The 141444-nt window shown below is 33.7% G+C and overlaps 17 protein-coding genes and 1 long non-coding RNA gene across 27 annotated transcripts in view; 12 read left to right on the top strand and 6 right to left on the bottom strand.

Moving 5' to 3' along the window:
- Window positions 1-538, top strand: part of LOC106382095 (receptor for activated C kinase 1B) — a 1498-nt gene extending 960 nt beyond the window's left edge. Inside the window, exons 1-3 of one of the 2 annotated variants that reach the window (XM_048760913.1) lie at window positions 1-11; window positions 251-357; window positions 388-538. The exon at window positions 1-11 is cut by the window's left edge and continues 960 nt beyond it. In XM_048760913.1, the coding sequence (XP_048616870.1) occupies window positions 1-11; window positions 251-352 (113 nt within the window). In that variant the 3' untranslated portion in view covers window positions 353-357; window positions 388-538. Of the gene's footprint in view, window positions 12-250 lie in introns of both variants that reach the window. The other variant, XM_013822054.3, reaches the window with a different exon arrangement.
- Window positions 539-8353: 7815 nt separating this feature from the next.
- LOC111207095 lies at window positions 8354-11041 on the top strand. The gene is made up of 4 exons (XM_048760383.1): window positions 8354-8891; window positions 8964-9764; window positions 10261-10335; window positions 10481-11041. The coding sequence occupies exons 1-4, from the start codon at window positions 8673-8675 to the stop codon at window positions 10721-10723; spliced, it is 1338 nt and encodes a 445-aa protein (XP_048616340.1). The 5' UTR covers window positions 8354-8672; the 3' UTR covers window positions 10724-11041.
- A 5314-nt stretch (window positions 11042-16355) lies between these two features.
- Window positions 16356-18733, top strand: LOC111207266 (putative DNA-binding protein At1g48610). Its single transcript, XM_022705173.2, has 4 exons — window positions 16356-16696; window positions 16912-17335; window positions 18012-18083; window positions 18366-18733. The coding sequence occupies exons 2-4, from the start codon at window positions 16919-16921 to the stop codon at window positions 18450-18452; spliced, it is 576 nt and encodes a 191-aa protein (XP_022560894.1). The 5' UTR covers window positions 16356-16696; window positions 16912-16918; the 3' UTR covers window positions 18453-18733.
- A 7845-nt stretch (window positions 18734-26578) lies between these two features.
- On the top strand, window positions 26579-29244 carry LOC111216225 (pentatricopeptide repeat-containing protein At4g02750). The gene has a single exon (XM_022720547.2). It carries the CDS (start codon window positions 26725-26727, stop codon window positions 29053-29055), a length of 2331 nt encoding a protein of 776 aa, XP_022576268.2. The 5' UTR covers window positions 26579-26724; the 3' UTR covers window positions 29056-29244.
- Window positions 29245-29722: 478 nt separating this feature from the next.
- LOC111198797 (agamous-like MADS-box protein AGL53) lies at window positions 29723-30502 on the top strand. Its single transcript, XM_022688086.2, has one exon. It carries the CDS (start codon window positions 29723-29725, stop codon window positions 30500-30502), a length of 780 nt encoding a protein of 259 aa, XP_022543807.2.
- A 13708-nt stretch (window positions 30503-44210) lies between these two features.
- On the top strand, window positions 44211-46427 carry LOC125588997 (agamous-like MADS-box protein AGL53). Its single transcript, XM_048761069.1, has one exon. The coding sequence runs from the start codon at window positions 45471-45473 to the stop codon at window positions 46284-46286; it is 816 nt and encodes a 271-aa protein (XP_048617026.1). The 5' UTR covers window positions 44211-45470; the 3' UTR covers window positions 46287-46427.
- A 496-nt stretch (window positions 46428-46923) lies between these two features.
- Window positions 46924-50808, bottom strand: LOC111203757 (phosphomethylethanolamine N-methyltransferase). 2 transcript variants are annotated; one of them, XM_048761068.1, is made up of 12 exons: window positions 50561-50807; window positions 50135-50250; window positions 49521-49658; window positions 49301-49438; window positions 49076-49219; window positions 48683-48793; window positions 48455-48596; window positions 48096-48376; window positions 47567-47728; window positions 47430-47483; window positions 47286-47360; window positions 46924-47173 (listed from the first exon to the last, which is right to left on the bottom strand). In XM_048761068.1, exons 1-12 carry the CDS (start codon window positions 50574-50576, stop codon window positions 47081-47083), a joined length of 1470 nt encoding a protein of 489 aa, XP_048617025.1. In that variant the 5' UTR covers window positions 50577-50807; the 3' UTR covers window positions 46924-47080. The 2 variants fall into 2 exon arrangements, with proteins under 2 accessions (XP_048617025.1, XP_048617024.1); XM_048761067.1 differs by having other exon boundaries at window positions 47286-47483; window positions 50561-50808.
- Window positions 50809-52775: 1967 nt separating this feature from the next.
- On the top strand, window positions 52776-55489 carry LOC111204642. 4 transcript variants are annotated; one of them, XM_048759525.1, is made up of 8 exons: window positions 52776-52914; window positions 53230-53681; window positions 53762-53847; window positions 54097-54159; window positions 54258-54359; window positions 54479-54544; window positions 54616-54746; window positions 54779-55489. In XM_048759525.1, the coding sequence occupies exons 2-8, from the start codon at window positions 53279-53281 to the stop codon at window positions 55302-55304; spliced, it is 1377 nt and encodes a 458-aa protein (XP_048615482.1). In that variant the 5' UTR covers window positions 52776-52914; window positions 53230-53278; the 3' UTR covers window positions 55305-55489. The 4 variants fall into 4 exon arrangements, with proteins under 4 accessions (XP_048615482.1, XP_022555546.1, XP_022555545.1 ...); XM_022699825.2 differs by having other exon boundaries at window positions 52778-52914; window positions 54616-54694; window positions 54787-55489; XM_022699824.2 differs by having other exon boundaries at window positions 52790-52931; window positions 54616-54694; window positions 54787-55489.
- On the bottom strand, window positions 55455-58734 carry LOC111204641 (outer envelope protein 64, chloroplastic-like). Its single transcript, XM_022699823.2, has 13 exons — window positions 58388-58734; window positions 58024-58176; window positions 57820-57944; window positions 57613-57738; window positions 57353-57535; window positions 57115-57262; window positions 56856-57024; window positions 56638-56772; window positions 56316-56516; window positions 56105-56232; window positions 55970-56021; window positions 55827-55896; window positions 55455-55733 (listed from the first exon to the last, which is right to left on the bottom strand). Exons 1-13 carry the CDS (start codon window positions 58612-58614, stop codon window positions 55648-55650), a joined length of 1803 nt encoding a protein of 600 aa, XP_022555544.1. The 5' UTR covers window positions 58615-58734; the 3' UTR covers window positions 55455-55647.
- Window positions 58735-59854: 1120 nt separating this feature from the next.
- On the top strand, window positions 59855-62241 carry LOC111204644 (zinc finger protein VAR3, chloroplastic). Its single transcript, XM_048759526.1, has 7 exons — window positions 59855-60270; window positions 60347-60464; window positions 60888-61240; window positions 61331-61441; window positions 61531-61647; window positions 61766-61864; window positions 61974-62241. The coding sequence occupies exons 1-7, from the start codon at window positions 59942-59944 to the stop codon at window positions 62089-62091; spliced, it is 1245 nt and encodes a 414-aa protein (XP_048615483.1). The 5' UTR covers window positions 59855-59941; the 3' UTR covers window positions 62092-62241.
- A 21-nt stretch (window positions 62242-62262) lies between these two features.
- LOC111204643 lies at window positions 62263-64591 on the bottom strand. The gene is made up of 2 exons (XM_022699826.2): window positions 64045-64591; window positions 62263-63832 (listed from the first exon to the last, which is right to left on the bottom strand). The coding sequence occupies exons 1-2, from the start codon at window positions 64538-64540 to the stop codon at window positions 62433-62435; spliced, it is 1896 nt and encodes a 631-aa protein (XP_022555547.1). The 5' UTR covers window positions 64541-64591; the 3' UTR covers window positions 62263-62432.
- Window positions 64592-68575: 3984 nt separating this feature from the next.
- LOC111204103 lies at window positions 68576-73230 on the bottom strand. Its single transcript, XM_022698306.2, has 2 exons — window positions 69553-73230; window positions 68576-69182 (listed from the first exon to the last, which is right to left on the bottom strand). Exons 1-2 carry the CDS (start codon window positions 70207-70209, stop codon window positions 68595-68597), a joined length of 1245 nt encoding a protein of 414 aa, XP_022554027.1. The 5' UTR covers window positions 70210-73230; the 3' UTR covers window positions 68576-68594.
- Window positions 73231-74217: 987 nt separating this feature from the next.
- LOC111204045 (E3 ubiquitin ligase BIG BROTHER-related) lies at window positions 74218-75496 on the top strand. Its single transcript, XM_022698242.2, has one exon. The coding sequence runs from the start codon at window positions 74677-74679 to the stop codon at window positions 75349-75351; it is 675 nt and encodes a 224-aa protein (XP_022553963.1). The 5' UTR covers window positions 74218-74676; the 3' UTR covers window positions 75352-75496.
- A 228-nt stretch (window positions 75497-75724) lies between these two features.
- LOC111204645 (agamous-like MADS-box protein AGL53) lies at window positions 75725-80245 on the bottom strand. Its single transcript, XM_022699828.2, has 3 exons — window positions 78197-80245; window positions 77246-77321; window positions 75725-77035 (listed from the first exon to the last, which is right to left on the bottom strand). The coding sequence occupies exons 1-3, from the start codon at window positions 78480-78482 to the stop codon at window positions 77029-77031; spliced, it is 369 nt and encodes a 122-aa protein (XP_022555549.2). The 5' UTR covers window positions 78483-80245; the 3' UTR covers window positions 75725-77028.
- Window positions 80246-95280: 15035 nt separating this feature from the next.
- LOC106358655 (agamous-like MADS-box protein AGL97) lies at window positions 95281-98575 on the top strand. Its single transcript, XM_048761675.1, has one exon. It carries the CDS (start codon window positions 96145-96147, stop codon window positions 96886-96888), a length of 744 nt encoding a protein of 247 aa, XP_048617632.1. The 5' UTR covers window positions 95281-96144; the 3' UTR covers window positions 96889-98575.
- Window positions 98576-100996: 2421 nt separating this feature from the next.
- Window positions 100997-103135, top strand: LOC111207130 (vacuolar protein sorting-associated protein 26C). 2 transcript variants are annotated; one of them, XM_022704805.2, is made up of 11 exons: window positions 100997-101181; window positions 101270-101362; window positions 101437-101501; window positions 101592-101646; window positions 101712-101801; window positions 101888-101972; window positions 102071-102166; window positions 102248-102432; window positions 102524-102612; window positions 102711-102810; window positions 102894-103135. In XM_022704805.2, the coding sequence occupies exons 1-11, from the start codon at window positions 101119-101121 to the stop codon at window positions 102954-102956; spliced, it is 984 nt and encodes a 327-aa protein (XP_022560526.1). In that variant the 5' UTR covers window positions 100997-101118; the 3' UTR covers window positions 102957-103135. The 2 variants fall into 2 exon arrangements, with proteins under 2 accessions (XP_022560526.1, XP_022560525.1); XM_022704804.2 differs by having other exon boundaries at window positions 101007-101181; window positions 101252-101362.
- Window positions 103136-103198: 63 nt separating this feature from the next.
- On the bottom strand, window positions 103199-108641 carry LOC111207129. Of its 4 annotated transcripts, none has more exons than XR_002659382.2 (11): window positions 108026-108641; window positions 107534-107791; window positions 107063-107305; window positions 106800-106949; window positions 105174-106519; window positions 104759-104832; window positions 104592-104673; window positions 104400-104519; window positions 104214-104315; window positions 103597-103754; window positions 103199-103498 (listed from the first exon to the last, which is right to left on the bottom strand). XR_002659382.2 is itself a non-coding variant. In XM_022704803.2 (11 exons), exons 1-11 carry the CDS (start codon window positions 108464-108466, stop codon window positions 103319-103321), a joined length of 3156 nt encoding a protein of 1051 aa, XP_022560524.1. In that variant the 5' UTR covers window positions 108467-108640; the 3' UTR covers window positions 103199-103318. The 4 variants fall into 4 exon arrangements, 2 of the variants coding, with proteins under 2 accessions (XP_022560524.1, XP_022560522.2); XM_022704803.2 differs by having other exon boundaries at window positions 103597-103751; window positions 104214-104320; window positions 108026-108640; XM_022704801.2 differs by having other exon boundaries at window positions 104214-104320; window positions 108026-108638.
- An 18080-nt stretch (window positions 108642-126721) lies between these two features.
- Window positions 126722-141209, top strand: LOC111207101. Its single transcript, XR_007325430.1, has 6 exons — window positions 126722-129316; window positions 129411-129491; window positions 129742-129813; window positions 129924-129999; window positions 130104-130392; window positions 138805-141209. It is a non-coding gene; the product is annotated as an uncharacterized LOC111207101 (long non-coding RNA).
- Window positions 141210-141444: the final 235 nt, after the last annotated feature.

The following is a 141444-nucleotide window of genomic DNA, read 5'->3' as shown; positions in this document are numbered from 1 at the left end:
ACAAGACAAAGGTACAACATTTCTACTGAATTAGCCATTGATCTTACTTGTATGTGTAGTTGACAATACTGCATTTGAATGTCATACCTTTTAGGTTCTGAAACCTAACCTGGTTTAAGTTAGTTCTTGTCTCTGTTCTCTTAAGGTTCCTGTAATGTTTGATTGTTTCTGTCTACATGGTTTTTGACTTTTTTTTGTACGAGATTTTATTGTGGGTATGTGTGTTTCTAATGTGGAATGCAAAATGCAGGTGATCTATTGCACAAGCTTGAATTGGAGTGCTGATGGAAGCACATTGTTCAGTGGATACACTGATGGAGTCATCAGAGTTTGGGGTCTTGGTCGTTTTTAGAGTGAAGAAAAAGACATGACGAGAATCAGTTCCCGAGAAAAAGTTTATTTAATCTCTCCAATTTTTTCATCGACTCAAATGGTGTCTCTTCTGTTTTAGTGTTTTTGAGATTTATTTGGTTTTGTATTTCCAGGACACCACTCATAAGCATGAGATTAATCCATTGATTCTATTTTTCATGTTTAATTATCATACACTTTGAAAGTTATTAACAAGATTGAATTCAAGAGAAGGCATTAGGAACGTTCTTGCACATTCTGCAGACGAGCATCTCTGAGGAATCACTTTGAATGAAAAGACGTTCGTGCAAGTTAGCACCATGGGGCTATAATGCAGTATTGGTCCTTCGTTCCTGAACCTAACTTTATCTGTCATCTTGAAATCCCAGCCCCACCACATGATTTACAAATCCAAGAGTCATGAACCAGCCGGTGCCAAGTTCGCTTAAAGTTACAACAAGAGAGAAATCCCTGCTATGTTACAAGGTAGTTGACTCGATCATTGTAATCTACGAGATAGAATCATGACCGTATATACTGTTCCTAGAAAGAAACCAAGATCCTCTATGACATGTTTAAGGTTCATAAATCGGTCAACTGTGAAAAGCAATGGTTCGCATGCTATGTGTTAGTTCATATTTCTAAGTTGATAGATATTCTACAACCAAGTATATAGTTATGACAAGATCTAACGGCTTCTCACAAGCAAGAACGACATGCCCATTCCACATCATGCTTGTCTTTTTTGCAGTCCGAATGAGTCTGTTAGAGTTAGAGTGTTAGGATCCAAGTGGCGACATATGGAACAATTGCGGTGCAATCTTAATTAGAAAAACAAATATTCATAGGTATATTTAGAGATTTTGAAACTATTATGTGTGGTGCGGTCTGTGTACATTTAAAACATTAGGCAATGAATATACGGTGCAGTATGGTGCGGGATCTGAAGCGTTCTGTTTTTTTGTCACCATTCATATTTGGTAATACATCAATTGTGTTTAATAATTAAACAATAAATTCTATATATATATAAACTGAGAATCTTTTAAAAAGTTATAACCAGAATTTTGTAAAAATTTAAAAAAACCTCATCATATGTGCACTTGTGTATAACTTCTAAATCATATTTCAAAGAATTCTAGAGTACCTTATATAAACTAGGGGTTCTTTCAAAAATGACTCAAAATTTCAAGTCAAACACAAAAATAATCTATGTTTTTTTGAAACTTTGTTTTGTCCTATTCATCCTAGTAGCTCTAGTTATTCACGAAAATGCCATTATTTTTTTTTCCGAAAATAATGTTTTTACCTTATAATCCTCATCTTCACCAAATATTTACAATTTTGCCATTGACATCAATACCTCAACCACCATGAACTACCAAATTGAGAGTGTTAATGCCCTAAAGTTTCGATTTTTTTCATCATTTCTCGTTTCCTATCCACACAAACCACATATCTTACACTTTCTCTCAAAATACATAAAAAAATTGAAGATTTTGATTACAAATTTTGTAAGGTTCATAAGCTCACGATTCTTGGTGATTAACGAGTAGGTAGCAGTTGTGGTGAAGTCTGAGTGATTGGAGAAACCACACAAGTCATCTCACGAATTCAAGGTATGAAATCGCGAACCACATTTTATTTTTCAGATCTGTTCGACGTAGTCTTCAGGTCAATGCATAGGTTACTTTTGCAATTGACATTTTGTGTGTTTTTAATAGAAGACTTCCCTAGAAGTCTTCTAACTTTCCTTCGTAAACAAAAAAAATTCAAAATTCTAAGAGAAGACTTCATTAGAATTGTTTTCGGATAAACATGTTAGTTTTAAATTTGACTGAAGTTCGTCAAAAATTTGACTTTTTGTAGAAGACTTCTAAAGAAGTCTTCGTGGAGAAAACTTTTACAGAAGTCTTCTGAAAGTCTTCCCTAAGTCTTCTCAATGTCGGAAGATGTGTGTGTGGGTTACTTTTGCAAATGAAAAACAATAGTAAAACATTTAATATCAATGAGAAGTCTTCTCGAGTTTAATTCTGGGTTTTGGTCAAACCTTTGCCCGCGAGAGAAGACTTCTAGAAGTCTTCTCTGGGAATTTCGAAAAAATTTCAATTTCAAAAGTAAACCAATATTTACAAAGGAAGACTTCCGAAAATATCTTTTGTAGAGTAGACTTCTTAAGAAGTTTTCCTTCGTAAATTTGTAATTGCAAAAATGACCTAAATATAATACTTCTTTTGAAGTCTACACAGGGTAGACTTCTTTTGAAGTCTTCCATGGATGACTTCAAAAGAAGTCTTCTACGTAAATCTTTATTAAACTTCAAATTTATCCAAAATTAAAATGAATTTTTAATATTTTCTTGCTAATTCATGTTTATTAGTCAATATTGGGACTACTGAGTCGAATTCATAACTTAATTGGTGATAATTATGAAGTTACAAACATTGATGTTTAATAATGTTTCTATCTAAACGGAGAAGTCTTCTGTAAGTCTTTCTCATAAGTGTTAACTTTCAAAAGTGTTAAGTAACTTCAAGAATATCAAGTCACGTAGTTTAATGTGTCTTTTTAGATAATAAGATATAATTTTTAACTTACATGAAATTTAAAAAATTTCAACTTTCACTTAAAATTCAAGTTTGATCTTTTGTGAATTTGACTAAGTCTTTTTTTGTGAAGTCTTCTCTCTTAGTTTTAGTAAATTTGACTAAGTTTTGTGCTGTTGTGTTTTGTTATGAGTGGGTAGAATGGTTAAAAAATTCTTTTGATTAATATTTCTTTAAGTTTACAAAAGAATTCACAACTAAATAGTGCACATACAAATCATTAGGCCTGGGCATAAAATCCGGAACCCGAACCGAAAAACCCGACCCGTTATCCGACCCGAAACGTAAAAATACCCGAACGGATCTTGTAGGGTGGTACAAAAAATATCTGAACCCGAAGTGTTATTAACCGAACCCGAACGGGTAACCCGAAAAATCCGAAATTAATAGTCAATATAAATATTTTGAAATATATATAAGTATTCCAATTATTAAATTCAATATTTGTGGTAATATTATATATAATAATAAATATTAAAATTCTAATAAATGCTTTAAGTACATAATTAGTTATAAATAAGTATTTTATAATTTGCTCATTGAAATAAAAAGTCTACTCTCTATAAGGCAATACATATTTTTTTACAAATGATGTTTGTTTTCATGCTTGATTTAACATTTTATTGTTATTTTATCAATTTTATATGTGATAGATTAATTTTTATTTAATTTAGATGTTTTTCTTTATGTTTTACTTCAAAAATTTTGTTTTTTACTTTGGTTATATCCGAACCGAACCGATATAACCTGAATCCGTACGATATATGATTACTTTATGGGTTTTATGATGCAATACAATTTTGAACCGAACCCGAAGTGTTATTATCCGAACCCGACCCGTACTAATAAAATTTTAGTATGGGACCTAGAAGCGTAAACCGAAAAATCCGAAAACCCGAAAAACCCGACCCGAATGCCAACGGGTACCCGAACGCCCAGGTCTACAAATCATAAAACATACCATAAACAAAACTATTACACATGGAACTAGATATCATTCCTCAACATATATAAGTTTGGTCTCCACTTGACATCATTCCTTTGTACCACTTTGGGCATAAGACTTTGGAAGACCTCCCTAGCATAAAATAAATTAGAAGACTTCTGAAGAAGTCTGCCAAGAGTCTTCCGAGAGTTTCTGAGAGTCTTCCAAGAGTCTTCTGAGAAATCTTCCAAAGTCTAATTCATATCTGAAAAATCTGCGTATTCAAAAGCATTTAAATGGCTTCAAATAGAGAAATCTTCAAAAATAAGTTTTTATGCTTAAATAATAAGTAAAAAAATCAAATTAGGTTGAATCTATAATTTTTTAGAATCTAATATATAAAACACACAATACATATCAAAAATTTGTATAACTTTGAGCAGAAAACTTTAGAAGACTTCCTGAAGACTTCGTGGGACGTCTTCTAGCATAAAATGCATTAGAAGACTTCCCAAGAAGTCTTCCGAGAGTCTTCCAAGAGTCTTCTGAGAAGTCCTCCAAAGTCTGATTTAGATCTGAAAATTTTACATACTCAAAAGCATTCAAAACAGAGAAAACTTCGAAAATATTTTTTTATGCTTAATAATAAAAAAAAAACTGTCACATTAGGTTGAATTTATAACTTTTTAGAATCCAATATATAAAACACAAAAAATACATATCCAAAATTTGTACCAATTTGGGCAGAAGACTAGCATAAAATGCATTAGAAGACTTGTCTAGAAGTTTTCCGAGAGTCTTCTGAGAAGTCTTTCAACGTTAGTCTCACATCTGAAAAACTTGCAAATTCAAAAACATTCAAATGGTTTCAAAACAAATAAAAACAGTCACAATATGTTGAATCTATAGCGTTTTAGAACATAATATATAAAACACACAATAATACATATCCAACATTTATAGATCTACCTTTGAATGAGTGAAAGATGAGAACCATGTAATGAAACACCAGCAAAAAGAAGATAAATTTGTGAGAAGACATAAGAAAAAAATGAGAAATTGATTTAAATTTGTTGTTTTGATGTTCAAAGAGATTAGAGAGAGGTTGGAGAGTTTTAGAGTGATAAACATTACATTTTTGTTGCAGCCATTTGAGAGGAATAAAGAGAATGTGTAAAATTTTTTATATATGGAGACAAAAATTCTAATTAGGTTAAATATTTTCATATAGAAGACTTCTTAGAGAAGACTTCTTGGAAAGTCGAAGGGAAGACTCCAGGAAGTCTTCTAGATCCTACATTCACTCATCCATGTTAAAAATAATTCAAATTTAGTAAAACTAAATTTCCATCTTTTTAAATGTTTATTAATACATTATTTCTATTCTTCTCTTTCAAAATATTTTTTATTAAATTTATTAATTATTTTTAAGATCTAATACATGTGAAGACTTTCCCTAGAAGACTTCGGGAAGACTTCTCGAAGACTTCGATTTAGAGAGGAAACCTAACTTTTTCTAAATTTAGTCGGAAACCCTAAATTCTACTAAAATTTAGGCAGAGTATGTCAGAATACTTCTTGGGAAGACTTCTGTGAGTCTTCCAGACCCTATAATCAAATAACTAAGAAAAAACATTTTCTTAAACTTTTAAGATATTTAGAAAGTATTTAAATCAAGTTATTAGATAGTCACTAATCTAATATATGTCAATTTTTTTAAAAAAACGAAGATGAGATTTCAAAATATAACCCTAACAATACTACAACATATGTTACCATACCCTAAACCAATGATTATCATGACTCAATCTACATTCACTCATCTATGTTAAAAATAATTCAATTTCAGTAGAACTAAATTTCCAACTTTTAGAAATGTTTATTAATACATGATTTTGACTTTTTCCCTTTGAAAATATTTTTTATAAAATTTATTAATTATTTTTAAGATCTAATCCATGAGAAGACTTCCTCTAGAAGACTCATGGATGACTTATGGAAGACTTTTGATTAAGGCGGGAAACCTAATTTTTTCCTCTAGAAGACTCATGGATGAATTTTGGAAGACTTTTGATTAAGGCGGAAAACCTATTTTTTCCAAAATTTAGGCGGGAACCCTAAATTCTACTAAAATTTAGGCGGGATGTGTCGGAAGACTTCTTTTTAAGTCTTCTGTGAGTCTTCTAGACCATAAAATCAATTAATTATGCAAAAACAATTTCTTAAACTTAAAAGAAACTTAGAAACTGTTTAATATTTTAATTTTGAAATCTTTTTTTTTAAATGATTATAAATTATTGAAATTATCCCACATTAAAAAAAATCGTTGGTGTAAACTTTTGTTACACAAATATGCAAATCATAAAATCATATGAGTAGAAACTTCATTTAATAAATATTCATATTAAAAGTGTACTATATATATAATGTTAATATCATTTAAATTTAATTATATACCATATACGATAGATAAGATTGATTGTTTTGATTTATTTACCCTAAATTGATTGCGAATAAACAAGAGTGATAGTTTGATTTATATGCACACGCCAATTTATTACATAATAGTAACTGATTTCTTAGTTATTTAATATATATACTTATTATTTTATTATTTCATAATATGCAGAAAAACATAAAATAAATATAAAATATTTATTCTGCAAAATGTGCAGATCTTAACCTAAGTATGTATCTCTTTAATTATTTAAATCATAAGCATTTTCTAAATCTCGTCAAAACAAACAAAAGAAATGAGAATAAACTTCAAAATCAATATTTATATCGAACAATAACCAAAATGAAAAAGAGAAAAATATTAAAGATAGATAGGATTGGTACGTGAACGTAAACTTTTCATAACCATAATTAATTTTTAAATTTATAAATCATGATATAAAACCGAGCTGACATAGTTTCATTGTAATCAAATAGACCCGAGATTTTTCGAAACGTTAGGTTCTTATGCGGTAAATGATTCTTCGACCTAAAATTTTATTAAAAATGAGATCAGTTGATCAGTAAACAAATTCTGTAATTAACAAAAAGTTAAAAAAAAAATTAAATATTTTTTATATAAATTGTCTTATCCTAGTATAAATATTAAACTAACTGTGATTCAAAATAACAGAGAAAAAATTGAAACGCACATGCATAATGTTATACAATATATACATGGTGCAGTCTCAGATGGAGAACTAGGGGCTAATTTTTAGTTATAAAAAAAAAAATTAATCAGGAAAAATACAATAAGTAATTGTCAGAATAAATTCTGTTTTAGTTATATATATAATTTATCAAAAATATTCCAAAACATGAAAAGATTTGATAATTATACATGCATATTTATTGTTTCGCAGTATATAGTATGTGTTTCTCTTATACCGTTGTTCCGCATAATCTGTTTTTTTTTTATACAAACCGCAAAATTCAAATGCTACGGACTGCACTTGTACGGCATCACAGTTAATAGTAACAAAAATCTCTACATATACCTATGTATCTATATGTTTTTGTTACTATTAGACCCGCATCACAATTGTTCCATAGTTGTCTTGCACGTTACTATTCGGATCAATATGCTTGTCTCGCACTGCAATTAAACTGTACCACAATATCTAATCAAGTTGTCTCGCACCGCTCAATCCGTTGTTACCATTTGGACCCTTAGTTTGTTGTTATCATTGAATATTATAAATCTTAAAATGTTAAAATTTTTGAAACATAGATATGAAATATTTACAAGTAATAGTATTTCCATTTAATTGATTAATTTATGAATAAAAGTTAGAATTCATTTCGTATGTAAATATAAGTAAGATGTTTTATGGATTATAACTATTCATTGTAAAAATAAAAATATTAAATGGATTGAAATTATTAATTATAAGAATAAAATACATAATTTGATTAACTAACTATAACTGAGTGTTATTTTTTGAAATAAAAACTAAGTGTAATATAAATATATAATAATAAGGTATAATGTACATATCTTTAAATTATTTGAAAACTAGTTTCATTATATTATCTTTGATAAAATATTTTAATTACTTTAGATTAAAACGAATTTCATAAAAATTTTAAAATAATAAGATATATATATATATATATATATATCAAAATTAAATATTTTAGATTTTATTAAAGTCCGTAAGTTTTGTAATAGCTAAATGATTATTGAAACTTCGTTAAGAAAACTAGCAAAAATATATTTAAATTATTTAATTGGACTAGTTTAACAAAAAATCTGAAAATTTAAAGTTTCAATATTTTATATTAATATATAAACTAAAATTTAATTTGCTACCACTTTAAACAGATATATAAAACATATTAACTCAAAAAGTGTTAGATCTCATTCCTCAATAATAAATCTTATACTAGGGAAAATAGATAAATTATAAATTTTATGAGTATAAATGAATAAATATATAAAAAATGATTAGTCAAACTTTCTGTTTATAAGATTTGGAAGTTTGTTAATATATAATTAATACAGCTTAATAGTAACATAGAAAATAGCTCAAAGAAACACAAAACTCAATTTAAATATAAGAAAGAGCGCCACCTCATCGATCCGTGTCGTAAATCGGCACAAAAAGACACTATCAACGGTTAGATTTCAATCACCCACCTCTCGTCATTTTCATCTCTCTACGCACACTCTCTCTCTCTCTCCAACCTAACTTTTTTAATCTCCTCCTCCCACGAAAACTTTTTTAATTAAAAAAAAAGAACAAAAATAGAAATCCCAAAAATCAAAAACTCATCACCTTCTCTCGAAATCCATGGATCCTTCTCTCTCTGCACCGAACGATCCTCACCATTCTCCACCGTTCACCGCTTACCCAAACCCCTTCGCCGTTCACCATCACCCCTTCTACAGCAACCCCGTTAACTCCTCCGCCGTCGCGCCGCCTAGCAGCAGCAACAACAACAACAACAACCAGTTCTATCAGCCGCAGCCGCAGCCGCATCCGACATGGGTTCACCCTCCCTACTCCGAAGTAAGCTCCTTTACTGAGATTGCAACATTTTTGACTTCAGGTAGGGTTTAAAGAGTGAATTTTTGTTTGTAGATGATTTGCTGTGCGATTGCTGCGTTGAACGAAGCGGACGGGTCGAGCAAGCAAGCGATATCGAGGTACATCGAGAGAACTTACACGGGGATACCTACTGCTCACGGAGCTTTGATGACTCACCATCTCAAGTCTCTCAAGAACAGTGGCGTTCTTGTGATGGTGAAGAAGTCCTACAAACTAGCAGCTGCGAGTAGCGTGGCTGCTGCTGAACCTCCCAGATCTGACTTCACAAGCAACTATTCAGTCAACCAGACGCAACCGCTGCCAGATCTTGCTCCCACGTCTACTCAGAAGCGTGGTCGTGGTCGACCTCCTAAGGCGAAACCAGATGCTCATACCAACGGATTACCTGTTTCGCCACCGCAGGCTCAACCGCAGTCGGTGGTTAAGAGACCACCGGGTCGTCCTAGGAAAGATGGAGCTTTGCCGACAGTGAAGACTCCTGCTGTTTCCGGCGGTGTTGAAACTGCGAAACGAAGAGGTCGGCCTCCGAGCGGAAGAGCTGCCGGGAGAGAGAGGAAGCCAGCTGTTGTCTCGGCTCCGGCTTCGGTGATCCCGTACGTTCCTAACGGTGGTGTCAGACGCAGAGGAAGACCAAAGAGAGTTGACGCTGGTGCTTCTTCTGCTGCGCTGCCATCGCCACCTCCACCTAAAGCAGATGGTGGAGGATCAGTCGTGGTTGCGAAGAGAGGAAGAGGACGGCCTCCTAAGATCGGAGGTGTGATGAGGAAGCCTATGAAGCCCAAGAGAGGAGGAGGCTATGTTCGTACTGGACGACCCCTTGGAAGACCCAGAAAGGTATCTTTACTCTGCTCTTATCTCACCTCGACGCCCTTTTTTATAGCTACAGATGTTTCAACGAGATAAAAAAGTCTGCAACTTTTGTCGCGTGAATAAATGTCACTGTCAACTCTGAATATTGTCTCCTTCGAGTTTGCTGGTAGAGAGTATCTTTGATAGTTTCTACAGTTTAATTATATTCGTGTTGTCTCTGCTTTTGGCCTCTGCTTATTTGTTTTTTTTTTGTGTACTGTTCATTAATTTAAGGGTTCTCTTTGTTTGGTAATCAAGAGCAAGTTGTCGGCGACTAGCTTTAGCTTGCTTTGTATTAATTGTTTTGAGCTACATAGGACCTTAGCTTCGGATGTATAAACTAGATTGTTGATTCAAAATATATTTTTTTTGTTTATTAATTGAAGTTCAAGTTCTATTATTGTTACTTTGTCCTCTGGAATCTGTTATATGAATGAGTTATCATTACTTACATCTATTTTATTGTCTTCTTCTAACATAGAATGCTGCGGCAAAGGGAGCTTCCAGACAACAAGATATTGGCTTTGGTGAACTCCAGAAGAAGTTTGAGTTGTTTGTAAGTGGACTAATGATTCATTCAAAAAAAAAAAAAGTGGACTAAATGAACATTTAAACTATGTGATCATCCTCTCTTGGTTTAATTTTCTTCTTATTTTCTAAATCTCTGCGTAATGTCGTTCCTGGTCTTCTTGTTTATGCAGCAAGAGAAAGCTAAGGAAATTGTTAATGTGTTGAAAGCCGAGGTCGGAGGAAGTGGAAATCATGCAGTGGTTCAAGCTATACAGGCTCTGGAAGAGCTAACAGTTACCACTACGGAGGAGCCACAGCACATGGAAGAAGTGCAGCCAGATGAACAACACCATGGAAATGAACAAGAGCCTGAGGGACACGGACAAGGGCAGGCGCTGACAGAAGCAGAAGCAATGCAAGAAGCGCTGTTCTGAAGAGAGCAGCCTTGACAAAACTAATAAAAGCTAGCAAGTGGTGGTGATGATGATGGTGGGCTTGCTTGTTGTGTTTTCCGTGAATTTGTTAATTTTATAAGTGTGTTTGCTGGAGAAAAATCTTTTTAAGTAAAACGATGATGATTGTGTCTCTAACGAAACAAGGAGAGGTACTAAGAGGTAGAGTAATGTATGTAAAGTAATTAGGATATTGCCATTGTTCATGTACCTCTCTCTTGCTATCGTCCATGTCTGTAGGCTTTTGCTTTGTACCCTCATGTTTCTCAGACAGTGGTCTTTTATTTGGTTTTTAGAGCACCCAAGTTTCTAAATGCCATCGTATAATTTTTTTTTAAAAAGAGAAATAATTTCAGATTGCACTATATTATACCAAGTTTCTGTTAGAAAAACGAAAATTCCTAAAATAACATTCATTAAAAAGATAGTTTTAGTCTCTTAATGGCTTATGATAAGATAGTTTTAGTCTCTTAGAAGTTAAGTTTAGTATTTAAGGAGTCAAATTAAAATTAGAATTTAGGATATAAAATAATTTAGTGTTTTTGTTTATTAATAACTATCATTTTATTTTTAAGTGATATTTTGTGACAAAAAACTACGAAGTGCGATTTATAAAATTTGGGCCTTTAAAAAAATAATTGTCTAATTAAAAAACAAAATAACTAACTAATATCTCAAATGTCTTAAAAAATCTACTCTTTTTATTTACATATTATCTTATATATTAAAACATAAGTCACAACCTTGATTCATGTGATTTTTTTTAAAAAATGGACCTAGTGGATTCCTAGAAAGTCATGTTATATTTAATCTCTAATCTTATCATTTAAATTTTGGACATACCAGAAATTTTTATTGGATTATCAATAATTGGATTTAGAGATAGTATAAATTAAATAGATATAATTTAATGTTGTAATACTATACCTCCATATGTTAAATATTTAAATATTTGTCGATGTTAACTTTTAAAATTATAAAGATTTTTTTTTTAAATAACAAAAATCATATTATCTAACAATGATTAATCTTTACTACCTTAAACCAATGAAAACAAATTTTAAACTATATAGTTTTTTTAAAAAAATTAAACAAAAACTAAATGTTTAATTATTTACTCGATAATATAAATCTATGAAGCGAAAAGTTTAATTTTTTAAAAACTTTCTAAATTTGTGAAATGTTACAATATCTTTGAATATGACAATAAAACAATATTTTACTAATCTTTATATATATAGTTACGATTTTAATAATGAAATAATAATCCGAAAATATATATATAAGAAGATACAAATACATGTGAAAGTTTAAAACAATCTATTCAATGAAAAAATATACCCTAAACTTATTATGTTTTAAAAATTTATATGACACATATATTATAATATATAATAATTTATAATTAAAAAAAAAATATTTATATAAAAATTTATAAAAATAAATGAAAACAAAAACCCGCGCGGTTGCGCGGATCGAGATCTAGTTAACATTTATAATGAAACTGATTTTCCACTTGAGAATCTTTGTGAACCACTATACTTTTTGACACATGAGTCTTTTTTTTATAACAATTTACACATCTAATTATATAATCTATCTATCTCTATATATAAAGTACAGTTTATTCTTTTCTCCTTGCGCCATGTCAGCATCCACATAGATAAGTCGAGCTCTCTCGTTTCGACACGTGGCAGTCTGTTTTTTCTCTTTTATTTGTTCGATGGTCTTCGTTTGTGGGGTTTTAGTGTTTTACTAATGAGCAAGGCCTCAGACAATTGATAAGGTGGGCTTCAGTTACACATAACCGAGTCCAATAGGTATTTGGCTTCATCTCCAACACTTGACCGGAGAACTGATTTTCGGAGTACCGTCGGAGCTTCAGATTCGTTTAGCCAGCCGTCGAGAAATGATTATTTCCAGCGACCTTCTGGTGGAAGCCGGCGTCTTTGTCGAATTGCTTGAAGGTCTTCTCAAAGGGTATAAAAAATGGCAACGTTACGGAACTTGATTGCATTCAATTATTTCCATTTATACTTTAATTAACTCCATTTTCCCACTCCTCACACCATCTGTCATTCAATACATTCTCTCATTTCTTCCATTATCAGAATCTGCAGCTATAAATTTGTAAGTTTCTTCCCGTAAAATTCATCATTTCATTCTTCTAGATCCTTAATTTGGTTATGTTTCTAAAGAGAGTCTTCAACAAATAGGTGTGTGTCTATTGTTTTTCTTCTTTTTTTTGTATCAGATATTAAAGATTGTAACTTTTGAGCTCACCTTACTTTGTGTCGTTACTTCTTACTTATATGCAAAGGATCTATATCTACTTTATCGAATTTGGGTTGAATGGAATCACTTAAAGTATATGCACAAGTAGAATCTGTGTGGGTTTGAGAGATACAAGATTCTTATTGTTCTATCATGATCAAATCTTCTGTCTTTTTTTTTTAATTCTAATTTGTAGAAGCTATACACTGTTTTGGCTCTGAAGATTTAGATTTCCGTATTAAAAAAAATTCCGGGTACTTAAAAAAGGTTATAACGTTTTTTATCATGAAAAGTAAGAAACTTTATTATTGGATTTTTGTTGCTTGATTTCATAAGAGTTGTACTTGCTGTGTGAGTTCATGGTGGTATACAATTACAGGTATTTGATCTTTCAGGGGTGAAATCCAGTTAATTTATACCGTACAGGTTGGCGTGTATGAATATGTTTGCAATGAAAGGAGATGAATGCGCTAGAGAATGCAGACAACGGATGCGGATTGTGGTGAATAATATGAATCGTTAACCTTTAGCAATGTGAATTGGATTTGTTAAGTTAGTGGCAATGATTTTTTTCAGTAAAAAAAAAGTTAAGTACAGTTGTCTTGAGAAACACCGAGCATGGCATGATGCTCTTGATTTGAACTACAAAAAAAAAAGTCATGATGCTCTTGATTTGAACTAAAAAAAAGGCATGATGCTCTTGATATACACAACATTGATGCTAAGGAAAAAAGAATAAACTGTTATTTATATTAATAGATTAATATACAAGAATTTCAAATAATACCAAAATAACAAAATAAAACTTTTTTCTTTTCAGCTATAAATGATTATAATAAATTATTTTAAATATATAACAAGTTAGTAACATATATATACATCTAACATTAATAAAACCAAATACAAAAGTTAATAGAACAAAATAAACTATTGTCTAAAAGTTAATCAATAGCATTTATTCTGAAAATTCTAATTGGTTATTAGATTACATAGATTACTTGATCATAAAATAAGAAAACATAAAATAAAAAAATAAATACTAAATAGTAACGAACAATACTTTCATATGTATATCTAATTAAGATATTCATTTATTTTATTACATCTATATAAATAATGTATTATAATAACATTGGTCATAACCACCTAACATAAAACAACATTGTTGTACATTAGATAAATTTTAAATTTTAAAGTTAAAATTATTAAAAATTATTCAATCCAAATTGCAATAAAAATCTACTTTCTGATGTTTCATGTACAAAATAATTTCTAATAATACCCAAATATCTTATAATTACAAAATAAAACTTTCTTTTCAACTAAAAATGATTATAGTTACAGATATAATACATCTAATGTTAAAAAAAATCAAATATAAAATTTAATAGAACAAATAAAAAATCATGCACTATTTTCTAAAAATTAATCAGTAGCATTTACTCAGAAAATTATAATCAGGTATTTAGATTACGCGGGTTACATGACCATAAAATAAAGAAACATAAAAAATATATTTAAATAGTAACTAAAAGTGCTATTTTATGATGTTTAATTTATTACAGTGAATCAATTTTTATCTTAAATTTTCTAAATCAAATTTATGAAAAACCTGAAAATGATAATACCAATTGATTGAGAAAATAATTGTACACGAATAAGAAATAAACCATAATTTTGTGTTTAAAAAAATATTTTACTTAACTGATATAACTAAAGTGGCATAAATTTTGAAATAAAAATCAATTACATATTTATGAAGATTGTTTGACGAACAAATGATATATAATAAAGTAAAAAGAATAAGCTAGCGAGAATAATATTATTTCCAAATTGGAAAGAACAAGAATATTGCTAAAGAACAAGAATATTGCTTCCTCAATCCCGGTGATGCTAGGTCGTCGATTCATTTAAAAATTGTTGGTTTCAACTTGGACTATCACGATTTCATTGCTAAGCCTCTACTCGAGTTTAATTGTGTTTGGTTTCGTTTCTATACAAACATTCACGTTTAATATTGTTAGGATTGCCATGTCTTTATTTTGGCTGTTAAAAATCCTTCACGAATTATCTTCGACATCTAGGGTTCATAATGTTCTTCGATCTCTGACTAGCTAAATCGACAATGGTGTTTTCATGAGGGTTATGTGAGACTCTGGATCATGATGAATCTCTGGATTGAGCAGCCTTCGTGTCGTTTAGTATATGTATCTTCTCCTCGATACCGTATCAAATGCATATCGTTGCCAATAACGACATTCTTATCCTTCAACCCACTCTAAGCACGATTCGTTATGCAATGTATCTTGCCTCTCTACAAGTCTGTGGATAGCTATAAAAAGGAAAGCTTTCATCCAATAAACATTATTCTTAATAAAAAATACAATTTAAAATAATCACCATTTTCAACATAAAAAAAGAGTAATCACTCTTATAACATACACAAAAAACAATATTTTTTTGGACAAATAAACAATAATCGTAAACAAACAAAATATATTTTTTTCACATATAATCATTTCTCACCTAAAACTTTTTAAAAGACAAAAATCATTATCATACACATCTCTTACAAATGTAAACCTAACACACAAACCACAAAATCGTACAAAACTTAATAACCTAGATCAAAATTAAAGTGTATCCCGGGCGGCCGATCCTAGTTTAACTATATAGAGATGTTGATTTGATCAAAAAAAAAAAGATGTTGATATTATATTATCTTCCCTAATGGTGCTGTAAAGACCGCCGAATTGAGTAATTAATCGTTCTCATAAGGCTGTGTAGTTTTTATGACCACTTCTACCCGTGTGATGGTTTCTCCAGTGATACGTTCTTATCATAAGCCATTAAATTAGCGTTGCATACGTCAGAAGCTTTGTTTAATGTTGGTAATTATTGCCAAAAAAAAAACTAGGTAGGAGTTCGAATGGTTTGTATTCACTCGAAGCTATTAAAGTTTTTTATTTATTTTTTGGTCTAAAACCTTTTAAAGTTTTAACCACTTTTTCCTCCCAATTTGAATTTGAAAAAAGTAGAGAAGTATTTTGTTTTAGTAACCCTTTAAGAAATAACCTTTTCATAGAAAAGGTTAAGAAACCACAAAATTATTTTAGTACTAAACCATTTACAATTTACTTCGTTTTTAATTAACTTTATAGAAAAATATAAAATATAAATATTATTTTTGATATATGCTTACAATATATAGTAATACTATTATTTTCATCTAAATATATATAAAAAATAGAAATTTTATTTTTTAATAAGATATGTAGATGAGTTTGAAATAATTTATAGAGTGTAATATGAAAAGTAAGTTGGAGAAGTTCTATTTTTATTATTTTAAAATATTATAGAACCAAAAGTTAAAATAAAAATAGAGAAAAATTTGAATAATCATGTCGATTTAAATTGAACTCATGTAAAATTAATGTCGACTGGAGGTGGACCCCAATCGTTTTGACGCAACGGATTCTGAACCTCTACGGCCGTTTGTTTTATTATCTCTCTCTCTCTCTCTCTTCAAAAGCAGTCTAGCGAGCCATGGTCACCATCTTGTAACCGCGTAACCATCTCTTATCTTTCTTTCTCTTTTTAGCCAAGCTTCTCGTTCTCGTCGCAGTCTCTCTCTTCGTCCTCCAGCTCCTCAAGCGCCCTCGTCTCTTAAGGTGAACTAAGGTACGTGCATTGCAAACCCTAGCTTCTCCTGATATGAAAAGCTTACAGTTCGTCAACTATTGATTCTTGGTTAGAGACATTGAACTTTCTTCGAGGTTTTAACGGAATCGAGCTTGTAATTTGTTTTTAGCTCACAGTCTTCGTTGACGTCCGTTATCTAGGGTTTCTAGATTCCGTTATCTCACGCGCTTTTTTTTTTCCTGATTCGAATCTAGATCCCTCATGGCGACTCCCGGATCTGATGCGGCTGACAACAACCCTCCTCCTGCTCCCACCGACGCCTCGCCCGCAGCCAACGATTCCCAGAAACGCGGCCGTGGTCGTCCGCCGAAGTCCAAATCCGACTCTCAGCCAGACGGCGCCGTTTCAGCTCAGCCGGCTAGGAAGCCAAGCGGTCGTCCGAGAAGAAACGCAGCGGCAGCGGCGGCTGTTCCGGCTGCGTCTGCGGCTGTGAAGAGCGGCCGTGGTAGGCCAAAGAGGTCGAGCACTCTGGCTGCGACGGAGTCTCAGGTGACTGGATCGAGAAAGCGTGGGAGGCCAAAGAAAGATGACGTGGCGGCGGCTCCAGCTAAGAAGCGTGGACGGAAACCTAAAACTGAGCAAGTGGCCAAGCAGAGGACTTCGAACAGGACGAGGAAGGTATTTATCTCTCTCTTTACTACTGATAAAATGTCAAAAAAATATTCATATTCATGGTTGAATGCTTGTTTCTTCTGCATATTATGGAAACATTCACTAGAGTAATACGTTATTTGGACCTGGTCTATAATATGTGTATTAATGTGGTATCTTTATGTCAAATATTTGTGGGTTTTGTTTAAAGTTTGTTGTATTATGTGAAATTGCAAACGTTTGGTCCATTTGGTAAGTCGTTATCATCTAACATTCGAGTCAATGGCTCCAAATGTTGACCAACGGAATGAGTGGGAATAGCTAATTCCTTAGCATTCCTTACGATTTTCACCATTTACAAGGAAAATATTTGTTACCTATGATTCCTTTTTTCCTATTCCTTCTATTCCTTTTGTGGTTACCACTCAGAGCAAATATATCTACAAGTATTTAGTTCATATAACACATAGCCATATGCGTATACAACTGTGTATACTTATGTGGTATCTTTATCTGAAATATTTGTGGATTCTCTCTGTAATTTTTTTGTTGTAAAATGTGAAAATGCAAGTGGTTGGTCCATTTGGTAAATCGTTATCATCTATTAAATGAGTCAATATATGTACAAGTTTATAGTTCATATAACCCATGCTTATGCAAATGTGTATACTTATCACAAACTTGGGGTTTTCCATGGATGAAGGCAACAACAGAAGCTACTACTGGGCATGGAGCTGCAGACCCGAGAGAGTTCAAGAAAAAAGCCGCACTCTTGGTATGTTAACTACTCCCACTTGGCTTTCATAGTGATATTGGTTTACGTTTCTGTATTCATTTTGCATCAGCTTGGTTTAGACATTATATGTTGTGTGTGATCTCAAAAGGATACTAAGAACTAATATTTCGACATGGATGTAGTTTCGCTTTGAGTGGGACGTGAATGATCATTTGATTAGTTACAGTCTCATGATTATTTTATTAAATAGTAAACAAATAAACATATTACCTAGACAATCTCATGATTATGTGGTTTGTTTTGAATGACAAATGGTTGCAGCAAAAGAAAGTGAAGCAAGCTGCGGATAAGTTGAAGATAGCAGTTTCAGCAATCGAGGAGGTCCAAAAGATAGCGGATGCAATGTAGAAGACTCTTCAACAAGGGATAGTGGAGAAGAATGTTATGTTTGTCTGTTTTAGGGAAAACATTTGTTTGCAGAAATTAAAGACTAATTGGTTGGTTGAAGTTTGATGTTTCAATTTAGAGGTTTGTTTGTACGTTCGTTGTAGGAATGGTACCAAGAAGAGAGAAAACAGCTAGTGTTCATGGTTCGTAACCTTTGATGATATATCTGGTGTAGCTGTGACTTGGGATGCTTTAACACTTTTGCGTTCAACTCTTTCTGAATTAAATTGCTTTATGGTGAATCCGTCTCTACAATGACTCAATGAGCTTGTGCTTATTAAAGACGTAAAAGATGAGTACTTTTTTCATAATCGTGTTGTGAATATCTCAAATTTGGGATCCGTTTAATATGAGTTTGTGTAGATAAAAATAATCTTTTTATTTTATTTTATTTTGTCATCATTAGATTTTCATTTCCATTTTTGAGGCCATTACAAAGACCAGAATAATTACAAGTCAAGACCATAGCCGAAAAACAAAGCCAAATAAGTAGGATCAAAGTCTGATATGCTTTTATTGTCAAAATAAACATTCACATATACTCTTCTCATTTTTTTTATTTTAATCTTTATTTAAATACAGAAACAGAGTAAATGACCTCAAAAACCAAGATAAAACTTTTATACTTATAATTCATCCAAACAAATTATACAATCCAATTGGATATCCACCGGTCCAATCCATTTCTTTTCCAAAATCCCCAAGTTGACTAAATAATTTAGGTTTTACTTAATTCTCATTTTTTTTTCTTCACTAAAAACAAATCCATCTTTAAATCCTACCGATTTTCTTTCATACTTTTAATACCATAGAAAGGATAATCTTCCAATAGAAAATGCGTTGAATTTTTCTCCAGAAAAAATACGAAATAATGAACCACGAATTATACATCGAAAAAGAGAAAAAACAAATCTTGGATTGTATGACTCAGTAAAACTTACTGAAACTATAAAACTTTGTATAACTTAGTACAACTTCAACAAAGATGTTGAGAATGAGCAAAAAAAAGAAGCAATAAAAAGGTACAAATCAACCCTTAACCATGGTGAATACAAGAGGAAAATAGAAGTCCGCAAAAGAACCCATTTTCATCACCATCATACGAAACCAATTATAGTCATGCATCAACTGAGTAGTAATCGTACAAAGAATCCGCTAGTTTCTTTGAATGGAGTTGATCCGGAGTGATCCAAACGAAAGAGGAGAGACTGGCTCTGAGGATAGTATGAAGATGGCTTCTCTCGTCTTCTTATCCAGTATCATCATGACCTAAAAATGTGACAAAAGTTGTGAATTAAAACTTTGACAAAGTATGACAAGTATAAAGGAAAATAGAAGCAAATGAACTCATCTTCGTCACCATAAACGAAACCAACTCTGGTGGATTGAATTTGTAGTCATTCGTCAAATGAGGAGAAAATGGCTCTGGGATAATCTGAGAAATCTCTACTTCTTATCCAGCGTCATTCTACGAGTTGTCAATGTGACAAAAGTTGTAGAGTAAAAGTTTGCCCAAGTTTTGACAAAATTTTACCTTTGCCTTTGTCAAACTTAGCAAAGCTTATAAACGTAAATAATATAGACTCAGATAATATCCACAAGAAAACTTAACAAATCCTGGTTGGATAACCGGAAACGTTATCCAATGTTTTAGGATTTAGAAAACAAAAACAAAAAAATAAATATTTAAAAGTTTTTGATTTAGAAGGCATGCGAAGAGACACTCAAAGCTTAGACATAAACGATTCCCCAATCTTGTCCCAGTCAAAATACATGATTTTGACAGTTGCTAACTTCTCCTCTGCAAGGAGGAGCTTGGCCTGGAGTCTCTCCTTCTCCGCCTTGACGTCGAAAATTGCCTCCTTCTCCATATCTTCAAGTAACTATTTGATCAGAAATATGGTATACCTCAGTTTGTTCGGATTTTCTTTTCTCCCTCTCTTTGTTCTGATTCTTCACCATATAAAGGATCGCCTGATAGTGTTCTTTTGTTTCCGCCTTCCCTTTCTTGTAAATTTTTTCAGTCATTCGCCCGTAGTCATCCTCCATCGGACGCTTCCTCTTGAGGTCAATAGGGCTTGACATCTTAACCTGTCAAGTGTAAATGAAATCAAAACATACTCTGGCCTATAAGATGATGAGAAGTAAAGGATGTTTCTTCCTTTAATTCAGATATTGATCAAGAAACGAGTGAGGAGAGGACGAGGTTTCTTATTATTCAGACATTCAAATATTTTTTCTCAAATGAAGCTTGGAGTATTTATAATAATGGAATCAAAGTCCCAATGCATGTGACTCTTCTGTGATAATGGAATCAAAGTCCCAATGTCTGCGACTCTTCGGTATACTCCCCATGTATGCGAATTCGGTTGTGTTTTATAACTGGGTACAACTCTTACAACGTTTTACATTTTTTTCGTTAAACTTCATACAACTTAGCAATAAATTTTTAAAACTCATAATTGCACTAACTTGATAGAAGTTCAGATTACTTGAGAAGTTGAAAAATTCGTAAAACTTAGAAGTACTTCGTTTAACAAATCAAACAAATTAGATCCGAAAACAAGTTAACCATAGAACAGTCTTAATGATATCAACATAAGAAATGCTTAAACTATTTAACCATAGAGACAACTCTTATTGAAGTTTTACAAACGGATTCAAAACACACACATAATAGAAACTCATACAAGTCGTAATCACGATCTCATGGACGATGGGATATAAGCTCCTTAAGCTTCCTTAGAAGCTAAACCTCTTCCTGGGTACCGAAAACTCATGGTTGACGAAAGTAGACACCATTATTCTGCATGTAAAATCCAAAACTATGTTATATCCGCTTTTAAGGATCAAAATCTAAAATGAATCAAAGTGAGTCCCTAGTACATACGCTTTTAAGGATCAAAATCTAGAATAAATCAAAGTCAGCCATCGGTATATCCACTTGTAGCTATCAAAATCTAAAATGAACCAAATTCAGTATGATTACCTCGAAGTCCTTGCAAGTGAAGTATCTACTCCAAGGAAAAGTATCAAAATCTGTTGGATACTTTGGATTTGGAGAGACCTCATTGATGATTCATCCCCCACATGAGCAACGGCTTGGAATCCTGTGGTGGGCATCGGCTACGTATTCAGTGATGTCGAAGTGTTTCTTCATCTTCATTCACTTTCTCATATAGTTTATAGCCCACTCATAAAAAGCATCTCCAAAGATACATTGATCCAAGTAAACGAGAAGAGCGAATCTAAAGCAGAATCTAATTATGTTGTTTAATTTTTGTTGAATTTGGTTAAGCTTATAAGTAATTAGTTAGGGGGTGTTATTCAATGTAGGGTTTGGAATCAATTGTCAAAATGTTTTGTAATCAATTAAATTTTAAATTTTAAAGATGTTTTTAGTTGGTGAATTCTAAAATTTATATGGTATACTTTGGATTTTGATTTCAATCATTTGTTTATGAAACTTCACAAAAATGATTTTTTTTTTTTTTTTTACAACAAAACATTTACAGACTCATGTAGACTCTGTAAACCAAGGTGGTAACTCTGCATCCATGTGTACGACGAAAGACGGTTGTTTCCTAGCACTGCGTGCCAAGCGATCCGCCTTTATGTTTTCTGTCCTAGGTACATGAACGATATCTGAGTTGGTGAAGCTTCTTCTCAAAAGCTTAATGTCTTCCAGTTAGGTTTCAAATGCTGGTCATTCCTCTGGTTCCGAAGCCATCTTTACCAGCTGAGAACAATCCGTTGCAAACGTGACCCGAAACTGTCTTAAATTCTTCATGCATTCCATTGCCTAAATTAAAGCCTCGATCTCCGCATGAAGGGGTGAGAGACTTGCCCTTACATTCCTTGCTCCTAACAAACCCTCAAACCACGGTAGTGTGCTGAACCAGTCCTGCCCTGAAAATAAATCCTTATCTTTCCAAGAACCGTCTATGAAGCACCATCTTCCTGTAGTTCCTGCATTAGGTCTGATATGTACTTCATGTACCACTTTGGGATTATTGGTAACCTGTGCCTCAACCCAAAGTGTTGATTCCAATTCTGCTAAGTTAAGTGTTTCCCTCGGATCAATATCAAGATTACTGAAAACTTTATTATTCCGACCCTTCCAAATGTACCATAGTATCCATGCAAACTGATGGTCCTCCATTTTTGGGTTAACTCTCTAAAACAGATGATCCATATTAGCAATCAGAGAGCCAATAGGAAAAAGGTTTGGATCCGATGGGATCTTAGATAGTGCCCATACTTGACGTGCCGCGGGACATTCAAAGAACACATGATTTATTGATTCCTCCGGGTCGCCACACCGTGTACAACATGTATCTCCTTGTATTCCTTTCGCTTTTAGATTTTTTCTTACCACTGTACAACCTGTCAATAGCTACCATAAGAAATGCTTTAACTTCGGAGGACACTTCACTTTCCAGCAGAAAGCCTTGAGAATATCCACATTGGTCCATAAAATTCTGGTGGTTTTTCCTTGTCAGGGTAGATCCTTTATACTTGATACCCTGATTGTACTGTATACTTCCCATTATTGGTGAAATGCCATCCATTCCTATCTTCCATCTGATTTCTATTCAAAGGAATACTTTCAATCATCTTTGCATCGTTTGGTTCCACCAAAGTCCTAATTGCCTGTAGATTCCATGTTCAGGATTCCTGAATAATGAGGGAATTTACTGTGAGGTCCGAGTAACTGTTATGAAAGTTTTTGTTAGCTGGTCTCGGGCGAGTGGATGGGATCCAAGGATAATTCCATACTGAAATAGATGATCCTGTTCTAACCCTTTTGATTAGTCCTTTACAAACCAGAGATCTAGCAGAGATAATACTCCTCCAGCCATATGACGGGGAATATGAGCGAAACGGTTCCAGAGGTGAAGCATTCCTGTAATACCATCCTTTGAAAACTCGAGAGAAAATGACATTTGGCTTCTCTATCAGCCGCCACAACTGCTTTCCAAGCATCGCCGTATTAAAATCAGTCAAGTCCTTGAATCCTAGCCCACCATTATCCTTATGTTCACATAATTTATCCCATGATATCCAGTACTTCCACATGGACTCCACCAAAAAATGAGCTACTGCACTCGTTAATTTCTTTACTGTAGCTCTCGGTAACCAATACACAGACATTACAATCACCGATTTAATAATCACCTATTTTCTTCCCTTGATAAAAAATCTAAAAGTCCATCCACTCACCCTATTATTTACCAATTTAAAATCTAATTTAAAACAAAAAATTCTAAAATCTTTTGAAGTTAAATAACACTAGATCTTAAAAATTGGATTTAAATCATTAATTGGATAAAACCATATTTTAAATAAGAATTATAAATAACATATTCAGTAATATTAGATTTTAAAACAAAATTTATAATCGTCATACGAATAACGGTAGATTTTGCTCAGATTTAAAGTCGGTTAAAATACATGATTAGATAAACAATAATTTTGTCATAACTTCGATATTGTCAAACCGGTACAATAAATAATAGAAAACCAACGAACCTGAGTACTTAACCGACAAGTAGAAAAAAAAAGGAAATAGAACAATAAATGACCGTTAAAATTTTATTTCAATAGAAAAAGGAAATAGTGGAGGTGACAAAAGGAAAGTGAACACTTGCATTTACGCGTTTAATTAATCTTATAAATACCACCAAACATATATTCATAAACCAAATACATACTTTCTATTCTCATCTCAGTTTCTCGTCTCTTTTACAACAATCTTTCCCTCTAAATTTTTCTTGTTGTAAAACTCTCACAAAAAAACAATGGATTCAAAATCATCAGAGAGGTTCCTCAATATCCATGCAACCGCAAGGGTTCAATCTTCATCCTCGTACTCCTCCGAGGTTGTCATCTTTCAAAATTACCATGAGGAGATACTTTTACAAGACAAGCGTAGCGGTTCTGTCTTCGAATGCCTTGGCTCCTACCCTGATCATCTCCTCGAGGGCTCTACTCTCTCCCTTGATGTCGATAACTTCACACCTGCCTACATCTTCCGGCGTCTCGCCAAGGAATTGAACGACTATGACTTGTCCTGGGACATAACTCGTCGTATTTTTCCTGAATCCCAACGGCGAGACTTGCCACAGGACAAACCATTGTTCATCACCGTTCTTGTGGAATCGACACGCAAATTGTATTTTCAAAGGGAGGAGATGTGTGCAATCTGTCTTGAAAATTTTGAGAGTAAACCCGTGTGCATCTTGCCTTGTTGCTTCCATCAGTTTCATAGAGAATGTATTTGTGAATGGATTGATCGAAGAGGCCATGACTCTTGCCCTCTCTGCCGCCATCCTGTTCAATAATTAGTGGTTTTTTTTTTTGACAAAATTAATTGGTCTTGTATGGTTTAAGTATAAAATTAGGGTTTTGGCATATCTGTTTCACTTAGGTCATTAGGGTTTCTCTCATTTGTGTGTGTTTACACAATAGTTTTGTTGTTTGTTGGTAACAGTATATGCAGCAAGATTCCTTTTCTTTGTTCTGAAAATCAATTTTATACCCACCAGTGCAGGACACAAATCTCACAATATATGTTTTAAACCAAATCTTGTGTTTTACTTCATCAGATATTGTGTTTGTTTTATCACTCTAAGTCACGAAATAGATTACTCTGCAGTAAACATGACATATTTTTTTAAACTACAAAACGCACAACTGAGACCTGAATTTACCAAAAAAATCACACAAATTGATCAAACAAAACAGTTTGTTCTAGTTTATGTTTGCTCAAACTGCAAAAGAGAAAACGGTATATGGGTAAGAAAGACGATGGGAAACAGAGCTCAAGTGATCAAGTGAAAAAAAGATATTAGTCCTGTTCGTTTGGTTGCCGCAGGTTTCGGCGTCAGCGGCGGCGGCAACGTCAATGAGGACAGTTATTGTTCGTTTCGCAGACGCTGACGCTGCCGCTGCCGCATACTATATCGCGACCACAGATTTTATCGGCGTCAGCCGCAGGACGCGGCGTTCGGACGCGGCGTCAGACGCAGTTTCCTGCGTCAACGAAACGAACAAGAGTTGACGCAGAATGTTGACGCTGCCGCTGCCGCCGGTACCTGCGGCAACCAAACGAACAGCCCTATTGAATGTTTCTACAGAAGGTAAGATACTTCTGTCTGATATAATTTTTAGACAACTGAACGGGAAAAGCTCCTTTAATGTACGTAGCTAAAGTAACTAAAACTTTGGTTATAGTTTTGGAAACTTAATGGAATGCTAGTCAAGAACACAAGAAATATATCCGCACAAAAAGAAAACTCTCTTCATTACAACAACTGAATCAAAAGTGAATGAAAGAACATAAACTGAATCACATCCATTTATTCTTTCCCATTTAAACATGATGATATGTTTTGATCTCTGTGATTCTAAGGAAGGGTATACAAAAACAAGATCATGAAGTTTGGAAGGTACACTGTATTATTATGTGCTGATTAGGAGAAGTGCTGATTAGTTTTTCTTCTGTCCTCTCGCTATTTACCATCTTAAGATAGATCCAAGTATTTTAATAAATCTCTGGAAAAAGTATTGAAAGTAAAGATAGATGTCGTGCAGCAAAACGCATGCCAGTATCATGTCTAAAACCCCCACATTAGAGTAGTCTCTCATATGCATATCTCAAAACATATTCTCTAATCATCAGAAAGACACAGACTCTTAACAACTTGTGCAATAATTTCTTCAGCAGCAAGGACTGTTTTTTTTTCACGATATAACAAAAGTCCAGAAAGATGTCACCTTTCAGGTTTATATAATCGTAATTTAAGCAAGTTGAGAAGCTTTTTCATGGTGGCACAAGTACCAGAGATACAATAGATGTCATAATTTTCAAGAAGCACTCGCTAGATACAGTTGCCAGCTTCAGTAAACAAACATGCATTGTAGCAACACGAGTCCTCAACTTTTACTTTGCTTGAATCTGGCGAGAAGCTGAAGAGATTCATGAATCCCTTAGCTACAGCATCAGAGATACTCTCATTTATAGCTACAACTTCTTAAATAAAGCTTATTTCTTTTTTTTTTTTGGGTAAAAAAATAAAGCTTATTTACTTGCACTAGATCAGCTTCTTCAGATGTAACTGAAAGGTCCGGTTATCCGGTGGTAATAAAAGATTTTTAATTATTTATTTATTTATTCAGGATTAGTAAATTACGCAAGTTAAGTTAACCCATTTGCTCGCTCAAATAGCAGATGCGATGCGCGGGAACAAAACGATTAGAAGAGCTTTGTGCTCAGAATCAACATTCATCCTTCAGTGGACTCAAACCCAGATTCAACGCCAAAAAGGAAGCAACTTTTCACTCTTCAGCGAAGAGAACTCAAACCCAACTCCAGAAACCGCAGAGCAAATCCGGAGACGAGGATATCAAACAATGGAACGTAGCTATAAGCAGCTACATGCGCAACGGACGCTGCAACGAAGCGCTCCGCGTGTTCGAGCGCATGCCCAGGTGGAGCTCCGTTTCATACAACGCAATGATCTCGGGTTACTTACGAAACGGCGAGTTCGAAACCGCCCGGAAGATGTTCGACGAAATGCCTGAGAGAGATTTAGTTTCATGGAATGTTATGATCAAAGGGTATGTGAGGAACAGGAGCCTCGGGAAAGCGAGGGAGCTGTTCGAGAGGATGTCGGAGAGAGATGTCTGCTCGTGGAACACGATGTTGTCTGGGTACGCTCAAAACGGGTGTGTTGATGAGGCGAGGAGGGTCTTTGATCGGATGCCTGAGAGGAACGAAGTGTCTTGGAACGCGTTGCTCTCTGCTTATGTTCAGAACGGGAGGCTGGAGGAAGCTTGTGTTTTGTTTGATTCGAGGGAGAATTGGGCTTTGGTTTCTTGGAACTGTTTGCTTGGTGGGTTTGTTAAGAAGAAGAAGATTGTTGAGGCAAGCAAGTTTTTTGATGGGATGAGTGTGAGAGATGTGGTTTCATGGAATACGATCATTACTGGTTGTGCACAGAACGGGAAGATTGGTGAGGCGAGGAAGCTCTTTGACGAGTCTCCTGTTAAAGATGTTTTTACATGGACAGCAATAGTTTCAGGTTATGTACAAAACCGTATGGTGGAAGAAGCGAGAGAGTTGTTTGACAAGATGCCAGAGAGGAACGAAGTTTCATGGAACGCTATGCTTGCAGGTTATGTGCAGGGAGAGAGGATGGATATGGCAAAGGAACTGTTTGATGTTATGCCTTTTCGAAATGTTAGCACATGGAACACGATGATAACTGGATATGCTCAGTGCGGGGATCTTTCTGAAGCTAAGAGCCTTTTCGACAAAATGCCTAAGAGAGATCCTGTCTCTTGGGCTGCTATGATTGCAGGGTACTCGCAAAGCGGACATGGACATGAAGCTTTGCGGTTGTTTGTACAAATGGAGAGGGAAGGCGGGAGGTTGAACCGGTCTTCGTTCTCATCTGCTCTAAGCACGTGTGCAGACGTTGTTGCTCTTGAGCTCGGGAAGCAGTTGCACGGAAGATTGGTTAAAGGTGGGTATGAGAGTGGGTGCTTTGTTGGGAACGCACTTTTGTTGATGTATTGCAAGTGTGGAAGCATAGAAGACGCCAATGACTTGTTTGAGGAGATGACTGGGAGGGACATTGTCTCTTGGAACACGATGATTTCAGGTTATTCAAGACATGGGTTCGGAGAAGAGGCTTTAAGGTTCTTTGAGTCGATGAAGAGAGAAGGGCTGAAGCCAGATGATGCTACCATGGTTGCGGTACTATCTGCGTGCAGTCACACAGGACTTGTAGACAAAGGCAGGGAACATTTCTACACGATGAATCAAGACTACGGTGTAAGACCTAACTCACAGCACTACGCTTGTATGGTGGATCTTCTTGGTCGAGCTGGGCTTTTAGAAGAAGCTCACAGTCTAATGAAAGCAATGCCCTTTGAGCCAGACGGTGCAATATGGGGAACTTTACTTGGTGCAAGCAGAGTCCACGGAAACACAGAGCTAGCTGAGATAGCTGCAGACAAGATTTTTGCAATGGAGCCTGACAACGCCGGAATGTATGTTCTTCTCTCCAATCTATACGCTTCTTTAGGTCGATGGGGAGATGTAAGTAAGCTGCGAGTGAGAATGCGTGACAAAGGAGTCAAGAAAGTTACAGGGTACAGCTGGATTGAGATTCATAACAAGACGCATACTTTCTCGGTTGGGGACGAGTTCCACGCCGAGAGAGACGAGATCTACGCGTTTATGGAGGATCTTGATTTGAGGATGAAGAAAGCAGGGTATGTTTCGAAGACGAGCGTGGTTCTTCATGATGTTGAGGAAGAAGAGAAGGAGCGTATGGTTAGGTACCATAGCGAGAGACTGGCTGTAGCGTATGGGATAATGCGTGTGCCGCAAGGGAAACCGATACGTGTGATAAAGAACCTGCGTGTGTGTGAGGATTGCCATAGTGCCATCAAGTGTATGGCGAAAATCACAGGGAGAGTGATTATACTGAGGGATAATAACAGGTTTCACCATTTTAAGGATAGTTCATGCTCTTGTGGAGACTACTGGTGAAGTAAATGATGATTCCATTTCATCGCCATTGACCGAACAAAAGATTTTAGTAACTGCGATCAGATATTTAAAAGGGAAATGGCTGGTCTTTGTTGTGCATGGTGTGTCAAATAGACACTTACATTTATTTTAAAATATCTAAGGAAAAATATTGTTTATCAAATATAATTTATATTCATATTTATTTAAGTTACGTAATATATGATATATATATAATACTTTTCATTAAAATTGAAAATTATAAACATAAATATATAATAAATGACCCATTAAAATTATTTTCTATATCCGCCATTGTGTTGTGTCACTCTCTCTATATATTTTCTATATTTTTCTATAATATGTTTTTGTCAAGTGTGATTTCGTATGGGTTTTGAAAATAAAGAAAAATTAATTAATTAATAAAAATGTATTTACAGCACACGGTAAAAATCCCAACGGCTATAATAAAAAATGGACAAAAATGAAAATTATGGAATGAGAAAAAGGGAAACTAATACATCAAAAAAGGAAATTATAAACGATACCCAAAATCTATAAAATAACCCTAAACCATGGTCAAGCTTAATCACTCACAATTCTTTTCTCACTCTGCGTAAACTCTCGAAGAAGCTTTTGTTTTGTTTTTGCCATGGATTCTCTTTCTTCTTCTTCTACTTCGACAAAGATGAAGAACAACAACAAGCTCTCTGTCAGAAACCAAACCCGTTTCAAGAAATCGTTCTTGTTGTTAAGAGAGAAGACCATTCTGAAGAAAGCGTTAGAGCTTTCCATTCTCTGCGACAACGATATTTGTGTGATACATTACGACCGTGAAGGAAATCTCGTCAATGCTTATCCCGAGGATCAGTCCCAAGTCAAAGACATTCTCCAGAGGTATAACAATTTAAGCGACAGAGAAAAAATCAAGAAAAACACAAATCTTTCACAGTTCTATAACAAGAAACTCGTTGACGAGAAGAGGAGATCTCTTACCGACGCAGAGGAACGCAAAAGGTTCACAAAGAAAGTTGGAGCGTTCAAGGGTTCCTTGGAGGATAAGTTACAGATAGTAAAAGACAGGGTTCGTGACCTTCTTTATTCGCAGGATCATCAGACCGAGCCAGATCAGAGCCCTTGTCTTGATGTTATGTCCCAACAAAATCACAACTTTCCGGGGTCTTCTTCTGGCTTCTTCTTCCCAAACGAGTTATCTGATCCATGGATGAATTTTAGTCCGCACGATCTTGATCAACAACAATCATTCACGAATCTTCTCATGAGTGGTGATCATGTGTCAGCAAGTAGCGATCAATACCTCCTGGGCCCTGCTTCTTGCGCAACTGATGCGTCCAACCACGAGAGCAAATTCTCAGTCTTTCTGTTTAACCATGAAACGGCTACTTTCACTCAACTTCCCAACTCTGCTTCTTCAAGCTTCGACCAAGGGTTGATTGGCACTTACTGATACAAATATCCAAAGCCACATCTCTCATCTGCTTCATGATATGATTATACTCAAATGTGTATTCGTTTTTTATTTCCACTTCTTTGTAAATTTTTATGACAATATAACGTTCTTATTCCTATGTATATGTACTTTCTATGTCATTAATTCTTCATGTGCAACAGTCTTACGTTTAGAGATTACAAATGAAACCCTTTTTAACAAATGCAAATGAATCTTTACTTTAGGAGCACTCAAATCATGATCATGTGGAGTAGTAGAAGCTCTACACACGTCACTGTCACTTGTAAGAAATAACTTACATAAATGATAAAACCATTTAGTCAAAGATAATATCCATTGTGTATCCTGTAAGGGTCTAGAATGACATTAACTGTAATATCATTTTCTCTTTTGTATCTATTAATCATTCCATAAAGCTGGCCTAGTTTGAATTCACACCCCACAACTACCACAAACTATATCAATCGGAGATCCATTAATGATACACTAACCAAGGATAGATAAATGATCTCAAAAACCTAGCAAGCTCTTTGCCTCTTCATTTATATATAGGGACTGTTCTTAAAGCATGTGAAATGAAGAGAGTTCAATGAAATTATCTTTTGCTGTTCCGCTGGTGCAAGATAGAAAAAAATGACTCCAGTTTGCGAAATCCGTAATACAGCTTGAGACTCATCTCCTGGTTTCATGGTTAAACCTTCTTATATTATTGACTATAGTCTGGAATCTAGTATAGATCCTTTAGCTCATAGCACTGTTTTGCACTCAAGTCATGTTCTAAACATACTTCTCTTTTGACCAATTACTGAAAATGTATGTATAGCCTAGCTTGAGGAATTTACTGGCCTACCTATTATCGTTGAATCTGATGCATATGCATGCGAGTATCCAAGAATCAAAGAAAGTAGATTAAGAAACAGAAACAACACATGAGTTTTGTTTACAATTTACGGTTCCATGATAGTTACAAACAAGCACGTGTTTGTCTTCCAAGGAACACTTTTTTTTTATTGATGGGAAAATAGGCCTGAACCACCCCACACCTATTGTTAATATTTTTAATTATTAAAAATGTAGAAAAAGCACAAATTTATCCACTAATATTATCTGTATAATATACATTAATTAATGTTTGACTAAGTAGTTTTTAGTTAGTATAAATCAATATTATCTATTTAATTTGTAAAATATTAATATATTATATTTATTTAACAATTGTTTTATACAGACCGCAATACCGCAATTATCCTATAATATGTGTTTTTCTCATACTACTACACCGCAATATCTATTATGTTTGTTCCGCACTCTTGAATCCATGGTTACCATTCGGAGCTTTAGTTTAGCAAATATTATAACCTGTTGAGATTTACCGAAGGCCAACTCTTACATATATTAACTTTTACAATTTGGAAAGTTATAGAGTAATATTTCATTTTCCAATTCTCGTATACAAAACATTTCCTTGTATGTACTTGAACATCTCAAATTTTGTATGTGTAAAACATTTTAAAGACAACAAATAATGCTGACATATTTCCATGTGTCTTAGTAAGACATATGACTCTTTATCGTATGTATGATTGTTAAATGTGGTTCCATTGAACGTCTCATTTTTCCTTGAATCAAAACGGATTCAATGTCTACTTCTGATGTTTTTACTAGAGGCTTTGGTGAAACTTTTTTAATTCTTTGAATGCAAGCTTCTAAAAGTATTTTCGTGGAATACAAATTCTTTTAATGATGTATTCTATAGAAACTTAAACATCACAATTATATAAAAAATATTTAGTTCAATACAATTATATAAAAGTTGATTTAAGTTCAATATACTAGGGGCATTGCCTCCGCGCAAGCGCGGGGTTGTGGACAGAGTTTTTGTTTCATCCACTACAAGAAAACAGCGGCATACTGAGGGAAAAAATCGTCGGTATGTCGTCGGAATAACGCTATTCCGACGACATACCGACGAAAAAAGTCCTCGGAAATAACTCCTCGGAAATTCATCTTTCCTCGGAAATTCCTCGGAAATTTCCGACGGAATTCCGAGGAAATGAATTTCCTCGGAATATTCCGAGGACTTTTTTCGTCGGAAATTCCTCGGAATATTCCGAGGAATATGTCGTCGGAATATTCCGAGGGATACACTTCCTCGGAATATTTCCAAAATTCAAAAAAAAAATTATAAATTTATTTTTTTAAATTGAAATTCAAAAATATAAAATTAAAATTGAAATAGAAAACATATTTAAAATACAAAAAATAATAAAATAGTTTTTATAAATAAAAAAATGTTTTATAAATACAAAATTAGTTTTAATAAATATAAATATTTTTATAAATATGAAATCATCTTTTTATAAATAGAAAATAGTTTTTATAAATACAAAAAATAATAAAATAGTGTTTATAAATAAAAAAAATGTTTTATAAATACAAAATTAGTTTTAATAAATATAAATATTTTTATAGATATGAAATCATCTTTTTATAAATACAAAATAGTATTTATAAATACAAAAAATAATAAAATAGTGTTTATAAATCAAAAAATGTTTTATAAATACAAAATTAATTTTAAAATATGAAATCATCTTTTATAAATCCAAAAAACGAATTTATATACAAAGAACGTTTTGTATATTTAAAAATAGTCTTTATAAATACAAAAATAAAAAAATAGTGTTTATAAATCAAAAAAATGTTTTATAAATACAAAATTAGTTTTAATAAATATAAATATTTTTATAAATATGAAATCATCTTTTATAAATCCAAAAATCGAATTTATATACAAAAACGTTTTGTAAAATCGAATTTATATAAACGTTTTGTAAATACAAAAATAATAAACAATTTATAAAAAAAATTCTAAATCGATTCAACACAACCAAATCACAATTCTAAACCTGTTACACAACAAATCACAATCCTACCCAATCACCCTAACAAAAATCTATCAAAAAACTTCTAAAATCATCTAATCTACTTAAAAACCTAACAAATAGGACCTAAGAGAATGAGATAAGGTCCTTACATGATTTGTAAAGGAATGGAAAGGATTCGCCGGAGAGATCGTCGCGAGAGAAGGTGGAGAACGCCGGAAGGAGAGAGAGATCTCCGGAGAGGAAGAAGAGAGAAATGGGGAAGAAGAGAGAAATGGGGAAGAAGATGCGGTTCGAGTTTATAAAACCTTGGGTCTGACGGATATTTTCCGTCGGAATTCCCTCAGTATTTTCAATTTCAATTTTCGCGAAATATTTGGCGGCTTGTTTGCCCGGTTAAATGAAAATATTCCGAGGAAATTCCGACGGCCACTTAAATATCCGTCGGAATTTCCTCGGAATATTTTCATTAATTCGAGGAAAAAGAATATCATGTGCATGTATTTCTATTAATTTATATTGTTCCTCGGAATTTCCTCGGAATATTCCGAGGAAATACCGAGGAACTAGTGTTTGGGGTTTCAAAACATCAATTTTTTTTGCCGTATTTCATTTCTTATACAATTGTAATGCATACCATTGAAGATTCTTTGTATAGATGAGCATAAACCATGAAATAACAAATTTCAAAACGAATTGTAAGTATTCCCTTTACCGTTCATTAAAGTGTATAAGTGTTTCTCTTATGTTGTGGGAATTTCGTTCATACAATCGGAAAAGTGTTTATTATAGGGTAATGAACAAATTTTTGACTTCATAATGAACGTAAGACACTTAATAAGGGTTATATAGGTGTTATTCAAACCGCAAAACGTTGTTTTCGGTTTAAAAACCCTATTTCCTCGGAATTTCCTCGGAATATTCCGAGGGAATTCTGAGGAAACCCTTTTCTTCCTCAGAATTTCCTCGGAATATTCCGAAGAAATTCTGAGGAACTAGTGTTTGGGGTTTCAAAATCTCGAATGTTTTTTTATAAACGGATCGATCGATGTATTTATGTCCAAAAACGCATCGATCGATCACTAAGATGGACCAAAGCGTAACAATGTGATCGATCGATGAGATTATCCCATCGATCGATCAAGGATATCAAGTGTTCCTCGGAATTTCCTCGGAATATTCCGAGGAAATTCTGAGGAACTAGTGTTTGGGGTTTCAAAATCTCGAATGTTTTTTTATAAACGGATCGATCGATGTATTTATGTCCAAAAACGCATCGATCGATCACTATGATGGACCAAAGCGTAACAATGTGATCGATCGATGAGATTATCCCATCGATCGATCAAGGATATCAAGTGTTCCTCGGAATTTCCTCGGAATATTCCGAGGAAATGCTGAGGAACTAGTGTTTGGGGTTTCAAAATCTCGAATGTTTTTTTATAAACGGATCGATCGATGTATTTATGTCCAAAAACGCATCGATCGATCACTATGATGGACCAAAGCGTAACAATGTGATCGATCGATGGGTATATGTCCAAAAACGCATCGATCGATCACTAGTTCGTCGGAATTTCCTCGGAATATTCTGACGGATTGATGTTTCCTCGGAATTCCGTCGGTATATTCCGAGGCAATTCCGAGGAAACCCAAATTTTGGGTTTCCTCGGAATTTCCTCGGAAATTCCTCGGGAAATTCCGAGGATTTCATTTTCCGTCGGAATGTCCGTCAGAATACCGATGTTTTCTTGTAGTGATCTCAATATTTGCTAGGATTATTGTAGTTGTGAATTTTGCGTTTTGAGTTGTTTTTCAAGTTTTTTTATTGTTATAGGGTTAGAGTTGTGATGATGAATTGTGTATGCATTGTTCTCCACTATGAAGTACTAAACTGTGTTAGTAATGTGATTGATATAGTTCGTGGTGTTGTTTGCTGTGTCACTGAGACTTATTGTTTGTTTGTCTTTTTAATTTGTTTCTTGCACTATTAAGAGTACATAAATTATATTAAAGTTGTTGAGAGTACCTTTTGTTTCTGAATATTTTTTCTCCAGTTTAGTTGTGTAAGTTTTGTGTATTAAGTAATAATTTTTATTATCCTTATTATGTTTTTTATATGTTTCTTTTTATTTTTAAATTTGTTGCTCTTACCGGACCTTTAAAACAAATACATGAAGACTTGTAGAAATACTATAAAATGAGTGACAGTTCTGAGTATTTGAGCCTTAATGGGTTTTAAACGAATTTATGTATTTCTCATAAGAAGACAATAACATTGACCTGTTGACATTGGGCATGTAAGCTGTTTTTATAAGACAAGATGAGTGAGCAGGTAGAGATGTTGTTGCCGCCTTTGTGTATGTCGGGATTTTATCTTGTATCTTCTGGTTTGGTTGTGTTTGTTTCTCTTTTATTTTATGGGTAATCCATTGTTAGTTGTATTTATCAGAGTTCGTAATTTACTCTGCTTTTTTGTTTAGCTAATTTCACTGATCTTGGTTGTCGTCTTCGTCTTCTTCTTTGCGAAAGTAAGTTTGTAAATTGTTAAATAGTTGGCCGTGTAGTTTGTATTTGTTTAGCTGACTAGATGTATGTGACATTGAGTTTTAGTTGAAGTGATTGATTTGGTATATTTGTTTTGAAGTTTATTTCTAAGATTAGACAAAAAAGAGAGGTGATCATTAATGATTTGTCTTTTTTGGAATTCTAGTTTTTGGTGTTTTGATTGTTTGGGATGTTGTGGTTTCTTTTAAGCCGTAAAATAAAGGTTTGTGTAAAATTAGTTTGATAAGTAAGGGAGATAAATAGACGACCACATATTTTGGGTATGAAATATTTTTGATTATTAATGTTAGCACAATATAGATAATAATATAAAGAGAATTGTGTGTTGATTGTTTCTTACGGATCAATGAGGAGACGGATAACGACTCGGGTTATTTCTTTGGTAAGGTCAGAGCCCTGGACAGAATGGATTTGCCCAACCACATCTGCGAGTTTAACTATCAGTTATGATTTCGAAACATAATATAAACCCAGATGCAATATGATAATATACCTGAGAGTTCTAGGTTTGTGTTCGCAATCACTTGGAAATTGTCGAACAATCTAATTATGTCTGGAGATTGATCTTAGGAACATTCGTGATGACTTCATCAATAATAGTTGGTGAGATGAAACGAATGAGGAATGAATGATCAGTTATCTTGTACATGCCTATCAACCTCAAAACGATCGACTTACACAATGGAACCGGCTTTTAAAGATGACATGTAATGATTAGCACGTCCGGCGGGAATAAACTCATGAATCACAGAATCTGCAAATAATATTATTCAACAAAGAATCAGGAAATCAATTAAAAACAATTTATATTATTTTCCTTCCCTAGGCCCGGCCCACAGAGAAAGCCGAAGAAGCAAAGGTTTCCGACCTTCATAAATATATATTAGTTTCGGTCATCAATGTACAAAGTATCCTTTAGTTTAGTGGTATAAATGTTGGTGTTTATATCTCAATAACCCGGGTTCGAGCCATGGACTTGACACTTTTTCACACTTTTTAAAAGTGGGACCCACAAAATGCTGACGTGGCTCGCTGAGGAGAGAGCAAAAACTCAATCATTATAATATAGATAGATTATGTGGTCAAATTTAAAGTGCATATAAATATTAAATGCCTTGATAGCTTACTAAGATCCCATAGTAAAAACCATTTAAAGTCAATCAGAAAACAAGTATTACGCTAAGTTGATTTTCATTATTATATATGATGTGTTAAGTGATAAACACATATTATGAACAATAATTGTACAAGATGTGCTTAAATTGGATTTGTTAGTTTTTTCAAAATGAATATTTTAGATTTCTCAAATTTCCCTCCAAATATAATAGAATACAACAAGATGTGACGAATGATGAGTACCATTTCAACATGTTTAGGAAGTGAAAGTTAAAGCGAAATATCTATTTGAATTCTGATTGTTAACCTAGTTGTAAAAAAATTACTGAACTTAGTGCTTATAGAAAAAAAAAAAACGGATTAGGAGTTTCATGGCTCAAAGCCCTAAACATGTGAGCTCTTCAGCTTTGGGTGCGTTAACAATCTCAAAGCACAATGGTTCAATGTTGGGTGCAACAACAATCTCAACACGACCTTACATGGGAGACGAGGGTTTAACTTTAGGTATAACAACAATCTTTTTACATGATTGAGCACTATGGTGAAGTCGCTTCAACCTTGGTTATACTCCCACATAATCACATTTTATTAAGTCATCTTATTCATTAATTGTGTATTATTCATGATAGTTCTTGCTTTTGTGTAAATATCTTTGAATCACGTTCTTATTCTTATATAATATGTCCTATCTCATTATATCATTGTTCAAATTTCACTTTTCAAGGGTTGTGTATGTCTGTATACTTTCATTTTTATATTATGTAATGTAGAGAAGACAAAACTAAAAAAATATGTTTTCTTTGATACATATGATTCATAAAGTTCATTACTCCTTTGATTAGCCTTTAATATGATGCATGTCGAGTTTTATTTTCATGTAACAAGAACTGATTTTTATTTTCAATTTAATCCAACCAACAAGACCTTTTGTTAGACCCCAATGGGTCCATAATGAAAGCCTTGAAAATCATCCTATAACCCTTAACAATATACAATTCGATGCCAACCTAGTTTAAAAATGCAAATGATGAACCTAAAATGCCAATCTTTATCCGAGAACCTCTCAAGCTATGATCATGTGGAAAAACATATGGCTTCAATCGATTTTTTTTAGTATCAAGTAAGTGCATAAGGTTTCTTTATACATCCATGTAAGAGCTTCATCTACCCATAAAGCTACCCTAGTTTGTATTAAATATTAATCAATGATCTCTAATTACACAAGACTGGCGAATGTTTACAAATTGTTTCTTTGGTTGTTAGTTGTTTTTTTAATGATGGATTGTATTATTAAATCTTTTACGTAAAGAGTTCTAAACAATGAGAACTAGAAAACAAATGTAGAAAAGGAATATACCAGTAGAGATCCAGTGTTAACACATCTATTTTGCGTATGAATAGTTAAAGATTTTTCATATAAAAAATCTATATTGCTTCAAGAGTAGTTGAATCTCTTGGGAGATAATCTTCATATTAATCCAAGAAACCACATTTCAAACTGAATTTATAACGACTGCCACTCTCTTTTTATTGCTCCAGTAGGAGCCACCGAAAAACAACTTTTTATATTGCTATATTGTTAATAACAAAGTCAAAAATATTACCGTTTCAAACAATCAATTAATTAGAATTTCATGATGACTTTCAGATTAACCATAGTTTGCAGCAAGAATTCCATCACCATCAATTGGAAAACCATCAATGACTGAAACCGGTAAGAACCGTCACCACCATCCGCTTCTAGATCTATCAATTACCTTTTATAAATGGTTCAACTTAACTGAAGTTTTTTGTCTTTCCAATCTATTGTAAAAACACACAAAAGAACAATCAAAATCTTTGAAGCAAAATAAATCAAAAAAAGAAAAGCAAACAAATCAAATAAGCCGATGTCGAACCTGTAAAAACCTTCGACCATCGGTTTGAAACTACAAAAAATCTCTCTTTTTCTCTCTTGACGGCTGGTTGTTACTTGTTATATATATTGCAACTCCACGACAAGTGAATTAAAAAACGTTCACTGGAATTATCTTTTGTTATTCTAATGGTGACATGTAAACAAACATGCTTCCAGCTTTTAAAGATATGTAACTCACAAACATCCAAGATACAAATAATTTGTAATGATAGCAACATAGAGACAGATCTGAGAAATTACCAGATTAAGTGATTGTTGTGACTTTGTCATATATGACCTTAAGCGTGGACAGAGGAACAACTGAGGAGGTACTAGCAGCGGTGGCTTCAGGAAAAAGTTAATCTTTCCACCCCATATGGTGACTTTCATTTGATTATTAGACTTGAAGTGCAAATCCTTCTACTCCTATAAGAATTCAACATACTTTTGATGTTTAAATCTCAACTTCAGAACAACAAAGGATGCTCTAGGATGTGTTTATTACAACATTGTTGTTCATTGCTTCTGAGACAAGCATGTGAATCTTGTTTATCATTTCGGTGTGAGTTAAATTAGTATTTCTTTCATCAAGAAACAAAAGAAGATACATACAACTACCAACTAGCAACCAAAACCAAATCTGAACAAATTATCAACACAACATTTGATTATTGTCCAAACAAATGAAATTACTCACTACACCAAAAAAAATGAAATTACTCAGACAACAAAAATGCATTGAAGTCTCTCTAGAAAGAACTTTGGAATTTAAGCATAAGTAAATCTGATTTTCCAGCAAAGCCATATGAGAATGGTTATCCCTATCCTGATCAAAATCGTCTTTCTCCCACCTTTGAATCTGTTCCGTTTTCCTGATTATTTTGCTTTCAAGCTGGGCTGCGATGTTTACTAATGGGCTCATTCATTCTCCTTTGTGTGCCTATCTCATCTACTCTTGGGCCTTAATCAAATCTTCCAAATGGACCTGTAAGGCGATTCCCTTCCAGCCAATTTCATCATCAACTCAACTGATTGTTAACATGGGATTTTATTATGGTTTAGCACTCGAGGTTTAATGTATTTTTTTGAATTATACATGAGTATCCTGGTCCCACAGAAGTGGTCCAGACTACCACGTGTCGGTCTTTGTCCCTGTCGATACCGAAATATTAATTCCTCAGTGGCCGAGACTCGAACCATGGTAGCTTCACCGTATTGGACTTTTGCCCTCAAGTTAATTACCACCAGGCCACAAGAGGTTTAACGTAATTTAAACGCTTGCCACTTTTTTAATTTAATGCACCAAAATTAGCAAAAAAAAAAGTGACGAAGCCTTGATCTGTAGACAATAAATGGGAAAATTTAGTAATAACGATCACTATTTATCATATCTCTATAATATTATTTATTTGAGAAATCAGTTTCATACGTATAAGTCTCAAATTATTTTTTAAAATGGTTAATTACATAGGTACACTAATAAATTAAAAATACTATAGTGTTATAAATCATATTGTGGATGTCCATAACTGGCCCATACATGAGAGAGAGAGAGAGCCGGCGCCTAGAGAGAGAGTCGGCCAACCCTACTTTCCTTTTCTTTATTAGTTTATGATTTGTACTCTTTCCATATTTGTATTTCTTTTTCTCTAGTCTTTTCATTATTCTATGACAGTGTAATTTCCTATATATAAAGAGCTCCTTATGTTTATGAATAATACAGAAAAATACAGATTCTATTCTCTTGTTTCACAACACGTTATCAACACGATCACGCTCTAAACCCTAAGCTAAACAAACCCTAGCCGACGAATCCATAATCCCCTCGACGATAAACCCTAACCGTTGAGAACTCCCGATCACGAACCCTAAACCTAATTCTCATATTGTTCCCGTTCGTGACATCACGGTTGGTGCGTCCTTGCTTTCGGACATCCCACAATCAACTCGTACATGTTGGGTCATGGACCTCAACCAAACACACTCGCGGTTGGCCTCATGTATAGCCAATATCTCCGAATGGTTTGAAGATGTGGCCACGATCGTCTGCTTCATGGAACGCCATGATATGGTCGTTCCACCATGTGTGAAAACATAGCCTGTCTGTGATCGAGCATTGTGTGGATCCGAAAGATAACCTGCATCAGCAAAGCCAACTAAACCTTCTTTGTTTTGGTTAGTATAAAATAGACCCAAGTCTTTCGTTCTTTGTAGGTAACAAAGAACATGTTTAATCCCGTTCCAGTGCCTTTGGGTCGGACAAGAGCTAAACCTAGATAGTAGGTTCACGGCAAAACATATATCTGGTCATGTGTGACTAGCCAGATTCATCAAAGCTCCTATGGCACTGAGATATGGCACTTCGGGACCTAGGACATCTTCATCGTCCATCATAGGACGGAACGGATCAGTGTCCAAGCCTAGAGACCTCACAACCATGGGGCAAGACAATGGGTGAGACTCGGCCTTATTGAATCTCTTGAGTACTTTTTCTGTATATGCCATTTGATGCACAAAGATTCCATCTCTTATGTACTCAAGCTGTAATCCCAAACAAAACTTTGTTTTCCCAAGATCTTTCATCTCGAATTCTTTCTTAAGATATTCAACTGTTTGGGAGATCTCTCCAGATGTTCCTAGGATATTCAAATCACCAACATACACTGCTATAATCACAAAGCCCTGGCCGAATTTCTTTATAAAGATACAAGAGCTGATCGGATCATTCTTGTATCCTTCTCTCTCTCTAGGTACTCACTTAACCTATTGTACCACATTCGGCCTGATTGTTTCAATCCATAAAGTGACTTATTCAAATTTATACAGTGGTGTTCTCGAGTACTCGATTTGTTTTTCTACTCTATACCCTCTGATACTTTCATATAAATTTCGTTATCCAGTGACCCATATAAGTATGCAGTTACAACATCCATTAACCGCAAGTCTAATTTCTCTCTTATAGCCAGACTTATCAGAAATCTAAAAGTAGTAGCATCAACCACATGGGAGTATGTCTCCTCATAATCTATTCCTGGTCTCTGTGAGAATCTTTGTGCAACAAGCCGTGTTTTATATCTAACGACCTCGCCGTGTTCATTTCTTTTTCCCACAAAGACCCATTTATAGCCGACTGGTTTAACATCATATGGTGTCCGGACTATTGGTCCAAGGACATCTCTCTTCTTTAAAGAGTTTAACTCCACGTTTATAGCTTCTTTCTATTTGATCCAATCTGATCGTTGAGTGCATTCATAAATAGACGTGGTTTCATGATCCTCATTCAAATCCATACGTTCAAGTTCTACCTTGTATGCAAATATATCATCAATGTCGACATTCTTTTTGTTCCATTGTATCCCAGACAAGACATAATTTATTGAGATCTCATTATTATCAGGACCTTCAGTACCTTGAATCTTGGCGTCCAAAGAATCATGATTAGATACATCAGGGCCGGCCGCATCTAAGCATTCATGATCGGCCGTGATCGCTATTAGGGTTTTGGGATCGGCCACGGCTAAGTCCCAGGATTTTGGAACGGCCGCGGTCGTGTCTAGGGTTTTAACAACCTCGGTTTCATTCTTTGCACCTTTCTTAGATTTCCGAGGGTTCTTATCTTTGGAACCTATTGGTCTACCACGTTTCAAACGTTGTCTAGACTCTGTAGCAACTTGATTGTGTCCCTCTTGAACATCAATACTGATTGGTGCATTAGCAGCTGGTATATATGACTTAGTAACTCTTTTCGGGTCAGCAAAGGAATCTGGCAATTGATTAGCTAGCTTTTGTAAATGTATTATCTTTTGAACTTCTAAATCACATTCCTGAGTTCGAGGATCTTGTCAAGATAAGGATGTTTGATTCCATGTAATTTTGTTTCACCAGCTTACTATTCTCTCTCCCTAATGTTGGATGTTCGGATTCATCAAAGTGACAATCCACATACCTGGCCTTAAACAAATCACCCGTAGTTGGCTCAAGGTATTTAATAATCATGGGAGAATCATATCCAAGATATATCCTCATCCTCCTTTGAGGTCCCATCTTTGTTATTTGTGGTGGTGCAATTGGCACATAGACGGCACAGCCAAATGTCTTAAGATGGGATATGTCTGGCTCATGACCCGTAAGAAATTATAATGGAGAATATTTATATTCACTAGACGGTCTTATACGAATCAATTCGGACGCGTGCAAGACCGCGTGTCCCCAAGCTGAGACCGGAAGCTTAGACCTCATAAGTAATGGTCTAGCTATTAGTTGAATTCGTTTTATGAATGATTCGGCTTAGCCGTTCTGTGTATGTACATGTGCCACGGAGTGTTCAACAGTTACCCCCATGGACATACAGTAATCATTAAATGCTTGGGACGTAAACTCACCAGCATTATCAAGATGTATAGTCATGATGCTTTAGAGACTTTTATATCAAAAACTTTCATTCATTAAGTTATAATAAGAAAACAAGTTCAAAGCAATATCAAAACATAGAAAACATAAAGCAAACAACACAAAAACATAGATGGCCGAAATCAACTTTGCTCTTTTTAAACAATCAGAAGTTTCATAATCCATGATATCATCTTTTTCATGATTGAAATCTTCTTCACCATCTTGATATGTCATATGAGCTTCAAGATTCTTTCCTTTCAAACTCTCTTGGTAGAGGTCAACGAGATATTTGGGAGTCCTACATGTCTTAGCCCAATGATTATCCATACCACATCTATGGCACATGGATTTGGTCGAGTTATGTGGCTTGAAAGATGTACCACGGCCTCGGCCATGTCCACGGCCTTCATAGGAGCCACGGCCATATGAGTTGCCTTGGCCTCGACCAAACGAGTTTCGGTCTCGACCACCACGTCCATGCCATTTTCCACGACTACGGCCGTGTTGGCTATCACTCTGGACATGGTTCGACTCTTTCTTAGCCTCTACAGTCCCATGTGCCTCAGATAATGGGTTTGATCCAGGAGGTCTCAATTCATTGTTCCTCATCAACAGCTCATTGTTTTGCTCCGCAAGCAATAAACAAGAGATCAGATTAGCATAAGTAGAGAAGCCCTTCTCACGGTACTGTTGTTGTAACAACACATTGCTTGTGTGGAAGGTGGAAAAAGTTTTCTCAAGCATATCCTTATCCGTTATATCCGTTTTCTTTATATCCGTGAATGAGCAAGAGAGAATAAACTAGTTTATTAGAATTTTGTTTAGTAATGACGATTTGCTATTTCTCGTTTTTATTACTTAAAATATAGATAAAAATAAAAACTAAATTTATTTAAGTTTTACTTATGTTGATTTTAGGAAGTATTTCAATTTTACATTCACAAAATAAAAATTTAAAATAAAATAAAATACGAGATAAAAATGGTTGGATAGGAGGTTAAATTTTCTAGATGTAATAGTTCAATGTATGTTATTAAACTAATAAGTGAAAGAGTTTTAAAATAATGTTTTATATATTTCCATAAATTTATATATGTACAGTTGGATCGAGATTCAGAACAAGACACATACTTTCTCGGTTTGGGACGAGTTCCACGCGTTTATGGAGGATCTTGATTTGAGGATGAAGAGAGCAGGGTACGTTTCGAAGACGAATGTGGTTCTTCACGATGTGGAAGAAGAAGATGAGCGTATGGTTAGGTACCATAGCGAGAGACTTGCTGTAGCGTGTGGGATAATGCGTGTGCCGCAAGGGAAACCGATACGTGTGATAAAGAACCTGCGTGTGTGTGAGGATTGTCATAGTGCCATCAAGTGTTTGGCGAAAATCAAAGGGAGAGTGATTATACTGAGGGATAATAACAGGTTTCACCATTTTAAGGATGGTTCATGCTCTTGTGGAGACTACTGGTGAAGTTGATGATGATTCCATTTCATCGCCATTGACCAAACAAAAGATTTTAGTAACTGCGATCAGATATTTAAAAGGGAAATGGCTGGTCTTTGTTGTGCATGGTGTGTCAAATAGACACTTACATTTATTTTAAAATATCTAATGAAAAATATTGTTTATCAAATATAATTTATATTCATATTTATTTAAGTTACGTAATATATGATATATAAAATATCTTTTTATTAAAATTGAATATGATTATAAACATAAATATATGATAAATGACCCATTAAAATTATTTTCTATATCCGCCTTTGTGTTGTGTCACTCTCTCTATATATTTTCTATATTTTTCTATAATATGTTTTTGTCAAGTGTGATTTCGTATGGGTTTTGAAAATAAAGAAAAATTAATTAATTAATAAAAATGTATTTACAGCACACGGTAAAAATCCCAACGGCTATAATAAAAAATGGACAAAAATGAAAATTATGGAATGAGAAAAAGGGAAACTAATACATCAAAAAAGGAAATTATAAACGATACCCAAAATCTATAAAATAACCCTAAACCATGGTCAAGCTTAATCACTCACAATTCTTTTCTCACTCTGCGTAAACTCTCGAAGAAGCTTTTGTTTTGTTTTTGCCATGGATTCTCTTTCTTCTTCTTCTACTTCGACAAAGATGAAGAACAACAACAAGCTCTCTGTCAGAAACCAAACCCGTTTCAAGAAATCGTTCTTGTTGTTAAGAGAGAAGACCATTCTGAAGAAAGCGTTAGAGCTTTCCATTCTCTGCGACAACGATATTTGTGTGATACATTACGACCGTGAAGGAAATCTCGTCAATGCTTATCCCGAGGATCAGTCCCAAGTCAAAGACATTCTCCAGAGGTATAACAATTTAAGCGACAGAGAAAAAATCAAGAAAAACACAAATCTTTCACAGTTCTATAACAAGAAACTCGTTGACGAGAAGAGGAGATCTCTTACCGACGCAGAGGAACGCAAAAGGTTCACAAAGAAAGTTGGAGCGTTCAAGGGTTCCTTGGAGGATAAGTTACAGATAGTAAAAGACAGGGTTCGTGACCTTCTTTATTCGCAGGATCATCAGACCGAGCCAGATCAGAGCCCTTGTCTTGATGTTATGTCCCAACAAAATCACAACTTTCCGGGGTCTTCTTCTGGCTTCTTCTTCCCAAACGAGTTATCTGATCCATGGATGAATTTTAGTCCGCACGATCTTGATCAACAACAATCATTCACGAATCTTCTCATGAGTGGTGATCATGTGTCAGCAAGTAGCGATCAATACCTCCTGGGCCCTGCTTCTTGCGCAACTGATGCGTCCAACCACGAGAGCAAATTCTCAGTCTTTCTGTTTAACCATGAAACGGCTACTTTCACTCAACTTCCCAACTCTGCTTCTTCAAGCTTCGACCAAGGGTTGATTGGCACTTACTGATACAAATATCCAAAGCCACATCTCTCATCTGCTTCATGATATGATTATACTCAAATGTGTATTCGTTTTTTATTTCCACTTCTTTGTAAATTTTTATGACAATATAACGTTCTTATTCCTATGTATATGTACTTTCTATGTCATTAATTCTTCATGTGCAACAGTCTTACGTTTAGAGATTACAAATGAAATCTGATGCATATGCATGCGAGTCTTATTCCTACTACTGTTCTTATTCCTATATACTTATTCCTATATACTTACGTTTAGAGATTACAAATGAAATCTGATGCATATGCATGCGAGTCTTATTCCTACTACGGTTCTTATTCATATGCATGTAAATTTTTATGACAATACTACGGTTCTTATTCCTATATACTTACTGATGCAACAGTCTTACTTTTAGAGATTACAAATGAAACCCTTTTTAGTTTTAGTTAACAAATGCAAGTGAATCTTTACTTGAGGACCACTCAAACCATGATATCATGTGGAGTAGAAACTTTACACACGCCCTTGCATGTTAGTGACTGCACATCTCTAATCTCAAAGGAGACTGTTAGTCAAAGATCATATTCATTTCCCTTCCTGTAAGGGTCTAAACACATATGAATAGTAACACTATTTTATCATATGAAGATTCAAAGCAAGTAGATTAAGAAACAGAAACAACACATGAGTTTTTTTGTTACAATTTACGGTTCCATGATAGTAAAAACAAGCAAGTGTTTGTCCTCCAAGGAACACTTTTTATTGAAGGGAAAATAAGTTTTATCTTTTTGGGGACTTTTCTACTTCTTGTTGGCGATGAACAATCCCCATTTCTGCTCGTCAGACCTTTCAAGCTTTGCTTTCCATCCTCCTACAATGTCATTGTAATCTTCCTGCAATACAATATACATTTTTGTCAAAATTTTGTTATCGATGAGAAAGAGACATCATCAAATATTTGTTCTTGTTATTAAATGTTTCTATTCAATGAGAAATGTTTTTTACTTCTGAGAAGTCGCTGATGAATTCTTCCTTTTCTTTCTCCACTTTCTCTAACTCACGCCTCAAGACTTGTACAAACTGAGAAAATATAAAATGGTTTACGTTAGAATCAGCAGACATTATACAAAAGTATGTGGGGAGGGTCACCTGATCAGTACGGTCCTCTGCGATCACGTCCTCAAAGCCTGCGTCTTTCAGCATCTAAAGGAAAGAAGGTTTCATGATTCATAATACCCTCAAAAAACATTTTAAGAAAATGATGAAAGTTTTATATGAAAACAAACCTGTCCATAAGCTTGAACATCATGGAGATCATATCCTCTTTGTTTGATGTACTCTGCGAATACAGGAGACGGAGTTTCAGCACTCTTGCAATAGTCTGTGATGAGAACTCTTCCACCTGGTTTTAGCCACTTGAAGAATGCCTTAAACAGAGCCGGTTTGTCCTGAAAGAAGAAGATACAAATGATGATTAGGCCTGCCGTTTTGGTTTTTCGATAATTTTTTTAAAAAACAAATTCGGATAGTTTCGGTTAAATTCAGTTAGTTTCCCTTAAATTCAGTTATTTTCGGTTAATTCGGTTCGGTTATTTTGGTTAACTTTTATATTTTGGTTATTTATTTATTTATTTTTATTTTTTGAAAATCGCAAACCAAATCGAATCGGATGAAAACTAAGTTATTTTTCAAAATCATACCAAAAATTTTGGTTCGTTTCGGACGTAATCCGCAGGCTTGAAAAGATGGTTATTCCCAAAAGGGATATGCATCTTCTAGAGTGGAAGTAAAATGAGTTTTTTTCTTTTTGCTTACTTGGATGTGCAGAATAGTGTCACGGCTGTAAATGACGTCGAAAGAGTTATCAGGATATGTCTTTGTGGTGCAGTCCGCAACTTCAAACTCGACCGAGCAGTTGAGTCCAATAGCACGCTCCAAGGCGAAAGAGATCATGTTGACTGATAGATCGATACCAACAACATGAACATCGAAAGTCTCAGCCATGTAGAAGTCACCTCCACCGATACCACAACCGACATCTAGGACTTTCTGTCCTGGTTTCAGCTCCATCTTCGCCACAAACTCTTTAGTTGTCTCTGTTAAGCACAACAACAGCTTAGAGACAAGAGGCACGCATGTCTGTATGAAGATAAAGAGTTAGAAATGGGATTTACCAAAACCACCAGTGCTCACATAACCTTGCCCAAAGACACGCTCATAGCGCAAGATCCCATTGGACTTGTATTGAACATTGTCCAAGAAACGCTGGAAGTCTTTGTCATTCTCCACGCTTACTTTTTGCCAAATCCAGCATATCTGCCATCACATGGATAATAATATGAAAAAGGTACCACCAGATGATAGGAAAAGCAGACAATCTGACAAAGAAAATACTTCGTTACCTGGTTTTGATTCTTCTTGTTCTTCACGTACGCTCCAATGCATTTGCAACCAACCATAGTGAGCTCAAATGATTTGCCAGAAGCATCACGTGCCTGGCATTCCTGGAAAACCTGCATGATATACACACATGGGGGCCAAGCGATAATAAGTCTATGAACTGATGATACACACACACACACTCTTAAAGCGTTATCAAACTTAGATATACAGCATAATAAGAGAGCCTCCATGTCACTGTTCTCACAGCTGTGCATAACATAAACGTTTAGATCTCAATCATATACAAGATGGTATTAATCCAACTGGTTCAGTCTTTTATAAAAACCCACTAAAACTTTTACAGAAAAGTAAGATGTATGCCATTTCCTAATAAAGTAAAAAAAATAATGAACCTTGGTATAGAATCTTGGTTCACGGTAGTGAGTGGGGTTAGATTTACGCTTGCTGTCTCCAGATTGATGGAAGCAAGATTCTCTGAAGAAAATGTATCCTCCTGGCTTTACCCATCCTAGCATTCTTTCTGCCAGAAGTTCCACCTGCATCCCATCTAAATCATTTAGACTTTCTTCTCTTCTACAGTACAAAAAAGGAAATAGGTAATGAGAAAGGGATTTCACCTCTTTATCAGAGAGATACATGAGCAACCAGTTTGAGAAAATCAAGTCGACGGATCCATCTTCGATTTTCAGGTCTGGAGATGTCACATCAGCACACATAAACTTGACGTTCTTGTAATGCCCATTCACACTTTCATTCTACAAGAGCACAACATCACCAAAGAAACGTTACTTTATAACATAGCAGGAGCTACCTAACCAAAGTAGTAAGAAAACAAACCTTCTTAATGGCGCTCTCGATGAAGTCCAGGGCGATGACTTCACCAGCCTTTAGAGCCAGCTCACCAGTGAAACGACCGATGCCAGCTCCAAGTTCCAGCACCTTTTTCCCTTCGTATGGTGGGATTAAAGAGAGTACCTAAATAGCAAAGAAACACATCACTCAAGCTTCTGTTTATAAATACTCCAATAAAGGAGCTAACTTGTTTGACAATAAAGCAAAAAGATTCATATAGCAATTGAAAAAGGCGACAACGTTTTTTAAAAAGATGATCAAGAACAGTATTGTCACATGTTCCTTAGAATCAAGAGAATCCACCTCTCAGAACCAATCACTATCCCCCAATTTCCTTAAGATTTATATAGCAATTCAAAGGGCCGTGAATCAAGAACAGTCAGTCACATGTTCCAGAGGTGTTCTGTTTATAAAAATTACTAAACTGTCTGAAAATTAAACAGAAAAATCATATATCAGTTGAAAAAGCCAACGACCTTAAAAATTAACATGTTCTCATGCTCAATTCATTAAAAAGTCAAAGGGAATCCACCTCTTAGAACCAATCACAATCCCACAATTCATTAGTTCCATATCCAATAAGAAATAGATAAACAAACCTCAGGACGCTCTTCTTTGTCAAGATCAGAAGCTTTGGAGTCAAGCATCATAGCCTCAACAGTCAAATCACTTGAGTGCTCCATCCAATAACTCTTTTGGATGTCTCTCTCTGCCTCTGTTCCATTTATATAACACAAATAAAGATTCCCTCCAACTTTCGTGATAACGAAGAGACACCTACTTAGTAAGTAATGCTTTTTATTTAACTTTAAAAAAAATAACAATTTACAAAACGTGATTAATTTCCTGAAGAGGGGCCAAGAAAAAATATGATTTCGAAAGTATTATGATCCGATTTTATTAATTCGAAAGGAAAAAGACAAAACAACAACAACAACAACAACAAAAGCAAAAAGATTCCATGTGAGTGACTCATGAAAGTAACGACTTTATATATAAAAAGGAGAGTTTTGTTTTTAAATTACTGTAAGGTGTTGCCATTGAATAGTTAGGTTAGGTCGACGGAGAAGATGACAATAGAGAAATGTAATGTGGGTGAGATTCAATGGCCTTCAACAGCGAGTCTTGATCTAGAGAAGCTCCTTGATCTACGGTTGTTTGATTTTCCTCTTTGATGCATCGATCAGTTTTGAACTCAGACAATGAATGTTTCCCTCAGATTTCTCCGCTTAGCTTCATTCTCTGCCTCACACCACGGTGACCGTTGAGCGTTTTCATAGAGAGTGGATGGATATAGAGAGAGAAAAAGATGGGCTTCAGCATTGGGCCTTGGGCTTTGTTATATTCCATAGTGAATATCAAACGCTAACTACGCGATAATAAATCAAAACTTTTTACAAAATCGGAGTGGTCTCTTCGGAAAGAAAAACCAAAACTCTTGCATTTTGTAAGTCACCAGCTCCCTACACAAGAAACTGTGTATCACTCTTGCAGAGTACCCAAAACCATTCTCGTACGACTTAAAAATTTATGTAAAAATCCGAACTTCCTTCCCTTCCATCAACTTTCCCAAAACGTATATCAATTCACATTTGTTATTGACCTGAGTCACTTGGGTCTCCTCACCCTCCTTAAAAAGCCGTTTTGGTAACTCTTGAGACATACCTACAAGTGCAGAAAAAGATTGTAATGAGAACACAAACAAACAAAGAAAATAAATGTAGTTTTACTTAAACAATCTGCGTATTTTAAAACATATATTCCACCTATTTTTAAGAGTTCATAGAACAACAGACATTACAATCAGACAACAACTAGTCTACATGCATAACATGAATATAAGCTCTCTTTCATCTTCATCCTCTTAATTATCATGACCCAAATTTTCCTCTTTTGAAGAAAACCTAAATCAGTACTCTACAAAGACAAATCAAAAACGGTAACATGCATGACTTATCGTAATGTATAAGATAATTAATCAATACATACAACTAATTTTAGTTTTAAAAGATGACAAATCGGTTTTAGAAAAATCTAGGGTTAAGAGAATCAATAGAAGTAATCGCATACCTGGTGAGATTTTTATGAAACTGATGATACACAGAAGTAAATGAACCGTCCGACGAGACCCGTAGAGGAAGAACACTTCGATTCGTTGATTCGTGTGTAGGAATGAAGAGGAAGATGACGAAAACGAAAGTAGAAAGGAAAGAAGGAAAAACACCAATGAAGAACAAGGATTCTCCAAGAACCTTAAATTGCCATGTTAAAGTCAAGAGCTTCGGCTGAGAAGACAAGTAAACCGAAAAGAAATTAGGGTAAGTATCCCTCTCAGGTTTTACCTCTAGCTGGTTTTTTTTTTCTTCTGTTTATACTTTTTTTTTCTAATATTTAATTAATTACAAAAATTATTATTTATAATTAGATTAACTGTTTAATTAAAGGGTATTATGGTATTAACAAGAATCCAAACCCTATTTCTTTAAATCTATACTATTAAAACAGAATCCTATTGTCTGTTTTACCTTAGTCTGCCCTTTCTTTACTAACATTGCATGTTTCATTAAGGGCAATCAAGTAATATTAATAACACATCTATATTGGGCCTTTTTTCGGATCCAGCCCACTGTCCACATCAGATCTCTCTTGGGCCATTTAGGCCGATTAAGAAATCAGATCCAATTCTCACATTTTTTTCCCTTTGGGCCATTGAGTCCAATTTCAAATAATTTTTTTCAACCATTCTTAATTTTTTTTTTCTTTTCTTAATATAATTTAAGCATTCATAAAAAAATGAATTTTTCATTGAAAAGTATAAATCTTTATTAAAAGTATATAATTTTTTTTATTAAAAATATTAATCACATAATAAAATTAATTTATCAGAATTATACCAACTTAATTCATTAAAAAAATAAAGTTTAATTTTTTTAATATAAATAGTCATTTAAAATGAAACGCGATAAAGAAAGTCTTTTATAAAATAAAACACAAATATATGAAATATGAAATTTACTAAATATTTGTCAATTGAAAAAAAAATAAATAAATAAATCCGCGCTTTCACGTCAAAATCTAGTAATACTCTTAAAGTTTTATTGGGAAACCCCTAAGTTGACAATGTCCCATATTTCCAATTGTCCCCTTGAAACGAAATTTGTAGTCGTGGGTTCTCTTATTTTTTTTTGTAAAATGATTCGTTTAAAAAAGAAAACTGAGACGGGCCCATTTACTATGCCCAATATATAACGACACAAATACCCTCACGAACGAAAGTTCGAATCACACACAGAAAAAAGAATCTCTCGCACTGAGACGCCTCTCTCTCACCGCCTCCGTCGTCTCTTTCGCTGTAGTAGAAGATTCTCCGGCAACTTCGGTGATTCCTCATTCTGGGTACTATGAAATTCGTAGTCTTAGTCTCGAATTGAATTCCACTTTTAATTTTAGGCGATTGCTGTAGTGTTCACTGGATTTCACGGTTCGTTTCTTGTTTTTCTGATCAGCTCGTAAGAATAATCGGAGAGATGCACATACGCTAGTATCCTAGAGTGATAATTTTTGTATAGGGTTTCGATTGAACTTGGATGCATTTTGATTCTTTCTTTGAGTTTGTATGATTCGATTGGCACTCGAAGAAGAACCATAAAGAGATGTTTTATGTTTCTCATGATTCTGTTGCTGTTAAATGAAGTTTCTTGTGGAGCAAAGAGGGTATGTGCGGATGAATCTTCTCCAGTCATATGAATTCTCAAGAAGAAGTAGTAGAGCAATGGGAAGCTCTTGACCTTGGTGACTCTGAGCTCCCTTCTTTCCTCCGCCCTTGCAAACGCAAATCTCCATCAAGGCCTCCTCTGCAACCAACGACGCCACGGCTTAATCCAAAGACAAACCATCAGACTCTTGGCCGCTGCTCCTCCCGGCCGGAAGATCGTTTTCTTGAAGACAGTTATTCCCGCTCTTTGATTCCAGGACCTGCTGGGACTGTTCAAGTGGCAATCCGCAGAAAGATGAATAAGGATCCGAAATCGTTTGATGAGCAGGGAGAACCGATTCCAACTCAAGAGTTCATATGTAAAGCTGCTGAAGAGCCTGATTGGGATGACAAGGATTTCTCTGAGGACCCTTGGGTCTCTGCTGTTGAAGGTTGATCCCTTTCTCTTGAATTTGTCACTTTCTTGTTTGTTTCTTCTTCTTACATTCTCGTTTTCTAATTTTCTTGGCAGGTTTGCTGAGCAACGGTGGGAGAGCTATTGGGACACCGTTGAGCGAGATTAAGAGCGTATGTTGCAGTTGGGGTAAGGTCGACCAGGTATGACTGCAACCAACTCAAAACTTAACAGTGCCCTCTACTCCTTATATCAAGAGATGCAGTCACCATACCCTTATTAGTCTATGTGCTTGTTGAGATAAAGGCGGAGTATTCTGGAATAATGTCTTCTCCTGATTTGTTACTATCTGGATTTTGTGGTTAAGACTTCATAGTGCAACATATTAATGCTTATCAATGAAACTAAAATTCTGTTAGTGACATACTTGGTTTGTGGTTGGTCATTTATAGGTCGTGGCAATTGTCAAAACCTGCACTCCAAATGGTCTAGGTGATATCATGGTGACTCTTAAGGTAAATGAAAACATACCTGAGTGTTAAGAGTTTCCACATTTTGTTTTTGTCGCAGCACTATGTGTCATGTGTCTCAAATCTATGTGTATTGCTTGCAGGATCCCACTGGAACAATCGATGCCAGCGTGCACAGGAAAGTGATATCTGATAGTGAATTTGGAAGAGATATACGAGTTGGTGCAGTGGTGATACTTAACAAGGTTTGTTGTTTTTCTTCAAGGGGATAAAACAATTCACATGGTTTTGAAGTCGCTACTTAGTTTCTCAGATACTTTCAGTAAGCCAATGGAGATGCACTGAGCTTATAGTGTTTTTGCAGGTTGCAGTCTGTGCACCTTCACGGTCCTCACGCTATCTTAACATAACGCTGAAGAACATCTCCAAGGTAGGTTTTCTTATGATATCAAGTTTCACCTACTCATACTCGTTGGAATCAATTGAGAGTTTCATTTACAGGTTATCACAAAGGAGACTCCTGTTTTACCTGATGAGAGCCATTTCGAAACGAGTGCCAAGAATCCTGTTCCAGTGAATGGTAAGGAGATAAAAACATATATTGAGTTTCTTTCACAGTTCGGTCGAGAAACTCAAACCTTTAACATGGTCTATTATTATTACATCAAACAGAAAACGAGGAAGATTTGCGAATGCGACCCAAAGTGTTTCCTGTGGAGCAAGGAACCACTCAAGGAATCATGAACAGTCTCAGAAGAAATGCCACAGAAAGCAATGAAGCAACCACTGACGTAGAAATGGAAGAAACGAATCCAACAGTGGAAAGCAACTCCTGGCTAAAAGGGGTGGCCAAGAACCAGTTTCAAGCCAGAATGGACCTGACCCACTTGGGAAAGCATGATTCAAGCAGCCAAACAGGAATTGCAGCAAGCAGGACAACCTCAAACACTCGAGAACAGCAACTGCAAGAAGATGTGGCTACAGAGACTGATACAGCTGATGACATTAGACCGGCCAAAAAGATCAGTAGAAGTCGTGAACCTCAAAGTGGTGTGCTAGACGGGGTAATGGGGAACTCTGATGAAGTTACATCAGGATCTAAGGTCAACAAATCTCAGCCCATGGCGTCTTCCAGCTTGGTGCCACAATGGACCGACGAGCAACTTGAAGAACTCTTTGATTTTGACTAAAATTGACAGTGTGTGGGTTTTCGTTGATGCAAGAACTGTTCTACTTTGCAGATAGCCGTGACTTTCAAGTAAAAGTTGCGCTGAAATGCTGAAACTATTAACAGAAACTTTCGACCCTTCTTGTTCTCTTTACTCAATCACAGGTGTAAATATCAAAATAAAAAAAGTTTCAACAAAATTGGATATACATGGAGTTAAGTTTAACCTTTTTATATTTCTCGAAATCAAATCACTGCCTTACTGGTGTAAATATCATTGAACTAAAAAATCTCTGGACAGATTATAAATAAACGCAAAAGAATGGGGACAGCAATCTGCAACATCATATGACTACAGAAACTGATCACTGGAGGAACACCTTCCCGAGTCTATCTGCTGACAGAGCCGCTCTCTTGTTGTTTGGCTCGAGCACAAGCGCATAACTGAAATCTACACAGTTTAACCAAAACCGATTCTTTGCACGTTAGCGTTTCCATTATTTTGCTTTTGCTGCATAATCAGAAAAGACTCTGCAAACCTTACCATCTATAGCTTCCTTAAAATTGCCCAGCATTTCTCTTGCAGTTCCTCTTCGTAGATAGGCCTTGATGTTCTGACAAGGTTACAAAATACGATGATCAAGATTCAAGGCAAGTGACTTGATGAAACAAGAAGAAAAGTCTTACCTTCTTATCTAGGGCAAGAGCCTTGGTACAATCAGCTTCAGCTTGACGAAAGCTGTACATGTAAGGATTATATCAAGCCCCCATGTACTAAGATTATATCACTAAACAAGTTTGCAGCTGAGGAAGATACATTACCTTCCAAGTTCAAGATATGCAGCAGCTCTGTTACTATAATAGGTACCATTCTCGTCATTTAACTTTATAGCTTCTGAGTACATCCCAATTGCTTTCTGCCATTGTTTCTCTTTAAATGCTTGGTTTCCCTTAAAATCATATGACAAACGTACATTAGAAACACTGCCTATCCAACAACCAAAAGATAAGCTATTGAGCAATGGATTGAAACCTTCTCTTTTGCAATCTCAGCTGACTCTTCTTGGCTAATAGTATTTATGGATGATTTAGGATTAACCATGAGGGTGGAGTTTTCTTGCAAAGAGGCATACATTTTCTGCACTGTATCTAGCAAGAAACGATCACCACCATGTCTTGCAATCAAAGATACTGAGACAGGGCACTTATCATGCTTCCCAAGCGGCACGGTCACCTGAATCATCAAAATGAATAAAGGTGTAAGTCTCAGATATGGTTCTCAAGCAGGCTTAGGAGCAACATACTTTAGTAGTCACTTTGTTTCCACCGTATTAAAAGGAGTGTGAGATTTTAACCTGACAACAGCCTGATATGCTAGCAACGCAGAGTAGACTTGAAGCGCGGTTCTGATAGTCTTCGGACATAATCTCTTTACTACCAAGTTTTGGAGGAACAGATGGCATTGTTGGAATCACCAGAATGCCATCATCCTTGATACATAATGGTAAAAAGTTAAGAAACGGTGAAAGCTAAGCTAAGAGGGCTCAGCATGAAACAGCTAAAACACACACACCTTGAGAAGTGAGCCAATAGCTACCCGCATCTGGTTCCTAACTGCGTTCAGGTTCTCAATCACTTCATCGGTCAGCTCTGGTGTTTTGCATAGCTGTGAGTAAACCGCAGGATCAATGGATGGATTCACTGTGTTGATCCAATCCCCATGGTTTTGAAGAAACTCATGCCTACACACAAAACCAAAAACCAGATTTAACGTTCTAATTTTTTAAAATCTCAAACCCTCTGATGATGAAATAAACAGTGGTCTCACTCACCTCTGTAGAAGCTGCATTACATTCGCAAGCAGCATTGATGTAGTGAGCTTTGCATCATCACCATTGGCTTTCTCTCTACAGAACTCTTTCAAGCTAGGAACTTTGGCCTCTAAATATTTCTCCAAATTCTCATGCTTAAGTGCTTGTCCTTGAACACAACAAGAAATGATAATTCCGTTATAACCAGGAGAGATCTCAGAAGCATAGGATCATGTCAAGAAGAGAGCAGAGCGCTTACTACCGAAAAGCTTCTCAGCTGATTTGATCACCACTTGCTTAATGCGGTCGACAGGAACTTTGGAGAACTGAAGATAGTCATCAGCTAATATGATTTGTCTCGGATTCCTTTGAGCTTCAAATGGAAGTTGCAGGATTACATGGCCAACACGACGCAAGGTGTTTGGATCCCGAGCAAACCATCCTGAAGAGACACAAACAGAAGATGATCTTTAAGACAATGACAGTCTAACTTCATATCAAGATTCTACGGTTCCATACCAACAGCATCAAGACTAGAAGACACTGGTATGATTCCAGCGTTTGATACAATCCCTTGAGATGATCTGAATCCCAATACGCCACAGTATCCAGCTGCCGCTCTTACCCCACCAACCGTGTCAATACCTGAACATTTCTCAAGTTAGATTCAAAACCAACCATATAACCAGAAACTAGAAAGCAAGTAAGAGTGTCTTTGAAACTTACCTAAAGAAAAATCTACAAGGTTGGCACTAACAGCAACAGCAGCTCCACTGCAAGCGCCACCGGGGATATGAGCAGGAGCAGCAGGATTAGTGGGTGTATCATAATGCTTAGTTTCTCCGCTGATACTGAGGATTCAAAAGAGGCGATTAAAAACCAGAATCAGACCAAACACTTCAGACATGGGTATGGAAAGACAAGACAAACCTAAAGGCAAATTCACCAACTACAGTCTTCCCAACACATGTAGCTCCACCTTCAACAAGGACTGAAACCACAGGAGATGTTGAAGCAGCAGCTTCATGTGTCCTAATCCAGTCTGGATGACCAAATCCAGACACATATCCTTTCACATCAAACCTGCCAGAGAAATAAAAACAGAGAAACTTAGAAGAAACTAAACCCAAAAACAAGTTACACACTTTTTTCCAAAATACAAAACTTTAATCCATAACTTTGTGAAATGAATGTCAAAGATTCGAACTTTCTAAGTCTTTTCAAGTGCTTGGAACAGTTTTCATTCTGCTAACACCATTTTGAAAGTGCCCATCATAGTTATCAAGTGACTTACAGGTCGGAGAGGGCGAAGGAGAGAGCAGTGAGAGGGTGAGGAGCTTTAGGAGGAGCAGGCTGAGGAGGAGGAAGCAGAAGAAGCTTCTCGATGAAGGCACCGAAGTCTTCACGAACTCTCTTCTTCAGCTTCTTCGTAACTAGAAGAACTCCAGCAAGGCCTAGACCAAGTAGCACACAGAGTTTCGATGCTCGAGAAGCCGGTATATGACGACGCTTCGGCTGCATTGGATAAGGAAAAAAATAGAGAGAGAGAGAGAGAGAGAGAGAGAGATCTTTCTGATAGAAAATGTGGGGAACGAATGAGAAAAGAGTTTTGTTTTTGTGCTCGCTGCTCTGCGTGTGTTTGCCTCGAGATAACTTCGAGGTTTCTTTGTTATGTAAAATATCTTATTTTCACGGTCTAGCAAAATAAATAACCAAAACATAAAATTTTTATACGAACTTCAAAGAACTTTTTAATAGGAGCTTTGCAACCCTAGTGTACAAAACAACGAAGTATTACTTGGAGTGTGAGATATTTAAACATAAATTTTACTCCCCAGGTTCCTAAATCATTGTTTTGTCTAGAAAATATCATTAAAACTATAAATTAATGTTATTTAACCAATTACAAAATAGATTATCAAATATGATTGGTTGCACAATTTTTAATAAAGTAAAAAGTTGCCTTGAAAAATGAAAACATTTTATATATTGGAACATCAAAATTCTTTAAAACATCCTACATTTAGGAACAAAGGTAGTAAAATTCAATAATTTTTATAACTTCTTCTACTTGCAAAATTATAAATAGTGAATTTTTGATTTTTATTGTAATTTTAAAGTGTTTGTTGAAAAATTTAGTTGAAAGTATAGAAATTAAGATTTTATATTCTTATAGAAATTAGTCTTTTCTAGCTAAAATCACTTCACTTTTCTAGCTAAAATCACTTCAAAATTAAATTTTATTACACTTTGTAAGTATATTATGAAATTTACACATCCACTAATGTACTTGAGAGAAGAAAAAAAGAACAAAGCGTGTAAGAAATTTTCGGTGCAAAAATACAATTTTGTAACTAAACGGGATGTAACAAATGGTACTCTTATATAAATAAGAGGCCAAACTGTAAATAGTTGACACTCGGAAGCCATATCTTTATCTATTCAGTCTCCGGACAAAACTCTTCCAAAAACCTAACTCGCTTTGGTCAGATTTTACCGGGGAGAAAGAACGTGTCCTCTTCCAGAATTATCCGAAGCTGTTACAAGCATCATTTCAAATATTTTTCAAAATTCAAAATTGAATACTCTCTAAGAATATAATGAAATTTACGTAAGGAATTAAGGAATATACATGATAAAAATAACAAAGGCATGTGAGACATTTCAGGTGGAAAACTGAAACTTGTAAATAAAAGGGGTAACAAATGATACACATAATAAATCAGAGGTCCAAATTGGAAATAGTTGACACTTCGGAAGCCATATCTTTATCCACTCATTCGCCGACCAAAAAACCCTTCGTAAAACCTCACTCTCTCTTGGTGGGATCTTACCGGAGACAAAGAACATGTCCTCTTCCAGAATCTTCCTAGTCGGAAACTCAATCTTCCGACCTCAAAACCCCTCCTCCTTTCCACTCTCTCTCAATCGCTTCCCCTCCGTTTCTCTCCGCTTCCGATGCTTCTCAAACGAAACCGCCACCGCCGCCGCAGCAGCCACCGTAGATTCCGATTCTCCATCTCCCCATCCATGGCCAGAGTGGATAAACTTCGTCGACCGCCTGAAGACCAAAGGCTACTTCACCAAAAACATCGAAGACGACACTGTTTACCAAGAAATGAACGTAGTGAAGGACGCTTGTCTCAGCTTCGCTCGCGACCGTTACGACGTCCTTAGGTCTAAAAAATGTTCTCACCTTTCTCATCATAAACGTTCATATTACTTATGTCGTTATTGCCCTTTTGATTTTCAGATCCTTGTCGTCGAGAGATATACAAGCTCTCGTGGAGCGTGGATGCCCTAATCTCTTTCGCAAGACTGTTAACTCATCCAAGAGGATTCGAGCTCATGTTAAATTAGACGAAGGAGATGTAAGTTAAGTACACATTGTTTCATTCATGGTTCTAAAAATCTGCTTAGGTGTCAACTAGGTACTTTGTAAATCGGTTAAAATTGGCTTAAATCCATATAAATTGGTCTAAAGTTGTTAAATTAAGTAATAATGTTAGTACAAATCCACAAATTGGTCTAATTTTTGTTTTGTTTGATATATCTAATTTTGACATAAATTCTATAATTGAACTTAAAAACTAAAATATATTTTATAAATGTAAAATGTATATATAATAAATTGATTATTCGTGTATGTCTAGGCCTGGACTAGCCCCGAATCTGCCTAGTCGCTACTACTCTATAAAGCTCGGACTTGCACTAGCCATTTTTGAACATTGGTTTCATTAGATTAAGGATTTGTTAAAACGTTGGATTAAATGTTAAATCTTTTTTGGTTTTAGGTTTGTGGTTCTTGTGAGCTTCGTAGCTCTTGTGATAGAGCTTATGTGATACTTAAGGAATCAGAAGCTGATGCTCGAACCGTTGATGTCATGCGTTTGCTGCTGTTCAATGCGCTTGATTCGGTTGTTGTCTCTCGAGGAGAGGTTCCATCAGGGAGAGAGCTTGTTCATGAGTCTGCAAGAAGACTTCTTTTGGAGTTGCTTGAGCTCAGCGAGAAGCCTGTAAACCCTGTCTTGCCCAAACCTGCGGCCAAGGTAGCGTTGCCTCCTCAGGAGAGGGTTTTTAAATCGAGGAGTGATGAGCCTTCTCAGCGTGTTCGGTCTCAGTACAATGCAGATTGGGCGTGTCCCAAGTAAGTGACTTCTAAGAATGTCTAGCTCTTCTAAGATTGAGTGTTTTTGTTGTAGATTTTCTGACATAGTTTTTGTGTGTTTCTCTACAGGTGTGACTTTTTGAACTTTGCGAGAAATGAAAGATGCCGAGAGTGCAATGAAGTAGCTGACAGACGATCTGTTGCTGCTGTTGTCAAGGAAGGACACTGGCTATGTCCTGAGTAAGTCTTAACTCTGACAAGTGCCTGTTTTTTTTTTCCGGAAAAGAAGCCTTAACCATCATTGAATATAACCTTTGCTGATTCCACAGGTGCAATTTCTCAAACTTCTCAAGAAACCAGAGCTGTCTGAAATGCAAAGCAAAGGGACCAAAGAGAAGTTCAATGGAGAATATTGAAATGAAAAAGGGAGACTGGAACTGCTCTGGGTTGGTTCATCTTTACCTTGCCTCTAAATTGTCTCCTTTGCGTCTATCTTTTTGTGTTTGTAGTTTGATTAGTTGCTCCTGTTTACTGATTCCACCACTTTTGTGTGTGTGTGTTTAGGTGTGGATTCATGAACTTTTCTAGCAACAAAAAGTGTAAACAGTGTAGGGAACAACGTCCCCCAAGGCAACTTGAGCCTGGAGAATGGGAATGTCCTTCGTGCGTCTCTCTTTCTCCTCCTCTAATTTAGACCATGGCATTTTGTATATATAATCCTTAACCAACCGCCCTTCTTCTCTTGTCTTAATGTGTTTTCTTCTTCTGGCAGATGCGACTTCTTGAACTATAGGAGAAACACTGTTTGCAAGAAATGCGAGTGCAAACGACCTAGTGAATCCAACAACCATGAAGATGATCATTCATGGAAGCGACCTGCCTTACTATAACTTTTACCTTTAGCCTTGTTGTAAACTTTTGCTTTTGAGTTTTGATCATACCAGATTGGCAGCTTGCTCACTTCCTCTCAGCTTAGCCTTTCTTCTTCATCAAGTTCCCAACTTTCTAAACAGATAAAATAATTTGAAGCAGATTGATAATGCAAACCTAGTCACACGAAATCATTCAAAGCTATTTTATATATTCATGTGTAAACTACGTCGTCTCTCGCATGAAAATACAACCTTCAGCGCAAAAAAAAAAAAAGACTTGCAAGTTCTACGTAAGGTATAGGCCTTTGCTACTAATACAAGAGGACAAGTTATGCACAAAACTAGTTTAATGACGGTCTTCATGTGTTGGTCGTTTCGAATTTCACCTTGAGATGACTTCTCTCCTCTTCTTTATCTACCGAACCATGTTTCTTAAGACATGATCTTGGTGATGGAACAGACTGTTGAGGCTTCCGAGACAAAGGAGCTTTGTTTACTTCAGTGTCTCCCTCAGAGGCATCGAGCCGATACACTACCTTAGAGCGTCCTAGCTTAAACTTTTTGCTTCTTGCAAATTGATAAGCTGTCACTGCGTCTATGCTCTGCAGGAACACTACTTTCGCAGACCTTCCCCCTGGGTTTACATCAGTTTTCAAAGCATCTATTTTCCCAAACACGCTGAATCTCTTCAACAGCTCTGATTTGGATGGGAGATTCACATGTGTACTCAAGAATTTCATTCGCAAGCATTTTGGATCAGCAAAACGCTTATCTTTCAACAGCTGTAGGTTATCAGCAGAAATGGATTGTTGGGATCCTTTCTTCCTTCTCTTGGAGTTACCAGATGCTTTGTCTCGACTCGCTTTCCTTTTGGCCCCAGTGGATCTGATATTATCAACTGCACTGGTCTGGTTTTTGACAGTTGTTGCAACTTCCAAGTCATGTAACTGCTCCACAGGTGCAATGCCTACATCATCAGAACGGAACTCTTTGTTTGAAGGGCCGGTAATATGTAGAGAAACCTGCCCTGCGTTCAGATGGGACTCTAATGCATCGTCAGGGCAGTTGTCACGTGTTCCATTGGAATGATTCCTATCTGATTGGTCCTCATCCAGGGTATTGGCGCTCATCACAGATCTATCAAGCTTGCTTCTTGGGTTAGCAGATGAATCTTCCACTGAACAAGCTAGATTCTTGCAGGCTTCCAAAACAACAAAAGAAACAGGCTTTGCCAGAAAAGCCTTGCTGTTACTCGCATCAAGCAAGGGTGACAACTGTTTTGCGGATGTCATAGTTCTATCATCTGAACCAGTGATGTCATCATGCGTTTCAATCATGACTTCAGGAGGTGCTTCTCTTTGGGCAGCAAGAGTGGTGTCTTCCTCTATTATATCTACAACACGAGATTCTGAATTCAGTAAGCAAATACTCTGCTCAACTTGACAGCGTTCTCTGCTCTTCAGCGAGTGTGCTGCCTCCTCTTGATTAGATGTCCGAGCCATGGTTGCACAAGCTTTCATCACGCTAGAATCAGAGCTGATCACAGGGCTCCTCGTATTCCAAGTCTGAACTACTGTATCAACAGAATAGCAATGGATATCCTTGGGCAACGGATCTCTTAGACTCAAATCACTGCTGTTGTCTACGTCAGCATCTTCTGTCTCAGGAAACATAGAAACCATGTCGTCGATGCAGTCTATCTTGTTGGAGGGATCGAGATACCAATGTGGTTCTTCTGCGCGATCCATTAGCTTTGCACCTGTACAAACAATGACAGAACTATTTGAGAATACAAACAACTCAAAAGCCTTGGCCTGGCCTTGCTCGTGTAGCAGAGCATATAGATTTAACTTTAAAAGTTGGCTTTTTTAAGTTCCTCTATAACTAATCGAACCAAACACCAAATGGGTTTTCTTTCCTAATTAATCTGAGCATACAAAACCCAGAAAAAGCACAACTTTTCACACTTACTTTCTATAACTTGTTCATAAAAAGATTCAGAGCGATTGAAATCAACAGCGTAACGCTTAAAGCTAAGGATCTGAGCGGTGGAACTGTTGGTCTCAGCTAATATCCGAAGAGGCACTCGCCGCGAAACGGCCATCTCTCGAACAAAACTCAGAGCCGAGTCCGAACTAAGAGGAGACAAAGGGAGTGAGATTTCTCTGTCCAAGTACGGCGAATCGATCGGCGATTGGCAAGAACACCAAAGCCCAAAGGATATGTTCCAGAAGTGCGTTTGCAGAGCTCTGTTCACGAAGCGGCGGAACCTCCATGAATCTGCAACCAGAGTTTCGAAATCGCGATCGAAGCTTCGGAGACAGGGTTTTGGAACGTAGCGTGGTTCCATCAGGTCGAAGAAGAAAACGAGGATTCCAAACGGTTCGGATGGATCAAGGATCCGACCCGGAATCCATGAATCTGAAGGGTTTAATCTCACCCACACTAACTCTCCTTTCGTCCACATTCTTCTCTGTGAGTACTCTGTTTAACGTCTCCTCCGCAGATTTGTTTTTTTTTTTTAATTAATGAGATCACCATGAACTACACTTCATACTATTTCCAACTTTTACATGCTAACTACTTGTCGTTGTATTGACATTTTGTTTTTATTTGAATCTGCTGTAGAGACACACCATGTTGTTTTTATTCCCTCAGAAAAAAACTACAACACTTCATACAGTTTCCGACTTTTTCACAATTAGTTTTTAGTTTTGGAGTAATTGGCTTAATAGCCACATTCGGGTGATAAATCAAGGAAATAGACAAGATTTTGACATAATGCAGTCATTCGTTTTTTGTCTTCTTTCCTGCCGGTTATATCCTTATACATAACAGGTTACCAGTTCTAACACATGGAGAAAACAACGTGGTGATTTTGTGTCCCATAATAACAATGAGACACTTTAGGAAGCGCGTGGATAAACCATATTCAAAATCAAAGGAAAGAAAAGATGGAGAGAGACGACTTGATGAAAAGTTTAAATGTAAAAGAAACAACGTTGTTTAACGGAGAATCCCAGAATGTAGTTCCATACTATATATTGCAGATAGAATAATATAAATACAAATATAGTTTCAATTGAAAAAGCATCTACATTGGACAGTTGAAATGTGCATGATAGACGCAAAATACGTAATACTTTACCCAAAATGAACTCAGATATTGCAAAAATAAATCAGATATTGCAAAAATAAGTTACCATCTTATGTTCCCTTCATAACACTGCAAAGAAGTTTAATTTTCATTTACCAACTACGATTACACATAATAGAGGATACTATTTTATATATGGTAGAACTATTCCATATGGTAACAGAACCATATAATTTATAAAGTTGGACGCAGATCAAACACAACGTACTGGTGGTTGGGTTATAGAACACAAGATAGAAACGGAGAATAAGAAGAACAAGGTACAAACTATCAAGACAGAACAAAACACGTCCAAATATGTAGTCATTTTGTATTGGTTTGTTCGATGAAATAGATGCAAGACATGAGGCAGTACGGAAAATATAGGTTAGGGCATGTGTAATAGACGTACATGTGGCAGTTGGACAGGGACAACCAAAAGCTTTGAATGAAACAACATGGTATAAATCATCCATTTTATATGGGGAACGTTTCCATTCGACATGACTAATGTAGAATAGAACCATGTTTGTAATTTACTAATATAATCACGAACAAAGACGGTTGAGTGGGCGGTTGGGGAAAGGCAATGATGTATTTACTGCAATAAATTTACAATTGTGGGTTACAGCTCTTCCGTTTTTAAGAGTAGGAGAAAGCCACGTACAAAAGGTAGATTTACTGAAGATATTTTCACTGTGGATAGGTATACGAGTGGTGGAAATTAGTACCGATAATCTTAAATGGTGTATTCAAAGCAAACCATAAATGGTGTATTCCATATAATAATCACTGTAAATCTATGTGAAGAAAATCTGAAGCAACAAAGTACTCAGAAGGAACAAAGTGAAGAAATTTAAAGATTCACAGCTTTGAAGGAAGGAGGAGGCAATTTCGTGTGAGAATATTCTAATAACCCGGGTTTCATAGCAAATTTACTATTTTGTGATAGAATAATACTATTCTGAATCTGTAATAGAATACATTTTAAAGTATAAATGGATTTCCACTTACTTCTAACTGCAGATGAATAGCAAACATAAGGTTTTACTGGTTGTTGGAGCTTGGGTCAGTGACACACATAAAAGATGGGTTTTCGAACCAGACCATTCCTTCAAAGGTGAGCACTACATTAACCTCTACAGCGGTATGAACATGTCTGATTTAGTCAGGGGAGTAAGAGAGGAGATAGATCCAACTTATGAAGGAGTGAATTTTAAACTATCTTATCAATACCCGGAATGGATCTCAGCTGACGGTGGAGCTCTTGATATGCCCCAATACATAACAGATGACACAGAATTGGGGGTCTTCATCGAATTGAGACGATCAATAGAGGCAGTTAATTTACTTGTCTCAGTAAGGAGTCCCAAAGCGCATGATGAGGAGGCAGCTTCATATATAAATGACACAATCGCTGGACGTGACGGAGAGAGAGACGATTGTGACATAGAAGATGATGTCTGGCATGAATTTGCGATGGCTGACAACACTGTGATCATTCTAGATACAAGGGGCTGTCCAGGGAAGAAGAATCTCAAAATTCTCGATGCTATTCCACACGCAATTAGTGGTATAGCATACACAAGAACATCAGCTATTCCATTTCAAATAGGTGGAGTTGAAATCCGAGAACCGGAGCAGAATATTCGACAACGCATTCAGCCTGAGCCTGGTGTAGAGATGGAGAAGGGAAAGAAAAAAATGAGGATGGAAACACCCTCAGACACAGACTCTGACTCTGATGATGAGTTGCTAAATACACACATAAGTGCACACATAAGTGCAGACACAAACATGGATGGGTAAGTGATGGATTTTGTTGCTAAATACACACATAAGTGCAGAAATGCCATTTATGGGTGTATTTGTGATATAGCTAGTAAGTGCTATATGACCATGTAATAATAAACACCGTGTTTGTGGAACTGAAAACCCTGTGACCTTCTATTTTGGTTATATGAAATGATGCCAATGTTAGCCTGTCATAATATATGACTGTTATAATCTGAATTAACATTTACAACATTTATTACGTGAGAAGTTATATTCCAAATAGTATGTACTATGTCATTAACTTCTGAAAACTACTATTCCATTTAACATTTTCCATGTCAATTATTTCATAGCTGCATAGTATATCATGTATATATCTAAGTAAGCTAATGGGAGATTGGATACATGTATTTACATTCCTAATGAGCCACATGAAATACAAAACTAATGGGGATGGCAATAGAAGAGTTGATAGTAATCAATAAACCCACGATAGGGAAATATAAACCCCAATACGTATGCAACCTAACCCAGATCTTTTTGGGTATCATAATAGAACACTAAACCCAAGTTAAGGAAATATAAACCCCATTACATAGGTAACTCAAGTCTTTGTGAAATTAAATCAAGGATTGATCACCATGATATACAAACATAATGGGGATGGTAACCAAACAATTGATAATGAACACTAATACCAAGTTAGAAAAATATAAACACTAATCAATAGACAACCCAAATTTTACTGAAATTAAATCATTGCAAATACCTCATATATAACTGTTATAATCTGAATTAACATTTACAGCATTTATTACATGAGAAGTTATATTCCAAATAATATGTACTATGTCATTACCTTCTGAAAATTACTATTCCATTTAACATTTCTCATGTCAATTATTTCATAGCTGCATAGTATATCTTGTATATATCTAAGTAAGCTAATGGGAGATTGGATACATGTATTTACATTCCTAATGAGCCACATGAAATACAAAACTAATGGGGATGACAATAGAAGAGTTGATAGTAATCAATAAACCCAAAATAGGGAAATATAAACCCCAATACGTATGCAACCTAACCCAGATCTTTCTGGGTATCATAATAGAACACTAAACCAAAGTTAAAGAAATATAAACTCCAATACATAGGTAACTCAAGTCTTTGTGAAATTAAATCAAAGATTGATCACCGTGATATACAAACATAATGGGGATGGTAACCAAACAAGTGATAATGAACATTAATAGCAAGTTAGAAAAATATAAACACTAATCAATAGACAACCCAAATTTTACTGAAATTAAATCATTGCAAATACCTCATATATGAACACCAAACGTACAAACTTACACAACCCAACTCCAAATTTAAATAGAGAGGGAGTGCAAATAAGATCATTTCCATTTCATATACACTAGATGAAATAGAAATAGAGAATCACTAAAGTGATCTACTACATGTGTTATCTAGAAGCTTGACGTGTGTGGTAGGTGAGGTGACGACGCATGCAATGGAGTAAATGGCTATTAGTTGTTTACAGCTATTCCAATTGAGAGAGTAGGGGGAAGCCACGTTATGAGTTGTAATTACCAAGATATTTTCACTGTGTACATTCAAAACAGGTCTCCCCATACATGTCAACTCCGGTGGTGGAATTGCGCAGAGTGGCTAACTCAGTCTTAACAAAAGTTTCCACCGCCGCAATAGAAGAATTGGCGGAAGCTACTTCAGTCATGAGTTTGCTGAGTTCTTTAGAAATGTGGTCTTTCATACTGACCATGTAGCCCTCAAACATAGGTAACAGTTGTGCTTCAAACGCCTCAGCCGCTTGTCTAACCAAATCTTCAACATCAGCGGAAGTAGGCCGACCACCAATAGGCGCCTCACCCTGCCTCATACTTGGTTGGCCTCTTCCTTCTCCAGAGTGGACGACATCGTCACCACCTCCTTGCTGCCCATATTCCCTATCAGTTTCTTCAGGTTCGTGTTCGTCAGTTCGGAGAGGGTGGCCCTTCTTCACCTTCACATCATCTGCTTTCACACCACCTATCCATGTGTTGTGTTCATAAGGGTAGTCATCACGAGCTAGTGCAACCAGGTGATCAACAGCTTCGTCTTCCGTGTCTTCCAACCCACGATATAACTCCTCACCAGCTTCATCTGATCTAATAAGAGATCGCACAAAAGCCTGAAAAAATTCAAAAACTTCTCAATGAAGTTGAAGCATAACAAAGAATAAGAACATTAGATGGACATCACAGCGGACCAAAAACGGCATCAAATCAACACATAATAGTAGTTGATACTGTCATACACAGGATACTTGACTGGAATACTATATGCATACTATGACGTTCGAAATGGAAACCAGTTTTAGGAAATCATACTATGTCATAAACAGAGCACAAATACGCAATGATATTCCATAAATCTTCTGCAAAATTACTACACTAGATGTTCCCCAAAATAAAAACAACAAATCACTTAAAAAAAACAAATGACACGCTTATACGAACAATTAAGAGTGTAACATGGCGAGAGCACTTAGAAAATGTTACCTGACCCTTTTGGTCGACAGCTTTGGCTGAGACGACATTCACGCTGAACTTCCTATCAAGCAACTCGTTAACAATATCTTCACTGCTTTTAGACTCATCATCCAGGAGGGTAACTGCTCCGGGCTTAAGTAGTATCGAGGGGCAAGCAGCAACTGTAACAAGAACCATGGCATGCGAGAATCCTTGGATGGCCATTGTGTCCTGTAACACATAATGACTGGGACGACGAGATTTTGTACTGCACACCGCAAGGAGAAATGACTCACGCCCCCATGGATAGTTTAGGAACTCATCCAGATTATCTAGCATCCGCACAACCTCAGGTCTGATGTTCGTTGTGCCACATGTGGGGCACAAAATACCTTCAACCAACACTAACAAGGCCAAGCGGAGACGAGCTAACGGATCCTTATATTTATTTCCCTTCACAAGGCGGTCAATTATCCAGCTGGTGGTGGGCTTATCCTCCCTTCCAAACAGAACATCCCATGTTGATGGAGAAGCGCTCGATGATGTCGATTTTCCGGTTCCCTTACCATGCGCACCTTTACCCTTCGCCTGATGGTGAACGTCCATTATTTGGCCACAATTGAGCCCAATTACGAGTGAAAGTCTTGAATAACATAACGAATTGGTTTCCCCACGAAAAGCCACCATAGTTCGGAGTCCTTCTCAGTGATCAACTGTCGTGAAAGAAGGTAGTGAATAAACATAACCGAGAAGGTATGGGACCCCATCTTCAGTACTTTGCCAAACTGTGACGCACTCAACATTGTGAGGTCCTCATCCTCTAATGCACTCTTTATTACTTCGATCCAACGAAGATTGAAATAGTTGTTAACCCTTTTCTTGCCAATGGGTTTGCAGCATGTCTCAAACAATCTACTTGGAAGCTCTAACTCCTCCATACCAAACCTGAAGAATGAAAAGAAAGAGAGTCAAAGAGTGAAGATGGTTCACAGTGGCATATGCAATATAGAAATGACTAATGAGTTAAACAGAATAAGAAAAACCAACCGAATGGAAAAGCATATCATGTGAAAGTACTTATCCATATGAAATGGAATATTATGCACCGTATACTATTCTACTCACCATGACACTTCCCAATGAAATATATAGATAACATAACATATATATGCGTTCACAGTGTCATATGCAATATAGAAATGACTAATGAGTTAAACAGAATAAGAACAGGCAACGAAATGGAAAAGCATATCATGTGGAAGTACTTTTCCATATGAAATGGAATATTATGAACCGTAAACTATTCCACTCACTACGACACATACCAATGAAATATACAGATAATGTAACATATATATGCGTTGCAGCCTGCATTCCACAAAATAATCGATATTCCTAGACCATGAACCAAATCAAGCATAACTTAGGTTAACAACGTCACACTGAACCACACCCAAACACAAAGTGAAACAAAGCAAACATTAACGGAAAATGATACTATCATACATGAAATGATTGAAAGGTATACGAATACTATTACATTCTAGATGGAATCCAGATCTGAAATTTCATACTATGTGTAATTATAGGCCAATTCTTAGCAATGATATTCTACACATCTTGGTATAAATTACTACTCCACATAGTTTGCATACTATGTGAAACAATTCAAATTTAAGAAACCCTCACACAAGCCGGGAAAACTCGAACCCTAAATCAATTTGACAAAGTTCGATCTGTGACGACAGAATTCCGTAATCGGAACAATGGGTTTCAGCAGGAACGATGATACAAACTTAACAATTAAAAACCCTAATTTTGCGAAGATCGAAAATAAAATAAGAGAAACAGAGAGGAAGCAGAAAGGGAAATAACTTACTGCGTTGTCACAGATTTGAAGAAACCGCTACTCTGTGAAGTTGGAGATGTCGGCGGTGTTACTCCCCTCCGCCGAAAATGTCGCGGAAAACAGAACCACCGATGCCGTTAAAGCCGAAGCCGAGTAGAAGGGTAGACGACGGAGATGAAAAGTTGATTGCAATCAGAGGCAGAGGCGAGACTTAGGAGCAAATAAGCGGTCGGGACCTTCCGAATTCCAGAAACAACCGTCGACGAAAGAGAGAAGGAGAAGTTGTGTGGAAGATGGAGAGACACGATTTACTTTGGACAATAAAAGTTATATTTTTTTTATCTTGTAGCAGGTTAGCCGGTTAAAGGGGAAGGGTAGGATAGTACATAATAATTGACGGCGTCTATACATGTGTTAGGTAAAAGTGCTATACCGTGAATTACTTTTTATTTGCATGTCTATAGCCCCCAATTTCCCTTTAGTTTTTTACTGACATTTTTAGTAATAAGACCTCTTCAACTAACTAAAGATGGATTATAAAACAACTTTTCAACTTAAAATAACAAATCTTTGACTTTAAATATGTTAAAGTTGGTTACATTTCGTCTTAAATATCGTGACGGAATGTGACAAATATCAACAATTTGTAAGTTGAGAGTTTATGATGTTGAAAATTTGACCGAGGGGATTCTTCCAACTCGAAAATAGTTTAGCAATTTTATCACTCAAAAGTGTCAAATGTTTAAAACTTTTAAGATCAATTATGCATTGTTTAAAATCAATTTATAAACCTTTAAAACTAAATTATAAATTTTCACATTATTTATAGTTTACGTAGATCTATAGTTTCTTCGGAAAACAGTTCTACATCTAGTTTTCCATATTTGGAGAAATGTTAGTTTGACAAAGGTCGGGTTCTTCCTTGGCGTGTTCTTGCCGTGATGGGTTCTAGATCAATATTGTCTCGGTTTTTAATGTTTCCTTCATCGGTTCAAATGTGTACATTCACCTTTGGTGCTTGTTTAATGTATTCTTTTTATTTCGATTGTTGGATTAGCTCTTCTCTTGTTTGTTGGTATGTCTTATTTTTTTTGCTTATGATGGTGAATGCGTTTTCTTGGAGAGTTTGTTTTTCCTTGGTTTACATGTTTCGGAACAGTTTTTAAAGTACTTATTGGTTATATAATCATCGGCTCATTCTAGAAGAAAAAGAACTTTCGCTTTTTCGTGCATCTCTTTGTGGGTGTTCGAATGTTAAATTGCTTCGTCTCCTTTTGATGGTTTATTGCGGTTGAACTTGTGGCTTGTGGTATGTTCAAGAGCATTAGCATTAGAAGTAATTCATGCATGTGGCATCTGCCAATAATTCGGCTTCGAGTGCTTTATTTTTCTTTTAACTCTTTCCGATCTTGGTGTTGTGTCTGCTAGGGTGTCTTGTTAATTGATGTTCGGTCTACTTTTTCTATGAAATTTAAGTGTTTAGTGCTAATTAATCGGTTGTAGTTTGGCTCCGAAATTTTTTCTGTAGAGATTGTTTGTCTTGTCCGCTGGCTTGTATGTGTGAGGGTTTAGATTATCATATCTCTTCTTTGTAACTTTTGTAACATGTATTACATTTGATTTAGTTTGAGTTGGACGCATAACTCAAAAATGTTAGCAATCATGAATTAGTTTTGAATTTTTCAAAGTTGTGTTTGAGTTGTAATATATTGTTGATGCGTTAGAATTTTGAGTTATAGCCTTTGTAAAATGATAACTCAAATCTTAAATCAACATCAATAACAATTTCATGTAAGCTTTGATTTAAAGAAAATTTTGAGTTTTCTAATAACTGCCAAACCATAATCATACTAGGTGTTTTCCTGCACCATATGCAATGATAAAATTTAAAATATTTTTTAACAGATAAATGTAAATTAAATTTAAAACTAAAATAAAATTTTATTAATATTTTAAATTTTTTTTTCTTAACAATATTTTAATATAAATTTGATTTAATTGAACATAAAAATTAAGATAAAAATAATTTTGTTTATTTTAAATTAAATTTAAGAGTATGCATGTATATATTTAAAATTATAATATTAGATATATTTTTCTATCTATTTACTTTAATTAAATATATTAAATAATTTTGTAAAAAATTGCATAATTGTTAAAAATTTAAAGTAAACAATATTTATAAAATTTGTATATATAAGAAACTAATGATTTTACGATTAAATTTTTATAATTTTCTTAAAAAAATTGTATATATTTTTGAAAATTTTAGTAATAAAATTGTATAATTTAAAAATATATAATTAAATGATATTTCAAAATTTTTAATGCCATATTTGAATATATTTATTTTAATGATGATTTATGTGTTATTACTATATTCTAAAAAAATTCCAAAAATATAAATCGAAATTAAATGTAATATATGAGTTATTACCATATTTTTAAAAGTTTACTAAAAAATAAATTAACATTAAATGTAATTGTCCATGTCATATTAAGCTATAAATCTTGTCATCAATTTTAGTAGTCATGTCATATTATTTTTATGAAAATAATTATAGAGAGGACATGTGGCAAAATCACTTCTCAAATAATGCATAGGGGATTAGTTAGTATAATATATTTAATCATTTAATATATCTAAAGATTTCCCAAAAAAATATATTTTCACAATAATTAGTTAATCAAAATTTTTATATATTTTTAATTGCTAATTTTGTCTGATAACTAAAACGTTATGTACATAAATTATTTGTATATGTGTGGGAGATTATATATATGTGAATATCTTTACTTAATTTAATATATCTAATTAGCTTTTTATTTAATATTATTTATATTATTTTATATATTTTTTAAATAATACTATTACATTTTATAAATCAAAAATGTTACCGGTCAATTATATTACTAAAATAGTAACTCATTTTTTATATCAAACCTACTACGTAAATCTACAATTTCTATCGTATAGTTTTTACTGCAAATTATATCAAATCATAATTTTATTGTAAATCAACTCTAATACTAGATGTGTCACGGATCGGAGACATAATCTATAAGCGTGAAAAAAGGTAATTCTATATAACAAGAAAAAGGAAAAGAAACAGTAAAAAGGAAAATATTAGACTTTGGTATCAGTAAAAATGGAAATTGATGTGATCTCATTCTTAATCCATCTATTATAAATACAAACTCAACCCTAAAACCGATCATCAACCATTCATCTTATTTCTTTTACATAACGCGTAGAAAAATTCGGTCAAATTCCTGTTCAATAGTTTTCTTTGAGTAAACTAGTCATGAGAGCCAGTTTCTACCACGAAGTCTTTGATGATTCTCAACCGGAAGATGCTGGCACGATCACAGTCACTGCCACAATCCTTGGCGACGATGATGACTTTGACACGTCATTCACGACTAGCTCGCTTCCCATACAAGACTTCTTCGGTTTTGATGATCAGAACGAAAACTACGAGTGTCAAATCATACGAGAATTGATGTGTTTCCTGCAGGAAGCAGATATCGACGCGGACACTATTAGAGATGTGTTTATGAATCTAGTTGCCTACGTTCTTATTGTAACTTGTTTCAGTAGTAGTGGGTACTCTCCTGGATGTGATTTATCGGTTGAGTTGGATCTCTCTCCTTATTATCTCCATGATGATGATGATGACTCCCAGTCACAGATTGAAGAAGCCGCTCAAGTCTCGTTCCATGAGATCACTAATAACACCCGGTTTAGACCCGCTAGCAAGCTCGTGGTCAAATCCCTAATCAGGAAAATTTACAAGAAGAAGAAGAATAGCTTGGAAGAGTGCACGATTTGTTTGGAAGAGTTTAAGAATGGAGGAACAGTTGTGCCTTTAGCTTGTGGACATGAGTTCGACGATGAGTGTATCGTGAAGTGGCTTGAGACCAGTCATGTTTGTCCATTGTGTCGTTACGAGTTTCCATGTGAAGATCAAATGAACTAAGTGCTCGATGGATTAAACAATTAGTATGAGATTGTAGATTTGACTTATGAGAGAGTTACTTGTTGTGATGAAGCTCTGTTTAGTATTTTTTTTAATCGATCCATTTGTTTTGCTACTTTAGAGTATGTTCTTTTGTACAATAGTTGTTTTATTATATTTATTGTTCTTACAAACTATCCAGCAACCCTATATACAGAAAATGCCTAAAATTATCGAGAGTATATTGACAGTGGATGTTAAAGGATGTTGGTCTGGTTAAGAAAGTGCTCTAAAGATAGCGACAAGTTTATCATTTTTTATTAGTTTTTCTGGTTATTATCAATAAGAAGTTTTAACTAATTGACTCGTTTATAAACAAACATACATAGGGACATTCATTGTAACTGACCAGTGAGCTTTCCTTTGTAATAATCAATATTTATACAACTGAATATTGTGAACAGAGGCTGAATCTTCTAGCACATAGCCAACACCAGCTCAACAGAGTCCAAAATACTCTCTCTGCTACACTTGTCAATATATACAATAATACAAAGCATAAAAAACATCCAAACACACTCAAGTCTCTTCATCTTATACTATAGTTAATAACTGCAAAACTTCCTTAAAAGCATTAGAGTCTTCACTTGATCACACAATCCAGTTTGTCAGAACGACCACCATTCCTCCAAGCTTAGAGTGTCCTGTCCTGAAATTTAGCTGAGAAGTTGGTAAAAATAGAATGAGATGACATGGATGCAGTGAAAGGCGCTGCGCTTCTCTCAAGAATAAAGATGGACATGGATGCATTGATACTTTTTTCGGTTAACTTTCCAATAATTTCTTTTTGTAAAATGACTAGATTACGAGAGTGTAGTGTATGCATATGTTGCTTGTTGGACTTTTTTTATATTTTGAAATGCACAAAAATAGACATTATGAAAAAATCTTAATAAGTAAACGTGGACAATTGTTACAAAAAGGAAAGACTAAACTCATACTAAACCATGTTTGCACATCAAACCGAACCAAAATGAACTTGACCTTGGGTTTGATTGAAAACAACCGGATATTAAAAATTGACTGACCTGGTTTGACTTTGGCAAGCATTAACCAATCGGTTATTTAACGATTCTTGAAAGGGGCGTGTGAGAGCATGATTAATGGGAAGTTTTTAGGATGGAGTTCTTAGCGTAATATAATAACCCGTCTCTTAACTTTTAACTACAAAAGCTAAGAACCGGTTTTTTAAGAACCGGTTCTTAGCTTTTGTAGTTAAAAGTTAAGACACATTTTATTATATTACGCTAAGAAACCCATTAATCATGCTCGGAGTATTTGCCATTTTGTTGGTCACTCCATGCGATAGACTGATCACTACAGATGTGAAGCCAAAAACAATTAGAGTATCTCTGAAAAAATCGTACCTTTTAAAACTAGATTCATTGCAATCATCTCTCTGTTATCTCTCCGCACTTGGTTGAAACTGAAGCAAAGAGCAAAAGCGATGTCGTTCGAGGAGTTTAAGCCATTGAACGAGGAATCTCTGGTAGAGTACATAAATGCAACGCCTTCCCTCTCCTCCAGGCTTGGAGACAAGTACGATGATCTGATGATCAAGGAAGTTGGAGATCATCACAGAATCAGGCTTTATCTTAAATCTTCCCTCCTTGGCGTGTTTCCAGAGAACCAGTTTCCCTAGTCCCTGACCACCACAATACCGTTCACCACTCCCCAAAACTTCTGTTCTGAATTATACGCTTTTTAACTAACCATAATGTATAAAACAAGTTCCACCCCTCTACAAAAACAATCTGTTTCACTCTTTCAAACTCCATTGTCTGTTTGAAACGCGACAAATTAAACTAAGAATTAATCCTTCAGAAGTTTTACCATTAATATCAAAAGTACCTACCAGTAGTGTGTCTTTGTGAGAGATACATAAAGGAGATAGCAGCAAATTATCCCAAATGTCCCAACTTTCATTTTGCCTGAAACAGAAAAGAAGAAGCTTTTGTTCAGGTTTAAAAAAAAGGCATCTCATGGTAATAGAGTACTGTTGATAAAATTTGAAACAAGAAATCAGTAGAGTTTGTTATAGCTAGTACATGGAAACATGAATCAAACTAAGAAAGCAAGGTGATGAGATGACATAACTTATGATGATAGTCCTTATAAATAGATAGATATCACTGAGTTTAAATCTAGCGTTATTATAGATCATCAACAAAAGTCCTTTTATCTCAGAATATAATAGCACTTAAACAATGAAAACTGCAAAACCAGAAAAACGTATTATTTGTTGCAAGCAAAAAAGGCAGAGACTTGGAAAATAAACAAAACAACATTCCAAAATCCCATTCAGACATTTGGTCGAACAAGTATTCGCCAAAAAGAACACAGAGACTGGAGAGTGTTTAGGAACAGACAATTACTAAAACTGGACAATTTTAACATCTACACTTAAAGACAAAAGAGACAGTTACGAGATCAGAACCTCCTCCTACCTAGTCAATCAATCATTGACAATAGTAGCAAACATAAGAGATAATAAAAAGAAGTTGTTGACCAAGTCAAACTATCAAGACCTAATTAAGAGAGCATCATTCCAAAACATGATACACGGGTTGTGTCTGCTGCATAAACTCATGATCAAACTGATGAAAAGTGTTAGAAAACGGAAGAGGAATATCAAAGTTGTTGCAGCTTGCCATCATCATGCGTTGTTGTTCCCCAAGAAGTAAATCCAAGTAATTACTACCATAACCTTGATTACATGATGATGGTTGTTCAAAGCCAGAGGAGTTGTTGGCCAACTCAGTGAAATCACCGTTGTCATGGTTATACAAAAGAATCGAGAACTTACTCAAGGACGTGGTTGTGGTACTCGGATGATTAGAAGATAGATCCGTTGAAACAACAGCACTAGCCTCCTTGGGTTGTTGATCAACAAGAAAAAGACTTTCTTGTAATGTCTGGAACCGACTCTGCAAAGAATCCATAAACTCTGACACTTTTCCCGAGAATTTATTGTCCTTTTTCTTGAGAGATTCCTTCTTGTCGTCCATCATCTTCTTGTTTAGAAACCCTGAGAGATTGGTGCTTTTCTTGTTCCTTTCTTGTTCGCTTAACATGCTGTATCTCTCGGCCATGGCTCTAACCTTTGCTTCTTCGTTCTCAGGACACGTCTTCACAAGATTCCCTTCACGGTCGAACCAGATGATGCACACGTTGACACCGCACAGCTCCGAAAGCTCGAACGCTTTCTTGAGAACGGTATGTGGACAAACTGAAACAATACTAGACTTTGCTCAAATGAGCTTTATTAAGATAGAAAAGAGATATTGAAATACCTCATGAGAGCTTTATTGAATGCAACAAACTAAATAGAGGAAAGCTTAGATTGTCACCAAGATAAGAAGGTTTTGGATTGATTCATAAAGATAAAAGAGAGGCTGCTTGAAAGACAGCCAAAGGTTACATACTAGCAAGTATTCTAACGACATATATAGTGGTTTATAAAACCCTAGTTACATAGTTACATATGCTTCTTAATGGATCATAAGATGGGCTTCAGTGTGGGCTTCAATATCCTTCCGCAAACTTAGCGTGGATGGAGCAGATACGCTGAGTTTGAAAGCACAGATGGAGATGGCTTGAGATGAGCATAAGTAGATGAAGTAGGATGCTTGAGATGTTGACAAATGGCTCTACTCACCATTGTAGACAAACATTAGTGTGAGATCTATTCAGACCTATACTTGGAGAGTATCACATGGCTTCACTCAGAGGTTTCTCTTGAACTTGGAGAGCTTAGTTGATCTCACTCAGAGGTATAATTGTGGACTATTTGTCTCACTATGAATCTAGGTTTACTTTACCCATTTCATTCTTCTAATGTGTCTCATGAAAAACTCTCTTTCCACACCTACCAAATAAAACTATACTCAATCTCTGATTCCCATCAGTATACTACCAAAAAACTCTGCCTCTAAACAATCTGACTGTCTCATTGGCATTTCACCGAGCACCTTGTGTGCATTAGTATTAAAGCCAGAAACTTGCATCCAACTCCACACGTAACAAAACCAAACAAGCCTATCTCTTTCAACCTGTCTGTTCCAAACCTATCTTAACCAGAATCTAAACCAGCATCAACTCAATCCAGCACACGACATATATATTTTATCATCCACTGTTCTGTCTCAAGAAAAGAAACAGAGATACCGTGAATAAGTGGCGAGGAAGCTGAATAAGTCTTCATTCTTCTCTAACCAGTTTGAGACCTGTCTGAAACTTCAACGAGAACATCTTGTTGCAAGTGTACTCGTCCGTTGCAGGAACAAAGACAAGAGGCAGCTCGCATCTGGTGACAACATGACGTTTCTTCAAACAAGGAACAAGTCCGGTCTTGTCTCGGACTTCTCCCTCTTCATATGAGCAAGCTCTGACCGGTTCTGTACATCTTCTGATTTTCTTTGAAACTGATGTTTTCAATGACAAAGTCACAGCTGCAGCAGGTCTCTGGAGTGGCTTGGTGAAGACAGTGTTGAAAGGCTGTCTTGGTCGCAGGTTTTTTTTTTTTTTTTTTTTTTTTGCAAGTTTGGAGCTTTACTGAACTTGTAAGCTTGAGCGGAAGCTGGAGAAGAGTCAAGAGTTAAACCCATGAATCGACTGCAGCTGGAGAGGGCCGGGGTTCAGAGCCATTGACGTAGCCGAGAAGAGATTGGCTGTTTAAGAACTGTTCGAACTGAAACTTCCAAAAGAGGTAATTTTTGTCATTTAGCTTGAGAGTAACGCAGTGGACGATGGTTAAAGGAGAAGTAAACGGATCACCATCCATGGCTCTGATACCATGTAAGCTAAGAGAAGCTTAGGTTAGAGATGAAGAAGATAACGTTTTATTCAAGGTTTCTTCCTGCTTACAATGGTTACATAACATCTGAATATATAGGAAAGCTGAGAGTCCAACTAGGGCACAGCTCAGCATGTGACAGCACATAGCTTTAAGGAATCAAATCTGTTACACAGCTGTGTGACATGAGCTGGAGCAGCCGTACGGAAACCGTAGTTTGGCGTCATCTGCTTTGGTCCTCTGTTACCGTTGCATAGCATAACTGTTGGCTGAACGGGCCTAGACACCAATGTGTGGGCTTTAGCTTCTGCCAAGGCCTTTGAAGTGTTTGGACTTAGACCGTAGCCACTCGTGCCTTGTACAAAGAAGACGAAGGTTTCTTGAACAGAGTAGTTTCTTTTCTCACCGATAATTTCTTCATCTTCAAACTCAAACAACTAATTTTTAGGGTTTCGACTGTATAAGCGGAATCAATGCAATGCGCGTAGAAGAGTGAGATGATTATTACTAATTGTGACTGTCCACTTCATATTTATATAGGCAAAAACGAAATTAAGAAAAAGAAAATCCTTTTGTTTAATCTCTCGAGTAAGTAAAATTAAAAAATAGCCGTTATGTTGTGACTTGCTAAGAACGTCTCATTGCTAGCCACGCATAAGAGATTGACACGTAAGCACACGAATTCATTCTATTTTATTTACTGCATTTTTATCGAATAATTAGTGAAACTTACCAATTCTGTCTGCAACTGAATTTATACACTCTCTTTTTATACAAAAAACTGATGTTAAATCTTAAAATTTGCACCCACAAAAAAATTGATGTTTTAGTTTTTCACATATATTAAAAAATCATAAATATTTTTATTCATTGTGACTTTTTACATTATTTGTTTTTTTTTTGTTTCCTAATCAATGTTCAACCATCCATATTTTTATAATTTACAAAAAATTTAAACAAAATACATTAACTAAAATCTGTGACATCAATCTTTCAAATACAATTTCTTTTTCTAAAAACATCATTCTTTTAAATATAGAAGGAATATATCTCAGATATGTTTTAAAAATAAATTTGAAATCTATATTATTATTTATGATGTGATTTTGCTAATTTGTCAGATTCTCCATAAAGTTAGGATTGTAATTAATTTTAATAAACATTTTTAATAATATTTGTAATGATATTCATATGTTTTGATAAAAACCCCCGTTTAAATATTAAAAGTGATTCTCAGTTTGACTACTCAACTGAACCAAAACCATTAATATGATGTTGAGCAAAGTTACACACAATACCGGCTCTGGTCTAAAGACTAAAGCTGGTATAGCTAGGGCTTTAAGTGCCAAAATGCATAAATATTTAAGGGCATCAATATTGTGTAAATCGCTTATAGTCGAGTGGTTTAGTTCCACGGTCTCGGGTTAAAGGTCCTCACTTCCAACTGTCGTGGTCATATTGATAAGAGCAATGTAAATTTCTAAGTCTCAGCATCCAGTTTGCAGCCATAACCATAACATAAACGTTCTTAATCCATAAATTTGCATGAAACTTCAAAAGAGAGCTTTGTTTTAAAACACATAAATTTAGGGTTGCAATTAATTTTAATAAACATTTGTAATAACATTCGTAATGATATTTATATGTTTTGATAAAGAAACCCGTTTAAATATTAAAAGTTAGCCTCAGTTTGACTATTGAATTGAACCAAAACCATTAATATGATGTTGAGAAAAGTTACACACAGCTATAAGCAGTGCTAGCTCTGATCTAAAGCTGGTAAAGCTAGGGCTTTACGCGCCAAAATACATAAATATTTAATGGCATCAATATTGTGTAAATCGCTTATAGTCGAGGGGTTGAGTTCCACAGTCTCGGGTTAAAGGTCCTCACTTCCAATTGCCATGAGCATATTGATAAGAGCAATGTAAATTTCCAAGTCTCAGCATCTTGTTTGCAGCTACAACCACAACAAAAACATTCTCAATCCATAAATTTCCATGAAATTTCGAAATAGAGATTTGTTTTAAAACACATAGCTCCATTTTTGCATATCAAAGAAGAGGCCACAAGCCTCGTCAACCCTGTTACATCTAGTGTGGATCTTGATCATCATATTGTAGAAATTCTTCTAATTCTTTATCCTATTGAAAATATCTACACGAAGATCAATGCATCCTCTCTTACTAGGCTCCTGCAAATTTTGAAATCCCTTTAAATTTCAAGGACCAACTCATTAGTTTTTAATAAACAATGATTTTGCTGATGATTTGTCATTATATTCAGAATAATTAATAATAATATTAATAAATTATTAATAATAATATCATAATTAATTTTATTTTATATTTAGTTTAGTTAGATCAAAACAATTTTATCTATCTATATATATATGTCATTATATTATCTACAAGTAATACATGTTTTGTAACTTATTATTTTGTTATGGTTTCTAAAATCTAAATACGTTTATTGGCTATTGTTATTTGTTTGATTTATATGAGTTATGGTTGTTTATAATTTTCTCAATGTCACTGAATTTTTATATCCATAACTACAATAAATGCTTGATATCAAATTTAAATTTCCTAATGACGGTTTGGTTGATAGTATAAAAGATTTTTGATCCAAAATATGCACCCCTAAATAACAAATGAAACAAAAAAAGAATTTATATAAATTATCAATATGAATATTAAAGTTAGATATTCTATAATATTAACTAGACTTAAATAAAAGTACTTTGATGTGTCCACGCTATGCACATATTTTTTTGACATTTAAATATGGGCTTTTTGCAGAATTGACCTATAACTTAAAGTCAAACACAAAACTAACTTCTTTTTTTTTTAAATTGGTTTTGTCCTATTCACCCCACAAATTCATATAATTTACGAAAATGCCATCAATTCTTTTTTTCTTTTTTTCTTCGAAAATGACATTTTTACTCTCTCACCCTCATCATCTTCAAGTAATTACAAGATTGCCATTGTCATCAATACCACAACCACCATGAACAACCAATTTGAAGCTTTTAATGCTCCCAAAATCGATTTACCCTTCTTCTTTTTCCATTCTTGTGAACTAAACACAACATATCTCTCACTTTCTCTCCACAATGAGCTAAAAAAACCCAAGATTTTGATTCTACATTTTTTATGGTTCATAAAGTCATAGAAGCTAATGATTCTGGGTGGGTTACTTTCGTTTGTGATTCTGTGTGCTTGGAGAAGCCTTATGTATGCTAAGGAACTTATCTCACCAATTTAAGGTATGACATCGAATTTTTTTCCAGATCTGTTCGTCAGACAATTTACTTGAGAAGTTGTCTGGCTGTAGACAACTTACCTGGAAGTCGTCTGGTCAACGCAGAGGTTATTTTTGCAATTGACTTTGAAATCTGTAACCTGAGACGACTGAAAGTTAAGTCGTCTATTTTTGTTTGGTTTCAAAAAAAATTCCAAAGAACCTAGACGACTTACATTTCAGTCGTCATAGGTTAGTTTTGCATTTGACTTGATAATTTCAGAAGTTTGACTTCCCCAGACGACTGACATTTCAGTCGTCTGGCGAAAATTAAAATAATAATATTTTTTTAAAAGTAGACGACTTACAGTTAAGTCGTCATAGGTTAGTTTTGCAATTGAAAAAAAAAACTTCAAAATTTAATTATACACAGACGACTTATAATTCAGTCGTCCACGAGATGACTTACTTGTAAGTCGTCCAGGATTTTTTTCCGAGATTCTGGTCAAACCTCGTAAATCCTGGACGACTTACATTTCAGTCGTCTCGTGGACGACTGAATTATAAGTCGTCTGTATATAATTAAATCTTGAAGTTTTTTTTTTCAATTGCAAAACTAACCTATGACGACTTAACTGTAAGTCGTCTACTTTTAAAAAAATATTATTATTTTAATTTTCACTAGACGACTGAAATGTAAGTCGTCCAGAAAAGTCAAACTTCTGAAATAATCCAGTCGAATGCAAAACTAACCTATGACGACTGAAATATAAGTCGTCTAGCTTTTTTGGAGTTTTTTTTTTAGCCAAAAAATAGTAGACGACTTATTTTTCAGTCGTCCGAAATAACAGATTTCAAAGTCAATTGCAAAAATAACCTCTGCGTTGACCAGACGACGTATAGTTTAGTCGTCTGGACAACTTAGATTGAAGTCGTCTGCGTCTTCCCCGCTAGTTTTTAAGTCTTCTACGTTAGTTTTTGAATAACTTATATTTTTAAGAGTGATAAGTAACTTCAAGATATGTAAAACTCATATTTACAAAATATGTTCTCTCCCTTAGTTTTACTAAATTTGACTAAGATTTTCAACGTAAACTTATAATAAAATATGATATGCTTTGACTAGTTACTATTGTTTGTTTCCATCTCTTAAGTATTATTGTTATAGACAATAATGATGACTATTGTTATGAGTTGGAAGAAGGGTTAAAATGCTTCTTAAAATGTTGTATCAATATAAAGCTACCAACATTCTTGTTTATTAAGATGAGAAAAAGGCCATTGGAGTTTATTATTGCATATGAGAGATCCAAAGATAAGAAAAAGGCTACTGAAGTCTATTATTTCATTGATTTGTAAATGTGTAAACACATTGTTAGCACATTTAATACATCTTGGAAAACATTATTACTGATTTTACAAAAAATTCACAACTAAAAGAGTAGACATGCAATTCACAAAACAGACCACAAACAAAACTATTATAGATCATTTCTCTACAAAGACAAGCTTGGATTCCACTTGAGTAGACAAGACCACACGACTTTTAAGAAGTCCAGACGACTTCTAAGAAGTCCAGACGACTTCCAAGAAGTTCAGACGACTTTGTCAGAAGACTTTTAGGAAGTTCAGACGACTTCCAGACGACTTTACAGGAAGTCCAGACGACTTTACAGGAAGTCCAGACGACTTTACAGGAAGTCCAGACGACTTTACAGGAAGTCCAGACGACTTTGTCAGAAGACTTCCAAGAAGTCCAGACGACTTCCAGACGACTTCTAGACGACCTCCAGACGATTTCCAGACGACTAACAGGTAAGTCGTCCCAGAAGTCTTCCAGATCTGAAAAACCTGCATATTAAATACAGATCTGAAAAACCTGCATATCCAAAAACGTTCAAATGGCTTAAAAACAGAAAAAATGAGTGAAAGATTAGATAAATCTACCTTTACAGAACACACAAAAATACATATCTAAAAATAATAGATCTACCTTTAAATTAGTGGAAGATGAGTACCATCTAATTAAAAACCTGCAAAAAAGATAGATTAGTAAGAAAGACATGAGACAAAACTGGAAAATTCATATAAAGTTTGGTGTTTTCAAGTCAAAGAGATTAAAGTGGGTTTGGAGAGTTTTAGTTTGGGAAAAAAGTAAGAACTTTATACAACAAGAAGTTACCAAATACAGAAAAATCAGACATAAGAACTTACCAAAACGCTCAGATCTATTATGAAAGGGAGACTTCGTCAGAAGACTTTCATGAAGTCCAGACGACTTCCTGGAAGTCCAGACGACTTTCTGGAAGTCCAGACGACTTCCTGGAAGTCTAGACGACTTCCTGGAAGCCCAGACGACTTCCTGGAAGTCCGGACGACTTTGTCAGAAGACTTCCAAGAAGTCCAGACGACTTCCAGACGACTTCCAGACGACTAACAGGTAAGTCGTCCAAGAAGTTTTCCAGATCTGAAAAACCTGCATATCAAATCCAGATCTGAAAAGCTTGCATATCCAGAATCGTTCAAATGACTTAAAAATAGAGAAAATGAGTGGAAGATTAGATAAATCTACATTTCTAGAACACACAAAAATACATATATAAAATTAATAGATTTACCTTTAAATTAGTGGAAGATGAGTACCATTTGATTAAAAACTTGCAAAAGAGATAGATTAGTAGGAAATACATGAGACAAAACTGAAAAATTCATATAAAGTTTGGTGTTTTCAAGTCAAAAAGATTAGAGAGAGGTTGGAGAGTTTTAGAATGATGAACATTACATTTTTGTTGCAGCCATTTGAGAGGAGGAGAGAGAATGTATAAATTTTTCTTTATATAGGGAGACAAAAAATCCAATTAGGTTAAATATTTTTGACTCAGACGACTTCCTGGACGACTTACATTTCAGTCGTCTGGTGAAGAAATTAAAACAGACGACTTACATGTAAGTCGTCCAGAAGAGTTTAATATTTTTAGCGGGAAATTAAATATTTTTAGCGGGAAACTAAAATAGAAGACTTTCCAGACGACTTACAAGTAAGTCGTCTGGTTTAAATTATTTAAGTGGGAAAATAATTTTTTTAAAAAAATTTAGGCGGGAATATTTGGACGACTCACATGTAAGTCGTCTGTTTTAATTTCTTCACCAGATGACTGAAATGTAAGTCGTCCGAGTAAATTATTCAACAGACGACTGAAATATACGTCGTCCGAGTAAATTTTTCAACAGACGACTGAAATATTAGTCGTCCACACCCTAACCAGATGACTGAAATGTAAGTCGTCCGAGTAAATTATTCAACAGACGACTGAAATATAAGTCGTCCACACCCTAACCAGATGACTGAAATATACGTCGTCCGAGTAAATTATTCAACAGACGACTGAAATATAAGTCGTCCACACCCTAAACATAACTCCTAAACTTAATTATCTAATTAAAGACTTCATAAAATCAAATCAAACTTGAAAAGTGTTTACTATACACATAAATAAACACATATAAGTGAAAACTAATTTTTGAAAAAAACATTTTAGTTTTCCAAAATCTAACCCTAACAATACATACAATACTACAACATATGTTTGCCAAACTCCTAAACCAAAGTATTTCATGATTCACTACTTCCACTCATCTATCTTCAAAACAAATCAATTTTATCATATCTTAATTTATATCACTTAAAACTGTTTATAATTACTTGATTTTTATTTTTTGCACATCAAAATATTTTTTTACAAGATTTATAAATTATTTTTAAAATAAACCGGTACTAGACGACTTACACTTCAGTCGTCCAGACGACTTCCAACATCTCAGACGACTCAGACGATTTACTAGGGCTATATTCGTAAAAATGACTTCTGTTTTTTTGTTTGGTCACAAGGGGCTGAGCTGTAATTTCACTAGGTTTTTAGGTTAGTTTTGCATTTGATTCAAGTTTGGGTATAGGTTTGGGGTTAAAATCAAGTTGTGGGTTAGTTTTGGCAAAAACCCCTTTAAATATTTAATTATGAGCAATTAGTTGGAGCTACTATATTTTAATTTTGGATTTGAATTTTTGAACAGGTGTAGTTGATGTTTGTGTGTATGTGGTTGTGTGTTTTTTTAAAAAATATTTTGGGCTTGCTTCATTGAAGTTATATGAACTTTTTACAATTTACTTATAGTATTTAATAGTGACTAGTTTAAAAGTACATGTTATAAAAATATTAGTTTGAGAAAGTGGACGTATACATGTAAATGTTATGGTATCTTAGTGATATTAAATCGTATTGGTGACTGAACATGAAATTTGCAAATTTATGTTATCGGTGGAGGACGTCAATGGAGTGTCAATTAGTTGTAGTATTTGAAGATAAAGTATTGAAATGAAGAACACATAATTTGTCATTTGTTTAAAGTAATAGCATTAGTCGCTTTGATCAAAGAAAAAAAGCATTAGTCGCATCTTTTCTTTTGAAGTTGTTTGGATGTCACAGCATTGTCGCCCTTGTAGTCTGTAGTGTGGTCATGTAACAATCAAGTTTTTTTTTAACATATATTCTATGCAATAATTTATAATGATCTTTTAGCACCGGTCTCTAACATTATACGGTAAAACCTCTTTAATTTAATAATATTGAAACTATAAAATTTATTAAGTTATATATAATTTCTTTTTTTAGATTAATATATTTTAGAAAAAAAATTATTATAAGGAAAATTACTTAATTTCAGTGTTTATATTTTCATTAAATTTTGTACGTTCGACTTGCATATCCTTTTCAATATATTATTTGATGTATATGAGATATGTATTATACAATTTTAATGTTTTTAGAGACAAGATTTATATATTAAATAATAGAAAATCTTAAGAAAAATAGAAATAAAATCCATTGTAAATATAAAACAAACAATATAATATTATTATTTATCTTATACTAATTGTATATATAAAATGATTAATTGTGGTTTCAATGGAACTATATATTTACATATAATCTTCAAAACAGTAATATGTTATTATTTTATTAGTTTGTATATTATTTGTATCAGTCCAATTCGAGAGCGACAAATTTTATTAATTTATATAATTTATTAATTTATTGAATATTAATTTATAGAGTTTCTACTACGGTTTTGTTTCCAACCAATTTTATCAATGTATAATTTCCAACATTTATCTTTCTTCTGCATGGTATGGTTATACCATAAAAGTAAATTGCATCAAGATACGAACTTTCCACAGCTCTTTGAAGATGATAGAAGCTGGTGTCAGATTGTTTTTAAAAAAAAAAAAATATTCTTGTATGTCTTTGACATGATGAACTTCTATGTTCCCGTCTGATAAGTATCTTGTCTTTAAGCAAAAAAAAAAAAGTATCTTGTCATTAGATCGTTATATCTTATTAGAAAAGCAAGTGCATAAATATTCAGTGGTTTGATAATCATATTTTTGTAAACACATACGTATTTAGCAATTCTGGCTAGGGTTATATCCGCTCTACGGACAAGTTAGCAAATGAATAAACAAGTGTATGACAAATAAAAGACATCTTAAACTTTAAGTAGAACTTTAAAATGTAATGTTTAGTTTATACTCTCAATTAACAATAACAATATTTTTTTGTAATCTAAATATTTTCACTGTTTTTATTTTGTTATTTTCATCAAAGATTATATAATTATTTTACCATTAAATTTTTGACATGAATATGTAACTGTTTTATTTAATTCCTTTTTCAAAACAATCACCGGCGAAAATAATTTATGATTGTGTATGTAAAACATATCTAATACTATAAAGTTGAGTTTTTCTCTATTTGGAGAAAATTTCGCCACATGTCATTTCAAAAAGTCTTCAATTTACGTCGGGTTTCCTAACATAAGTTATATGGCTACTCCGTTGTTCTTTTATATTCTTTTGCATATGGGCCCAGCAGTTCATGGATTTCTCCTATTTTGATTTGGGAGATGCAGAACAGAGTCGCGTGACTTTTCTGATGACACAGCCTCAGAACATGTAACTGTTGCTGCAATCATTCACTCGCTACATTAAGACTCCCACTAACACGATTTACCCGGCTCACCCCGCTCTCTCGCATTCAATCAGTTTCACCCTCCTTGATGGTAATAGAGTGACACTGGCAGAGGTATTTCTTAAGTAGCGATTCGAGAATTTAAAAGCTATGATCGAAGTTCTGGAAAGATTTGCAAAAGGTAGTAGATGAATTCAAAAAAAAAGGTTGTAGAATGATTAATTGCGTCGCAACTCTAAACATCGCATTAAAAATCATTATCTTACAATATTAAAAGGGCAATATGAAGCTTTCTAAGCTATGCCACGCCGTTTAAAAAATCAACGAATAAGAAAGCTCCAAACGGCCACATCAAACTATTGTTACTTGACACAGACTTTACACGGGCCAATTATGTGAGCTGATAATGTTGAGAACTGACCCATTTTTATGTAAAACCTATCCCTTCGCTGGCGACTTACTACGATCGTCTCATGGTCTGCCTCCAACTCCTTGCCGTTACTACCGATTCTGATTCTCGAGCCATAAAGCTTATCACTTTACTGCAGAAATCCAATCGGCCTGGATTTATTTCAATCTCATCATCTCCCCTCCCCCCTATATATGTCCTTCATCTGTGGCCCCTGCAACTATGTTCTTCAATGATGAGCTACGTTTTCGATTGATACATTTCTGAGAAGTTAGGAATACAGCGAAAGCTGTGGCTTCTTAATTGGAGTAGAGCTGTTTCTCATAGATAAACAGGTATGTAATATATTTTTTGTAAAGAGATAATTTTTTTCCTTAAATTTAGATCCGCTGAGTCGAACCATTCAACTTACAAATATCCAGTGGGTAGTTTCTGAGTGAACGTCCGGTACCTTATGAGTCTCAAGCACGCACGCGTCGAGTTTTGGTTCACTTACAAATAAAAGAGTAAGCATTTGAAACTCCTTTAACAACAAAAAAAAAAAACAATTGTATTGCATACTAACCTCAATCTTAATTTGAATGAACAATTGCAGTGGGCCTGTGAGACTATGATGAATGTTTACTTGCGGGACAAGGCTGCGAAGTTCTACTGCAAATTCAGCGACACCCGCGAATACTAAACATATTAGAGGTAATCAGTTCCCTTCTTATTAGTTAGTGACTTAGTGTATGGTATAAACATAGACTCCCCATTTGTTGGCCAGGCCTTAGCTATCTTTTCTATATTCCATTTGGTAACCCACCTTTCAAACCCACAGGGAACATTGCCCTCAGCTACATTGATAAACATGTACCTCTCACAAATGAGTATCTCTCCTGGTGTACAATCCGGCCTCATTCAAATTTATTGTTGTGAACTCCATCTGATTCAAAATATATATGTATAAGATTGGCTCAAACCCAAACGTTGCTGCCATAGCTAATGCGTCAGAGGTCACCAAGGTTGCGACAATGATTGTTGCTGAGATCTTAACATGAACCCGCTAAGGTACTTTCTAGAACAAATAACCATACATACTTACTAGGTTTAACTGTTTAGGAATTTCCGGCAGGTACCATTGATGATGTTGAGACTTGAGAGGGACTCTAACTGGTACTACATTGCATGCAATGACTGCCAAACTAAAGCGAACAGAGGTCTGACTTCATTGATATTCCCAAAATGTAGAAATGTGAAGGCTACTGGAGTTGCAAAGTAATCTATCCCTATCCTCACATTTCTGCATCGAGTAGCCTTTTATTCTAAGTTGTTTCGTCTTTATTATAGGTACCATACTGATCTGTCATCTACGACAATGACGATAAGGCCACTTTTGTGCTACTTGGCGATGCTGGTCATGAGCTCACGGGAAGGCAGGCGTCAGAGTTAAACTGATAACTATTTTCAGGTCACTTTAAATATTCTTAATTCACGTATGCGGTTGTGTAGTCTCTGTAGCACCTGTTGTGAATGCTAGGTAAATGGAGACTTGGATGGGTGCTCATCATGAGAAGCGAACTCCCCAAAGTCTTGTGGTTACCATTGGCCAAGCCCACAAGTTCAGAGTGAAGGTCCCAGACTACAATTTCACAACAAAAAGCAGACCATATCTATCACTTAGGTAGTCTCTCCTGCTGTCCTGCCAGCTTGCCAGCTCTAGCACCTGCCGTGTAGATCCAAGTCAACGCAGGCGGTGATAACGAGCCAATTCTAAGGGCAAGTGTTAGCTTCAAAGTCTTCCTTATATTCAACCTGCTTTGCAAGTTCTTTTGGTGAGGCATGTGCCCCAACTAATGTCATCGAGGAGAAGAAGGAAGCGAAGCATGCAAGATTTAGTAACTAAAAGCTCTCATATTCCACTTACCTACTCCATGTATGCTTCCTGGCACCAATGACTTATCCATTATCTTATGTCTATATGGCTTATGTTTTTGTCTTTTTCTAGAATTTCCATGTCCCTTTAGCTATGTTTGCTTTATATTCCTTGGACAAACCAACCTCCATCCCAAACATCATCACTTAATGGCTTACCTTGCACAAACATCATAATTTCCAGACCAGTCTTTAACTACACAGCCACGGGGGTGATTGGTAAGTAATGTGAGTGTTTTCCACAGCTCATTTTTTTTCTACATCCACTTTGGTTTATCAATCATGCTTTAAGAAAAAATTTAAAGCTACAGCCATAAAAACTAAAATAGAAAACAAAATAGCTTTGGAAATCAATTTTTCTAGAGCTTTATATTTAGTGCTCTGAAAATAATTAATCTACAGCTACATCAATAAAATCTACTATTATTCTAAAACCAAAAAAATAAAAGCCACAACACTTACCAATCATCCTATACATCTCCGTATCTCATTCGTTGCAAAATATTCTCTACAATAACTTTTTTTAATAATCGTGGGACCCTAGATTGGAAAAGTAAGAGATTTGGCGAGATGTGTAACATTTACCTTCAATGTAATTCCACCGTGGTTGACCTTAGTTTTGTGAACTCTTTGATGATAGACTTTACTTACCTTATAGGACATCATGCTTGGAAGAAGAAGAAGCAATCACTACTACACTGTCAGCGCCCAATTGGCTAAGAATTAATACATTGATATGAGTTTTCTCATGAGCCTGGAAGAAAAACACTGATTATAACAGAAATGAAAATTTCGTACATTGATATTATTCCATTCGAGCTTGCGTCAGGGCCCACATTTATTCCTACAGGTTTTTTACTGTTCCTATAATTTATGTACTTTGTTCTCCTGCAATTTCATTATTGCTTCTTCATCCCTTTGTGTCATGGATGTACATCATATTTATATCAATTTCCATTACAGTTTTAACAAAGAAAAAAAAAACAATTACTAAAGTCTATTAATATATATGTGATTAAGATTGTTTTACCAAGATTCTAAAAACCATCCTATAATTGTAGATGATGAATCAAGGAATACAAATAAGTTTCCTATCTCGGCATATTAAACAGTCTAACTATATCATACTCGCATTTGAATTCTCGCATAGATCGATTCATTGTCTTTTCAAAAAACTTAATAGACATTATTCGAAGGCTTAATGAAATTAAAAATAGAATACAAAAAATTTCTACATCACACGCAATAAGACAAACTTAGACTTCGATTGGTTTAGTAGTTTCTGGTTTTAGTTTTGGGTTTTAGATAGTTACTAGGTTTGGTTCTTCATTTTTATATTGTGCTTTTGACTTTCAAATTTTGGTTTTAGTTTTGGTTTCTATATTTACAGTTTGGTATTAAAATTTTGATTTTTAAATTTAGATTTTTACTGTTTTTAGTGTTTTGTATTTTATTGGTTTTACAAAAAAAAAGAAATTTTCTAAGATAACTCTTTTTAGTTTATTTCCACCAAAAGAATATCCAAAGAGAAAAATGATCAAAAGAAAGTTTATTAAATGGTAAATATACACTTATACTTATATGATTGACTAATCTAAACTCAGAGAAAGAATATACATTTACTAAAAGTTGATATATATTATATAAAAAATATCACAAGTATATATGGTATGTTACAAGCAGTTTTATGGTTTACCACTTAAAAACTGATATAATATAAAAAACTGATTTGCCAATTTTATAGGAATTTTTTTCGATTAAATTGTTACAAAGGTTTTTGATTCCCTTAAATCATTTTTTTTAGAAATCTAATGGGATAATACAATGGTTAATTTTTGTAATACAAAAATAAATTAAATAAATAACTATAGGCTATATAATATTATAATATTATTCTATTTTTTTATATACATATAGAATAGTTTATGTGAATATAATATACAACATATATATAGAATTCATCAAAATTATGTCTAATTTGAAATTGAAACTAAACTATACCATATAAATATGTAGTATAGTATAGATTAAAAAACAAATATATTGATTTTACTATAAAATTGTAAAAATATATGTCTGTTTTAAATTTACAAAACATGTTATGTGTGAAAAAGCTATCTTTTTAATATGTGAAATGCAAAAGCAAATAATTGTGTTAATAAAAAACTAAAGCAATTATATGAGATGGGGGAGACATGCTAAATAAAGAAAACAAAAGAAAAATAGCAAAAATTAACACTACATATAAGGGTGATTTAGCAATTTTTATATAATGTATAGGCTATACTCTAACCATTAATTTGTTACGTATATTAAATTGAAGTTTTTTTGCTATACAATCAAAATTTACGATATTACAATGGTTTTTGCAAAACAAAAACGAAAATTCCTACTAAAACTAAATACAAGCAACACTTTAATCCAAAATATTGTTACAAAATTGTTTTAAAGAATTAGATACATACTGAAACAAAATAATTGACGTAATAGTACAAAATGTGAAATTTTAAAAATTAAAAATATAAACCACACTTTAAAAATTAGATACATACTCAATCAAAACAATTTCATAATACAAAATATAAACAATTAAAATTAAAATATATAATCTGCCCGTAGCGTGGAGAAAATCTCCAGTATTTTTAAAAAGAATATAAAAAATTAAACAGGTGTAAATTGTTTAGTCATTAAATTCCACAAAAATAGAACAGTAATTATCATTTAATTAGTATTAGTTTATAATTTATTATGTCAAAGTGAACATACACTCTAGAAATGGACATATGAACCGAAAACCGAGAACTAAACTGAAAAACTAGGATTCAAAACTGAATTGATGTTCACAAATATTCAAACTGTCCATATATCTTTGAAAACAAAAAATCCAAACTGAACTGGAAATGAACTGGAGCCGAACTAGAAACATAAAATATTTTTAGTATTAAGATTACCAAATATTTTTAAAACACTACTTACAAACTGAAATATCTGAAAAAAATGAATTGCCGAAATATTTTTTTATCCAAAATTTTTTAAATTATCCAAATAACCCTATAGAACAAAATAATTTATATCCGAACTATGTAAATTTATCCGAATTACCCTATATTTAATCTAAAAAAAGAAAAAAAAACTGACTTATCATCCGAAATATTCAAACACCCAGACCGAATTGAAACTGATATTTTATTGGATTAAGTTGACTCCTGAAATTGTAGCCTAAGCCTAACTGGAACCTCTACAAATTTTATAAATAACCAAACAATTCATATATCTTTAGAACCGAAAAAGAAACCGACACTTAACCAAAAACTGAATAGTTACCGAATATTCAAAGTATTGTTTATATATCTAAAATATTAATTATAAAAAAATAGTTTCAAAATTACCAAATAATTCTAAACACTGCTTATAAACTGAATCACCTGAAAAGTAAATTACCCTCATATTTGTTATCCTATTTTTTTTTTTTTTAAATATTATCTTAATCACCTAAAGGTGCCAAATTAGCTAAATTATTAATAGCTAAAATATTTAAATTTACGTGAATACCTGATATTTAATTCCAAATAACAAAAAAACAATTTTTATCTGAATTTTCCAAATTACCCCGAAAACATAATGAACTGGAACCGAATTGAAACCGATATTTTATCGGATATTAGTTGGTTTCTAAATTGTTAGCTAAGCTGAACTGAAACCGAAATGAAATTTATATATAATCGAACAATTCATATATTCTAGAGCTGATAAACAGAAAAAAAAACGGAACCAGAACTGAAGTGAAAACCAAAAATCCGTGACTAATCAAAACTATTAATTCTACAGTTAGTAATGACTAAATACAAAAATCTTAAAATTCTATTTACGTATTAACTTCAACGAAGGCTCGCTTCATCACAAACAAATACTAAAATACATGCACCAACACATTATTGATAAAAGAAACCACATAATATATTAAACATTCACCTACTACTATATACCTCAAAACAGCATCACCTCAACAAAATCACACACAACAACAAATGTGCTGAAGCGCGGGCATGTCCTAGTTTAATTATAAATAAATGTAGTTTTCAAAAATAATAATAAATATGTTAATTTTAAAAATATAATCTTGTTTTGAAGGTATCTTTCAAAATTTTCCCTGTCTGTCTGGGTTGTTGATGTTTTTAAGAAAAAAGGAAATAGTGAAAGTTAAATCATTTATTTACCAATCCACCGACGGAGCCTATAAATACCAGAGAGAAAGAGATTGTTTGTCACTTCAAAAAATTCTTTCTGACGCAGACACAACATAAACTCTCTCTCGACATTTGTCTCAATTAGGGTTTCGTTTGTTTGTGAAAAAAAAGAAAAGAATGGTGAAAGGAGGTACGAAGAGGAAGCCTGAGATGAAGAAGATCACAAACAAAGCTTCGCGCGCTACAACTTTTTCGAAACGCAGAGACGGTCTCTACAGCAAAGCGGCTCAGCTTTGTGTTCTCTCCGACGCTCAAATCGCTATCTTAGCGACACCGTCGTCTTCTTCCAACTCCAACGCTTCTTTCTTCTCGTTTGGTCACTCCTCCGTTGAGTCCGTTGTCTCGGCTTATCTCGCCGGACAGAGACTTCCTCCTGTTTCATCATCTCGTGACACGAGAGAAGACCTCGGTATATGTATGGCTCGCAAGGATCTAGGGTTAGGGTTTTGGTGGGACGACGACAAGCTTGCCAATTCGAAGAATCCGGAGGAACTTATGGAAGCGATGGAGTCTATGAAAGTACTCATGAGTCATCTCAAGGGTTTGGAGGATCAAACCCTATCAACGGTCGATCAATCACCTGACTTGGATGAATGGAGCGAGATGGAACTTACTCAACTCCTCCAAGATTGTGATGATGTACCACCACCACCTCCTCTTGTTAGCAACACTGACAAAGAAGAAGAGGATCAGACTGTATCTGACAACAACAACAACAACTCTGTATCATCATTACCTGCTGCAGCCGAAAAAAGCTTGGAAGAAGTGACGATGGATCTTGATTTTGATACTATTTTTGAAGGTTTGCTATCCTATGATGATGAGGATCTCTTCTGGTCTGATGACCTATTGTTCATGTAATTTTGAGGAGACTACGTTCGGTTTGTGTCTCCATGTCTTAATCAAGTGTAATAACATGTTTAACAAGTAAAATTTGAGGTTTGTGTACTTCTTCTTGTTATGTTTTTGCTTATTTGTTCTCACATATATTCTTTGCAAACGGGTACTGATCTCTGTTCGTATCTTCAATAAGAAGTTTTATAAACAAAACATACATTAGGGACATTCATTATAAATCAGCACTGACATTCATATTGTAATATTCAATCTTACAAAACTGAATGTTGCGAGCAGAGCATGGATCCTCTAGCACATACCTCAACAGAGTACAAAAGACTATCTCTGCTACAGTTCTCAATACAAAAAATTCTTCAAAAGCATAATTAGTCTTTACTTTACACAATCCAATTGTCCGCACGACCACCCTTACTCCTACAAGAGAGTGTCGTGTCCTGAAATTTAACTGCCAAGATGATAAAAGTAGACAAAGTCGTGTTCCATTAGGGAAGATGAACATCGCAGCTTGGGCGAAAGAAGAACAACACCAACAATAACAACATTGTAGATGCGGAGGAGACACAGAGGATTGAGTTTGATAAATGAGAAGAAGCAGAGGAATCCAAACATGACACAGAGGATTAAGTGTTGCTGTTGTTTTTTTTTTTTTTTTTTTTTTTTAAGTTTGTACTCTTATATATGGCCTTAATAATAGCTTGTTCGGTGAACAAACACAGAGTAACAGACTTAAAAACGTGTTAAGTCTAATCAGAAGCAGAGATGCGACCTATTGAGGTTACAAAAATATGTTGTGGTTGGTTCTCATGCGTCATTAGACTATGGGGTAACTTTTATCTTTTGAATAAAACATGATTGACTTACGTTAGGTCTCTAGGTCTTTCCTATTGCCTTAAGGAAAAAAATTAAACCAGAACTTATACAAAGACAATGTAAGTCGGTCTACGCAAACCGAACAACAATTGTGCTAGTGGCCTTCTATAAAATTTCACTGTAGTGCACACTAGTACTTTTGGTTCTGTTAGCTCAATGATTAGTTCTTTTACATCATACATGGCTTTCAGAGTTAATCCATATTATGCAGTTTTATTATTATCCCGAAGGTATCCTAAACCTATTGAATTACTCAGAGTAATTTCAAATACAAATGTATCATATGGATAGACTATCTCTCTTTGTATTTAAATGAAATCTAAATTATGGCTTTATATCCACGTGACCATAAAGTAAATGTAATGTTTAACCCCGGATTATTTAGCTTCTCAAAGTTCGCCTACCACTAAACCACCACATTATTATATAAAGTTTTTGATATTTTTTTGTAAAAGGTCTGACACACTTTATTATATCAACAATTTTCTTTGAAGATTAAATGATTCATTTGGAAATAGTTAGAACTGTTTTAGTATGTGTTTCTAGATAATTAAAAAAAACATTTAGTAAACAACAGACCAAAATTTAATTTTATATAGAGTAAAAAAATTACAAGTCAATAATATCATCAGAACTATAGTATTAATTTATATCATTATTAATTATTATTATAAAATATTTATATTTAAACATTTTTTTTAAAAAAAATTGATAAAACTTTGTAGATTTGTATTTCGTCATTTTATTAGATTATTTAATATATTTTATGTATCGATAATGCATATTCTAAAATATAAATGTGTTTTTAGATGTAATTTAATAAAATAACGTCAAAAAGAAAAAAAGATTAGAGATGAATTTTATTTTGAGAAAAAAATCTAACAATACAAAGTTTTGTTATTTCTATATATACATATTCATTGATTTATTATTTTAATGAAACATATATTTATATATTTTTCTAAATATTAATATTTGCATTTGACATTATCAATGGTTCAAACTAGTAATTTAAAATATTTTGAATAATTTTGTTTTGACAGACTATGGAAAAGTACACAAGTTTCAGATTAGGAAAATTCCAAAAACAAAATTGAATAAATTTTGTTATTTTATTAATTTAAATGAGTAATTTGTTTACTCTATATATCTTAAATCTTTTCTTTCCCATACTTTTTTGTTTTCTCTTGAATCAATAAATATTCTCAAATATATAATATCTAAAATAAATAAGAATAAAATATAAATTTGAACTTGAATATGAGTCTAGACGAGTTTCATGTTTCCAAAATGAATATGATTATTCACAACGAAAAATAGTTGTAATGTAAAAAAAAAAAGAGAACAACAGAACATTATTCAAAAACACCAAATTGCCCTTTATTTGTAACTTACATCTCTTTATGTTGGTTAACAAATTCTATATATTTAAGAGGAAACCAAACAGAAAAATAAAATTATTTTTTGCTAAAGGATATGGTTAGGTGTCGGTTGATTCGGTGTCGGTAAAAAGAGTGTTGAGATGATCACCATTCTTATAAATACAATTCAACCCTAAAACAAAACATTAACTATTTTAGGTCTGTTATCTTCGACTGATAGTGTTTCTTCAGTAAAGTAGCCATGAGAATCAATTTCGACCACGAAATCGATAACAATCCTCAACCGGAAGAAGCTGGCACGATCACAGTCACTGCCACGATCTTTGGCGACGATGATGAGTTTGACACGCCATTCACGACTAGGTCACACTCCATACAAGACTTCTTCGGTTGTGATGAGGACGAAGACTCCGACTGTCAAATCGTACGGGAATTGAAGTGTTTCCTTCTGATGGAAGCCATTATCGACGACGACGACGTTATTGGTGATGCGATGAGGAAACTAGTTGCCTACATTGACGGTGTAGCTTGTTTCACAAGTAGTAGTGACTATTCTCTTGGATGTGCTTTATCGGTTCAGATGGATCTTTTTCCTGAACCGATAAGGCCAGTAATAACACCCGGTTTAGACCCGCTAGTAATAACACCCGGTTTAGACCCGCTAGCAAGGTCGTGGTCAAAACCCTAATAAGGAAAGTATACACGAAGAATATCGAAAAGGAGAACATGAACAAGAAGAAGAAGAAGAATAGCTTGGAAGAGTGCACAATTTGTTTGGAAGAGTTTAAGAATGGAGGAAGAGTTGTGCCTTTAGCTTGTGGACATGAGTTCGACGAGGAGTGTATCGTGAAGTGGCTTGAGACCAGTCATGTTTGTCCATTGTGTCGTTACGAGCTGCCATGTGAAGATCAAATGAATTAAGTGCTCCATCGGTTTCACAACTAGTAAGAGAATGTAGATTTGGCTTAGGAGGGTTAGTTATTATAGTGAAGCTCTCTTTAATTAGTACTCTCTTTAAAAAAAAAAGAAATCCATCCGTTTGTTTTGCTACTTTGAAGCATGTTGTGTATACTTATCATGATATCCTCTTCTGTTGTCTCAAAAAAACTTGGCTAACATTTATAAAGAAACGCTTATTGTTTATTACATTGATCATTCTTACAAATGGTTGCAATCAACCTGTGTGTTGTACATTCTATTGGCAAAAGTTAAAAGGCTTTTGGTTATGTTAAGAAATTGTTCTCAAGAGAGAGAGAGAGAGAGGAAAATTTACAAAATATTGAAACTAACCTGTGTTGTTGTACATTGTATTCCCAAAGTTGGCTGTTTCTTTTTAGCAAAAAAAAAAAAAAAAAAAAATTGGTTGTTTCTGTAATGACCTTCCTGCAAGGTGAAGGGAACAATCTTTCGTAAGTGACTAGTTCAGGAAACTGAAATGAAATATTGAATCTTTGGTCTATATGATTTTAGTTAAAATGAATATATAACACAACACACTTTGTGAATCTCTGATTCTTTCAACAAATTTTCTGAACCCATGATTTTATTCCCTCAGCGAGAACTAACTACACTTCATACAGTTTCCAACTATTACACTAACTACCTGTGATATATTTTGTCATTCTCAAACACCCATACTTAACAAAAAAAAGCACCCCAATCAACTCAGGTCTCTTAGTTTTTTTAAGTTAAAATATAAGAGACATTATCTTATATGAAGCTAAAAACCCAATTCTAAAAGATTTGGGTTAATCATGCTCTGACACACGCTTGAGTGGCTTATGGCTGCCTGGTCATGTAATACTTGGTTGAATGAATCTGGAGTATAAATTTACCGGATGACAAAAAAAAAGAGAGACACACCATGCGGTTTGTCTTATCATAGAGAGAACTTCTTGCCGTCTTTAATGATTTCGCCGTTGAAATAACCACAAAACCTGTCAGCCTCCTCCTGGTGGAAGCAGCTCAGTTCGGTGATTCAATGACGACGACGACGACGGTGACCGTCAAGCTTTCTCGTTCAAATCGTATCTATCGCTCTTCAGTAAGTATTGCGTCTCTTCCTTATAACATTTACGATTTCAACGATGAAGAAGAAATTTTGAAATGCTCAGGCTTTCAATTTTACCCAGGAACCAGTGGAAGGAAAAATCGTGATAAAATCTCCCAGCTCGATCTCTCACCAAGCGATACGTTTATCAGTCAATGGATCAGTCAATTTGCAGGTTTTCAGATTCTCGATCGAACCTTTGTTTCAATTCAATTCCAACCTAAAAAAACTCCTTCTTCCTCTCCTCAGGTGCGTGGAGGATCAGCTGGAGTTATAGAGTCTTTCTATGGCGTCATCAAACCCATTCAGATCGTGTAAGCAAAGCTTACCTTTTAAACTCTTGCTTACGCCAGCAAAAAAACTTGGAATTGACTGCTTCATTCGTTTCTTGAACCTTGTCATAGAAAGAAGACGATCCAAGTCAGATCTTCTGGGAGAATCCCTCCCGGAACTACAGAGGTAGCACCATTTGATAAAGTTTGATTGTTTTCAACTATTACATTGAAACTTGTTGTTGTTGGTAGATACCGTTCTCTGTGAATCTGAGGGAGCCTGGGGAAAGCATTGCAGAAAAGTTCTATGAGACGTTTCATGGAACTAATATTAACATCCAAGTTAGTATTTTTTTTACCCTTTTTTTGAAATATTTTTTTTTTCTTCTGAGAATTGGTATATTGATTGATGCAAATATCTGTGACAGTATCTACTTACTGCAGACATACCGCGAGGATACTTGCATAAACCTTTATCTGCAACAATGGAGTTTATAATCGAGAGCGGTAGAGGTACCCCCCTTTTTTTTTTCTCTGACTTCATTGATGTTTGTGTGGAAAGTCCTGAATTTTGCTGTGATGTTTTTTTCTTTTTCTTTTTGGGGTTGAAGTTGATCTTCCTGAGAGGCCGCTTCCTCCAGAAATGGTCGTCTTCTACATCACTCAAGACACTCAGAGACATCCGTTACTTCCCGAGATTAAGACAGGTTTGTCTTCTACTTTGGAGATTTCATAGTTTTCTGTGATCTGTTAAAAGAGAGAATTAATCTGAATATTGATCTCAATAGGTGGTTTCCGAGTTACCGGAAAATTAGCGACTCAATGCTCTTTGCAGGATCCACTTGGTGGCGAGTTAACAGTGGAAGCATCTTCAGTTCCTATTACTTCTATCGATATTCACCTACTCCGCGTTGAGTCGATAATTGTGGGGGAGAGAATTGTTACTGAGACCTCTTTGATTCAGTCTACACAGGTTAACCACTACCCGTTTATGCAACAGTTGTATATAGAAATTTCTTGCCAAGAGATTAAAGACAGTTCTTCTTATCGTCTCTCATGTTCAGATTGCAGATGGAGATGTCTGCCGTAAGATGACACTACCAATTTACGTTCTACTTCCTCGGCTTCTGATGTGTCCATCCATTTTCGCAGGGTAACTTTCTTTGCTTCTCTATAAACCTCAAATAGTAACTCATCACTGAGGGATGGATGATTGACTGATCGTTGTGATCCAATGTCTCTGCGGAACAGCCCCTTCTCAGTGGAGTTCAAGGTATGCATCACCATCAGTTTCAAGTCGAAGCTAGCCAAAGCACAACCAAAATCTGATCCTACGGCTCCAAGACTATGGGTGAGAAAAAGAAAATCTAACTTCCTAATGTGGTTTTTTTCTTTGCGATGATGCAAGTAAACGATTCATGCGAAAATTTCCAGATGGCTCTGGAGAGACTACCGCTAGAACTTGTCCGGACAAAGCGAGATCAGTTCAGTTGCTAGTGAACTGTATCCACGTGGTTCACTTCGTCTGTCAGCTTGCTCTGCCTGCGTAATTTAAGCAGTTTGAACATTCATGTCTGCGTGTAAATACCATTTATTTCGATTTTATTCCTCCGGCCAAAATATTTGTTACTATGTAGACACCAGATTCAATTGAGAGATGATGTTTAACCGATAAACAAATTGAACCAAATGAATCCGACTTAAAAACGGAAAGAACGGCACAAAACACAGATCATCGATGATTTTAACGCATTAACAAATTGAATCAAATGAATATGAACAAAGTACGTGGGTGCTATATACATAATTACACAGAAAAGTGACCTGTAAAACTAAACAAAAAAACAGCAAACGAAGACTTACCTTCTGTAGCTTACAGCCAACGGACACTGTGCCGAATCAGGGTGAAGAGCTTTGACCAAAGTCACAAACTTGAGTGCTTTCTCAGTGCAGCACCACTTAAGCTTCCATATAACTGAATCCACTCTTCTGGTCTCTTTGATCTTCAGTGACACAACCCTGCCTTGCGATTGAACGATCTGGAGAAGGGCAAATTTCAAGTTTGTACATGAAACGTTCACATCACATCTCGACGACGCGCGAGCAAAAGGGGAAGAAGAATGAAGACACTTATTACCGTCTCAGATATATCAGAAATGGAGCAGCACGAGTCAAGCGAGAAATATGGAGCAGAAGAAGAATATGCTCTTTGAGAACTAAGTTGTGCCAAGTCTTCATTGCATATAAAGAGACGCCCACCAGCCACAAATAGCGACCGCCAACGCCACAACGCTTCTATTCAGCAAATCAAACAAAAATGTTAGTTTCCAATCAGCCATAGCATGTATTGTAGGTTATGGACACAGAGAACATAGATGACTGTAGTTACGACACTGTGCTGTTTCATGGTTCATGATGCAGAGTGCACCTTATTAGGAACATGCAAGTGAAACAAGGGACCCAAAATAGTTTCACTGGTAAAGTGCTCAGCGCCATATGTAATAAAACCACAGTAATAAAAAAGAAGGGACATTGCCTTGTTGTGAATATGAATCCTATACTCCAGGTTGCCTAAGTGAGCATAAGTAATTGATTTGGCCTAACCACAAGTTTGCTAATTATCAATAGAAGATACACTCTCAAGTTTATTTTCAGGTGTGGTTGGTTTAAGGGGAGATGCAAATTTGAGCGAACCATTTTATATTAATCTAGGATATCATAGATAGTTGGATGGATACACAAGAAAGACTATACCTCCAAGGGTGCTGCTCTGAAATTGAAGAATATTGTACTGGAATATACTCAGCTTCAATCCTCCACAAATTTCTTTCTCAAACAAGTCCACCTGAATATTCTCTAGACTGCCATTAACATGGAAGAAAAGATTATGACAGTAAAAATTTACACAGCCGACTCTAGACTGAAAGTTAAAAAGCTTACCTTCTAAGAGAGCATTTAGAATCCTGAGAATCAAAAACTTGTATGATATTGAGTAACTCTGTTGTCTTCTCAATGCACTTTGTAACAAAAATGTATTCTGCATCCTCAAAAAAGCGTAGCCTACACAGAAAGAACAAGAAGGATTCAGAACATATACATAAACCAAATCGACAAAGCCGGAAAAAGACCAACCTCACAAGCTGAAGTCCTAGACCAACTGAAACGTCTTGTAACTCGCTGATTTCATGGGAACACAGTACACTTAAGGTGCTCCCTGCAGAGACCCGTGGCCGTTAAGAACTCAGCATCAGAAAAACTTATGACATGATTGGCAAAGGAACACAGATGATTAGTCTAACCTTGATAAGTCGCAGACACACCCACGAATAGCACGTAAAGCTTGTTTAGGGTGCTCAGCAGCAACACTGCTTCCCTGTATTTCAGAATACTGTCAAAAGGGAAGAGAACAAATAGCTTCCTGGTATAACGATGCTTCTCAACTAGCTATGAAGTTAAATAAGATAAATCAAAATTCAAGTACGATTTTTCACACATCACCCACTTTAAGAAAGCCCAAGCATCTAAATCTAATGCAAACAATTCCGTTGAATACTAAGAAAGCTTAGCCATAATAAAAAAAGGATGATATCACATCTCTCTCAGCAAGTCAAGAATAAAGAAAAACAAAACCTATGTATAAACCTACCCAAAGGGACTTATATTACCATCATTTACCACTACAAACTAAACCACGAAAGTGTTACAAAAACTCACCGTTGCTTGTACGTAGAACCTTTCTGTAGTATAAAATCACAGCTCATGTACGTCCTACAAGTTTCTTGAGAGCTGGAATCTGCCAGTTTTGCTGAAAAATATTCCTCTACTGAATCGCCTTTTCCTTCATGTGTTCTGTCAGTCCCCAAATATCTACTATTGCTATTACTACTACTACACATCATTGACAGAGAACTTTCTTGCAAATGATCAGAACCAGAAAAACAGATATCTGCGTCACTACTGAGAGATGCCTCCGCATTAGTAATACAACTTTCCTCTTTCTGAAAGGAAACATATCTTTTTATAGGTTTCCTTATGCTTTTCTTTGTCTCAACCAAATGGCAAATATGTTCACCATTATGCAATTCCGAAAGAGAACTACTGGTATTCTCCTTCATCGATCCATCAGTCCTCAAAGATTCTATTATGCTACTACCATTCTCCGGTTGAGAATCAAGAGAGCTTGTTACTTTGGGTTCACACCCCGGAATCTCCTCACGCAGTCTATTCACATTAAGAAGATCTGTCAACCGACTGTTTTCATGGTTCGAATACTCAGACTCAGAGTCGTAGTTATCATCTTCACTGCAGCTGCTTGTGCTATCAGATGATGCAACTGAATAAGAATCTGCAGACAGCTGTAAGATTTCTTCCACCAAGTTCTGACGTCGATGCAAGACATCTTTCTGATAATGAGGGGGTGACCCAGGATAAGTTGATGAAAATGATCCCATTATATCCTGGCCTATATCCAATGTTGACGCATTTCCATTTTCAGCTAACTTCTCCCCGGAAGGGGCTGTAGAAAACAGGTTGTTTGGTTCAACCGATGCAAATTCCTGACTTTGATTTGTAGCTTGAAGGCCTAACGAAGAGATGTCACTAGTCATAGTCTGTGTCTCATTACCTTCAACGAACTTCATATCATCCATACCGGTTTTGTGATCCACAGATGAACCATTGCATTCTAAATTTTTCCTATGGCCCTTATCTCTTGAAGCTCGTAAAGAGCTGGACGAGTATCTTCGTGTTCCACTATGCTGCCTTGAAATTCCTCTCGCATTTGAACAGTACTTTTCCATATTGATACCCAAGCTGTCTTTGCTGACATCTGCAAAATCCTCTGATGAATGATCCATCCATTCCTTGAACTCTCGTAGCCATAGAACAGAACGTTCTTTCTTCAGGTTTTCAACTTTCCTTATAAGACCAAATATGTCAGCATCTTGATCACACTTTATATTGTCTTTGTTCTTGTGATCACATGACACAGTCTCTTGGTCAGAATTCGCGTAGGTGCTCTCTTCCTCGCAATCAATAGAAGCGAGTCGGCAGATCATTTTCTGTTGAAGGTTAAAACAGAACAATAAGCTTACAGTAATTATTTATCAAACAAAATAAACCAAGATGCTGAAAAAACAAATAAAGAAGCTGAATGCCACATGTACATGGCTGAAACGTTCACCAAAACAGTCACACCACAATGCCCAACTAACTGGCTTGAATTTTGTTTCGTTCTACATTTTTTCCTAATTCACTATCACGAAAAGGGCCGATACAAGCAAGAGCAAATAATATATGCATGTGTGCAAGTATATTGTGAGTGGACTTGTGGCTACTTACCTTTTTTCTATTACAGCTTTCTTCTTCGTTACCTTCCTCTCTAGCTGGATAATAGAATCCGTAGCTGGCAGGCTCACTATGTCTATGGGCTACAATGATTTGCCTCTTCCAAAATTCTCTAGTTCCTATCTGTTTGCCATCTAGTTTCAGCTGAAAATTCGTACAACACAAGATGCATTACAAGCCAAACAAAAGCAGACAGTGCCATTTCTTTCGTCTAGATAAGATTCCAAGATCTCCAAAACAAGAATAAAGAAACTTACGCCATCTGGAATAGCAATGTAGCTGAAGACATGTGCCCTGTACCATCGAGCACAGCACACTGGATTCCCTTCCAGCCACAATTCTTTGAGTAGTGAAAGACTCCAAAGCAACTCCAGTTCCAAAAAATTTGAAATAATATTGTAGGATACATCAAGGCCTTCGAGTGACTTCAAGTTCTCAATCCCACGCAACGTAGTTAGAGCGTTGTTCCTCAAAACAAGCTTTACAAGATGACAGGATACCTGCATTGTCCCAAAACACCGGTTATGGGTCCCAAGGGTGAACATCAAAGCTTCGGACAGATGCATGTATCATTCCTAGACAGTCCAAAGGACAATCAGAATACGAACCTCAAAGGACAAAAGCGAGCACTACAAGATTCCTTCTCATCTAACAAACGTGAATGTTATATAACCTTAGATAAAATGAAACATATGCATGGATATACTGAAGCCTGAAGTTTTCCCCACCTGACTCAAGTGAGAAACTGTTCTAAGATGATTAAAACCAAGATCAAGGTGCTTCAGTTTGGTGCATCTCCTAAGGTTATCCACTTTCGCAAACTTGTTTCGACTCAGATCAAGCGACTCAGCAGCTGGAAGAAGCTGCAAGGACTCATCCATGAGCACAAGACGGTTACAAGAACATGATACAACCGCCAACTTGTTCCACTCTTGCGAATTCGTTATCTCTGCAATTCTACTGGCGAAAACATGCCGCAACGCATCCTATATCAAATGGCAGCAACACATTATTCAAATGATTCATAGATATATAACTTCAACTGCTCATTATCCATTCCAACTATACTAAGTGTTCAATTTTTTTTAATCGTCTTATTTTGACCAGGGTTTGTGCCTCATGTTGATTAACTTGAGGCCAAAAGCCCAACACATGTTAATTCAAAAAAAAAAATATAGTGTTCAATTTCTCTGTACAAAGGTAACAAAATTGTAACTAACAGTGGAGTTATGGCAGATGATCTTCTCCAAGGTGTGACGGAGATCGAGCAAGCCCTTAGCCGGAGAAGTAGACAAATCACAGCCACGAAGTTCCAAAACCTTAAGCCTACCAAAGGGAATAAGAGACAACGGCGTCGGATCGCGAGCGGGGGAAGGAAGCGTGGAAACGACCTTAACCGAAGTGAGGATTCGGAGTATACGACGGAGCTGCTCGAGCGCGCGGTAGTCTCCGAGGTCGGACACGTAAGCGCGAAGGTAGTCAACAGGAGCGCCGGAGAGCATGCGCTCGAGCTCACGGAGAGACTCGAGGCGGAGGTGAATATAGTGAAGACCAGCTGGATTGAGCTTGAGAACCATGGTTTCCTCGAGAAGCGACTCGGTTTCTTCTTCTAGAAACTTCTGTAGCCTCTCAACGTAGCGATCTCCCGTCACAATCGCCATTGGAATCGAGTTACATACACCGAAGGCGAAGAGAAGTGGAGGCGAGTCGTTAAGAAGGCGGAATCGAGGTAGAGAGAGAGGGAGGTTTTGGAGGTGTAAAGATAGAAACCGCCATGGCTGATTGATTACGGAGAGAGAGAGAGAAGAGCGACGGGGGAAGACGAATCATTGGAGAAAGAAAGAAAATAAAATAAAATGGGTAAAATGGGAAATTTGAAAATAGTTTAAGGGTGTTTTTGTCTTTTCAGTTAGCCTGCGCTAAATTTCAAGAAACACATGGCAGCCATGCCTTTCAAGAATCAACCTGGTGTCCTCCCCATGTGGTGTTACAAACCACAAGTAATTCTGATTAAGTTTTCAGGTAGGTCGAACCGGATGAGTTGTAGATGAACAAATCGATTTGAGATATTGATTAAACCGAAGGAATCGAACAAAAACAAATACTCTAGACGCCGTACAGGGTTTATGGTTATAATAATCACCTACATTAATAGTATCTGAAACTAGGCCTGAGACTGATCGGATATCCGGGTAATTTTAAAGTATCCAGATCCGGATCCTTATCCGGCGGATCCATAATTTTACTATCATTATCCAGATCCGAGGTTCTTGGATATTCGGATGTCGGATATCCTTCTAAAATTGTAATATTCGACGGATATCCGGATCCGGATTTGGATCCTTAAAATAAATAAAATAATATTATTAATATATATATAAATATTAAAAATAATTTAAAAATAAAAAATATATAATGTTTTTAATTATTTCTATGTATAATATTACAAAATTTACATAAAATTTACATATACTATTATAAAAATGAAAATACATTTAATAAAGTTAGTTTTTATATATAGATATTACTATTTCTGAAATAGTTATTAATAAAACTTACGGATCCGGATATCCGAACTAAAAAATCAAGATATCCGGATCCGGCTTTGACGGATCCAACATTTTACTATCCGGATCTGGATTCGGCTCCTCCGGATATCCAGATTTTCGGATCGGATCCGGATCGAATCTCGGATCGAATCCGAATCTCAGATAAAAGTCCTAGGCCTATCTAAAACTTTCTACATAATTTCTAAAAGTTATTTAGTTCAATACCCTTAAACTGAAGCAAATAAAAAAACTGCATATGATTTAATATATGTATAAATTACTATAGATTTTTCTTCGAGTTTCTAAAATTACGTTTATTTTCCCTCTTTTTTCTTCCAAAACTCACTTTTCTTTTGCATTCTTTTTTTTCTTATATTTTTTTCCTCTCCTCTTATATTTCATTCCACCTATTTTCATTCTCCTTTCTCGAGCTCTCTTTCCTCCTACTTCCCCTTTCTTCTTTTATATTCTACTAGGAGTTAATCCGCGCAATTTTTATTTTCAAATATTAACCATATAGTTATTTTTTGAACGTTGTATTCTGAACAACAACAAATTCTAAATTGTATGTCTGTGTGAATACATATTTCCTTAGAAAAAAATTAGAAAACTATACATTTTTCTGATAGATGTTTGATATAGTTTTTCATTTCTCATATTGTATATTTACTTATTATTTATTTTTTCTTATATTGTAGGACAATTCTCTCAAGTAGATCTTTTAATTTTTTGTCACAAAATAGCATTCAATAAGAAAAATGACCAAAATAGTCCCTTTATTTTGAAAAATTTAATTTTAATTTTAATTTTTAAAAATTTGAAACCCTATCTTCAAAACCTCACCCCTTAACTCTAAACCATAAGTCTATGTTAGTTAACCATAAGGTATAAATGTATTTTTACTCTTTAATAAGACTTATTTTAGTCATTTTTCTCATTTATAGCTATTTTGTAACAAAAACTTAAAAATGGCTATCCTAGGGAATTTTTCAATATTGTATATTTATTTATTCTAATTTTATTGCTTTTATATGAAATGATAATATTACGATAGATGTTTAATATAATATTTATATTTCTTATATTGTATATTTGCTTATTATTTATTTAAATATACATTTTTCGATTTAACTATATATTTTCAGATAAATGCTTAATTTAGTTTTTCCATTTTTTATATTGTATATTTACTTATTGTTTATCTTTTCTTATTTTTTATATTTACTTATTCTAAATTTCTTGCTTTTACATCAATGATAATATTACGATATATATTTAATGAATGTTTTTATTTCTTATATATTATATTTACTTATTATTTATTCTTTCTTATATTTTATATTTACTTATTATAATATTTAACATTTATATTTACTTATTGTATTTGTAAATAATAAAAATGTAAAACAATACATTTTTCAGATAGATGTTTAATGAAGTTTTTGCATTTCTTAATTGTATTTTACCTTTTTTTTTATTTTTCTTATATTGTATATATACCTATTCTATTTTTTTTACTTTTATATCAAACGATAATATTATTTTTAAATTTTTAATGTAATATTTTTATTTCTTATATTGTATAATTACTTATAATTTATGTTACTGTATGTTTCTCAGATTTGTTTTTATTTTGCTTATATAGTATATTTACTTATTCTAATATTACGATAGATGTTTAATATAATATTTTTATTTATTATATTGTATATTTACTTATTATTTATTTTACTATACATTTTCTGAGAGAGAATGTTTAATTTAGTTTTTTCATTTATTAATTTTATTTTACCTATTTTTTATTTTTCTTATATTTTATATTTACTTATTCTAATTTTCGTGTTTTTATATCAAATAATAATATTATAATAGATGTTTCATGTAAAATTAATATTTCTTATATTGTATGCTTATTTTTCTTATATTTTATATTTACTTATAAAAATATTTGGAAGTAATAAAAATGTAAAACTCTACATTTTTCAAATAGATGTTTAATGTAGTTGTTCCGTTTCTTATATTGTATATTTACTTTTTTATTTATTTTATATTTACTTATCTAACTATTTTTCTTTTAAATCAAATTGTAATATTACGATATATGTTTTATATAATATTTTTATTTCTTATATTTTATATTTACTTATTATTTATTTTATTATAGATTTTTTAGATAAATGTCTAATGTATTTTTTGTATTTCATATATTGTATATTTACTTATTATTCATTTTTCTTATATTTTATATTTACTTATTCTATTATTATAATATATGTGTAATCAAATATTTTTATGTTGGATATTTAGTTATTATTTATTTAACTATACATTTTTCAGAAATATGCTTAATTTAGTTTTTCTATTTTTTATATTGTATATTTACTTACTGTTTATCATTCTTATTTTATATATTTATTTATTCTAAATTTTGTTTCTTTTATATCAATGATTATATTACGATATTTATTTAATGTAATATTTTTATTTCTTATATACTATATTTACTTAATACTTATTTTTTCTTATATTTTATATTTGTTTTTTCTTATATTACGATAATTGTATAATATTATATTTCTATTTTTTATATTGTGTATTTAGTTATTATTTATTTAACTATACATTTTTCAGATAGATGTTTAATTTAGTTTTTTCATTTCTTAATTGTATATTTAATTATTCTAATTTTCTTGTTTTTATATAAAATGATAAATTATGATAGATATTTAACGTAATATTTCTATTTTTTATATTGTATATTTCCTTTTTATTTATTTTTTTTATATTGTATATTTACTTATTATTTGTTTTCTTTATATGTATAATTTTTTATTTATTTTTTATTAATGCCATGTGTCATATTTTAGAAGAAGTTTTTTTCGCTGATGTGGACGCTACCTCAAAAGCTCCATTTTATTAGTATAGTTCGTATATTTTATATTTAGTTATTTTAATATTATAATAGATGTTTAATCTATTATTTTTATGTTATATATTTACTTATTATTTATTTAACCATATATTTTTCAGATATATGCTTAATTTAGTTTTTTCATTTTTTATATTGAATATTTACTTATTGTTTATCTTTCTTATTTTGTATATTTATTTATTCTAAATTTCCTGCTTTTATATCGATGACAATATTACGAGATATATTTAATGTAATATTTTTATTTATTATATACTATATTTACTTAATAGTTATTTTTATTATATTTTATATTTATTTATTCTAATATTACGATAATTGTATAATATAATATTTCTATTTTTTTATATTGTGTATTTAGTTATTATTTATTTTACTATACATGTTTCAGATAGATTTCTAATTTTGTTTTTTTTTTCATTTCTTAATTGTATCAAAGGATAAATTATTATTGATGTTTAATGTAATTATAATAGATGTTTAATGTAATATTTCTATTTTTTATATTGTATATTTACTTTTTATTTATTTTTCCTTATATTGTATATTTACTTATTATTTTTTAATGTAATATTTCTATTTCTTATATTGCATATTTAATTATTATTTATTTTTCTTTATATGTATATTTATTTTTTATTAATGACACGTGTCATCTTTTAGAAGAAGTTTTTTTCGCTGATGTGGACGCTCTATGGAGCCTCAAAAGCTCTCTTTTATTAGTATAGATACATTTTTCAGATAGATGTTTAATTTAGTTTTTTTCGTTTTTAATTATATATTTATGTATTCTAATTTTCTTGCTTTTATATCAGATGATAAATTATGATAGATGTTTAATGTAATATTTCTATTTCTTATATTGTATATTTACTTTTTATTTATTTTCATTATATTGTATATTTGCTTATTATTGTTTAATGTAATATTTATATATATATATATATTTTTTTTGTCATCAAATACAGACTCATATTGACTCTGTGAACCACTCCGGTAGATCTTGATCCATGTGAACGACAAACGACGGTTGCTTCCTGGCACTGCGTGCTAGGCTATCCGCTCTTGAATTTTGCGTCCTTGGTACATAGATAATCTCCGAACGTGTGAAAACTTCTTTCAGGGATTTAATATCTTTCAAATAGCTTGCAAATGCTGGCCATTCTTTTGGTTCCGAAACCATCTTCACCAACTGAGAACAATCCATTGCAAATGTAACCTGAAATTGCCGTAAGTTTTTCATGCATTCAATTGCCCAAATTAGTGCTTCCATCTCTGCATGTAAAGGGGATAGACAAGCGCGAACATTCCTTGCTCCAAACAACCCATTAAAACCTTCTAGAGTACTCAGCCAACCTTGCCCAGAGAAAGCATCATTCTCTTTCCAGGATCCATCTGTAAAACACCATCTCCCTGGAATTGATGGGGGAGTCGTAACCTCAACTTGGGACGCTGTCCTGGTCTCGGTCATTACCTGTGCATCAGCCCAAAGTCTTGACTCTGTTTCTGCCAGTTTGAGGGTGTCCATTGGTTCCATGTCCAAATTGCTAAAAACTTTATTGTTTCTTCCTTTCCAAATATACCAAAGAATCCATGCAAATTGATGATCCTCCATCGGTGGGGAGACTCTCCAGAAGAGGTGATCCATATTTGTGAACAGAGAGGTCGTTGGGAACATGGTTAGATTTGATGGTATCTTGGAGAGAGCCCAAACCTGAAGTGCTGGAGGACATTAAAAAAACACATGGTTGATCGATTCCTCATCCGCTCCGCAACGGGCACAACATATATCTCCTTGTATTCCTCTCGCTTTCAGATTCTTTTTGACTGCTATACAACCTGTAACCAATTGCCATAGAAAATGTTTTAACTTGGGTGGGCACCGTATTTTCCAGCAGAAAGCCTTCAAAGCATCAACTGTGGGTCCAAACAGTAAAGGTGATCTCTCCCTATCTGGATAAATCCGTTCAACCTGATATCCTGATTTAACCGTATACCTCCCATTGTTTGTGAAATGCCATCCATCCCTGTCCACCATCTGAGATTTACTCAGTGGTATACTTTCTATAATCTTCACATCTTGGGGATCCATCAAAGCCCTGAGTGCATGCGAGTTCCATGTCCGCGAAGTAGAGTCAATAAGAGAATCCACTGTAAGATTTGGGTCGAAAATATGTTGATTTTTATTTGCTGGTCTCGGGCGAGTGGTTGGGAGCCATGGATCATTCCATACAGATACAGATGATCCTGATCCCACCCTTTTGATTAGTCCTTTGCTTACCAGAGATCTAGCAGAAACGATACTCCGCCAGCCATATGACGGAGAATAAGAGCGAATCGGTTCCAGGGGTGATGCATTCCTGTAATATCGTCCCTTGAAAACCCGAGAAAATAAAATATTTGGCTTCTCGATCAGACACCACAGCTGTTTACCAAGCATTGCTGTGTTAAAATCTGTAATATCCTTAAAACCTAGACCCCCATCTTCCTTATCAAGACACACTTTATCCCATGATTTCCAGTGCATACCCCTTGTCCTTCCCCCTGGACTCCACCAAAATTGTGCGACCGCGGTCGTCAGTTTTTTAGTTGTTGCCTTAGGTAGCCGGTAGCAGGACATCACATGGTTTGGTAATGCCGTCACCACGTATTTAATAATCACCTCCTTTTCCCCCTTTGTGAAAAACTTAAAAGTCCATCCATTAGCTCTATTATTTAGCCGGTCCTGCACAAAGCTAAAAACTTGTATCTTGGATCCTCCCAAATTTTCTGGAAGGCCTAGATAAGATCCCATACCTCCAAGATTCTGGATTCCCAATATATCTTGTAACTCCTGTCTAGCTGAGTCCTCAATATTGTGCCCAAACTGGATAGAGGACTTGTCAAAATTTATAAGCTGGCCAGATACAACCTCGTATTCCTTTAAGATCCTAAGGATAGTATGGCATTCCTCTTTTATAGCTTTACAGAAAAAAAGACTATCATCCGCAAAAAGTAAATGAGATATCGATGGACATGCTCGAGCTACCTTCATTCCCGTTAAAAGTTTTCCTCTTTCCGCTTTTTTAAGGTTTGCAATTAAAGCCTCAGTACACAGAATAAATAAATAAGGTGATAAAGGATCCCCTTGTCGTAAACCCCTCTGTGGGACGATAAGACCCCGGGGTTGTCCATTAAGGAGGACCCGATATTGAACCGATGATATACATTCCATCATTAATGTAATCCAATGAAGATCAAAACCCATCTTCTGTAAGAGAGCCTTTATAAAATCCCATTCCACTCTATCATAAGCTTTACTCATATCCGTTTTAATTGCCATATATTTTCCCTTGCACGCCTTATTCGTCCGTAATCCATGAAACATTTCCTGAGCAATAAGAATATTATCAGATATTAACCTTGCTGGCACAAAAGCCGACTGGGTTTTTGAGATGAGGGAAGGTAAACATATCTTCAATCTCTGACACAGAACCTTCGAAATAATTTTGTACCCAACATTACACAAACTAATCGGCCTCAATTTGGTCATTCTTGTAGGCCTCTCCGTTTTTGGAATCATACAAATATTAGTAATATTTAATTTCGGATCCAAATTTCCAGTTACCAAAAAATTATTCACCATGTCCACCAAATCCTTCTTAATAATATGCCAGGAGTGTTGAAAGAAAAGAGCTGTCATACCATCCGGTCCTGGTGCCTTTTCTGGATGCATCATAAACAGGGCTTCTTTGACCTCGTTCTGTGACGCTACCCGCAGCAGACATTGGTTCATCTGTGGAGTAATACCCGGTGATACCTCTGTGAGAAAGTCATCAAACTCCGTTGGGGAAGTAGTAGTAAAAAGCTCTTCGAAATAGCCCACTGCTACTTTTTCCACACCCATATCTTCCGTAATCCAATTTCCCAAAGCATCATATAAACCTACGATCCGATTACGTACCCGTCGTTGCTTGGTCAAAGAATGATAGAATTTTGTATTGAGATCCCCAGATGTGTACCACGTATTTCTACTTTTCTGGTGCCAAAACTCTTCCTCGTCTTTATATGCATCTTGTAACTTCTTTGAGACCTCGAAAATATCTTCCTGAGACCTAGAATTATCTGTTTGTACCTTTTCAAGAGCTTTCTGTAACTCAGAAATTTTATCCTTTCCATAGGGAGGATTATTTTTCCGCCATTTAGCAATTTCGTGTCTACAATTACTAATTTTTTCCACGATCCCAGTTTCTCTTGTTGCACTATAAACTGACCAGCCCGTTGTAATTGATTCCAAAAGACCTTCTTGTCCAATCCATCGTTTATCAAAACGAAATTGCCCTTTTCTCCTAGTGACTTTATCATCCAGATAAGCCACTATTGGACGATGATCAGAAGCCACTAACCCTAAATATTCTGTATAAGAACATGGGAACAGAGTGTGCCATTCTTCATTCGCTAAAGCTCGATCTAGACGACATCTTACCGTAAATGCCCCTTTTCCTTTCCCCCTTCTCCCTTGCCATGACATTTTATTTCCCCGAGCCGGAAATTCCAATAAGCCAGTATTCCATGTAATATTTATATTTCTTATATTATATATTTACTTATTATTTGTTTTTCTTTATATGTATATTTATTTTTTATTTTTTATTAATGCCACGTGTCATCTTTTAGAAAAAGTTTTTTCGCTGATGTGGACATCCTATGGAGCCTCAAAAGCTCGCTTTTATTAGTATAGATGTAATATTTATATTTCTTATATTGTATATTTACTTATTATTTATTTTTATTTATATATATATTTATTTTTTTATTTTTTATTAATGACACGTGTAATCTTTTAGAATAAATTTTTTTCAGCGGATGTGGACGCTCTATGGAGCCTCAAAAGCTCCATTTATTAGTATATATACATTTTTCATATAGATGTTTAATTTAGTTTTTTCATTTTTAATTATATATTTACGTATTCCAATTTTCTTGCTATTATTCAGATGATAAATTATGATAGATGTTTAATGTACTATTTCTATTTCTTATATTGCATATTTACTTTTTATTTATTTTTATTATATTGTATATTTACTTATTATTGTTTAATGTAATATTTCTATTTCTTATATTGTATATTTACTTATTATTTATTTTTCTTTATATGTATATTTATTTTTTGTTTTTTGTTAATGCCACGTGTCATCTTTCGGGAGAAGTTTTTTTTGCTAATATTGACGCAAATGTAAAACTATATTTTTTAAAAATTATATATAATGTTTTTTGTTTTTTTTTTATAAAACGGTAATGTTACATTATGGAGATAAACCGTCTTTTCTTTTAAAGTGAAAAATGGTAATTTTACATATGTTTAATGTAGTTTTTCCATTTTTTATGCTTTATGTTTACATATTATTTATAATTTTCAAAAATTTGTAATATTAAAATGTAAAACTATATTTTATGCCACGTGTCATCTTTTGGAAGAAGTTTTTTTTTGCTGATGTGGATGCTCTATGGAGCCTCAAAAGGTCCCTTTTATTAGTATAAATTTCTTTACAAACTTTTGTTCGGTAAGATAACATTTCATTCTCTTTCACTTATATTCTTCTTTTTCATAATCCAATACTAGATTTTAACCCGCACGTCCGTGCAGATATTTTTCATTTTATAAATATATTTGATATTATTACAAAAATTTAAATATATAATTTCCATTTTGGTACTATATATTGTGTAATTCTATAATATTATTGTTTATATTTCTTATTCAGCATTATTAATTTATAGTGATTTGTTTAATACATTTTACTTTGTTATTAATTTTTATTACTTACTAATATATTTTTGAGTTATATACAATAAAAATAACAATATGAAATAATCAAATAGATAACCTCTTTCAAAGTATATTTTTCTTTAATTTATAGATTTTGCTGTAATACATTTTTAAAATTTATTTATTTATATTATAGAAAATAAATATGTTTAAGATAATTTTAATTTACATGTTTTGTTTAAAAATATAGTTTAACATATATTATTTTAGTATTTTACGGGATTTATAAATAAAAACACTATTTTTAAATAATATATCCCTATTATTTTAATAAATTTTATGCATAATAGTATCTATCATATTATTTCAGTAAATTCAATTGATATAGAATATATATTTTTATGTTATGATATTAAGTTTTATTTTTATTTTTAATTAAGATTTCAAAATATTTGATTACTTTAGTTTTTACAACATATATAGTTTATTTTTTTGTGGTGCATTTCAAAACTTTATTCATTATTATCTATGATTTTATCTTTTGTAAAATTAGAAATATTATCATTTTGAGTTTGAATATTTATTTTCAAAATTTTATATTTTCTCAAAAGAACTTTAAAAAATTACACTACTATTTTTGAATGTGTTTTTATTACTACATTAATACATTATTTTATAAAAAATATTTGAATTTTTGGAAATATTTTCTACATTTTCTTAACAGATTTTTTTTATGATTACAATAAAAAACTTATAATTAAAATTTGATTTGTCTTTAATATTTTAAATAAATTACTAAAATTTCATAGTTTTCAAATAATATATTTTTAAAATAGTATATGAACTAAATGTTATTATGTATTATGATATTTTTGTATAGAAACATTTTAAACAATATATTGTTGAGAGTTTCAAAATAAACAAAAAAGATAATATATAGTTGTAGATATAAAAGTTTAACATATGTTATAAATTTATTTTTGTATAAAAATATTATATATTTTACGAATTTTAACCATTTTAATGATAAGTGATAGTTGATTAAATGAAACAATTTTTAAAAATAATTGTTTTTAATTTACCTATTTAATATAATTTTTTCATATTTAATTCATATAGCACTTCTATTTTTATATAATACAGAATATAATTAGAGAATTTATAAAAAAAAGTATATAATTTTTTATTTTCTTTATTTATAAGAAAATTTTAGTTAATATTGATTTCTAACAATATTATATTACTAATTCCGAAATTAATTAATATGTTATTTTATAAAAACATTTAAAATTTTAAGTAATATTTTGGTAGATTCTTTCTCAACAGATTTTGTTATAATTAAAAAAATAAAATTCAAATTTATAGTTAGTTTATTATTAATGTAAATAATCAAATATATCATATTAACTAATTATTTAAGTGGTCCTACTATGACTTGATAATGTTGGATAAAAATTGGAACCTAATTTAATATATTAGATTTAAATTTACTCAATTTGATGAAGAAATTGAATTTTTCATTGCAACATATTGTTTTTATCTCTTATGCATTCACCAGTCTCTATTTCTAAATTTTCGACCGTCATACTCCGTCTTCAGCCCAACATCTCTATTGGTATTTTTATCTTCTTTATCTATGTGTGGTCATCTTCTCTATTAAAAAAAGGTACTATTTTTATCCACCATAAAAAGTCACAATATGTTCATTTCATTAATAACATAATGTAACATAATAATCAATAAGAATAAAGGGGAAATTACGTGTTTACCACTTTCATACTACCACTTTTCATTTTTACCACCACTAAAGAGACATTTTCAAAAATATATTCTTCATTAAGTGGCAAAAGACTCTTATGCCCTTGTTCTTTATATATATAATAAATAAATATTTAAATAAATAAAAATCTAAAAAAATAAAAAAATAATTTTTTTATTTTTTTTTCGAATTATACGATTTCGAAATTTAAACCCTAAACCCTAAAACTCAACTCTAAACCTTAAACCATCAATCTTAAACCCTATTTTTTTTTTGAAATATGAACACTAATCCTAAACCCTATTTTTTTTAAATACGAACTCTAAACCCTGAAACATCAACTCTAAACCCTAAGCCCTAAACCTTCAACTCTAAACCCTAAAACATCAACTCTAAACCCTAAACCCTAAACTTCAACTCTAAACCCTAAACCAACAACACTAAACCCTAAACTCTAAACCCTAAACCCTAAAAATTAACCCTAAACCCCGAAACATCAACTATAAACCATAAACCCTAAACCTTCAACTCTAAACCCTAAACCCTAAATTCTAAACCCTAAAATCTTAGAGTTTATGTTTTAGGGTTTAGATTTGAAGGTTTAGGGTTTTAGGGTTTAGGGTTTACGTTTAGGGTTTAGAGTTGATGTTTTAGGGTTTAGATTTGAACGTTTAGGGTTTTAGGGTTTAGGGTTCGAATTTAAGAAAAATATAGGGTTTAGGGTTTAAGGTTTACGTTTAGGGTTTAGAGTTGATGTTTTAGGGTTTAGATTTGAAGGTTTAGGGTTTAGGGTTTAGAGTTAATGTTTCAGGGTTTAGGGTTTAGAGTTGATGTTTCATGGTTTAGGGTTTAGAGTTGACGATTTAGGGTTTAAAGTTGATGCTTTAAGTTTAGATTTAGGGTTTAGGGTTTACGTTTAGGGTTCAGGGTTTAGGGTTTAGAGTTGATGTTTCGGGATTTAGGGTTTAGAGTTGATGTTTCATGGTTTAGGGTTTAGAGTTGATGATTTAGGGTTTAGAGTTGATGTTTTAAGTTTAGATTAGTTAACCGTATGTTTTTCTTTGTCAAAGTTAATCAAAAAGTTATAAATGTCTTTTACCCTTCACTAAAGATGAGGGTAAAAGTGATTAGTGTAAACATGAAAAGTGGTACTTTGAAAATGGTATTTTTGGCAATTTCCCAAGAATAAAATAATAAATCAATTTTAGCTATAAATTTGAATTTTATTTTTATTTATAGCAAAATCTGAGAAAAATCTAACAAAATCTTACTAATCATTTTAAATATTTTTTAATTAAATAATATTTAATTAATTTCGTAATTAATGATATAATTTAAATTAATATTAATTAAATTTTATTATAAAACAAAAAAAGTTCTATGCTACATTTTACAAATTTATAATTATAATATGTACTATATTAAGAGATATTAGGCTCCATATACACCGTTTGAGCTATAATTAGTGAAATATCACTTGCACTATTCAATTTTTAATATCCCAGTAATGTCCCTATACCTACTAATGCTATAGAATCCTAGACTATGATTTTATCCGTTGAAGAAAGAGAAAACTTAACGTCATTTGTTACCGATCAAATTGATATCCCTAAAATTGTGAGACAAATCAAGATTTGCTCATATCTGAATCAAAAACATAGTCTACACAGATTATGTCTAGTGATTGTTATGACAATTACATACATGAAAATCAATCTCTTCTCTTCTTCTTCTCCATCTTCAAGTATCATCAATGTCTCCAACACTTTCTCTCCGCCGCAAAGACGAGAGTTTGAGTTCAAAACATGATCCTCTGCCATAAGCTTCCGACAAATCTACAACATCTTCGCCCGATGTGCTCCTCCGACATGTTCACTTGAAGACCGATCCGGATGTATTCTTGAGAGTTCGCAAACGTCACCGGATTTGGAGAGTTAAAATAGGTTTGCGAGTGCCACCTGTCAAATATTTTATGAACCCATCGTAAGTTTTGACAAAAAATGTCAGATACGTTGTAAGTTTCCATTTATCTATTTCCTTAGTTACTAGGAGAGTAATTCATTTTAGGCTGCGATATCTAATTAGTTAGATGTTAACATATATTCCCGTTATCGGTACATGAAAACATGAGATGTTAAATTTTAGTGTCACATGTACATGCTACTAATATAACATAGACTTTACCTTTTCTCTTAGCGTTAACAAAAATTATATATACTCCACTGAATTCAGTATATCTGTATGATAATGTTAGTTGACGCTTAATTTTCTTAAAACATTAGCAAAAGTTATATACTATGAGAATTTGGAGTCTGAATTGCTTTTTGTGTTAAATGTTTTAGGCGAAGCTAGTGTTTATCGTTGACGGTGAATACAACTCCACACTAGTTACAAAATGTTTTGAGTGGCATGATAGGTAGAAGAAGAGGTTTTTGACAAGATTGTATCTTTATCCGAAAATTCCTCTTTTTGGAATTTTCGGGCAATATGTAATTGTGTGTTCGTTGAGAGTCTAGAAAGAACAAGAGATTTGGTTTCTTTTTGTTAGAAAGTCTATATGGATGTTTCTTGAGAGTTTACTTGTGTTACCAGTTTTAATTATGTGAAACTAAATTCTAATATCCTCTAAGTTTATCTGAATACACTTTTGTTTATTTACCGTCCTGCTTGTGTTGCATTATTTCTTATATTAAGCATTGATATCTTCTATTATCTCACTCTCTCGTTACTACTAAGGAGAGTCGATTTGTGTTACATTATTAACATATAATGTGAATACTTAACCGTTAACAGTTATATACTTATACACTAAGAACTATATTAAACTCTTTGTTACAATTACTAACTCACACAGTTCTCTCTCGTCTCTAATGTCATCAACATATATATTAGCCACTAATATTCTAATTAACAGTTAAGAAATTTGTTAGCCACTAATGATAACCACTGAAATCATTTACTATCTTATATATTAAAATAGAAGTCACAACCTTGATTCATGTGTGATTTTTTAAAAATTGGACCTAATGGACCTATTCCTAGAAAATCATGTTACATTTAATATCTAATCTTATCATTTTAATTTTGGGCCTACAAGAAATGTTTATTGGGCTATTAATAATTGGATTTAAACAATAGATGATCCATTGGACTTATAGATAATATAAATTAAATAGATATAATTTAATGTTGTAATACTATACCTCTATATGCTAAATATTTAAATATTTGTCGATGTTAACTTTTAAAATTATAAAAAAAAAAAATTTAAATAACAAAAACCATATTATCTAACAATGATTAATATTTGCTACCTTAAACCAATGAAAACAAATTTTAAACTATATAGTTTATTTTAAAAATTAAACAAAAACTAAATATTTAATTATTTACTCGATAATATAAATCTATGAAGCGAAAAGTTTAATTTTTTTAAAACTTTCTAAATTTGTGAAATGTTACAATATCTTTGAATATGACAATAAAACAATATTTTATTAATCTTTATATATATAGTTATGATTGTAATAATGAAATAATAACCGAAAATATATATATAGAAGAAGATACAAATACATGTGAAAGTTTGAAACAATTTATTCAATGAAAAAATATACAGTAAACTTATTATGTTTTAAAAATTTATAGACACATATATATTATAATAAATACCAATTTAGAATTGAAAACAAAATATTTATATAAAAATAAATGAAAACAAAAATCCGCGCGGTTGCGCGGGTCGAAATCTAGTTGATTTATTGAAACTAGTATTTTCATTACATGCTAACATTTAATAGTATCAAGTATTATAATTATCACATTGTACGATTGATACTAAGTTAATACTTACAGCCTATCGTATACCAGTCATGAATTTGTTATCTTTATCTGATCTTACAATATAACATTGAAATATATGGTGACAAGATGAGACTATATATTCGTTATTTTCTCTTAGGATCTTAGCTAATACTTACATACTACCATAGATAAGTACAGTTTTGTTCCTCTTCTTTGTTGTAACACCAATTGTATAGTTACAATCTAACATTGGAAATATAGGGTCACTAGATGAGACTTCTTTAGATTTGTGGTACCTTCTCTGATCTTCGCAATCTTACATTTGTCTTTCTATATTTTCAATAACCTAGACTCCAACATATTGCATACAACCTAACATTTCTAGTAACAAACAGTATAAATATTACGTTTATGTTATACGATTAGAACCTAAGTTAATATTCACAGTCTAACATTAGTGCATACAGATTTGGTTAAACGTCACTTTTATATGTTAACATGTTCTTCTAATGTGGTGAGTAGACCATACTACTACATTCTAAATTTATAAATATTGCATTATATCCAGAGGCGAAGCCAGATCTTTTTCATATTGGGTGCACATAATTAAATAGTTGATATGTATAATGACAAAAGTTAAAAAAACGGGTTATTCGTGCCCATGTTCTTGAGTAATTGTGGGTGCACCTTAACTAAATATGCCTCTTTCACGTAACATGTCCAATGTAAAAAAATTCAATTACTAAATAATAATGGGTGCACGTGCACCCCTTCCTTCCAACCCGGCTTCGCCCCTGATTATATCTTCTTCTTCTCATGAATCTAAACTCTATCATAATTATAACAAACTAACATATCAATTAACAAAGCATATAAATATCTCATTGTTGTTCAGTACAACATGCATCCCAACACCACTACATTTATGAACCTATAATATTTCTAACATAATTATTACAATCTAACTAATTGGTTAACAAACAAAAGAAATATCTCATTATATTTTAGCAAAACAACAGCGTGTGGTTTAAAATCTCCTATTAAAGAGCTATAGGTGAGCAGAGAGCTATATATCTAGCTCATATCCGAGAGATATCAACGCATGTGCTTTCTTAGACGACGTGGCGTACCGTCAAGGGTAGTTTTGGTAGAATGCATTAAAAGGACTACACTGACCAAAGATTTTTCGTGCATAAGGGTATTTATCTAATTTTGGTTTCTACTAGGTATATTCACCCAATTAACTCTTATATTAAACTAGAAGTATTATATAAAAAATACGAAAAAATATATTAAACTGGTAAATTAACTTATTTAATTTTTTAGAAAAGCTTTCATATAAATAAATTATCATTTACCATTAAACGGGTTAAAATAAGTTAACTACATAATATTTTATACCAAAATAAAGTTATTAACATATGTTGAACATTTATTTCTACAGCTATATATTTTTAAAAAAATCATATGTTGAAGAAGATTCTTAATTTTATTATTTCAAATTATATATTAATTGTACCAAACTTGAAAATGTAATAACAATTAATAAAACAGTAAAGACATAAATAAATCACTATATATTAATAAAATAATAAAAAACCTAAACAATAAGATTTAATAGTTATATAATACATAACACTAGAATATAAATCATATATTCAAAAATTGTATGATAATGTCAAAGTTTATAAAATGAAAAATACCCGCACGAATATGCGGGTTAAATTCTAGTGGATCAATTAAATCATAACCATAATATTAACAATTACTAGATCTCGATCCGCGCAACCGCGCGGCTGTTTATTTTCATTTATATTTATATAATTTTTTATTTTACATTTTTTAGTGATATATTATAAACATTAAGCATATTTTCAAAAGTGTATATGACTTATATTTAAATACAGTAGTGTTATATTTTAGTTGTTTGTCCACTTTAGTTGTTTGTCATCCAATTGATTGTTTCAACCTGGCAATTGTATTTGCAGCTACTTATTATATTTTATTTTGTTGGATTTTTTATTTGATTATTAGACATTATAATATATGTAAAATTTAATAAACATGAAAAATTATTTTCATGTCCAATGAATTTTGTTGTAAACTGTATGATAATGTATTCTATGTATAAAATTTTTCACTTGCTTGGTTAATGTTCGTAATGTGGTAATGAGTGAAATGAGATGGACCATAAAATATGATAGTAGTAATTTGTTATATAAAGCGACTAACTGAAGCGAATAGTAACTAAATATTACCACACATTATAATTTGAACCGAAAATTGTATTTGCAGCTACCTATTATATTATATTTTTGTTGGATTTTTTGTTTGTTTATCTTATATATTAAAAAGAAGTCACAGCCTTGATTCATGTGTGATTTTTTTTATTAAAATGGACCTAATGGACATATTCCTAGAAAATCATGTTACATTTAATCTCTAATCTTATTATTTAAATTTTCGGCCTACCAAAATTTTTTATTGGGCTATTAATAATTGGATTTAAACAATAGATGATAAATTGGATTTATAGATAGTATAAATTAAATAGATGTAATTTAATGTTGTAATACTATACCTCCATATGATAAACATTTAAATATTTGTCGACGTTAACTTTTAAAATTATAAAGATTTTTTTTAAATAAAAAAAATCATATTATCTAACAGTGATTAATCTTTACTGCCTTAAACCAATGAAAACAAATTTTAAACTATATAATTTATTTTAAAAATTAAACAAAAACTAAATGTTTAATTATTTACTCGATAATATAAATCTATGAAGCGAAAAGTTTAATTTTGAAAAAAACTTTCTAAATTTGTGAAATGTTACAATATTTTTGAATTTGTCAATAAAACAATATTTTACTAATCTTTATATATATAGTTACGATTTTAATAATAAAATAATAATCCAAAATATATATAGAAGAAGATACAAATACATGTGAAAGTTTGAAACAGTCTATTCAATGAAAAAATATACCGTAAACTTATTATGTTTTAAAAATTGATAGACACATATATATTATAATATATACTAATTTAGAATTGAAAACAAAATATTTATATAAAAATAAATGAAAACAAAAATCCGCGCTTGCGCGGGTCGAGATCTAGTTAGACATTATAATATATGTAAAATTTAATAAACATGAAATTTATTTTCATGTCCAATGAATTTTGTTGTAAAATGTATGATAATGTATTCTTTGTATAAATTTTGCTTGGTTAATGTTCGTAATGTGGTAATGCGTGAAATGAGATGGGCCATAAAATATGATAGACGTAGTTTGTTATATAAAGCGGCTAATTGTGTTTGTAATATAAAAATTAATATATTGTTTTGGCATAACCTATGCTTCGGAAACTAATTAAATCTTAGTGACACAAATGATAATATACCATGTAATTATAAGTTTAGTTTCAAAACATTTTCCTGTTTTAGTGGTATTTATACTTTTCAAAAAGATATAGTAAGATTTTATTAGATTACGATTTTAGAAAAATCTGTAGAATATATTTTTATTTATTTTATTTTTAAAATATTTAAATATTTAGTTTAATTTGTTAAAATTAATGAGTCTCTTAGGTTTTATTATTAGGAAAATACATGATATTTTAATTAAAAGTTATTTAATTAAAGGTTATTGACTTTTGAAGAAATGGTCTAAAACATTCTTAAACTCCATTTGATAGAGGTCAAATGTTACTCACGTAGTAAATAATCTTTATTACTGATCAGGTTGTATAAAATTTTGAGTTTGTGTATTGTTAAAAATGTACCGTTAATGACTTATATATACAAAATAATGAGTTTATGAAAGTATTAATAAGAAAGTAATAAAAGGTAGATAGTAATAGGAAATGTATATAAAAGGTAAGAAGTCAGATAATGAAATTGAAATTGCTTATAAATTAAATAGCTAAATATTAGGACACATATTTTTCAATGAAAAGTAAAATTATGTTTTGTTTAATTTGATAAAAATGAAAAATATTTTTTTTATTTAAAAAACATTAAATTAGTAAAATCAACATATTATATGAAGATTATATCAATAAAATAAATTATGCATATGTTATTAATTAAATTATATAATTTACATATAATTATATTACTATATTTTAATTGATTGGTTTATTCGGTTTGATCGGTTTATATACCAAACATTTTCATATGCCACGGCTTCTTAAGAATAACATTCATTCGGTATATTCGGTATTATCAAATCCAAATCACTTTCAGTATTTCGGTTTGGTTCAGTTTTTGTTGGTTTGCTTTTACCGGGTTGAACACCCATATTTGCAATATATATCATTAATGATGTAAAAAAAAATACAAAAATACATGAATTAAAAAATTTAAATGATGGATCTTTTTTTAAACATCTTATTTAAATGATAGATCAAATAAAAAAAATTACGCATGTAAAAAGTTATGAATTCTGTTTTAATGGTTGCATTGTGTTAGTGTCTAAAGTATATTATAAGTGACTTACTCTGTATTGTTTGAAATCATAACACATGATTCAACTATTTAAAAGAAACAAAAGTTAAACTTTTTTATTTTAAGTTACTATATATTGTTGATTATGAATCTTATTTATCATCAACGTTAGACCAGTAATTTTCTATGTAACAACCTAGATAAATAATCAGAACAGAATAAGCTCAAATTAGTTTGATAATTTCATGTTATAGTTTGTTTTACGTTAGGTTTAGAGTTCAATAATAACTGCAGGGACTGCAATTTTATGAAGAAAGATTAATAGCTATGCTATGCTGGTAGTGGGCTGATTAATTGTCCAAGAACGTCGGAGCACTCGATCCCTCACGTAAAGAATCTAAACACTAACTGATAAATCAAAATAATTGTTTTGTTTAATCTTGCTGGAAAAGGGGAATTAAATATATTGTTAGGATTAGGTTATGTAAATACAAAATAATGTAAATACTATTCTAGGAGAATGTACATTTTAAAATATCACACATGAAAAAAGTCATGACTTTTGTTTTAATACATAAGATGTAGTCAATAATTGTTTTTTAAACAATGAACTAGATTCTGACCCGCGCTTAAAAAGCGCGGGTATTTTTTGGTTGACCGTAAAGCTAAATATTATTTAAATTAAAACTTACTATTATATATCTATAATATTTAAAAGCTGTTATATTATTATTATTTTCATCTGCTCAGTCTTGTACAATATTTTCATTGAATTTTCATATCCGAGTCAGACTTGTAGTCGAACCGATGGATCTATTTACCCGTATATAAGTGAGGGTAGGATATAATAAAACGAACATGGTAAAAATACCTCACAATAATATTAATCTTTTTGAGACAATGGTTTTATTAGTAGAAATCTATAATATAAAATAAATGATCTGTTTACATTTATTATTTTTTTTCAATTCTGTTTACATGTATTTATGTATTAATTGGTGTTCAAAATATTGTATTTTTTTAAAGAAGTAATTGAAAGTGGGTCTGAAGTTAAATAGGATTAAAATTGTTTTTAACTTAAATGGGTTTAGTAGTAAAAATTGATTTGTTAAGTTAAGGGCCCAAGCCCATCAAAAAATTTGTACCTGCCGACAAGAAAGGATTAAGATCGTCTCTTGTTTTGACAGATTGAAACTCTAAAAAAAAAAAAATTCGGAGATGGCGATTCCCGTCCACTCGTTCCTCTCGGATTTGATCTGGTATTATCTCTTCTTCCTACAGATCGAACACACTCAAACTCTTCCATATCTGATTTTGTATACACGGAGATCTAACTTTCAAAAATAATTTCAGGTGTTGGGTCCATGTGATTTCCGATGACTTCCGAGTACAAATCGGTCAGATTGTAATACTGAAACAATACCCGACAAACATGTAAGCGTTCGCTGTTTGAATGATAAATTTTTTTTTATCGTTGTATAAAAAATCATTGTTGGTTCTTATTACACGAATCTATATTTGCTGCAATAAATAATTATTTCTGTTTAGTTAATATATTTTGGTTTCTAATTATCCTCTTCAGCACAAGTTATTAGATATCTATAACGAAGAAAATCAAATATGTAAGATTCATATACATCAATTGATGTATATTAATTGATATTTTTTCCCGGTCATCTTATAGGTTCTTATTTTTATATGCATGGCAAATATGGATCAAGTCTTTATTTAGGTGAACATTATCAAACGTGAGAAGGTAAACATATACTTGTTTTTCTTCGTTTGTTTTGTAAATAGAATGACATCTACACTTCAAAATTATAATTTCCAATTTTTTCATGTTTTGACAAACAATTGGATGCGAAGGATATATTCTAAAAGAGCAGATGAATCACCAAACTAAAAAGTCAGAGCAGATGAATCACCAATGTCAAAAGTCAGTGTAAGTGAATATTTCAAATATTTTTTTTGTTAAGAATATAACAACTGTTTCAGAAAACAGAATTACATCAACACTTTGAGATTCTAATTTCAAATTTGTTTCAGGTATTTACAATCAAGATTCAAACTCGTTTTAAAGAGCTGGAAAGGCATTTATAATATAGACCATGATGATTCAAAGTCAATAATAAGGAGATAAGTCGAACTTTTTATAATATATTCTTTTAGTAGTTGGGTCAAGTTGCTAACTTTTGATGAAACATCCTCTATGTTGTTATGCTTATGGTTCTTAGTTTTGATTGTAGGATTTAAAAAACATAATCATCGTATAGTAAACTGACATCAACATCTATTTGGAGAAGATCAGAACGCGTATACACTCCTATTATTAACTGTAAGTTGTTCTAATTACTTGATAGTATTGAACAATAGGAATGGAACTTTATCGGTAGTTAGGTATCAAACCGGAGCTTGCTTGATTTCTTGAAATGAATGAATGCTTTTATTGAAAATAATAAAACTTGCAAAGCATTATAAATATTGTTTTCCAAAATTAAATACTGTATGCAACCCAAATAGATAGTTCAACAAAAGAAAACAACAAAGTAAAGATAAAATCAGAGATTCTGGAAAATCTCTTTGAAAATAACGTTCATTGTTTGTTTCTGAGGCTTTCCCTCATCGTCCACAATCAAAATCTTTAGCCCCTTCTTGGATGTCACTCTTGAGATAGCCACGTACAATTGACCATGAGAAAACACAGACCTTGGTAGATAAATGCCAACTTCTGATAGTGATTGCCCCTGACTCTATTGTAATGGCAAAAGCCACAGCAATAGGTAGTTGCCTCCTTTTCATCTTGAAAGGCAACTTTTTGTCAGTAGGGGTAATAGCAAGCCTAGGAATAAGAACAATTCGCCCAACCTTATCTCCTGTAATCACTTTCGCCTTAATCACAAAATCATACATCTCTGTAATCTGAAGTCGAGTCCCATTCATTAATCCGCCAGTAGGATCTATGTTTCTTAGCAACATTATAGGACAACCGATTTTCAAACGAAGACTATGATTTGGCAAACCTGATACTTTGATGGTGTTTAAAAAATCTGGAGTGAGAGCTTGGTCACTTTTCCCAAATTTATCAGAAGCATCAATCGAATCAGAACTTGAGTAGATTCTTTCCTCACCTGCAAAAAAAAAAAACAGACAAATTAATCAATCAACTGCGATCAAATATATAAGAACAATAGATTATAAATTATGAGAAAAATAACAAACCATCAAGGCTATCCAACATGTGCTGATTAATCTTGTCTACATCTTCATTAGTAGGACAAAGTATAGCTCTTTCTTGAAAAAACTTAGGCTCTTTATTCTGCTGCAAAGATATTGAATCCCCATAAACAGCTTTGCTTATAGACTCAATTGGATCATTTGCATCAAGAATAAGAAACTCCTCTGGAATATCGATTAAAGCCTCTCCATCGTTACCTTGCCCAATGTTTCCATCTCCAACATCTAATATCCAATGATTCGAAACAATGCTTGCTCATCATTGGTGCCTCGTCCCAGATGATCAAAGAAGATTCTTTAATCAAATTCGCTTGATCAGATCCTTTAATTAGTGTGCAAGTTGAAAAATCATCTGGGTTGATTGGTATTCCAAATCTAGAATGTGCTGTCCTTCCTCCTGGTAGAAGTAGTGAAGCTATCCCACTTGATGCAACATTCAAACAAATTTCTCCTCTGTATCTAATAGCAGCAGACAACAATCTCCACAAGAAAGTTTTTCCAGTTCCACCAAAGCCATACACAAAAAAAATGCCTCCTTTCTTCTCTATGACAGCACTAAGAACCTCATCATAAATCTTTCTTTGTTCGTCTGTCATTTTAACAAAGTTCTGATCATGATCAGCTTTTAACTGCTCTCTGTCATAACCAAGCTCATCCATAATCAAGACATTCTCCTTATGAGTTAGATCAGATATTGGCTTTGGCATTTTCTCCCAGGCTTCCAGAGAAGTACCATTCCTCTTCAAAATCTTCTCAATCTCGTGAAGAGTAAGCTGTTTTATCTCCTCGTCAGTCAAACATAGATCTACATAACAAAAATAACCATATTCAAACTTTTAAAGTTACTCAGGAATAATAGGAGTGTATTATGCTAACGATTTTGAAAAGCTAATCATACCTGGTCTGTTTAATAGCTTCCTACGACGATACAAAATGTCATCAGATAGAAATTCCCAAGTGTTTTCCCAAACAACTTCTGGCTTCGATAGACTATTTGACATGAGCATGATCACAAAACACTGGCGCATATATGATGCTGAACCTGTAAAACTTGTCCTCACAATATCGTCAATATATTCTTGATCATCTTCCAACAAACCCCGAGCAAAGCACGTCTCTTTGTAATCTGGATACTGAACATTGTTAAATGTTTTGATTTCCTCAAAAGATGTAGGACCCCTTACAATGTTCAGCAAGACTCTAAGGTAGTAGGCCTGTTCTATTTTCCGTGGTGCGTAGTTGATTCTGCCAATACTGTATCCTCTCTTTCTATCAGTAAACTTCCGCTGTTTTTTATTCCAAATAAACTTTGTTGGAATTTCAGCTAGAGTCATCTTCCTTGCAACCTCACTGATTTTCTTTAGTTCAAACCATCCCATGAACATTGTATTCTCGATAAGCACGCGACTGGTAACTTCATCATAGGTGTCATCATCTTTGAAAATGACAATCTGCTTTCCCGGTAAATGAAATTGTATCCTCTCAACTGGCATGGATCGATGGTGTATATTAAACTTAAATGTTCTCCATGCACCTTCCGAAGCAGATACATATCTGCATATGCGTGTCAAAAACATTTAGTTAGCCATAACTACTCAACGTAGTCAAAGTTTAGAAATGTAATAGTTTGTTCCATAGATATACGAAACTAATATTCATGTACCTGCAGTTGAAGAAATCCTTAATTTCATTTTTTTTCTCTTCTGTTGCTGCTCCATCAGTACCGCTAGTCGCAGTTGAAGGATTTTCCACGGCTACAGTACAACGATCTTGTCCTTTATTAATATACTTAAATAAGTATTTGATTGAACCAGTCTGATTACACCATTCGACATTGATGTGAGCTCGATAGCGAAGCGACAGATCTCTGTTATAAGGAATGACATATATGTTGTCACATTTGAAGCCATGTTTCTCAATGAAGCGATCAGGCTGTTCTCTTCTTCTGTAGATAGGAAATCCTTCTTTGTTGACAGTAGTCTTCTCAACGTGAGTTTTAGGATATAGCTTAGAGCATTTTCCATTCTCCATGCAAGGGGACTTCATGTTAACAGCTCCACAAGGACAATGAATCATCATATCTTTCACAACTTCGTAAAGCTCCGGGTCTTTCTCTTTATCTGGAATTTCAGCCGAAATGATCCTATCAATGTCTGCAGTAGTCGAAAATTTTGACCCAGGAGCCATAAATAGCAGAATGTGAGCATGAGGAAGACCCCGCTTTTGAAATTCAATAGTATACATGGCTGCATATCAAGAGTACAAAAATAAGCATCAGGAAGTAGACAAATGTATCAATATTTAAAGTATACAATGTTGCATATCAAGATAACGAAATAAGCATCTGGAAAATGACATCTATAACAATATTGGAAAAAAATAAAAGTAGACAAACTCACATGCCACAGTCTTTCCCAATAGCTGCTTATCTGTTAAATCCATCATCAGGGAATCAAGTTTACACTTGAACAATCTGCAGATAATCTCAGGTCTGTCGTCTGCAGTGAGTTTGCGAGGCTCCAAATACCTGATTATTTCTGGCCATTTTGGATTGCAAGTAAAGGTTATAAACAGATCAGGAAACCCAAAATGTTTGCAAACCGCCATGGCATCCAAATACATATTTTTCATGTATCTTGGTCCTCCAGTAAATGAAGCTGGCAATAGATATCGACTTCCCTGATCGTGCATATCAATTTTCCCCTCATTCTCAGCTTGTTGTATAGAGTCAAAGCTATCTGATCTTAAACACTTCTGATTCAATCGCAGATAACGCAGCCTGTTAGACTCTATCGTAGTGTAGCCATCCACCAAAAATTGCTGAAACAACCTCTTAGAATGTAAAAGAGTATGACACTCGTTCTCCCTTTCATGAAGCCGAAATGCATACCATTGTCTCATACTGATAGTCTGTCTCTTATGCTGGGCTGTAGCATCAGTTGTTCTTTTTTTAATACCAAGTCTAAATCCATCTTCTCCGTAAGTAAAAATGAGAGGATATTGAAGTGCCAGATAAGATGGATGTATTTCGCTGATTCTTTTAAGAAATCCTGTTTGCTTCTCTTCTAAAACAATATCTCTTTTATCCATGTCCAAATTGAAATCTCCTGGAATCAATGCAGCAACCTCGGACGCAGTAGGAGTATCATATGTCCTTCCATCTTTTTCTCGACAACTTACAATCCTCATATGCAATGTCTCCTCTGGAAAAGTGTTAAACCTTTCCCTGGCTGTCCTAAACTGATGAACATATGGATTCACTTCGTCAAGCATCTTCACAAGTCGTTCAATAACTTGTTTCCTCAATCTCTCCTTTTTAGCCTTCTCTTGCTTTGTTTTATATTTCCTGTGACAACAATTGTAAGTTCAGTTAAGATGATGGTTAATGCGCGAGTTAGAAGAAATTGTTTATGTAATATATACATACCCGATAATCGATGATCTATTCTATATTTCGTTATCAGTGTCAATAATATAGAGCTGGCCAAACTTAGGATCTTCCCCAGGTGGTGGTTTTAAACTACCCATTAAATGGTAATTCTCTCCTTGAAGAACAACCATTTTTGGTCCAGATCCTTGTGGTGCTGATCTATCAATTTTACCACCAAGAGAAGTAAAAGAGAAAACCATATTGATTTGCCTGATATTTTCCCTATAGTATTTGCTGATCTCATCGTTATCTGTTAGCAATTTCTTAAGAATCTCTGGTGACTGCTTCAATAATGGCAACTGAACCTGACCTTGGCCACAACATAAAGCGAACTTAGGTTTTTTGTTCTGCTTTTTTTTCTCAATGCGTTCTCCATACCACATTATTGTGCCACAGTGTTCACATTTAAAAGTTGGATCACCTTCATCAACGTATTCTGCGATTTTAATAAGCAAGACATCACGATAACATTCAAAATCGATTTTCCAAAATTTAATCTGTAGCTACGTAGGAAAATAACATGTATATAACCTGTCTTTTTCGATGATGATTCTTCTTTAACTCTTGGCTTTCTCCCTATTAAGTATAGAAACACTGGTCAGTGATTCACAAAAAACGAAAGCACAAAACATGTTATAGTCAAAATGTTTTATACGACAGTATTACCCTGGCGTTTGATATTCGTCCATCCCTTCTTCAGAGGCTTATCTTGGAAGATATTTTGAAACATAGTTGCCATTTTCAAAACCTGAGCTCTTTGATCATCTTGCACTGTCTGGACACTTATATCTTCTTGGGGCTGGGCTGTTGTCTCCGGATCAGAATGATCTTCATAATTTGTTTCTTCCTCTTCAGAACTGATATCATAAATCTGGAAACCTTGATCTAAACATTTATTATCAAAATATTAGTACTGCTGACTTCCAATATAACTCACTTTCATTGTAATATAGATTAATACCTTCGAATGGACTCAGATAGTCTGAATTGTTCACTATGCTGGTTTCATCTATAGAAACTTGCTGTCCTTTTCGGCATGATCTCGTTGCAATATGTTTCTGAGTAGAATTCGTCTTTGAGAATTCTTTCAATAGATTTGTTGGACGAATATCAAAACACCTTCTTTTGCTTGAAGTGTTTGAGTCATTTATAGAGCTACGACCTTCATAGGCTTGCCAAGTTAAACCTAGGAAAAAAAAAACGGTAGATGACATATCTAAAGTTGTGTTGTTCAGTGGTCTTGTGTTTGGTGATCTTACCTGATGTGTTTACATTTTCTAGTCTTTGTGAAATAGATGGCCTTGTACTGTTACTCAGATTAACTGATACAAAAGACAAAATCACGAGTATACAACATTATACCAACTTCAAAGACTATTAAGAACTAAGTAATGGGTATATATTCTAAAATCCTTGCCTCTCGATGATTCTGTTTGTGTGTGAACAGATTGAGGATGGTTGAAAACACCAGATTGCGGTTCACTTGGTGTATCGCGATTGGTATTTGTAACATCACTCAACACCCTGCAGAAAACCCTTTTCAAAGGCAATACTCCAGATCTTTTATCAGTTTGTTGAGGAGTAATCCTATTTTCTGAACTCTGTGGGGAAACGCTACTTCTCAAAAAATTTTGTGATGATTTTGGTTTAGGAATTCTCCCATTCGTATTGTTGATGTCGTCCTCCATTGGAACAAAATGTTTGAAGAAAAAAGAGGTTGATAGAAAATAAGGTTAATGTAGGTTTTGATAAAAACTTAAAATGTTTAGAAAATAAATAAACCCCACTTTTTAAGGAAAACTGAATCGTAAATAACATATTTGTCAATTTTATTAAAACAGTTCTATGTATCAAATACGATTTTTAATGACAGGTAACACACCTTCCTAAAATATTTTAATAATAATCACTTTGTTTTTTTTTTAAACCATAACATTGTAGACAATCTTATGGTTTCAATCACGTTATTGCCTCATCGTTTTTTTATTTTTTTGAAAATTATACTTCATGAATGAAAAGCTCTTATCATTTTAAATCCAAAATGAAACAAAAATAAAATGGAAAACCAGAAAACAACACTTTTTATTTTATTCTAAGAACATATGCTGAAACTTAAACAACAAAGCCATCTTCTTTTGCTCCATCACTTCTTCTCCTTCTTAATCACTTTAGTGCATAGCTTTTTCGAAGTAGATGTCTTATCAGGCGTGTCTTTGTTTTCTTCATTCTTGCGTTTGGAAGAAGGAGTAGATGCAGCTTCATTAGGTTCATTGACTTGTAGCAAAAGCGGTGCCTACATGTCAAAATCATTATAGTGATATAAGTATAACATGTTCAACCAAATAGTCAAAGAACATAGGGTCATAAACATGTCTGACCTCAGACACAAAACTGCTGGAAGGAGCAGAACCAGATTCTGAGTTGTCACCAATCTTTAGTAACTTTAGATCTTTCCAAACCTTACCAACTTTGTAGCATACCCCTTCAGCAGATGCATTATCCTTTTCAACGTAAACTCCAAATGTAAATGTTTGACCAATCAAAGTTGTAATTGCATCAGGAAAATCAGCATCTTCTTCTAGCTGTATGAACCGAAATTTAACTTAGTAATATTTTACAAAGAAATGTCATCTTTAACATGCCGATTGTCAATATAATAAAGAAATTGGCTTACTTCATCTAATGAACCATTAAGTAGATATTCAGCAGATTGAGGAACAATCACTTTAGCAATCGAATCCAACAACATAAAAGATGATTCACCAGTGTCATCTTTAACCATCAAATGAATTTTAAATCTGTAAAGCCAAAATCAAAATCAAATTCTCAGCATTCAATATGGTTAAAAAAACAGCAAGAGTGATAAATATTAAATTATTTTCTGAACTCACTGTGGTTTTACAGAATACACCAATTTTTGCATGTCTCACACCACCACACATATTTCAGTACATCTTTACCGTTCACTCTCTTGACAGTTTTTGACTCTTGAAAAACCTTCTTGTTGCAATCGAAGCAACCAAAAAAATACCAACCCCAATCGGTATCAATGTCACATATAGTTGCAATAACTCTGCATGGTTCAACCTTCACGAAAATTCAAAATTAGGCATCAGATTACTAATTCTTAATACCAAATATATAATATTATATATAATATTACCTCAGTAGATTCAACCAACTCTGCAAGATTTTTCTCCTGGCATTGCATCCACTTGTGGCTGACCAATTTTTTATCCAATTTGTTATCGCCTGAATCGGATATGGTGATGGCTAGACTGTCACCAGAATCACTGAAAAAAATCATATTTGTAAGTAATATACATTACGTTTTCAATAAATATATTAGAAAAATATAGATCAGGAATGACAAATCACATTTTTCTAAATGCTTGTGCTTCCTGTATGTCTGGATTGATGAAGATTTTACTTGAATCATAAGCATTTGAGATTTGGACTTCTCCTATCATTGTTGAACAATTTGAATGTTATTTGTCACAAAACAAAAAAAAAACGTGAATATAGGATATAATCTGATTTATAGGACATTATTTTTATAGTATTGATACCTCTAAAATGACCAATCTTAGCGAATCTTAGAAGGCATACAATAAACCCATCTTCAGCTTCTTGGCAAGCATTGTAAACATTCTCAGCATATGTTCCCCAAAGGCAGCAAGGCAACCTTAGATCACTTTATTTACAAACAAAAAAAAAGACAACTAATTAGAGCTTATATATCTTAAAAACGGGTCAAAATCCAAAGGTGGTGTTGAATTCACTCACTTAATGTCTCTAAGTGTAAACTCCAACTTTTTCCTTTCTTTTCCTCCAGTACAATGAACTGTATCAAGATCACCCAAGTCCAAAACCTGTCCAATTAAATCTGAAAAAAAAAACACAATGCATATGATTATCTATCAAACTTTGCTAATATAATCAAAACTTTAAATATATCGAAAATGAATTACCAATAAGGATGTTCGTATTATGCTTGCCAGTTAGTATGGTTTCAAAATCAACCAAATCCAGAAAATTATCATCAATCTGGAGAGTTGACTCCGAGATGTCCGTGTTGTGAAGGAAATTCATTTTCAAAGGATTTTTGGTTGTTCGAAATGTACGGGGAGCATTCGTCAAACTGAAGTTATCAATGTTGATCCACTCTCCAACAGGAACTTTCGTAGCCAACTCATCCATGTAAGTCTTCTTACACGATGCATGAATTTTTGTACCCTAAAAATACCATAGATTCAAAATTTACGTTGATTAGAATATAGACAAAAATCTTGAAAATAACAAAAACATATAAAGAATAACACACTTACATGAGCATCAGAAAGGACTAATTCGAGTGAGTAACCAGCCATTTTAGTCCATTGTCTCCATGAATGCAGAACTTTGACTTGTACCCGATAAGATGTAAAACGTGGTTTGATATCGTTCAAGAAGGTAATCTGCATATTGTTAACCATGATTTTCTGAATCGTTTTTTCTTTTCTTGTGAGGAGTTTGAGTTTGATTTTGATAAAGATGGATGTTAAACGGTTGAGAGTAAGATTGTATTTATAATATAGGAGGGGTTTATAGTCGATCAACCATAATTGAATATTTTGTAATCAAATTGGTTATCTTATTTTAAGGAATAAAATCTAAGCAAGCATCAATTAGTTATTTTGGTTGATAGATTTTAGGTAAATTGTGTAGTTAGCCGTAATAAATAAACTTGTAGAGGAAGGAATTTAGAATATTGGTTAAGGTAATTACGTGATTGAGAATAATAGCATTGATTCTTAATAATGATTATTTAAACGTGATATTAATCAATAATATCCTGTGGAGGAAGGAATTAAGATTTTTGGTTTAGGTAATTACGGGATTGAGAATATATACTATTGATTTTTTTTGTTTACAAAATCACTATTGATTCTTAAACGTGATCAATATTCAAAAAAATCTTCGAATATATACACTTAGCATATTTATTTTTCTCTTCGTGATCATTTCGTATCAATGTAAATAAATGTTAGTTACCGTATTTATAGGAATAAAATCTAAGCTTTTAAAATTTTTTGTTGTTGACAATAATAAATAAACTTGTAGAGGAAGTAATGAAGATATTTTGCTTTCACTTAGCATATTCGTTAGTTTTTCAGAGTTCACATTTATTTAGTTGTTAATTCTTCTATAGTTATTTTGCTTTCTAAACTTATGATAAATTGTCTACTCAAATATAAGCAAGAGATAAAAGCAAGTCATTTCTATAGTTATTTTGCTTCCTAAACTTATGATAAACTTGTAGAGGAAGTATTGTAGTTGTTTTGCTTCCACTTAGTATATTCGTTTGTTATTCAGATTTCACATTTATTGAGTTGTGTTTCGTGCTTCAAACCGCAATTTTAATGCCCCTTTATTATTAATATAAATTTATGACAAAATAAAATCCCCCTTTGTGTTTCGTGATATTTTATTGTTTCACAAAATCAAATTGTAAATCTTCATAAGAAAACAAATGAAAAGTACAAATGCATTTTCCTCTCACGTACTAATAATATAATCTTCATAAGAAAACAAATGAAAAGTACATTTAGAATATTCTTCAAATCTCGATGTTTGCTTCCCAGGTAAGAGATATTGGATTCCAAACAAAATTACATTTGGCACAGCAATCTGGATTATCATTATCTTCTACTTCAATAATATCCTTGTTATTTTCCATCCAAACCATAAACTTGTTGTTTTCTGAGGTTGTGGACAAATCTTTTTGTTTTGTGGAGAGCTGAAACATATAAGAAAACCATAATAAGAGATCTGAATATATAATGAAAGTAAACATGTTAGCCGCGATTTCTAAACACATAGTCCCATAGTTCAACCATGTAAAAATGTAATACCTTATCATGAGGGGGAGATGAGGATTGCAATGACTTAAAAAAACAGGATATGAACCACTTTAGCATTTTTTGGTTTCCTTGGGTCTGAGCCTCGGGTTTTATGTTTTTGATATTGGTGATATATGTGATGCTCTTGAGTTTGGTGAGAGGTGGGTTATGTAGGATATGAGATGGCGATTTCTGGTTAGATAATAGTCTATTTTATTAAAATGAAATTTAAAGTAGATGTCAACTTAGAATATTCTTTTCGAATTATTTGGGTTACAAAGGTCGTAGATGCTGTTATAATAGATATGGTTAGACCAAAAAATGGAAAAAGGAAAAGGTCCAAAATGACTTTCATAGGTAGATTTATTTAAACTCCTTCTCTTTTAATAATATAGATATATGAGCCTAAATGAAGATACTTAGGACTTTAACTATTTGGACCAAAATTGTGTGTTAGGAGCCCAAATAATATTTTATTAAAAGTACGAAACTCAAGCATGAAGATTTTTTTCAGGTATTTTTCTATTTTGAAAATATTTACATATCATTCTATTTCAACTTCTTCTTTTTTTTTTTGACAAATTCTGTTTTAACTAATAACATGTTTTTATCTATCAATACTATTAAAACAGAAGCAATATTTATTTACTTGCAAGTACTTTATGTTGGACAAATACATTTATTAAATATTGTATTTACTTTATGTTATATATTGTTGTTGCTGGACTTGTTATACAGTAACATAAATTTTAACAAAACTAATGAAATTGAGTCTAAAAACGTAGTCACATACTCTATGCTTTCTTAACAAACAATGACAATATAAAAGTAAACATATCTT

Source organism: Brassica napus, chromosome C6 (assembly GCF_020379485.1).
Source record: "Brassica napus cultivar Da-Ae chromosome C6, Da-Ae, whole genome shotgun sequence".
In the NCBI taxonomy this organism is placed as follows: Eukaryota; Viridiplantae; Streptophyta; class Magnoliopsida; order Brassicales; family Brassicaceae; genus Brassica; species Brassica napus.
The sequence above is the reverse complement of the archived record's forward strand: the minus strand, read 5'-3'. Positions and strand labels throughout refer to the sequence as shown.

Excerpts from the sequence above, each read along its gene's own strand:
- LOC111204645 (XM_022699828.2), bottom strand. The coding sequence starts at position 78,482 with ATGGCCGAGAGATACAGCATGTTAAGCGAACAAGAAAGGAACAAGAAA. Across the intron at positions 77,322-78,196 it reads TACCACAACCACGTCCTTGA|GCAAAATGAAAGTTGGGACA; the intron begins GTAAGTTCTCGA and ends TTTCTGTTTCAG.
- LOC111204641 (XM_022699823.2), bottom strand. The coding sequence starts at position 58,614 with ATGCAGCCGAAGCGTCGTCATATACCGGCTTCTCGAGCATCGAAACTC. Across the intron at positions 56,517-56,637 it reads GCATATCAGGCTGTTGTCAG|GTGACCGTGCCGCTTGGGAA; the intron begins GTTAAAATCTCA and ends TTGATGATTCAG. Across the intron at positions 55,734-55,826 it reads TTTTAAGGAAGCTATAGATG|ATTTCAGTTATGCGCTTGTG; the intron begins GTAAGGTTTGCA and ends TAAACTGTGTAG.
- LOC111207129 (XM_022704801.2), bottom strand. The coding sequence starts at position 108,466 with ATGGCGATTGTGACGGGAGATCGCTACGTTGAGAGGCTACAGAAGTTT. Across the intron at positions 107,792-108,025 it reads TCATCTGCCATAACTCCACT|GATGCGTTGCGGCATGTTTT; the intron begins GTTAGTTACAAT and ends CATTTGATATAG. Across the intron at positions 104,674-104,758 it reads TGTGTCTGCGACTTATCAAG|GGAGCACCTTAAGTGTACTG; the intron begins GTTAGACTAATC and ends GGGTCTCTGCAG.
- LOC111207130 (XM_022704804.2), top strand. The coding sequence starts at position 101,119 with ATGACGACGACGACGACGGTGACCGTCAAGCTTTCTCGTTCAAATCGT. Across the intron at positions 101,182-101,251 it reads ATCGTATCTATCGCTCTTCA|GCTTTCAATTTTACCCAGGA; the intron begins GTAAGTATTGCG and ends TGAAATGCTCAG. Across the intron at positions 101,973-102,070 it reads TATAATCGAGAGCGGTAGAG|TTGATCTTCCTGAGAGGCCG; the intron begins GTACCCCCCTTT and ends TTGGGGTTGAAG.
- LOC111204103 (XM_022698306.2), bottom strand. The coding sequence starts at position 70,209 with ATGGTGGCTTTTCGTGGGGAAACCAATTCGTTATGTTATTCAAGACTT. Across the intron at positions 69,183-69,552 it reads CTGTCGACCAAAAGGGTCAG|GCTTTTGTGCGATCTCTTAT; the intron begins GTAACATTTTCT and ends GAATTTTTTCAG.
- LOC111204642 (XM_048759525.1), top strand. The coding sequence starts at position 53,279 with ATGAATTCTCAAGAAGAAGTAGTAGAGCAATGGGAAGCTCTTGACCTT. Across the intron at positions 53,848-54,096 it reads GTTGGGGTAAGGTCGACCAG|GTCGTGGCAATTGTCAAAAC; the intron begins GTATGACTGCAA and ends GGTCATTTATAG. Across the intron at positions 54,545-54,615 it reads CGCTGAAGAACATCTCCAAG|GTTATCACAAAGGAGACTCC; the intron begins GTAGGTTTTCTT and ends TTTCATTTACAG.
- LOC111216225 (XM_022720547.2), top strand. The coding sequence starts at position 26,725 with ATGCGATGCGCGGGAACAAAACGATTAGAAGAGCTTTGTGCTCAGAAT.
- LOC111204643 (XM_022699826.2), bottom strand. The coding sequence starts at position 64,540 with ATGTGGACGAAAGGAGAGTTAGTGTGGGTGAGATTAAACCCTTCAGAT. Across the intron at positions 63,833-64,044 it reads TTATGAACAAGTTATAGAAA|GTGCAAAGCTAATGGATCGC; the intron begins GTAAGTGTGAAA and ends TTGTTTGTACAG.
- LOC125588997 (XM_048761069.1), top strand. The coding sequence starts at position 45,471 with ATGGATTCTCTTTCTTCTTCTTCTACTTCGACAAAGATGAAGAACAAC.
- LOC106358655 (XM_048761675.1), top strand. The coding sequence starts at position 96,145 with ATGGTGAAAGGAGGTACGAAGAGGAAGCCTGAGATGAAGAAGATCACA.
- LOC111204644 (XM_048759526.1), top strand. The coding sequence starts at position 59,942 with ATGTCCTCTTCCAGAATCTTCCTAGTCGGAAACTCAATCTTCCGACCT. Across the intron at positions 60,271-60,346 it reads GACCGTTACGACGTCCTTAG|ATCCTTGTCGTCGAGAGATA; the intron begins GTCTAAAAAATG and ends TTTGATTTTCAG. Across the intron at positions 61,241-61,330 it reads GCAGATTGGGCGTGTCCCAA|GTGTGACTTTTTGAACTTTG; the intron begins GTAAGTGACTTC and ends GTTTCTCTACAG.
- LOC111207266 (XM_022705173.2), top strand. The coding sequence starts at position 16,919 with ATGGCGACTCCCGGATCTGATGCGGCTGACAACAACCCTCCTCCTGCT. Across the intron at positions 17,336-18,011 it reads CTTCGAACAGGACGAGGAAG|GCAACAACAGAAGCTACTAC; the intron begins GTATTTATCTCT and ends CCATGGATGAAG. Across the intron at positions 18,084-18,365 it reads AGAAAAAAGCCGCACTCTTG|CAAAAGAAAGTGAAGCAAGC; the intron begins GTATGTTAACTA and ends AAATGGTTGCAG.
- LOC111203757 (XM_048761067.1), bottom strand. Across the intron at positions 47,729-48,095 it reads ACACTATTCTGCACATCCAA|GACAAACCGGCTCTGTTTAA; the intron begins GTAAGCAAAAAG and ends TTCTTCTTTCAG. Across the intron at positions 47,174-47,285 it reads TCATCAGCGACTTCTCAGAA|GAAGATTACAATGACATTGT; the intron begins GTAAAAAACATT and ends ATTGTATTGCAG.
- LOC111207095 (XM_048760383.1), top strand. The coding sequence starts at position 8,673 with ATGGATCCTTCTCTCTCTGCACCGAACGATCCTCACCATTCTCCACCG. Across the intron at positions 9,765-10,260 it reads CCCTTGGAAGACCCAGAAAG|AATGCTGCGGCAAAGGGAGC; the intron begins GTATCTTTACTC and ends CTTCTAACATAG. Across the intron at positions 10,336-10,480 it reads AGAAGAAGTTTGAGTTGTTT|CAAGAGAAAGCTAAGGAAAT; the intron begins GTAAGTGGACTA and ends TTGTTTATGCAG.
- LOC111198797 (XM_022688086.2), top strand. The coding sequence starts at position 29,723 with ATGAAGAACAACAACAAGCTCTCTGTCAGAAACCAAACCCGTTTCAAG.
- LOC111204045 (XM_022698242.2), top strand. The coding sequence starts at position 74,677 with ATGAGAGCCAGTTTCTACCACGAAGTCTTTGATGATTCTCAACCGGAA.